At 45.5% G+C, this 142,701-nt stretch overlaps 4 protein-coding genes and 5 non-coding genes across 12 annotated transcripts in view; 1 reads left to right on the top strand and 8 right to left on the bottom strand.

The window, feature by feature from the left end:
- Nucleotides 1-12,297: 12,297 nt before the first annotated feature.
- On the bottom strand, nt 12,298-62,536 carry SCARB1 (scavenger receptor class B member 1). Of its 4 annotated transcripts, XM_035097617.2 has the most exons (14): nt 62,274-62,535; nt 48,447-48,604; nt 43,202-43,343; nt 41,786-41,989; nt 39,795-39,890; nt 37,943-38,058; nt 35,815-35,981; nt 33,856-33,974; nt 24,492-24,565; nt 22,926-22,977; nt 21,109-21,255; nt 15,834-15,896; nt 14,905-15,039; nt 13,104-13,242 (listed from the first exon to the last, which is right to left on the bottom strand). In XM_035097617.2, the coding sequence occupies exons 1-13, from the start codon at nt 62,406-62,408 to the stop codon at nt 14,926-14,928; spliced, it is 1,587 nt and encodes a 528-aa protein (XP_034953508.1). In that variant the 5' UTR covers nt 62,409-62,535; the 3' UTR covers nt 13,104-13,242; nt 14,905-14,925. The 4 variants fall into 4 exon arrangements, with proteins under 4 accessions (XP_034953509.1, XP_034953508.1, XP_034953510.1 ...); XM_035097619.2 differs by lacking the exon at nt 15,834-15,896 and having other exon boundaries at nt 62,274-62,534; XM_035097618.2 differs by lacking the exons at nt 14,905-15,039; nt 15,834-15,896 and having other exon boundaries at nt 12,298-13,242.
- A 7,776-nt stretch (nt 62,537-70,312) lies between these two features.
- On the bottom strand, nt 70,313-72,344 carry UBC (ubiquitin C). The gene is made up of 2 exons (XM_035098737.2): nt 72,189-72,344; nt 70,313-71,533 (listed from the first exon to the last, which is right to left on the bottom strand). The coding sequence occupies exon 2, from the start codon at nt 71,526-71,528 to the stop codon at nt 70,383-70,385; it is 1,146 nt and encodes a 381-aa protein (XP_034954628.1). The 5' UTR covers nt 71,529-71,533; nt 72,189-72,344; the 3' UTR covers nt 70,313-70,382.
- Nucleotides 72,345-76,542: 4,198 nt separating this feature from the next.
- On the bottom strand, nt 76,543-76,614 carry TRNAA-UGC (transfer RNA alanine (anticodon UGC)). Its single transcript has one exon. It is a non-coding gene; the product is annotated as a tRNA-Ala (tRNA).
- A 602-nt stretch (nt 76,615-77,216) lies between these two features.
- Nucleotides 77,217-77,288, bottom strand: TRNAD-GUC (transfer RNA aspartic acid (anticodon GUC)). Its single transcript has one exon. It is a non-coding gene; the product is annotated as a tRNA-Asp (tRNA).
- A 539-nt stretch (nt 77,289-77,827) lies between these two features.
- On the bottom strand, nt 77,828-77,900 carry TRNAF-GAA (transfer RNA phenylalanine (anticodon GAA)). Its single transcript has one exon. It is a non-coding gene; the product is annotated as a tRNA-Phe (tRNA).
- Nucleotides 77,901-81,959: 4,059 nt separating this feature from the next.
- On the bottom strand, nt 81,960-82,031 carry TRNAD-GUC (transfer RNA aspartic acid (anticodon GUC)). Its single transcript has one exon. It is a non-coding gene; the product is annotated as a tRNA-Asp (tRNA).
- A 530-nt stretch (nt 82,032-82,561) lies between these two features.
- Nucleotides 82,562-82,633, top strand: TRNAA-UGC (transfer RNA alanine (anticodon UGC)). Its single transcript has one exon. It is a non-coding gene; the product is annotated as a tRNA-Ala (tRNA).
- A 423-nt stretch (nt 82,634-83,056) lies between these two features.
- DHX37 (DEAH-box helicase 37) lies at nt 83,057-130,827 on the bottom strand. Its single transcript, XM_035098235.2, has 27 exons — nt 130,635-130,827; nt 127,766-127,935; nt 126,488-126,600; nt 125,527-125,839; nt 124,068-124,216; nt 122,160-122,252; nt 119,366-119,462; nt 118,635-118,748; nt 115,971-116,072; nt 114,618-114,732; nt 113,850-113,945; nt 111,930-112,003; nt 110,835-110,979; nt 109,875-109,951; nt 109,245-109,477; nt 107,421-107,532; nt 105,885-105,991; nt 105,187-105,375; nt 97,077-97,201; nt 96,865-96,981; nt 94,226-94,398; nt 93,947-94,061; nt 92,699-92,836; nt 91,208-91,302; nt 90,586-90,659; nt 89,462-89,559; nt 83,057-87,663 (listed from the first exon to the last, which is right to left on the bottom strand). The coding sequence occupies exons 1-27, from the start codon at nt 130,735-130,737 to the stop codon at nt 87,581-87,583; spliced, it is 3,420 nt and encodes a 1,139-aa protein (XP_034954126.1). The 5' UTR covers nt 130,738-130,827; the 3' UTR covers nt 83,057-87,580.
- A 6,987-nt stretch (nt 130,828-137,814) lies between these two features.
- Nucleotides 137,815-142,701, bottom strand: part of BRI3BP (BRI3 binding protein) — a 12,906-nt gene continuing 8,019 nt past the window's right edge. Inside the window, exon 3 of the mRNA XM_035099204.2 lies at nt 137,815-139,927. Coding sequence (XP_034955095.1) covers nt 139,509-139,927 — 419 coding nt within the window. The 3' untranslated portion in view covers nt 137,815-139,508. The remainder of the gene's footprint in view (nt 139,928-142,701) is intronic.

Genomic DNA, 142,701 nt, shown 5'->3' with positions numbered 1-142,701 from the left:
GTCATTATCGAAGAAGAATGGAATACAACATAAATGGGAATACCCAGAAGGAATCATGTTATATTACAAAGACAAGAAACACATATTGACAAGTATGCCGGACATCGAAAAAATTTTAAGGAAGTACCAGAAGTTCCTTGGACCGCTGGAACCAAGTTTAGCAATCTTAGCAGAAGAGACAGAAGAAGAGGAAGAAGATGTCAGACCAAGGAGGAGAAAAGGAAAAAAGAAGGATGAGGAAGAAGAAGAGGAAAAAGGAGAGGAAGAATCAGGAGAAGAAGGAAAACCAGAAGAAGAAGAAGAGGATAAAGATAGTATTATAACACCCATCCAAGACTAAATCAGATCTTGAAGTAGAATTCAAACATGGCACTCAAGGTGTTGTCATGGAATGTAAATGGATTGAATGATAAAAAGAAAAAAATAAGATTGAACATATATTAAAGAAAAAGAAATTGGATGTGATTTGTTTGCAAGAAACTCATGTAGCAAAGAAACATAGTCATATTTTAATTAATAAAGGATTAGGAAAGGAGTTTATAAATTCAATCGCTAATAAAAAGAGAGGAGTAGTCTTGTATGCAAAAGAGAAGTTGGACCCGAAATTGATCTCAAGAGATGAAGAGGGAAGAGTGATCACTGTGCAGATAACATTTCATGGAGAAAAATTTATTTTGGTTGGAATTTACGCACCGAATGAAAATAAGGCAGAATTTTTTAAGAAGCTGGAAGAAAGTTTAATGGATCATATGGACCAAAAGATTATTTTATTGGGAGATTTTAATGGAGTGGCAATGCCTGAATTGGACAGAACAAAAAAGAGAAAATATGATGGAAAATTACCCAAATCTTTCTTTGAGCTCGTGGATAATCTGGGGCTAGTAGATGTTTGGAGAATAAAACACCTGACGATGAAGCAATTTACCTTTTTTTCTGAACCAAATCAGAGTTTGGGAAGAATAGATCATATGTGGATATCTAAATAACTAGTGCCCAGGGCACTACGTAGCGAAATTACGCCATGAACAATGTCAGATCATAATCCAGTATTCATGGAGATGAGAGGGAAAGAACAGAATTCCTTTAGATGGAGAATGAATGAAGAACTGCTGGAAAACAAAGAAATTGCTGAAAAAGCTAAAGAAGTGTTGAAAGATTATTTCCACTGGAATTTGCATAAAGGAACTGGAATAGATGTAGTATGGGATGCAAGTAAAGCAGTAATGAGAGGCTACTTAATACAAAAGAACAGTTACCTGAAGAGAAATAAGGAAAAGAAAAAAGAAGAAATTCTGAGACACCTCATGGAGAATGAGAAGAATCTGATCAATAAACCATACGATCAGCAAATTAAGAATAATATAAAGATGTTGCAAACACAATTCTCCATGCTGGTGAATCAGGAGATAGAATGGAAGATAAAGCAGATGAAACAAAAGAATTTCGAATCGGCAAATAAAACAGGGAAATTGTTGGCTTGGCAATTGAGGAAACGTCAAAATCAAAATATAATAAATAAAATCAAAATTCAGGAAGAAATGACGGAAGATCCAAAGGAAATTAGAAGAGCCTTTCAAAATTATTATAAAAGTCTATATAGCAAAGGAAAAGAAGATGCCAGAAAGATAAAAGAATATTTGGAGAAATATAAATTAAAGCAAATTACAGAAAGGGAGAAGAACAAATTAAACGCCTCAATAACTGCACAAGAAGTTCAGAATGCGATAAAGAAAATGAAGCAAGGAAAAGCACCAGGCCCGGATGGACTATCAGTAAAATATTATAAAGTATTGAATGGACAGTTGATACCTGTTTTAGTGGAAGTAATGAATAATATATTCAGAGGAGGAAAGACCCCAAATACTTGGAAAGAAGCCTATATAACATTGATACTGAAACCAGGCTCAGATGGTTTAGATGTGAAAAATTACAGACCAATTTCGTTATTGAATAATGATTATAAGCTCTTTGCAGATATAATGGCAACAAGATTGAAAGATATTGAAAGAATTGATTCATAAGGACCAAGCAGGATTTCTACCTAACCGACAATTAAAAGATAATGTAAGACATATTATAGACGTGATAGAATATTTGGAGGTTAGAATAGATAAACCTGCGGCATTGATGTTTATTGATGCAGAGAAAGCTTTTGATAATATATCTTGGCAGTTTATGAAGAAGAACCTGGAACAGATGAAAGTAGGGGGATCTTTCCTGAAAGGGATAGAAGCAATATATTCGGAACAAAGAGCAAAATTGATAATAAATAATGTATTAACAGATTATTTTGAAATTACAAAAGGGACTAGACAAGGATGTCCATTGTCACCGTTATTGTTCATCACGGTCCTGGAAGTGTTATTAAATAGAATCAGAGAAATTCAAACAATTAAAGGAATTAAAGTAGGTGCGAAAGAATTTAAGTTAAAAGCATTCGCAGATGATTTAGTATTGACATTAGAAAACCCTAAAGAAAGTGTTGCAGAAGTGATAGAAGTAATTGAAGAATTTGGACAATTGGCGGGATTTAAATTGAATAAACAAAAAACGAAAATGATGATAAAAAATCTGGATAAGGAAGAGAAGGAAGAATTGCAGCAAAGACATGGTATTGCAATCGTAAAAAAGGTACAGTATCTTGGAATATGGATGACAGCAAAAAATATAAATTTCTTTAATGATAATTATGAACCGGTATGGAAAGAAATAAAGAAAGATTTAGAAATATGGAATAGAAGGAAGTTGTCGTTCCTTGGCAGAATAGCAGCAATAAAGATGAACGTACTACCCAAAATGTTATTCTTGTTTCAAACAATACCTATTATAAAGGGGACAGGACAATTCAAAGAATGGCAAAAAGATTTACAAGGATTTGTCTGGCAGGGGAAGAAGCCAAGAATAAAATATAAAATTTTAGTCGATAGGAAAGAAAGAGGCGGATTCTCCATGCCAGACTTGAGAATATACTTTGAAGCGTCTTGTCTGTTGGATAAAAGATTGGATAACATTGGGAAATACGGATTTATTAGATCTGGAAGGATTCGACAACAGAGCTGGTTGGCATTCATATCTTTGGTATGATAAGAAAAAAACCCACAAAGGATTTACGAATCATGTGATAAGAAGATCGTTATTTGAAGTATGGGAAAGAAACAAAGTGCTGTTAGAGACTAAGACCCCATGGTGGATTTCACCAATGGAGGTAATTACAGTAAAAAAGGTGAATATGGAAGGGGAGAGACCAACATATGAGGAACTTTTAAGAAAATCTGAACAAGGTTGGAAATTAAAACCCTATGAAGAGGTCAAAGTCCTTTTCATAGAATCATAGAATCATAGAATCATAGAGTTGGAAGAGACCACAAGGGCCATCCAGTCCAACCCCCTGCCAAGCAGGAAACACCATCAAAGCATTCCTGACAGATGGCTGTCAAGCCTCTGCTTAAAGACCTCCAAAGAAGGAGACTCCACCACACTCCTTGGCAGCAAATTCCACTGCCGAACAGCTCTTACTGTCAGGAAGTTCTTCCTAATGTTTAGGTGGAATTTTCTTTCTTGTAGTTTGAATCCGTTGCTCCGTGTCCGCTTCTCTGGAGCAGCAGAAAACAACCTTTCTCCCTCCTCTATATGACATCCTTTTATATATTTGAACATGGTTATCATATCACCCCTTAACCTTCTCTTCTCCAGGCTAAACATACCCAGCTCCCTAAGACGTTCCTCATAAGGCATCGTTTCCAGGCCTTTGACCATTTTGGTTGCCCTCTTCTGGACACGTTCCAGCTTATCAGTATCCTTCTTGAACTGTGGTGCCCAGAACTGGACACAGTACTCCAGGTGAGGTCTGACCAGAGCAGAATACAGTGGTACTATTACTTCCCTTGATCTAGATGCTATACTCCTATTGATGCAGCCCAGAATTGCATTGGCTTTTTTAGCTGCTGCATCACACTGCTGACTCATGTCAAGTTTGTGGTCTACCAAGACTCCTAGATCCTTTTCACATGTACTGCTCTCAAGCCAGGTGTCTCCCATCCTGTATTTGTGCCTTTCATTTTTTTTGCCCAAGTGTAGTACTTTACATTTCTCCTTGTTAAAATTCATCTTGTTTGCTTTGGCCCAGTTGTCTAATCTGTTAAGGTCATTCTGAAGTGTGATCCTGTCCTCTGGGGTGTTAGCCACCCCTCCCAATTTGGTGTCATCTGCAAACTTGCTCAGGATGCCCTCAAGCCCATCATCCAAGTTATTGATAAAGATGTTGAACAAGACTGGGCCCAAGACAGAACCCTGTGGCACCCCACTAGTCACTACTCTCCAGGATGAGGAGGAGCCATTGATGAGCACCCTTTGGGTTCGGTCAGTAAGCCAGTTACAAATCCACTGAATGGTAGCATTGTCTAGCCCACATTTTACCAGCTTCTTTACAAGAATATCATGGGGCACCTTGTCAAAGGCCTTGCTGAAATCAAGATAGGCTACATCCACAGCGTTCCCTTCATCTACCAGGCTTGTAATTCTGTCAAAAAATGAGATCAGATTAGTCTGACATGACTTATTTTTCAGGAACCCATGCTGACTTTTAGTGATCACAGAGTTTCTTTCTAGGTGCTCACAGACTGTTTGCTTAATGATCTGCTCTAGAATCTTTCCTGGTATTGATGTCAGGCTGACTGGGCGGTAATTGTTTGGGTCCTCTCTTTTCCCCTTTTTGAAAATAGGGACAACATTTGCCCTCCTCCAGTCTGCTGGAACTTCGCCTGTTCTCCAGGAATTTTCAAAGATTATTGCCAGTGGTTCTGAAATCACCTCTGCCAGTTCTTTTAATACTCTTGGATGTAGTTCATCTGGCCCTGGAGACTTGAATACATCTAAACTAGCCAAGTATTCTTGTACTACCTCCTTACTTATTCTGGGCTGTGTTTCCCCTGCTGAATCATCTGCTCCATATTCTTCAGGTCGGGCGTTGTTTTCTTTCTTGGAGAAGACTGAGGCAAAGAAGGCATTGAGGAGTTCTGCCCTTTCTCTGTCCCCTGTTTGCATTTCACCATCTTCTCCTCTGAGTGACCCCACTGTTTCCTTGTTTTTCCTTTTGCTACGGACATACCCATAAAAGCCCTTTTTGTTGCTTTTAACCTCTCTAGCGAGCCTGAGTTCATTCTGTGCTTTAGCTTTTCTGACTTTGTCTCTACACGTGCTGGCTATATGTTTGAATTCCTCTCTGGAGATTTCCCCCCTTTTCCATTCATTCTGTGCTTTAGCTTTTCTGACTTTGTCTCTACACGTGCTGGCTATATGTTTGAATTCCTCTCTGGAGATTTCCCCCCTTTTCCATTTTTTGTACATATCCCTTTTAAATCTTAACTCAGTCAAAAGTTCTTTAGATAGCCAGCCTGGCTTCTTTAGGCACCTTCCATGTTTCCGTCTCATTGGTATTGCCTGAAGTTGTGCTTTTAATACGGTATCTCCCTTTTAACAAACTCCCAACCATCATGAACTCCCTTCCCTTTTAGTATTACTGCCCATGGGATTTCACCCAGCGTTTCCCTAAGTTTTCTGAAGTTGGCTTTCTTAAAGTCTAGAATTTGGACCTTAGTATGCTTGGTTGCTCCTTTCCGCTGGATAATAAACTCCAGAAGAGCATGGTCACTCCCACCTAATGATCCTGCCACTTCTACCCCACTAACCAAGTCATCACTATTGGTTAGGACCAGATCTAAAATGGCTGATCCTCTTGTTGCTTCTCCCACTTTCTGGACAATGAAGTTGTCTGCAAGGCCAGTGAGGAATCTGTTCGACCTTTTGCTCTTGGCTGAGTTTGACATCCAACAAATATCAGGATAGTTGAAATCCCCCATTACTACTATCTCACTTCCTTTGGAATGCTTGGCCATCTGTTCCAGGAAGGCATCATCTGTGTCCTCAGTTTGGCTTGGGGATCTATAGTAAACTCCCACAATGAGATCACTGTTGTTTTTCTCTCCCTTAATTTTGACCCAGATACTCTCAATTTGGCTTTGAAGTTTTAAATCCTGGATCTCTTCACAGGTATACATACCCCTAACATATAAAGCTACTCCTCCTCCTTTCCTGTTTGGTCTATTTCTCTTAAATAGATTGTATCCCTCTATTACTATATTCCAGTCATGAGACTCATCCCACCAGGTTTCAGTGATGCCTATTATGTCATATTTAGTTTGCTGTACCAAGAGCTCAAGTTCATCTTGTTTATTTCCCATGCTCTGTGCATTAGTATACAGACATTGAAGACCGTTGATCATTTCCCCATGTCTCTTATTTAAGGATATTTTCGTCCCACCACTAGGTCTGCATGCTGCTTGCTCCATTTGGTCCTTGACATTTGGATGATCATCTTCAGCATTTGATAGACTCCTACCTTCAGGACCACTGTCTCCCTCCCCCACATAAGTCAGTTTAAAGCCCTCCTGATGAGGTTTTTGAGTTTTGTGGCAAAAACATTCCTCCCAACTTTTGTGAGGTGCAGTCCATCACTTGCCAGAAGTCCATCTTCAAGAAACTGCAGACCGTGATCTAGGAATCCAAACCGTTCCTGTTTGCACCATTTGCGAAGCCAGTTGTTCACTTCCCCTATTTTTCCCTCTCTCCCTGGGCCATTTTTCCCTCTCTCCCTGGGCTTTTGACGAGTTGGTTGCAATACCATCAAATAAATGATATATTCTCAAAAGATAAAAAGATTGGTTTTGAGGAGAGAAGGTCCAAATTTCAAATGGAGTTGCTAGAAGGCAGAATAAAATTGTTGTCTAAAATGTATAATTTGTTGTTAGAATGGTATACTAAAGATGAATTGACAAAAGAGGTAATGATAAAATGGGCAAAAGATTTTGGGCATAATATTGAATATGATGCGTGGTTGAAACTATGGAATCAAACATTAAAATTTACAGCATGTACCGCCTTGAAAGAGAATGTTTGGAAGATGATGTATAGATGGCATTTAACCCCAGTGAAATTAGCTAAAATGTATAGAATGAGTAATAGAATGTGCTGGAAATGCAATGAAAAGGAAGGGGATTTTTATCATATGTGGTGGAAATGTGAAAAGGTTAAAGAATTTTGGGAAATGATATATAATGAACCGAAAAAGATTTTTAAATATACCTTTCCCGAAAAACCAGAAGCATTTTTGTTAGGAATGATAGGTCAAGAGATAACCAAGGAGGACAATACTTTATTTCTGTATGCGACAACCGCGGCGAGGACATTATTAGCCCAAAAATGGAAGACTCAGGACTTACCGACAATTGGAGAGTGGCAGACAAAGATGATGGACTATGCAGAATTAGCGAGACTGACTAGCAGGATTCGAAACCAGAGGGAAACAAGGTTTCTAAGAGACTGGAGTAAATTTGTGGACTATATGGAAAAGAACTGTAGAAGCTTAAAGACACTTGCAGGCTTGAAATAAATCCTACGAATTGACTTTAAGGAGTAGATATAATGGAACTGCGAGATAAGAACTGATTAGAAAACCTATTGAGGTGAGGGAGGGAAGTCAAGCTCGGCGGAGCATTTTTAATAGAAAATTGTGAGAAGAGTAAAAAGAGTGATGTATGTATTGTGTTGTTATGAATGTTTGTTTGTTTTGTTTAATGTCTTTAAATGTGTTTAATTGGAAAATTTAATAAATCGTTATAAAATAAGGAAGGTGGTGGACAACCTTCCTTGGAGGTTTTTTAAGCAGAGGTTGGAGGTCCATCTGTCATGGATGCTTTAGCTGAGATTCCTGCATTGCAGGGGGTGGAATAGATGGCCCCTGGGGTCCCTTCCAACTCTACACTTTATGCTTTATAAATTGCCTTTTAAAAAACTGTCTCAGATTGATTTACAGATGATTAAAAATATGAAAACAACAAATACAGTTAAAACAAGACCAAAGCTCTAAGAAGTAGACACTCAAAAATGTCTTCAACTGTTTACAGAAAGTGCAGGTAGTGCATGTGTGTTATATCTTGACAGGAATGGTGTTCCACTGAACAGGGGCAGCAGACATGGGCGTACCCAGGATCAAAACTAGGGGGGGGGCAAGGGGAGGGGCCAAGGCACGGAAGGGGAGGGGCCACAAAGTGGGCGGGAACGGCAAACTCGCGCTCCGCCGGGCTATGCCCCTCCCTAGAAGCAGGGCTGGTGGGCGGAGGCGGAGCCCAGCCCAGCGGAGCGCGAGTTCAGCGTTCCTGCCCGCCGCGCCGCGCTCTCTGGTTCCCCGCCGCGCTTGGCCTTGCCAGAGGGCGCGACGGGGAGCTGGAGGGAGGGCGCAGCGCGGCGGGCGGGAACGGCGAACTCGCGCTCCGCCGGGCTGTGCCCCTCCCTAAAAGCAGGGCTGGTGGGCGGAGGCGGAGCCCAGCCCAGCGGAGCGCGAGTTCGGCGTTCCCGCCCACCGCGCCGCGCTCCCTGGTTCCCCGCGCTTGGCCTTGCCTGAGGGCACGCCGGGGAGCTGGAGGGAGGGTGCGGCGCGGCGCGGCAGGAATGGCGAACTTGCACTCCGCCGGGCTGTGCTCCGCCTCTGCCCACCAGCCCTGCTTCTAGAGTAGGGCAGCTGCCCTAACTTGCCCCATGGTGGGTACGCCCTTGGCAGCAGCCATGCTAAACTTCCTGCTCTGAGTTACTGAGGAGCTTTGGTGCTTGCAGGAGAGACTTTTCTGCAGACCACAGCAATCTACTGGGTATAAAGCAGTCTCTCAGGTAACCTGGTCCTGAGCTGTATAGGGCCTTATCGACTGGCGCAAACACACTGAACTTGGCCTTGCTGTAGATTGGCAGTCAGTGCGAATCCTGAAAGGAAGCTGACATTGATGGAAGCAGAGGTTCCAGGGCAGCTTCATGGCTTGTGAGGAGAGAAGGCTGGAGGTTAGACTTAGAGCATAGTGGTGCAACCTTGAAAAGCTCTTGCACATTTTACTTTTTCATCACAAGTGTTGGAAATGGTTTTTAAAAAGAAAAGAAGATAGCTTTGAACACCTATGAAGCACCTGTGAACTCCTTTGGAAAACAATTTAACATTGTGCTTTACTTGTGCTGCTTGGGGAGCACGATGACAACAACCAGGTCGTTTTGGGTTCGTCCAGTGGTTAGCACGCTTCATGTTGAAATATGCATGCAGTAGGTTGGGGGGCATCCATCAGACACAGACACCACCTGTTGCGACAGGCTAACACAGCAACTGGCACAAATCCCCTTTTGCCTACCAAATCTGTGGTCTGTTGAGAATGGTGGAAGAGCCTTGTTTTTAATGTTGTTGAAAATCAATGCAGCATTTTTAGTGGCAATGAAACAAACCCTGCAGAATATTAAGATACAGCAGAGGGGAGGGGAGGGGAGGGCACAGTCTCTTCATGGTGGTCAGGCTACAAAATACCCGGAGCACCCTGTTGTGAGAATTTTAAGGTTTATATGTTCATAGATGTACCAAGCAAACATGTGCAAGAGGGCAGTCCTGTGGGAAATGAAAAAAAGCCTCCCCATTGTCTCTCTGCTCACAGATCCTGCCTTAAGGGCACATTTAAGGTGTGAATATGGTAGCTTGTCACCTGGCTCAGGAACTCAGTAATTATCATTACAAAAAGACTGGCCAGGCTCCCCACCGTGATCCAACATTAACGAGTAAGCTAGGCAGATTTCTCGATTTCTCACACCTCTTCTTTGATGTAGGTGTGACGTGGGGGGGTGGTCTTGGGCTACACCCCTTCTGTGATGTATGTCGGATGCTTCTGGGGGTGGACTGGAGGAGGGAATTTTCAAAGTTCTATATATGGGGAGGGAGGCGCTTTGTTCAGGGTCCTTCTCTTCTCTTGTGCAGCAGATTGTTTTATTTTCTTGGCAAATAAACCGCGGGCAACTAGCCTTGCTTTTCCTCTACCTTGGCTTGGTCTCTGTTTTGCACTATCGAAGAGGGGTGATTAATTTCGCCCGATCTCTTCGGAGGTTTGGACTCCCTACCGGGGTAGGACCCTTTTAAACAGGCAAGAAAGCCTTTTAAAATTTAAGAAGTGGGCAATTAGCCAGCATGAAAGGTGTGCCCAGCAATTGCCAATGTGCCAACGGTACCTCTATGAAAGGTTTCAGGAACTAACCCCTCAAAAGCAGCTGGGATAGCTCAGTTGATGGAACATGAGGCTTTTAATCTCAGGGTCATAGGTTCGAGTGCCACCTTGGGCAAATAAATCCTGCCTTGCAGGGGGTTGGACTAGATGACCCATGTGGTCCCTTCTAACTTTGCAATTCTATGATTCTATGAAAAATCCTCGGTGCTCTTCCTGCTCAGCTCCTGCTGGTGCAGGCTCTGCCTCTCCCACATTGAACATGCCCCTATTTCACTGAATGCCAGGATTGGACACCCACGACATAGCAACATAAACAACATAATGCAAATGCATACATGTTTTGTGCTGTGCTGTGCACCCACAGCAGCCATTTTGTGACTGGCGCCCATGGATTTGCAGCACAGTGCCCACTCTGAGTGAACACACAGGTAATGTCAGCTCTACAAACTTGCTCAGGATGCCCTCAAGCCCATCATCCAAGTCATTGATAAAGATGTTGAATAAGACTGGGCCCAAGACAGAGCCCTGTGGCATCCCACTAGTCACTTCTCTCCAGGATGAAGAGCCATTGATGAGCACCCTTTGGGGTCTGTCAGCCAGCCAGTTACAAATCCACTGAATGGTAGCATTGTCTGCCCTGAAAGAAAATGTTTTGAAGATGATGTATAGATGGTATTTAACACCAGTAAAATTGGCTAAGATGTATAGGATGAGTAGTAAAACATGCTGGAAATGTAAAGAGAAGGATGCTGAATTTTATCATATGTGGTGGACATGTGAAAAAATCAAAAGATTTTGGGAAATGATATATAATGAACTGAAAAAGATTTTTAAATATACCTTTCCCTAAAAACCTGAAGCTTTTCTATTACAGGAGATTGTGAAAGAAGATAAAGTATTATTTATGTATGCGACAACCGCGGCTAGGACTTTGTTAGCCCAAAAATGGAAAACTCAGGAGTTACCAACGATTGAAGAGTGGCAGACAAAAATGATGGACTATGCAGAATTAGCAAGACTGACTAGAAGGATCCGAAACCAGGGAGAGTCAAAGTTCCAAAAGGATTGGAGTAAATTTGTGGATTATATGGAGAAGAACTGTAGAAGTTTAAAGACACTTGCAGGACTGAAATAAATCCTACGAATTGACTTTAGATAGAAGGAATAAAGAAACTGCAAGACAGGAATGGACAAAAAAACCGATTGGGGGGAGGGAGGGAAGTCAAAGCTCGGCAGAGCAAACAAAAGTGTAATAATTGATAAGATGTTTAGAAGAACCTAACAAGGCTACTCACTGCATACTGTCAGTGTTATCTTCTCAGTCATGTAGAATGTTCTTCCAATGGAGATTTAGCAGGCACTTTCTGTATTAATCTTTAAATGTTTGCTGAAAACTTTTCTATAATGTCAGGGCTTGTGCAGACAAATAAGAAAAAATATTCCTGTAATAAGTTGGCTGCTTGATATGTGATTTCAGTTTTTATGAGGTTTTGTAATTATACAGCACTTACCCATCCCAAAACTGTGATTTATAAGCATTTCCAGCGGCGTAAGGAGCCGCTCAGTCACCCGAGGCGGCAACCCGTTCTGGAGCTTGCTTTGCTTCTTCCTGAAAAGGCGCTCCGGAGCAGGTTGCCGCCGCCTGCGCTAAACATTTGTTAACTACCATGTGGCAATATCGCCACCCAGTGGCCAAGTGTAGCGTCACTCCACTGCACATGTACTGTACGGAGCGGGTTGCTGGCTGCGGTGCTTGAGTGCCATGATCCTCTGTGATCCCGGTGCTCAAGTGCCAGTGACGACAAACCACGAGCAAGCTGCGGAGCGCGTTGCCGGCGGTGGTGGCAGGATCCTCGGCGATCCTCAGCGCTCTGCAGCTCACCTGCTCGGCGCGCGCTTTGCTTGTTCCTGGGCGAGGATCAGGCCAGGGAGGGGCCTCCGCGATGGTGGTTCGTGTTGCGGCGAGGCAGCGGCAGCCGCCGGAGGTGGGGAGGCGGCACTGCCCCCCTCAGAGGGGAGCTCGGGGCGGCCCTCCCCCACCACCACCCCTTGTTACACCCCTGAGCATTTCTATAATCAAATAACATTTTCTCATCATTTACAAAATCTTACCCCCACCACACATGCAAATATTGTTTTGACAGGCCAAGACTAAAATGCTTCTCTCCCTCTTCCCCCCTTCACAACCCTGCACTGACACAGTAAGAGACCACCTTAATGAAAGACTCACAAATACTTTATTTTTTTCTCTTGAAAAAAGACACACATCTGGAATATTCTCTGTATACTATGGCATGGGAAATATGATGAAATGGTGTTTGGCAACAGTTGTTAAAAACAGGTCCTTTCCAGTAACAAAGCTGGGATAAAGTGGCAAGTCTTAGAAGTCTGAAACTGGAAACACTTTGGTGGTGGTGAGCTAAGTCAAGGATACTGTGCCACTTTGGTCCCCAGAATAATCTTAAAATAAAGGCACTTTCCCTTCTGTCACCCCAAAATTAGCACCAAGTGTTACAACCCTCAGCAGCCCTGAAGTGGAGAAGAACTGAGTGTTTCTTCTGTAAAATGTAGTTTGTGCGTGCGCAAGCAAGGAAGTATGCATCATGTTTCCAGCTGGGTTTAAACATACAAGAATGACAACAGCATTTAATTGCTTGTGGAGTGAAAGGTGTTGTGCTTAGGATAAAATCAGAGGGAGACTCTGACACAGATGCAAATTCCATCCTGCTCTCCAAACCCACCCCACTTTAATTCTTATGTGAAACTTTTGATAGGTTGTAATGGGAAGGTGGTGCTGTTGGAGTGAAGGCACTAAAATCTCAGGGCATGGAGATAACCACCCTTATTTTTTCAAAGGGGTCAGCTTTCAGGAAAGCTACTGTAGTGCAAGAAGAGAAGAACCATGTGCACCTACCACTCTTCCAGAGTCAGGTGGAAATACACCTGAGTTTGTTCTGCTGGGCCCACCCACACCCAGGCCACATATATTGGTAAAAGCTCATTAAGGATCCTTGGTGAAGAGGAACAGAGGTATCAAGTATCAGGAAAAAATGCTGGAGTGAACTGTGTTTGAGTCCTTTTGCAGAAGAGGCGTAGTTTCCGACTCCTGAATTTGGCCATTTGGTACATTTGGCACCTGTGGAGTCTTTGCTCGAGCATCTCTCTGAAAGAAGCAAGAAAAGTCTAGTTAGAACCTGGACTATCAGAAAGGAGAGTTTGCATGTGCTTCAGTTGGGCTGACCCTTCTTATAAATCCTGGTGTGGAGAGTCAGCTCAAGTCTTATACAGTGGAACCTCGGTTCCCAAGCGCCTCCGTTATCATACATTTCAGCTCCCGAATGCCAAAAACCCAGAAGTAAATGCTTCTGTTTTCAAACATGCGACGCGGCTTCCACTGAGTGCAAAAAGCTATTGCAACCAATGCAGTACCTTGGTTTTTGAACATTTTGGAAGCCGAACGGGCTTCCGGAAGAGATTTTGTTCGAGAACCGAGGTACCACTGTATCTGGCCTGCTTCACATGCAACACTAACAGCACAGCTAACTAAATGTTCATGTGCAAGAGCCTCAGGCTTGTGCACTTTTCGTTCCTCTGCAGTGTGGCTATGAGCTATCACTTCCATTTTAAACCAACCATAGTTTAGGGTTGTGTCCAGACACTGTGATTAATTTTAATTCTGTTTTTTTGAAACAACAACATGCCAGCTTCAAAGACCACAGTTTTGAAATTTGCTTGTTTCAGATGTTCTGAACTACAATTCCAACCATGCCTAGTCAGCGTAGCCAGTAGTAAGAGATGATAGGAGTTGTCATCCAAAATTTCTGGAGGGCACCAGGGTGGAAAAGGCTGAAGTAACCCATAGCTGACTAGCCTTGTCTCGCCCAGGTTTGGACATAATGCTAAGCTGCAGCTAAACACAGAAACGAAAGTTTCCAGTTTCCACCTAGCCATGCTGGAAGAGAAGAAAGGGGAAGAGTAGCCAAACCATAGTTCAGTGTTACATCCAAACACAGCTTCAATCTTTTACCACACAGAGGTGACTGAAGTTTCCCCTCACATTACCAACCTTTACCACACAAGGGCACATTTGAGCAAGATATTGTTGCGGCAGAATTGATATATCCCTCCATCAGGCTAATTTCCATTTGTGTAAGAATATGCAAACTGCACAAATATCTAAGGCTCACATTACCTTCGCACCTGGTCAGAATGAACCAACAGCTTTATCTGTTTCGCTGTCCTATATTTCATCTTTCCAATAATGCTAGAATTTGGGATTGCCTAATAAAGCCAAATGGCAGTAATTCCAGACAGAACAAGAGTAGGCAACTTCTTAGCACAATACATACCTGATAAGATTCACCGTTGTAAGATAATGGACCTTGTTTAGATGGCATTTTAAAAAATGAGGCAAATTCCTGGAGAAGAAATCTTAGCAAGGCTCTTGGTAACTAAAACAAAAACCCCCAAGTTGGAAGGCAGATAGCTTCAAAATACACCGTCAAAAAGAACGTGGACTAGGATGTCTGATCCGGAATGTATTTCTTACATTGGAATTATAGCAAAAAGTTACTCCCCAAAATCCCAAGCAGGCCTTCATAAACTTGGATCCAGCTTTATCATTATTATTATTTTCAAGAAAAATGGGGTGAGCAAGAGCAGGGCATGGGGTGCTGGAGGGAAGGGATCCCAGGAGGCTGTTGTGAGCAAGAGGGATTACCTGGGTGGAAATCAAGATGCCCACCATTGCACCTACATCATTTTTCAAACTCAGAAGGTTTTGAACAGAACAAAGATACTTTGGTTTTACAATAGTTGACATTACCTTTTATTGTCATGTATCCACCTATAGTCTCGCTTCCTTCCGAGCTGCTGAGTTGATGTTTTTTTCTTTGGAGATCGGGTCGGTCCCTTTAGGTCCTGACCCCTTATTACTACTCCAAAATAAAAAGAGCTTTCCCTAGAAAACAATCAGTCTGGTTTAAACAGTGTTTTTATGCTCTAGTACTAGGTCTGTTTGGTTATTTATCTGAAGAAAGGAGAAGACTATCATTTAAGTGAGGGATGATTTTGTTTTTTTAAAAAAAAAATTCATCTAAAGAATAAGATCAAAGTAATCACTGGAACTAATTTATGGAGTCTAATTTATTCAGTGTTTGATACAAAAGGTTTGGTTTTCTAGATACAATATGATTTCCATCTTAGATTTATTAAGAGATGTCAAGTTTTATTTAGAATTTGTTTTTTTATATATTAAAAAGTTGGTTCTCAAGCCAGATTCAAAAATGGTTTGTTCACATCTCTCTCTCTCTTGTTTTTTTAAAGCAATGCTTTAAAAACTCAAATCTTCTCCCTTTGGAAATTTAAGACAAGAGTTATAAGTCTGCAAGCTTCCCCTATGTGTTATACACACCCACACACTGTATGTTATTTTAATTCACGGAGGGCTTTTCAATCTGTCTATCCACACAACCAGCTTACAATGTAGGCCACTATTATAGACTGCAAGCCCAATGCAAGAGAGAGAGAAAGACAGACAGACAGACAGACAGAACTTGGCCATGCATCACGGCCGGCTCAGGCATTTGCACATCTTGGGGTCCAAGCAAAGTGTTTGGCTCTATCTGTCACTCTGCCACATTCACTTTGCTCAGACTTCCCAGTGTGGCAAGAAGCAGCGAGAGAGAGAGAGGGTTCTCTGTTTGCATGCCCGGCTTTTTCAGGATAAGGCTTCCCATCTAGGGGGGCTCTTACCTGTGGGCCCTGATACTTATAGCCAGTAACGGTTTGCATCTCAGTGGGCCCCTCTTTCATTGTCTGTTGAGAGAATGAAGATTTCACGCGAACACCATTCTCAACTGGCTTGAGTGAGATTAGAGCTTCATTTAATTACTATAGTCATATTTTTCACTTGATAATCCAGGCTACAAATCATAGATAGCTGTGCAATTGAGTTGGAAGGAATTCTTACTGTTTAAAACAAAGTGGGCTTTAAGGAATCAGGATTCAACCTCCTTATACTTTTATGCTCAACAGTGGCAGCATCTCAGAAGAACTCCAGCTGATAAAAAAATAGCATGCTTAAAAGTTTAATGAATATTAAAATGACCAGCTAAGGAAATCAAGGAATGCACTCTGGTTGGAGCTGCAAGGCTACTTAACAGCCATTGATGAGCAAACTACCAGCGCTATGCCTTCATAGGGGAATTTTGTCCTTTGAATCTGTATTGCACTGGACCAAACTGGACACATTATTCCCAAATTAGCTAATGCATGACTTTTTAAAATGTAATAGCAGTTGGGGGTGGGGAGAAAGACAGAAAAACTCTAAATTTAGAGTATAGTCAGGACAGCAGAACATTTGATAACTTTCTTGATCGGCAACCAGTAGCTGTTATTACTACTGGAAGGAGGAAGGAAACTGGCTGATTTGTGAACAACAGCAGTAGAAGATGGGCCCTGGAGGATGGATCTTGGTACATGAGGCCACCAGCTTGCTGAAGCTAAGTAGGTTCGGATCTGGTCAGTGCCTGGGATGGGTGCCACCTGGAAATTGCATTTATGCTGCCTTTGGCCACGTGTTGGAAGAAAGGTGCAAGATAAATGTCAACTAAATATTGTTGAACTTAAGAAGCCCCTTCAGGCCCCAGCCAATATGGCCAATGGCCAGATGAGATGTGAGCTGTGGTCCTGCAACTGCTGATGAGCCACAGATTCCCAACCCTGTAAAGAACTATAGTTTGGTCCAAACTTCTATGTCTACTCATCACCCATCTCTTCACATCAATGGGCCAGCATTTCCTCATAGTTTCAGGGAGGGGAAAGGGGGGCTGTGCTGGCTGGGGTTGATGGACATTGGGGTCAACAACATCTGGAGGATGCATTTGTATACCCTATACAAATATCCATAGATCTATACCCGTAGATCTCAGGGTGGTTCACAACATAAAATTAGAATGTAAAAAACACAAAAGATGGTATTTTGGATAGGGAATTTGTCAGAAGAGTGAAGGCTGGTGATAAATATAGTGGAAATCCCAGTGTCTTCATGAGAGCATGTGATTTGGGAATTGCTGAAAGAGGCCATCTCTGACCTCAAGCCAATCATACGTATGATTAATACACCACTTTTCAAAAGCTGTCAGTTTACACATTCAGCTGCCTTTTGTAGAAGACACAGTAATCAAGTGATCTATGCCTGCATAGAGTTTGTACACCCACCAAGTAGTTATTTGAAACCAAATTAAGTGTTTTGTTCATGAAAAGAGAAGTGGGGGTTGGGGGCAGGTGGAGAGAAATTATTGCCTCCCCCCCACAAGCACATCAAAATACCAGTTCTGATCCTGAGCTGAAATCCTCACCTCCACTTCTTTATCTTAAACAAAGGACATATCTACAGTACTCATCTATTCCCTGTTCTGACTTCAGTGGCTGCCAAACGTAGGAGGCAACAAAGGGGAAAGACTACAGCACCCAAGATTCTTTCAACCAGAGACTGAACCTGGATCACCTTTCCTCCGAATAGTCCTTCCCTATTGCAGCAAGGTGGGCTTCCAACACTGGTCGGGTGGTGGCAGAGTCTGCAGAGTTTGATCCTACAGGTCATGCCATACCACACCAGAACCCATGGAGTGAGAATAGATGGGAACACCCAAAATCTTCAGCTGTACTTGAGGGTCAATTTTTAAAAAATTCCACTAGAAAAGCCCTTACGTCCATGTGGAGATGATGGCAGTATTGAATCAGTAGCTCGTGTGCTGCTGGCTTGCATTCTTTATAAAGATTTGAGGAGTGAGGTTATTACCCCTCTACTACTATCCATACCAGGTCGCTCAACCATTGCTACTGTGTCTTTTCTTGCAGCAGATCAAGATAACCAGGTGACAGCAAAAACTGCAAATTTTTTAGCAGGGACAATTAGAATAAGATGTATTATTTTATTAACTTACTAACATCCCTCAGTTGTTGTTGCTTTCTCACATTCAACCCTAGAGTAGTGCCTAGATTCCCTAAATTGGCGAAAACTGGGTAAGATTAAATTACGGTAATACAGTTCTGAAGTTTATTTCAGTCAGTAGAGCATAAGCCTCTTAATCTCAGGGTCATGGGTTTGAGCCCCACATTGGGCCAAAAGGTTCCTGCATTGCAGGGGTCGGAGTAGATGACCCTCGGAGTCCCTTTCAATTCTATGATTCTAACACACTTTCCAACTTCCGAGGAGCATGACCAACTTCAAAGCAAACCTAATGAATAGTAGATACAATGCTATCAATTTAAATGGTTTTAAGAGTCCTGTCAGAACAGGTTGCTTAAGCTTGCCTCCTGCAACATTTTGCAACAAAGAGATTTGCAATTGAACAGACCTAAGTCAATTATAGAAAGAAGCACAGAACAGACAGGAGACAGCTCCTTAAGGCAGCTTCAAAGAATGGGGGATGGGCAAGAACAACTTCCTTTCTAACTAGCTGCCCAACCCCCTGGTCATCTCAAATATACGGTAGATTGCAATTATTTTTAATGCCACACATGAAAAGGATTCCAAAAGGAAATCCTAGCAACGTTGAACTCAACTCAACTGGTAAATGATTTCTCTCATGGCTGTGAACATTTGCAGGCTTTTGAAGGGACAGATTTTTCCTGTTTTCAAAATCAGGAAAATAATTTCTAGTAGCTTGGGGTGAGAAAATATACTTGCTTACTAATACCGTAGAAATCACAATTGTTGTAAAATTACTCAGTCCTCCATGGCAAACAGCCAATTTAGTAGCCCCTCTCTCAGTCTTCCCCAATGTGGGGATGTTTTGGACGGCAACTGCCATCACCCCCAGCCAGCGTGGCCAATGGTCAGGGAAGGGGGCAGTTGCAATTTGATAGCATCTGGAGGGCATCAGGTTGGAGAAAGCTATTCCAATAGCCCATTAACATACTTGTTTGTAAAATAAAAAAATTCCTTCAGTAGCACCTTAAAGACCAACTAAGTCTTTATTTTGGTATGAGCTTTCGTGTGCATGCACACTTGTTTGTGTTATCTTCAAAACTCACAGCCAAAATCACTGGAGCACCTTCCAAACAAACTGATTGTTCCCCAGAGTCCACTTTGCCCCATGCATCAGATGGAACATCTAACACACACCTATATCCCTTTGAAAGCAAGAACTCGCATCACTGGTCATCCATCTTTCAACGCTAACAATGGAGCACAACCAACCTTGGCTGATGGTGACCAGGAGATTTGCAGAGTACATACCTTTAAATCAGGGCTGGGGACCCGGTGGCCCTCCAGAAGTCATAAAAAGGTAAATGTAAAGGGACCCCTGACCATTAGGTCCAGTCGCGGATGACTCTGGGGTTGCGGCGCTCATCTCACTCTATTGACTGAGGGAGCCGGCATACAGCTTCTGGGTGATGTGACCAGCATGACTAAGCCGCTTCTGGTGAACCAGAGCAGCGCACGGAAACGCCGTTTACCTTCCCGCCAGGCGGTACCTATTTATCTACTTGCACTTTGACGTGCTTTCAAACTGCTAGGTTGGCAGGAGCTGGGACCGAGCAACGGGAGCTCACCCCGTCGCGGGGATTCGAACCACCGACCTTTTGATTGGCAAGCCCTAGGCTCAGTGGTTTAACCCACAACGCCACCCGCGTCCCTCCAGAAGTCATAGAATCATAGAATGGTAAAGTTGGGGTCCTGAGGGTCATCTAGTCCAACCCCTTCAGCCCCAGCAAGCATTGCCAATAACAAGGGGTGTGGGAGTTATAGTTTGGAAACAATGGGTTCTCTGCCCCTGCTTAAAACGTTGCCAGTGAAGACGGCACCGGTGGGAAAACTCATAGCTACGTCACCCTACTGATTTGGTCACTATTTTGGTACAGCACAAAATTCCAGGTCACATTCTAAACAAAGCCACTCAAACTTGGCTCCCTCCGGCGCACTTTAAAAATGTGTGGATGTGCAATTCCCAACTGTGCATGATGTGGGAAATCCAGGAAGTGAAGTGTCTTGTCAAAATATCCTTAGAAATGCCTGTGGCCTTTTCAAGTCTTGGCATGCATAAGCCTTTTGACAAATCACTTCAATGCAGATAAGGATTAAAAACTGATGGGTAGGACAAAGACTTCAAGCATTTCCTTTAATTTAATTTAATGTTTTTAAACAAATACTGCAGATTTCAACTGCAGAATTCAGGCTGAAATGTGTGGTTCTATACCTCCTTTCTCCAGCCTCTAAAAAGTTGAGATCTCATTACTGCCTGTCTACTATCATTATATAGTTTAGTCACAAAGTGGTTATGTATTTGGGTGGAATCAGGAGTATTCTGGGTCTGTGCTTCCTTGTTGGAAAGAGATTAAGTTCTTTTCAAACATCTCCCTCTAAGCCTTCTACAACAACTACCTGCTTCTTCTTTGCCAGGTGACCTCTTTCATTTTCAAAAGCAAAGCTTTCTATATACAGCTGTTCAAGGAATGTAGCACCTTTGGCAGCAGGTGCAGAAATAGCATATTTGAATGCACAACATGTTAAATACAAGAAACCTCCCAACTTGTAGAAAACTAGTTTTTTGTGTATGGGGGGGGGGGTAAATATGAGTTTTTTCTTCTTCTTGCCATTCTATATCCCATATTGAAAATGGGAATGAAAGCATGCTACCACCTTCGATTGCCTTGGATGGCAACCTCAGTTGGTGGTGCAAATCTGTCAAGAGTCACACCATAGAGTTTTAGCAGATTGTATAGCCTGGCTCTGAGTTTTGGCCTTCCTTTATAAAATCTGAGAAGATAAAAAGGAAAGCCAAAACCTGCATTCTAAAACAAATATGATTTTTCCAATTTGAAAGCAAGTCAATCATGGGATTTAATGAGCAAAGATTTCAGGGGTTCAGTTTTGATATGATTAATTGTTTTATTGTTATTGTAATTATGCACCAATTTGGATTTTTGACAATAAACTGCTTAGTGCATATTTACATGGAAAAGTGAAATAATAATTTACATAATTCAATCGATAATAATGATGTTGTTTTATTCCTACCTTGCTCTTGAGCCCAAGAAGAGTTGCCGTCACAAGCAGTACACCTCCCAGGGCGACCAGGATATACTGAGCATAGTTCAGCACCGCAGGGAGAGTCACCATAAAGGTACGGTACATGGTGAAGACATCCCCACCTATCTCTCCACTCTGCGCAAAAAGAAGAAATGAGTGTGCATATTTTAAAATAAATAATGTTATGAATAAACCTAATAAACCAAAGATAAAGAGCATAAAGAAATACTGATACAGCAGGCTATAAGCAGCATAAGGTTGGACTTGCTGCTCCAAAACATTACAAAAAGTACTCATTTCCCCATGAACTTGTTCAGCTGGTTTATATGTATTATTTTGTAATGTTAGCTTAATCATAGTTACTATGGACCTTTTTTTTCAGCCTATTCATATACAGTATACTCCCTCTGCCCCTGTTAGGTAGGCAGCTACCCTAGGTGATTTTTTTCATTCCGTATAAAATGCTGTAGCAATCTCTGTCATTTTGACAGTATTTCAGATGGGACAACTAATGGAATGCTAAGCAGTATAATTACAATTTGGGGTAGGGTGTTTTCCCACACCATGAGATAGATTAGGAATTCCAGATCTTTCTCCAACTCACAAAATAGCTTTTGTTGATTAATCTTTACTATATCAGATTGGAAAACTGAGCCGAAACTAACAAAATGAATTTCAATAGGGACAAATGTCAGGTTCTTCATTTAAGTTGAGAATAACTACTTTTGCTGGCATCCGCCTGTCCTGTGAGACAATGGAGTGTGCCTTTGGGGATGAAGCGCAAGCCTGGGTATGGAGTTCCTGGGCTGCCCGGGAACTTGACCTCGTTGGATCCACTCCTGGTCTCATCTGCTCAATCTGCTGGAGCCTCTTTTCGCATGCAGGCAAAGTCCCTAACTCACTGAGGGTTTGAGACCCATTGTCTACCCTCACCTGGTATAGTTGGCCAGGCAAAGCCATTCCCAGAATGTGACTGCTGTCGCTGGCTGACAACTTCTGGAGGAGCCACAGGTGATAAGCTAGGTGCAAGGTGGTGACCAAAGGTAGACAAGCTACCCCAGAAGGCGCACAATGCGTCTCCCACCAGAGATACTACCTCTCCCCTAATATAAGACAGGGGACACCTGAATCGCCAGCAGTGCATGTGAAAAGTATCTAAGGGGTTAGATCATAAGTTTAACATGAGTCAACAGTGTGATACAGCAGCAAAAAAAAAAAGCTAATGCTGCTCTAGGCTGCTTAAAAGCTGACATGCTTTCCTGTGGAGAGCATTATGTAAAGGGGGAGCCATCATTGAAAAAGCCTGTTCTTGTGCTGCCACCCTCTTCAGAGGATGCACAGAGGGCTCTGGCCCTGCCCTCCACCAGCAGGCAGCCCCTGGAAGGTGGCACAAGAGGAAAGGGGGCCTGGGGATTGGAAAAGGTTCCCCTGTCATGTGCTGTAGTGCTGGACTCCATGGTCTAGGCAGCCTTTCCAAGGGTGGCCCCAGATTGGCAGGGGAGGCAATGTTACATGTTTCTTTTGGTTTATTTTGCAGAGCCTAATCTAGACAGTATCAAAAGTAGCAAAAATAGTTGCATTCTCACAAAGGGGTGGGATGGGGAGCTTTTTCTACAAGAGATTATTTTGGACAGAGGCGCGATTCATGGCGAAACGATTTACAACTTGAAGCCAAGTGTTGAATAAGCCATTACAAAATTGGCTTATGCAAGACCGACAAACGTTTAAACACCCCTTTAAAAAATAAAAGAGGAAGCAACAGTGTTTGGCTTGATTCAGCCCACTGCAAGCTTCTCACAACTCACCTCTGCGAACCAAATGAGAGGTAACACGACTGTCTTGATTGACCCTGTTTGCCTGAAAGATTAATAGACAAAAATGAGAACTGCAAGAACTTTCGATGGGGTGATTGCTGGTTCAATATTCCTTTCTGGATTTAGGGCCCAGCTGAATGTTACATGCCAAGGCAGAGGTGGAAGGTCTGAGGTCCAGGGGCCAAATGCTTCCCTCCAAGCCTCTGTATTGGGTCCTTGGCGCTTTCCCTAGCTACATCCCTTTGCTGTATAGACAAGTTGATCTTATAGTTTTAAGGAAAATGCTCCTCCAGGCATTCATCCCTCCTTGAATGCTGTTACCTGGATGGAGCATGGCCTTGAACCGTGATTAATGCCTCCTGCTTGCATGAGTAGAGAGGTGTGTGTGCACACGCGCACATGCGCACATGCGCACATCAAAACCTTTGATTTTTGTAAAGCTCATTGGTGGGGAAGCTCAGACCAGGGAGCCAGATATTGTCTGGATGGGAGGATACAGGTGTGTGTGTGTGACAGAGAGAGAGAGAGAGAGAGAGAGAGAGAGAGAGAGAGAGAGAGAGAGAGAGAGAGAGAGAGAGAGAACTAGCCTGGTGTACATAGATAAAATTTACATTCACTGCTCTGTCCATTTCTGTCTCTGCTCAACACTGACATGTGGCCTCCGGAAGGTTGCACAGAATGTGGCCCTCAGGCTAATACAGTGGTACCTCTACTTACGAATAACTCTACTTACGAATGTTTCTACTTATGAATGGAGCTCCGTCCGCCATCTTGGATGTGGTTTAGATAGGATTTTTTCTACTTATGAATTTTTAGATAGGGTTGCTTCTACTTACGATTTTTTTCTCTCAATGCATTCTGTCACAGTGGTCGGATGGGACTACTTCAGAGTAACGACTCTCCACCGCTCTGCATTTTATCTTTTTATTGGTGCTGCGTATTTACAGTGCTAAAGGTAGAGCTATTTACAGAGACACATCTTTTCAGCTTTCATCAGAACCTCCGAATGGCTTTTGGCGCGTCTTGCGCCAGCATAACAACTTGGGGAGCCCCATCCTCTTCCCCCGACGCTTTCTGCGAAGTTCCGGAGTTGGGGGGATGGGTCTGCCCCCCCTCTTTCCTCCTTCCTGTCCCACCTGGGACGCTGGCTCTTCTACCCTGCCAGAGCCTTGGATCCCACTTCCTGTTTCCCCACTGGAGCTGGAGCTCTCCCTGCTCTCAGTCGTGCTCTGGGCTGGGCTGGAACTCAGGAGGGGAGGGGCTTCGCGATACCCCTTGCCCCTCACACATTCCTATGGGATTCGACTTACAATTTTTTTCTACTTACGAATGTGCGTTCGGAACGCATTAAATTTGTAAGTAGAAGTCCCACTGTAAATGTTATCCACCCTTGCACTAAGGTATACAGTATATAAACCCCCAGCAACCTGATCTGGCCAAAGCTTCCTTGAGGAAGGGGTGAATCTGGATGAGAAGAACAGCCAAGATGGACAGAGAAGAGGGTCACAGAGTTGAAAATAAGCAATCTCATGACACCTTGAGAACTTTGCTACCTACCAAATGCCGGGGACTTTCTTCATAAAAAGATTGAGCTGCAACTTGATGGAGCAATTCATAGGAATGCCAGTCAACTGCATTAGGAGGAAAGAGATGGTTTTTATCTTTTTAAAACTTCTCCCCTGTTTAAATACTTTTACACTGCTCTCCCAGGGTTGACGGCCTAAAAAAAAGCAATTCACAGCAGCAGCACACAAAAACAAATGAAATCCTTAAAAAAAACAGCAATGAAATGAGATAGCAGCAGCAAAACACTAAGTCACTTTTTAAAAGAAGTCACAGCATAGCAAAATAAAAAGCAACCATTAAAAGTTTGATAGAGTCTTTATTTCCAGGGCTGTTGGTTTTATGACTGGCACAACTGGCATGGAGTGGAGTAGGGCAGGAACACAACACTTTTTTATTTCAGCATGACAGAAAGCACATGTACCCTAGATTCTAGCACTTGTAAAAACAAGAAAATCTATGAAGTAAGTCAAGCAGAGAGATACTGACTGGTCTAACATCACTCACTGAACTTCATAGCTGAGAAGGAATTTGGCCTTGACTTCTTTGGTCGCATTCCTCTACCCCACAGGTAGTGAATGTGCCGTGGTAGCCGGTGCCCATGGGGACTGGTAGGGTGAGAGGCAGGGAGCCCAACATTAGGTGGCGCCAAAGCTAATGATAGGCAAAGCCTGCTATTCTACTTTTGTCCTAATCTTCCTCCTTGCTGAATAAAAGTCCAACATTTGGACTAAGGAGGAGGAAGCTAATAGGCAGTGCCTCCCTCTGCACTGGGTGGCAGGCAGGCGGGGGCCATTTTGTGGGGGAGTGCCCCATTTGCCCTGATAGACCAGCCTCCACTGCCAATGTGGTACCTTCCAGATGTTGTGAACTATTACTCACATTGTACCTGTCCATTGGTCATTTTTTGCTGATGGGAGTTAGGAGTGGCTACATCACAGTGGCTCCAGGTATTTCCCTCACTTGTTTGAGGAGGATGGGCCATAAATGAGGAGCCAACACTGAAAAGACCCCTCCCTGGCTGCCAGATATGTCACCTCTGACAGTAGGGACAGTCAGAGGAAAACCTCTGCCATAGGACTGGTCAGGTTCATTGACCCAGAGTAGTCAAGACACAACTCACCCCTCCCCCCAAAAAACAGTTTATGCAGAGTAGCTATCTTGTTGAAGCTATATACCTCCTAGACCAGCCACTAAATATCTTATCTCCCTAATTACAGTTACTTCGATAAAGTATTTATTGCTGTGGTGCTTAGTTTTATAGTTGACACAACCAGGGTGTGTGGCAGGGAGAAGCACAATCCTTTTTATTTCAATATGACAGAAAGTACATATGCCTTAGATTCCAGCACTCGTAAAGATAAGAAAATCCAGCATGTCAGGGGAGCAGCTCCTGATGCTACAATGACACTCACATGTGGCCCATCACTAGGGCTGTGACTTGCAAAAGCTAGAGGGTTTGCAATTAAGGTAGTGAGTTGTGCAAAATGTTAGTCCCACTCTGAGGAGCCCCATTGAAACTAAGGACCATGACTAACCAGTTTGTTAATTGCAACAGTAGTCCTCCAAAAAAAACTCAGCTGGATGCACCTCATTACCTCAATGTGTGAGCAAATTTCCCTTAGGCTTCTGGGATTTGTGTGGTGTTTTTCACAGCTAGAACCCCAAGGTCCACCAACTCGCCAGGTGCAAAATGGTAGCCTGGAGGACAAGCCAGAAAGATGGCACAAGGGGTGGAGTCAGTTGCCAGATGGACCCCATGAGTCACACAGCAGCCTTGTTCATGTGACATGCTAAGCCAAACCATGACTTCACTGTGAACATGCTTCTTCCCCTCTCCATCTTCCACCCCTTCTCAGGTACCACCTATATGACCTGGTTTGTCATGTAACCCCAAATCATGGTTTGTTTCAGACAAACTGCAACTGATGAGCTAAGACCTAAGCTCGGCTTTTTTCAGGCTTAATGTTCATGTGTTGTTTCCTACTAATCAGGTTTGCACGACAAACCACACATAAGCTACACAAACGCTTGTTTGTGCTACGCATGGTGGTGGTGGTGGGGAGGAGGAGGAGGAGGCACATTCACAATTAAGCCATGGTATAAAACAAACCATGGCTCAGTTCAGTGTCCTAACCAGGCCAGTGAAATGACCTGCATAACAAAGCCCAAACCTAATTCTGATTAAGTACAGATTAAGGATGCAAATACAAAAACTGTCATAAAGAAGTGATCCAAGACAATCTATTAATATTCCTATTCTATAGGTATGGAACAATGAGGGAGAGAGAGAAGAAATTAGTACAAGGTGAGCTATGATAAGGATATAAAACCTCCCCACAAAACTCAGAATTGTTGCATACCCTCCAACATTTCTCCAATGAAAATAGACATACTAAGCAAAAACCAGACATTCCAGGATCAAATCAGAAACCAGGAAGTCTTCTGTAAATCTGGGACCGTCCCTGGAAAATAGGGACAGACCACTTGGTGGGCCTGTTAGAGCTAAGAGCAAGTCTGAAACCTTTGCCAGCCTACTGCAAAAACCATCTAGACATCTACCCGTTGATCCCTGATGGACTTTCAGTCCATGTTTTCTAAATGTTGCTGGGGCAAAGTTGAAACTAGTGCTGGCATTTCTACCTGAGCTGCTTTTCAGAGATCTGCCTTCTTAAAGAGAAGAGGCAAGCAGTGACCAGTGACTCATATATGACCAGAAGCCTCTCCCAAAGGCAGCCACTCTCACTGAAATATTGCAGCACACGTAGCATGCCTTGTCCAATATGCCTTGGCCCATTTTCCTTTTGAGGTGGGGCAACCAGAATGGTACACAGTGTTCCAGGTGAGGTTGCACCATCAATTTTTATAATGGCAATTTGATAATTGGGAGTCTTACTAATCCTTCTCCTAATGATCCCTATCATAGAATTCATCCTTTCAATTTAAAACTGTTTTTAATTTAATTATAACACTGTCATTCCTATACACTTCAACAAGGTGCACAAAGCAGTATTCAAAAGAAGGAAAAGCCATCGACTAGCAAAGAATAATCTGGGCCTCTCTGTTTTAAAATCTCTATGGTAATTGCAGGTGAGCAAAAATTATTGTTTTGTTGTTGTTGTTGTTGTTTTTGTTTGCTTCTGCTGTATTTATGTTTTGTGTATTTAAATGTTTTTCTTTTTCTTTTTTGAAACTTGCTCATTACAGCTTCCCAGAGAACCTTATATCATGGGGTAGCATACAAATGTTACAAATGAATAAACAGTAGCAGCAGCAGAATTTCACCAAAAGAAAGAGAAGTGGGAAGAAAACACAGGTCATTCACTAGAGGGTTTTTTTGTTATCTTGACACAAGATAACCAAAGGACACTAAGGGCCTGGCTGAATCAGACCAAAGTCCTCTTCTCCCCTTCCAGCATTCAGTTCTCACAGCAGTCAACCAGATGCCAGGCACCGACATTTCATAGAATCATAGAACTGTAGAGTTTGGAGGTACCACAAGGGTCATCTAGTCCAACCCCCTGCAATGCAGGAATCTTTTGCCTAACGTGGGGCTCAAACCCATGAGCCTGAAGTTAAGAGTCTCATGCTCTACCAACTGAGTGAAGCCCAAAGCAGGCCAAGAGCGCAACAGCACTCCAGCAACTATTACTTTTCTTTGTTGCTTATTAACTGCCTTCCACATCTGTCTCAACTGGTATACAGAAGGATACCACCACAGACATGAGTGTACTGCCATTATAGCTAGAAGCCCCTGAAAGCCTTATCTTCCAGGAGTTTGTCCAACCCCCTTCTGAAGTTGTCCAAGTCTGTGACCATTATTAAATCTGTGTGATGCGCCAGGTGGAAATGTTTTTCCTTGTCCAGGTTTTGATATTCTTTCAAATAAAGAGCAGTCAACTTGTCCAGCTCCGGCCTGAAATACCCTCATTTAGGGCCCAATATATCATGCTGCCTGAGGTGTAACAGCGAAAGGGATATCCCTCTGAAGTCCTGCCTAATTATTTTGGGATCTTTAGCAGAAAATCCTGTGAAGTGCCTGTCCTTGGCAGTAGAAACAGCAGTCCATTAACTTATACGTAATTTACTGCCTCTCTGGAATTCGAAAACCAGCTGCTGGAGGCAACTGCTTCCCTCTGTCTAATGATAGGGCTGGCCCTGGCTGCTTTTATGCTGTTGTATAGTTACTGTTATATCATTGTTCTAAGTTAGCTATTTTTTTACAATTGTATCCCTTTAAAGTTTAGGGGAATCCCTTTGGGGTAGAAAAAAAGAATATAAACAGGCATACAAAATTATATATTTGTTTGAAAAACACATGAAAATATAACTTACTTGACTGACACCTGTCAGTCTTTCTAACCTGTCAAAGAACACAAAACTGCCATTTTAGAGCACATGCTCTGAGTGCAGAAGGCCCAGAAAATAGCCCTTACCTTTGGCCATGTGCGTTGGGACTGGTGCAAGGCCGGCCCATGGCGTTTTGGAACCTGAGATGAACTACAAAATGGCATCCCTTTCCCCGCCAGGGAAGAAGGTGTGAGTGAAGATTTGCCTCAGGAACAAACAGGGTGCCTCACGGGTAGGGCTGTCCCAGGGCTTGTGAAAGTTGGAATCCCAACAATATCCGGAAGGCCACAGCTTAGCCACCTCCAGGTAGAGGGGCTGGGAAATACCCCTGGCTTGAGGCCATGGAGAACCACTCACTGCCCCATTAGACAAGTATTGTGAAATAGATGTATTGTGAAAGATGGCACGGCCTCACTTGGCATAAGCCCCCTTGCAATGTTTTACTGTGATGAGGCATATTGTTGTAATGTATTTGTACTGTGAAGCTTTCCAAACTATATAGCAGATCCAATGCATGACATTTATATCCTGCCTTTCCTCCAAGGAGCTCATCACCATCCCCAATTCCTTCATTTTGTCCTCACAACCACCCTGTGAAGTAGGTCAGGCTGAGAGTTGGTGGTCTTTGGTCAGTTACTCAGTGAGCTTTGTGTAACAGGATTTGAACCTGGCTCTTACGCCTCCTAGTCAGACACTTAACCACACAAAATAGCTGTCCTTCTGCCCAGCCCTGCTTTTCTGCAACGGTGAGGTAACAATTGTTACGAGACTAAAATGCTCTCTCAAGTGCCTTGGGATGCAAGGGATGTTTTTTAAAAAATCAAACAACTTATCAGAAGCATGTTAAAAATAATCTTTCCTTTAATCTATATTAGTCCAGTATAAAAGCTCAAAGATCAGTCTTAATGTAGTTCCTCTGGAGACCTGCTATAGCTGCATCAAGCTCTCTGAAAACGCAGTTATGACAAAACTAAATTTAGGCCCCATCTGCACTATACATTTAAGCAGTATCATATCACTTTAAACAGCCATGGCTTCTCCCAAAGGAGTTCACTAGGAAGAGGGATTGATTGTTCAACTACTCTGAGAATTGTCACTCTGTGAGGGGAATAGGGACCTCCTAACAGCTCTCAGTACCCTCTATAAACTACAGTTTCCAGGATTCTGTGTTGTGGGACAACCATGACTGTTTAAAGCAGTATGATGCTACATTAAAATGTATAGTCCAGATGGGGGTTAGAGTAAAAGAAGGAAAGTAAAAATCTAGAATGTAAAATTGGAGACAATGTTTGCTGAATAACGCACCATTCTTCTCAAGATCCAACATACCTGAGATGGTATAACGCAATACCAAATTATGAGTACGAGTATACAGTGGTACCTCGGGTTAAGAACTTAGTTCGTTCCGGAGGTCCGTTCTTAACCTGAAACTGTTCTTAACCTGAAGCACCACTTTAGCTAATGGGGCCTCCTGCTGCCGCTGCACGATTTCTGTTCTCATCCTCAAGCAAAGTTCTTAACCTGAGGTACTATTTCTGGGTTAGCAGAGTCTGTAACCCAAGGTACCACTGTATTGCACTTTCATTTATTTATTGTGATGTTTATACTCCACCTTTCCTCTAGAGAGCTCAGGGGCAAACACAATTTTTCCCCTCCCCATTTTATCCTCAACAACCCTGTGAGGTAGGCTAGGCTGAGTGATATTGAGAGGCTCAGGGCCATCCAGTGATCTTCAGCGCTGAGTGGGGATTTGAACCATGGTCCTGCAGGTCATAAGGGACCCAGGTGGCGATGTGGGTTAAACCACTGAGCCTAGGGCTTGCTGATCAGAAGGTCGGCGGTTCGAATCCCTGTGACGGGGTGAGCTCCCGTTGCTCGGTCCCAGCTCCTGCCCTCCTAGCAGTTCGAAAGCACATCAAAGTGCAAGTAGATAAATAGGGACTGCTCCGGCGGGAAGGTAAATGGCGTTTCCGTGCACTGCTCTGGTTCACCAGAAGCAGCTTTGTCATGCTGGCCACATGACCCAGAAGCTGTCTGCGGACAAACGCTGGCTCCCTCGGCCTATAGAGCGAGATGAGCGCCGCAACCCCAGAGTCGGACACAACTGTACCCGATAGTCAGGGGCCCCTTTATCTTTTACCTGCAGGTCATAGGTTCAATGCTGTAACCACTAGTATCATTGCTAGTGTTATTTTCTTTTTATGTGGAATTTTTATATTGTATTTTTAAAAACTGGTAATTTTTTTTGTATAAAATACTCTTTTGTTCTTCTGTTCATTATGTTGCTTTAAATGTGGGTCTTTACTGTATCACAGAATTGTAGAGGTGGAAGGGACCCTGAGGATCATCTAGTCCAACCCCCTGCAATACAGGAATAGGCTGCCGTCCCATACAGGGATCGAACCTGCAACATTGGAATTATCAACAACATGCTCTAACCAACTAAGGTGATGTTCTAATTGATATTTTAAGCTAGATTATATACTTCTTAGAGGTTGGGGTTTTTTGGTTCCTTGTTTTTGGAAATGTCAAGCAATCCAAAGAGCCCAGGCCTCCCAATCCTCAGATCCTTTTGGAGAGACTCTTTGACCTAGTGTGACCTGCTGGGCGAAAGGAAAGCTGGGTTTTTTTTTGGCTTCTGCTTGAATGTGTGTGTTCAGGCCTTCTTTTAAGTTTCTTTTGAAGTGAGAGGTGGCTGGTGTAATTTTTTATGAGTACAACATGTAGATGTCTGTGTTGCAATTGTTCTGTTACTAATAAAAATAAAACATAAAAATGATTTAAATAAATAACTTAAGCTAGTTTCATAAAACTAAATAAAACTATTGCCGTCTCTCTCATGTTTTTAAAATTGTGTTGCACATAACAGATTTTGTGTTGCAATTGTTTCCCCACACAGGAAGATGTTTAAGAGGTTTTCTATTGGTTTGTTTTTAACTGTAATCTCTCATCTACACATTTACTGTTCCAGTTCTCTCCTAACCCTCTTAATACTACACTGGGTGAAATCATAAATGCTATCACCTTGGTTGCCAAGTAATATTGACAAAGCTGAGTTACACCATTAGGAAGGGGAAGCTGTGTTCCTCCAGGTGTAGCAACACTACAACTGCAACTCCCATAATCCCTGCTGGTTGGCCATAATGCATTGGACTGATGGGAGATGGAGTCCAACAACAAAATACACATTTTGTATGCACTATGTACACCAGTTGACAGGAACCTGCCACTCTCCAGATGCTGCTGAACTGCAACTCCCCTCATCCCTGGCCTCTGGCATTGTTGGCTGGGGCTGATGAGAGGTGGAGCACAACAACATCTGGAAGCCATAAGTTCTCCATCCATGTGCCTTTGAAAACTGTTGCCCATCATAGGCAATCCTGAGTTTGATGGACTACCTGCTATAGCGCTGTCAGCCAAGGAAGGTCCAGAGGAAAGAATTAACTCTTTATTCTCAAAAGTACACTTACGCGTTAGGACAAGGTCCTTCGTCTCTCAGCTGTTCCTAGGTGTGCACCCAGTGAGGTGTCGCCTGTCTTCGATTCTCATCTTCTGGCTGTTACAAGCTCCCCCAGATCACGGATCCCTTCTTCCAAGTCAGTTTCCAACCCCCTTTCTCCTCCGTATCCAGCCTCCACTCCTCAGTGTCCAGCCGGTCCCTGACACCACCTGATGTCCCTTTAACTCAAGAGTAGGGAACCTTTGGCTGTCAAAGTGTTGCTAAACTACAACTCCAATCAACCTAGGAAGCATGGCCAATGGCTAGTGGTGATGGGAGTTGTAGTTCAGCAACATCTGAAGGACCAAAGGTTCCCCATACTTGTTTTAACTGGACATGCCAAGAAAGCTACAGGTTGGATGGCTACAATGCTCAAACCTCTGCCATGAGGAAGAAAGCCATTCTTGCTCTGTCTGCCACAGATCTTTATTCCGCCATCCCATATCTCCACATGCCTCACCTTCAGGTGTCTTGCCCACACTCCCACAAGGAGAGGGAGCCGGCCCCCACCATTTGAGACAAATCACTGCACTAATTGATTTATGATTTTAAAGCTACCTTAATCAGTGCAATAATAAAAAAATATCCTTGTACTATGGAATTCATGGCAAGCCATATGCCACAAACAGATGGTAGACATGGAGAGCAGATTAGATAGGGGTGCAACCAGATGAGATTGTAAAACTGCCTCCCACAGATCAATGGGAGGCTGTTGGGTTTGTACCAAGAGAAACTTCCCAGGTTAGTTTCAAAAGAACAGAAAAGATAGACATTGCATTCATGCCTATTGGAATAGCACATTTGTTTTAACTTTTCCATTTGTAATCGTTGTAACCTGCCTGCTGGTGAAGGGTGGGTGGTAGTGGCAGCAATAATAATCATCATAATAACCCTGGTCTACCCATGTAGCACAATGTGATGGTAAATGGACTGTAGGGGGACATTTGAAAACGTGAATGCAGCACTCCCTCCTTGCACATAGAAAACTAGAACAGCAGGAAGCAAGTCAGGCTAGAATTCCTCACCCCCACCAACGCTGCTAATTTTCTACTTACAGACCATTACGTTTAACATGATGGTGCATTAAAAGCATGGTATCCCTCCTCGCCTCCCCATAATCTAAAGTGATGCAATGCCCTCTTCCATTCAACAGGCCATATTTATGGGTCACAGATAAGGGTCCTCATTGTGCTGATAAAATATTGTTGTAAATCAAGAGGCGACCAGAAGGCTGACATCTAAGAGCCTGATAACATTAATTAGAGTAGGGTTTGCAAGTGTCATTTCACAAGCCCAATCTGGAGTTCTAATAAAAGGAGAGAGAGAGAAAAACTTCCCTCTGTCCACCTTCTCCACATCGTACATCATTTTATACACCTCCATCATGACTCCTCTGAGTTGTCTGTTTTCTAACATAAAAAGCCCACCCCCTCCCGGTTCCATCACCACAGTGACACCCACTAAACAAGCAAGCAAGCACCAGAGTTAGTGGGTGAATGGCTCACTCACCGAGTGCAGATCCAGAAAAAGCCCATGCTGCTCTTCGTTGGGATGCAAGCCATCCACTGTCTCTAACAGTTCTGGGTCAGCATTCAGGAAGTGTGGTTGGGAAATGAATACTGGTGCATCTAAAGAAGAAGAAGCAAAGGCAAGCAGTTCAAAACAAAGCTGTTTGAGGCATGGAATCATATCGCTACCTGTACTCCACCCATTCCTGACCCTGTGATTTTTTTGTTAATTTTTAGCCTTTGGAATATTTCAGCCAGGAACTTGACACAATGAACAGTATTTCACACCCTTTATGATCATGAAGATTAGAAACGTCACTTAAAAAACAACCACAACAACTGATCTTCCGCATGCAAAACTGCAGGACGGAGATTGTGTGACACACCAGTGGGTGAAAGAAAATATGATTTTGCAGACAAACAAACACGTAATCAGACATTACCGTGAATAGCATCGTCTGTGCCAAATGCATGCCTTGACCACAGCAAGAAAGTGCCAAAAATCATATTTGGAGAGCAAATACAGAAGGACAATGTTTTTAGAGCTGTGGGGGCCTTCAGGAAGACAACATAAAATGTAGCAGCAGCCCTGTGGGTTCACACCAAAGGTAAATTCCAGTCCAGCAAACTCTTTTCACAGCAGGGCTATCTGGTGCACCTGTGTTCTGCTTGTAGGCTTCCCAGAGGCAACGGCCTTCACTGCATTGAATATGGATTGCAGCTTTTCGTCCCTGGGGCTGAGCTGGGGCTGGTTTTCCAAGGATGAAGCAAAAGCTGGCTGTGGACAACAACTTCATTACCAATTCCTGGAGCAGCCCCCTCCCCTGCCCCCATTTTTAAGGGAAATAAATGTATAAGCAAATAAAAAAATGCAAGCAGATGATTCACCTGAAGCATGAGTGAGGACCATAAAAAAGGCCTTTGGGCCGTATGCGGCCCGTGGGCCTTAGTCTGGGGACCCCTGGACTAGATGACCCCTGGGGTCCCTTCCAACTATATGATTCTGTTACTGGCCACTCTGAGAACAGAATGCTGGATTGGATGGGACATTGGCCTGAGCCAGCAGGATCTTCTTTCGTTCTTATACATGCATCAACCTATATCCTGCCCTTCCTCCAAGGCATTCCTGGTGGCAAATATGGCTTCTTCCACTGCATTTTATTTTAACACCCCCATGGAGGTATGGTAAGTTAGGCTGAGAGAGTGAGTAGCCCCAAGTCAGCCTCTGAGCAAGACGTGCTAACAATTATACGACATCGAGAGAACATGTCCGCACAATGAAGTCTGCCCAACAGCAAGTTAAGTATTACACAATCCCCACAGAGAACAGCATTGCCATTGTTCTCTCCCATAACAGTTTGTGATATTGGGTATTTTGTAAGGCAGAGGAACGATCCAAGTTTTCATCTGACAGGAAGCTGCTGTTGCACTCACTTGGCTTTTGTAAACTGCTCTGGGGATTTTATTGCAACCAATAATTGTGAAATTAGAGAAATAAATTAGATACAAAATGTTAGTGGTTCAAACCCTGGCAACTCCACTTAAAAAATCTAGGGCAGGAGGGCTAGAAAATAAGTCTGGCCAAGATCAACTGGCAAAACGAACTCTGAGCTAGATTGGCAATGCTTCTGACTCCACACCAGGCAGGCTTTCCACGTTCATGTGAGAGGCTATGGCAGCTGTCTCCCACCCTAGCACCCGCCAGCTGTTGCTGGACTACGACTCCCACCATCCCTGACTGCTAGCCATATTAGAATGGTGGAAGTTGGAATCCCCAAACACCTGGAGGGAACCAGGCTAGCAAAGGTTGGGTTATAGTACCAGATTTTCCTGCAAAACAATCAGCAAAAGAACAATGAAGGAGATGTCTAAACACTTCTAGCCCCCACCCCCACCCCAACAAATTGGACAATGCTGATCATTGCTGGAGGGTGGGGGACAAAATACTTTGCAGGCGTACTTAATCGGCAGCTGCTGACATTCTGGATTCCAGACTGGCGGCATGGACAGAAGCCTTTGTTGGGAGGATAGTCTGTACCATTGTCAAACAAGTTCTTTGGAGCCACGTAACGCAGCGTTGGTATTCCCTTGAAGTCCCCGGATCTACTGTAGTTTAATTTCATGGACCTGAAAACAGGGGTTTCAAGAGATGAGGGGCACCCAAGCATCAGAAGACATACTTCAGAGATGAAAGTTGAACACATTGAGGCCCACTACAGCATCTGCTGAAACTGGGGTCCCTTTGTATACCTTCTAAGCTTTCGAGAACTATCTATCTGGCCACTTTTGAACAGAAGTGGGCCGTGGTGTCTGGTGCCCATTTGGACTGGTAGGACTGATAAGGCAGAGGTCAGAGAAGCTAACAGGAAGTGGAGCCAAAGCCAATGCGGGCAGAACTAACAAATTCTAGTTTTGTCTGACACACACACACACACACACACACACACACCATTTCTCCCCTCTTACTTTATGTTAGATGTTTTGGTATTAGTGATGTAAACTCTAAAACATCAGACACGTGGGAAGGGAATAAATAAATATATAAATAAATGCAATAAATGTAATAAATAAAGAGCTTTATGTTAAAAAATAAAAGAGCAAAAAACTACAAAAACCAGTACTTTGAACTGTGCCTGTAAACAAGCTAGAACGTTGTGTCATTTACTTTTGTAGAGACAGCCAACCTGGCTTCTACGGTAGGATGTTGGCCCGTCCCATACAGAGCAGCCCCTAATAGGCCACTGGGAATATCGAGAATCCAGTTTCAACATCCTCAACGGACCGCACCTGATTCAACCGTTCACACGGGAGCAGCCTTCTCTGAGTGCAGCTGCAAGAGGGACATTGCCAAGTAGGAATAGGGACTGTACCTTCTCCTGTAAGAGACTACAATCTCATCAAGGGATTTCTCCCCCCCCCCCGGGGGGGGAAACCCTGAAAGAACACGCCGACCTCATATTTCGGCCAGGAGATGTTTCCACACCTCCGCTTCCCAGCTGAGACTCGGACTTAGCCAACTTTTCCCATGGGCAGCTGCTGACAGGCCTAAAGCCCATTTGCGGATGATTGAAGGCAAGTTTTTAATCACTTTCTGCCTTTTCAGAGAGCGTCAAGTTCTGCAATTATGTATGTCTTTACCCAGTGCCCAGAGCTGTAAGGGCACATCAGGATTGGGGCAGCCAGTGTGTGAGGCAAGGTGAAGCCATTTGCCTCAGGTGGTGGATGCAATCCCCGCCATGCTGCCAACACAGTGCCCTTGCCCTTGTCACTGTTGCTGTGTCATGGTAGCAGCACAGGTGCGGCTGCAGGTGAGGGTGCAGTTGCAATGACAAGGCTTGTGACAGCGTGGGCACACTGGTGGGTGGGGGCGGCAGCAGCAGGGCATTTTAACTACAGCAGCAAAATGTCTCGAGCCAACCCTGTTCAGGATATGGATTCTAAATAAGCTGATTCCGAGGCAGGGATCTCACACCAGAAGCCAGAAGCCTCAGGTCAGCCTCTGACTGCTTCTTCTAAAAGGGGTGAGGGGTGAGATTCTAAGATATAATACAGAGATGGAGGATGAAACTCAAGCAGACTAGAGGTGGGTGCAAGGGAGTGTCAGGCCCCCGCAAAAAATAAGCAAGCTTTGGTCTCTGTCATCTGAGAAACACTGCAATGTGGCTGCCCTGACTGGGAATGGCTCTCCAGGCTGGGTCTTTTCCAGGCCTGCCAAGAGATGCCAGGGATTGAATCTGGGGCCTTCTGCATGCATAGCAGGTGCTCTACCGCTGAGTCATGGCCTGTCCTCTGGACAAGTCTATCTCCTGATAGGGCTAGGAATGTCTCCTGCTTGAAAGCCTGGAGAGTCCCTGCCAGTCAGTGTGAACAACACTGAGCAAATGGACCAATAGTGTGGCTCAGGATATAATGCAGATTCCTATGCTTCCAGTTCAGAACTGGTGTGGGGGGATCCTGTGGCTTTCCAGGATTTTGTGGACAACAGCTCCCATAATCTCCCAAGGCCTGGCTTTGCTGGCTGGAGCTGATGTGGAGTCCAGCAATACCTGGAGATGTGCTCTGCAAGAAAGGATTTCTTCTCAGCTTACCTGCAGGCATCAGGGCTGTACATTTCCACAGGTGAGGAAGGGGTCATAAATGGAGGCCAGATCTGTCCAGGCGTCCCATTGATCATGTTGCATTGATCAGAGTTCCAGTAGGACACCTAGAGGGAAAATGGATCCCTAAGAATAACCAGAAGCTAAACTGAGTCTAGCAAGAAACCCTCCCTCCCAAAGAGGTTAAGCCTGGGCTGTCATTGCGAACAGTGGCCTCCTCCTCCCCATGGCAAACCCTGAAGAATTCCCCAGACCTTTCTGCCACACAATCTTTCCTTTAATTCAGTTACACAAGTTGACTTGAAACTTTCTTTGCCAATAACAAACTGTACCAGGAAACTCTTCAGAGGTCTGAATCACTAGGAAGGAAAAGGTCTCTGCATAAAAGTACCATACAGAAGCTGTGAAGAAGAAGAAGAAGAAGACAAAGAAGAAGACGAAGAAGACGAAGAAGACGAAGAAGACGAAGACGAAGACGAAGACGAAGACGAAGAAGAAGAAGAAGAAGAAGAAGAAGAAGAAGAAGAAGAAAGCGCAGAATTTTTTTTCTTAGCTTGTGTAAAACTAAAGCAGCCACTCTAGATACAATCTCAAGTTATCTGAGCTGAATACATCCATTTAAGAACCTGCAGTCTTATCAATGTGGAAGGCACTCCTTTCAAATTGTGCAAAGGACTTAAATCTATTATTTGACATGGGCCAAAACGTCTTGACTGCATAGGAGGATCTGAATGGGTTGATTCTGTCTGCCTTTAAGAGAGAGAGACTTACCTGGCCACATGGCTCACTGGACACACAAATAGGACTTGGGTCTGGGCAGATTTCCAGAGGGTTGTGCTACACAAAACACTGTTATTTTTTTATTTAAAAAATGCAGACCTTCTTCGCTTGTATAGTTTATACCAGGGTGGGGAACCTCCAGCCTAAGGGCCAAACGCAGCCCTCCAGACCTCTCCAACTCCTCCCCTTTCCCCAAGCCTCACTGGCTCCACTTCACACCACAAGTGCATTTGATTGGCTAGGATGCATCCTTGAACTCTGATAAATGACTCTTTTTAGTCTGGATGGAGGATAGAGATGGGTGTGTGAGTATGTTGTGCAGAAACTAGCCTACTGTGCAAAGGTATAATTGAGCGTAAAGTAAGCCCATAACTTATACAGGGCTTATGTTCCGAGGGTTGTGCCTAAAGCCAAAATCATTTATAGTCAAAACACATTGGGTTCGATGGCAGGTGGGATTGCCAAAGTCATTTCTCCTGGAACTCCACCACCTTTCCACTATCTTTTTAATCAATCAATTAATTAATGCCCATGCACGTAAAGCTGAATGCCCACAAGTTAAGAATGTGCTTAAGTTGCAGCCTTGCTGCAGTTGCTTTGCCAGCTTTTGTTTCTGCCCCTGGCCCGTCATTGCCATGTGGTCCCTGGAAGGCTTCTTCCCAGAAGGGAATGTGGCCCTCGGGGTGAAAACGGCTCCTCACACTTGGCTTACACCAACTGAAGAATTCAACTTTTTATTGTGGCTGAATTTGAGCTGTCTCCATGGAAGTTTTTTCTTCCCAGCCATGTGATGCACATGGTTCAGCCTATTTGATGGGAGCAGGTGAGATTACAAAAGAAAAAAAAATGACGGAATCAATGGCAGATCCTATGCTGTGCCAAGTCTTCCGTATTAAAAGAAGACTCTGTTCTGAGTTGATGGGACAGCAAACAGCACTGGAAAGACAAAAGCAGAGCCAAAACATCTTGACTGAATAGGAGGATCTGAATGGGTTGATTCTGTCTGCCTTTTAAGAGAGACAATGGAAGAGGAGTTTCAACGAAGAGAGCTGTTTGCCGTTACCTCTTTCAGTCCATTCCAAGAATCTATCATATGGACTTTGCTGATGTTCTTCATGCCTGTGTACACCGTGAACAGTCCTGTATTTGAATTGTTGAACTGCAGTGGAAGAGAAGATATATTATTAACATGCCTTGCTCACCTGCTTTTCAGAAGGGTTAGGGTTAGGGAAATCAGGAAGGAAGGCCACTTCATACATTGCCCTCTTAAGAAGGGTTTGCAAGGAAGGTTGGCCATAGCTCAGAGGTATAGTACCATATATGCTGCACCTCTGAGCTTTGCATAATGTTCCAAATCCCTGACACCGCCAGCTAAAATGATTTCAGGTTGCTGGGCTGGGCGAGATCTTGACCTTAGGCCTTGACAATACCATTATCAATACATTTACACTCCACCTTTCCTCTCCATTTTGCCCTCACAACAATCCTGTGACCCAAGTTAGGCTGAGATTTAGTGAATGGCCCAAGGACACCCAGTGAGCTTCATGGCTGAGCAGGGATTTGAACTTCAGTCTCCAAGGTACGAGCACGACACTTTAACCGCTCTGCCACACTAGCTCCCAGTTTGGATGTTGCCTATGTGAACAGAGCAGCCTTCCCCAATCTGGTGCCTTCTAGACATCTTGACCTCATTTTCAAAGGTTGGCCATGCTGCCTGGGGCTGACGGTAACTGCTATCCAACATCTGGCAGACAGCAGGTTGAGGAAGCTGGAAGAAACACTGTTATGCTGGATGCTGGATGTGTGGTTCTGTACGAGGCACCCTAGACTGAAACATTGAACCAGTCGCTGCATTTTTGCCACTGATACCCACCATAGCAACCAACAGAAGGCATGGTGGCTAGGATATGGTTACCAGATTTTTTTCAATGAATCCGGACCGGGGACACCCTTTTTTTTTTTTTTTTTTGAAGCTGAGTCAGTAGATGGTGAGGCAAAAGAACCTGGGCCCAAGAACACATGCATATTGTAAAAAGGTGCAAAGCCCTTCTTTCGCACCCTGTGAAACATAAATGTGCCGAGTTTTTTAAAACTGGGCAACGGCACGCTGCCCGCCCTTGACTCCTGAGCCTTCCCTGATCTCCTTCCCCCTTCCCCCTTTGTTTTGACAGATCAGGGGAGGCTCGGGAGTCAGGGGTGGGTGGCCATTGCCCAGGAGGGGCCAGCCTGGTAGTGCAGTTGGCTCTGGCTGGCTTCAGGAGCTGCTCGCTGCTGTGGCGCCTGCCGTTTTTCCCTGCCGGAAGTCCCCACCCCATATGATGTGTTATGACATGGCAGCGAGCAGCAAGCATCTCCTGAAGCCAGCTAGAGCCAACTGCACTACCAGGCTGGCTCCGGGCTGCTGCGGCTGCTGCTGCCATGTTTCCTGGGGTTGTTGTTGTTGTTTAGTCATTTAGTCGTGTCCGACTCTTCGTGACCCCATGGACCAGAGCACGCCAGGCACTCCTGTCTTGCACTGCCTCCCAATTTGCAAATTCGGGGACTGTCCCTGGGAACTGGGAACTTCTGGTAACCCTAAGCTAGGAGCAAACCCTGCCTTCTAGAAACTCCTTATCTGGAGATGTCTTGCAAAACTGGCCTGACTTTTGCACACACTGCCCTGGACTGCTTCAGGAAGCAATTCTTAGTCTTCAATTACATGTTACTGGCAAGACCTACAGGTGCTGGTACATGGAAGGAGTCTTCCTCTCATGCTACTTTGTTTAACCACAGGCGTGAAACTATGCCCAATTATATTTTGCCTTAAATTCCTGACACCTCTGTTTGGAAGGATTAGATGGGAGGTGACTGGGGAGAGCTCTCTTCGAGGCTGGGCAGGGCAGGCAAATACTTTGATCTGGAGCAAGGCAGCTTCCCACGCCTCTCTCTTGGCATCTGTTAGAGAATTGTTGCACCTATCCTCTTCTCATTTCCGCCTTGCCCTTCATGACTTCCACCGTGTCCCTCCATCACTAACTTCAGAGAACCAAGTTCCCTCCCAAGGTTTTTACTTACTTCAGCAAACAAGCCAAATTTCCCTTTGAAGGGAAGTAAGCCAGGCTTGATGTTGTTCAGGAAGTCGATGAGCGGCTCATCATAACCCCACAAGATTTCTCCCACCGTCCGGTTCACAAAAGCACCCTGTCCGAAGGCAGCAAAAGTGGCGCTGACAATCAGCTGAACGCCCCGCGGCATGCCCTCCAACATCACCGCTGCAGCCTGGTTGTGAAAGATGGAAAGAAGAGGGAGAGAGAAGCGCGGACAGGTTATCATGCACTAATGCTTGTAAGCAGAGCTTATGTTGTCTGGCACAGATACATATTGCTGGCTAGTACTGGGAACTGATCCCCAGGCAAACTCTCTAATACGCAAATCACCTTCTATATATGTCTCATATTTAAACACACACCACAACAACAGCTAAACATGCCATGAAAACAGCATGATGTTAACTATCTCTACTTATTGAATTCAACAGGGCTTACTTCCAGGTATGGGAAGCTAGGATTGCAGACTTTTGCAATTTGTGTATATATATGAGAACAGTCAATATAGATATAAAATGAACAGGAACTTAAAGTCACCAATCCAGGAAATATAAAAATTAAAACAGAAATGAAATCATTTGGGTATGAGGGGGTGTTAATTTTGTTTAAGGCAGAGGTTTAATATGTGATAGGAAGTGTCTCTGAATTTGCTGGTGGGTCTAAAATGATGTGTTTGTATTGCTTTGTTGTTTTATATGTTATACTTGGAATGTATAGAATAGTAAGTAATTTAAAATAAAGTAAATGAAAGTAACTGGGAAACCTACCCCAGAAGAGGCAGTTTGTCACATCTCTGTATGAGTCAGTGTTCTTGGCTCATCTCATTTCAATCAGGAAACCCAGAATAATGACTCATTCAGAGATATTACCTTTAGAGCAGATAATTCTTACTCTTCAACAACCTACAAGTAAATTTTATGGGATGTAAGACTGGAGTGTGCCTCTGGTATTAATTCAGGGGCAGGGGGAAGGTTGAGGGCAGGGAATGGAGAAAGGGGGGGATCGATTTTAAGTATGCAATCCATGACTATCCCTTGATTTCCCTGCATTTAACTGGTGGCATTTGTGACTTTTTCCAGTGTAGGATTATCAAAATTCCTGCAGCCCTTAATAAGCAATAAATCTATTCAACACGCTGCTCTGAATGGCCTACAGACTTCCATGCATCTCTTCTCAACCAGAAGCACTAGATGTTTGAGCATTTATTTTTATTTCATTTTTTTTAAAGACAAAAATGGAAAGCCAGTATTCAGGGAATTGAAAACCTATAACCACATTGTACCCTTTCCCTTTCCTCCCACTGCATAGCATATGTTTAAACCGAGGTAAACAAAAACAATTAGAAACTAGAAATAAATATCACAGCAACTGTGAGTCCACTTACCGACACCAAGATATTTGGCATGACAATGTAGTCAGATTCTAACCCAGTTGACAGCTCTGGCCGGAAGTAGAAACTCCGATACTCTAAGTAGGAGATTGTATCATTGTCATGGAAAGTTATGTTCGTTTTCTCTCGGTACTCCCTGCAGAAGAGAGAGGCAGAAAGACTCAGGCTAAATCAGTACCTCCATTGCTTCCACCATGGAAGGCTTCCCTCCATAATGGGTTGTAGAAGTTGCAGACACTCCGTAGTTTTGTCATATGAGAACTTTCTTGCAATGTCATTTTCTAGAGACAATATCCATAACGAATTTAAGTGTTCTTCAGCAGAACACTCTACGTACCACAACACTTCACCTTTACAACACCTGTGCTACTGACTCTCAAACTTTGTGAATGTTGAAATATATGCAACAAAAAAATTAATCGGTTTGAGTCGTGCAACTCAAACTGGGTCCACTTGACCCAACATTTAAACGCAATGTGGACTAAATTTGCTTCTGGGGCTCCTCTGGGAGCTTCATTACTTTCCCAGCAGATCTGCCCCTGAGGAACCGTCTAGGGCCCACCCCACAGGGAAGCAAGTGCATGCACCGTAGGACACCCCTGGTTCTCTCTCCTCTCCCCTCCGGACACTTGCGCAAACCGTGTTCTTTGGTATGTTGTACCATACCATACAAACACTTGTAAAGTGTTTCCAAGCAGCCCACGATGGTAGTGTGTGTGCCTCACTTTGACCGACAGCAGCAGCGGCTGCCACTGCCAGTGGAAGCCAGGGGGGCAGAATGGAGGCTTGGCAGAGGCTACTGGTGCTACGCCTGAGTTGATGGCGGAGCGTGGGTCCCACCCCTCCCCTCCCCTCCCCTCCCCTCCCAGCGGCTTGAAGGTGACTGCAGGGAGGGTGCTTGTGGTGATGTCACACTTACGTGGACTTTGTAACATAGCTATACAGTACTGCCCAAGTTATGGCTGACTGGGATAGAGGAGTTATCCATATTGTTTTCCTGAATTCTGAAGGGCTTGTGATATAGCTAAGAATGGGGTGAAGTATTGTGTTGTCATAAAACCCTGTTTGCTTTTTGTAGGAATGATGCTTTTGGGGAGGGGGCATTTTCTGGTTTACCTCGGGCAACAAAATGCTGCAGGCCAGCCCTGATGTTTAGGTACAATTATAATGCTCATGTATTTGTGTTTATGTATCTATTATGTTTTTGTGGAGAGGGTATGTGTATTCCAAACCACTTTGAGATATTCTATTAGCAAGCAATTAATGGTAATAGCAGCAGCAGCTTCCTATGTTCATTTAAAAATTGAATCACTATGTCAATCGAATAAAAACCCCTTTAAAACAACAACATGATTTTTCAATAAAAAGTACTCCTAAAAACTGTAGATGGTAAGCACAGTCTTAAGAGGCACCCTTGCTTTTTCTCACATGGTAGGGAATGACGCTTCCAGATACAGCCGTACCTTGGATCCCAAACGCCATGCGAGTCCAACATTTTGGCTCCCAAACGCCGCAAACCCGGAAGTGTTTCATTTTACAAACGTTCTTTGAAATTCAAACATCTGATACGGCTTACGCGGCTTCCTGCCAATCAGAAGCTGTGCCTTGGTTTCCAGAGGTTTTGGAAGTTGAATGAACTTCCATAACGGATTCAGTTTGACTTCTGAGGTAAAACTATACAATACTTATTTGCATCTAAAAACTGAATGTGTTTCTTACTCCAAAACATTTTTTTTCATTTTTAAGATTTTATTGAAAGTTTTTTTAAAGAGTTATACACATACAGTGTCCTCATTTGCCCACCAGTCAGGGATTAGGGGAACTGTAGTCCAAAATTTCTGGAGGGCAAACCAGGTTGGGAAAATCTGGCCCAAAGCAGAAAAAACCCAGTGAGAAACTCAGTAAAAGTCATAGAATTGTAGAGCTGGAAAGGACCACGAGGGTCATCTAGTCTACCCTCCTGCAATGCAGGAATCCTTTGTCCAATGTGGGGCTCGAACCCACAATCCTGAGATTAAGAGTCATGTTCTGATCTCCCTGGCTTAGGAGTTACAGTATTTTGAGACAAGGCGGCTGGATAGCACCATTATAACAAACTTCAGTGATTATCATAATTATTCTCACCTCTCCTCCAAGGAGCGCAAGGTGGTTCTTCCCCCACCCTTCCTATTTTATCCTCACAACCACCCTGTGAGGTAAATTAGACCGAGACACGGTGACTGGCTGAGTGGGGATTTGAACCCTAGTCTCCTAGGTCTTTCCCCAGCACTACAGTTCACTACACTGGTTCTTTAGCACCATTTTTAATGTTATGAAGCGCTAAGAGCGCTATTTATCTGCTTTGTAAATCACAAGGCTTATTTCATAACCTCCCTCGGATGTTGGCATCCATTAATTCTGCCTTTTACTCACCCTGACACTTCTAAAACAATCACAGGAGTGCTGCAGACATACCTGTGGGTGCAGATTTCCCTCACTGGCCTCCCAATACTTTCTATTTCAACAGAGAGAGAGATCAACACCTCGCACAAAAGCAGCCATTGATACTGAAACAATCATGTAACCTTTAATAAGTGGCCCAGCCTAATCCACAGGCCAAGGGCGGAGAATTAAAAGGAAAAGCCAATTATATATTTCAACCATCAACTTCACAGAGGATGGTGCAAGACTTCTGAGAAGTGTTCCGTTCAAACCGCAACATATCCTCAGATGCTTCCAATGCTCTTGCCCATGAGAGCCACCGGTTAGTTTTAACAGAAAAGCGTGCCAGTTGTGTGCAATCTTTTGCATGCACATGCATACTCTCTGCATTGAAAGGCCAAAGAGATACCTGCAGGGGCTCCGCCTGTCAGCACTGGTGGATTGCCAGCTGCTTGCTTGACAGAGGCTCCTGTGCTTTGAACAGTAAAGAGCAATTCAACTGGGGGGGGGGCGTTTCCTGACCTCACATCATGCAGCTGCCAAGAGCTGTCCAGTAGTTCTTAAAAGGAACTGGAGCCTCCGTGAGCAAGGGAAGCTGGCAATCCCAGACAGGTGACACAAGGATGGTGGATTAGGCAGCTCAGCAGAAAACCCTGCTTGCTATGCGCCATTTAAATCCAATCTTGGGGCCTGAGCAGGAGAAGGGATAAGAGTCCCCATTCGCTTGGACTCTAATCTTGGGCAAAGGGGAAACAAAGACTTTTGTGCTAAGAGGCTTTGGCTTCATTCCCTTTGCACAGAGCCACAATGCATACATTCAGCACCCGCAAGTGCGCCAGGGTGCCACTATAGGCACAACGTACACAGAGAACAAGCTTGGCATTATGCTGGCAGCTAAACCCAGTGGGGGGAAATTGTGCATGAGATGGCAACAGACCTCGCTGAGTGCTTTGCAAAAGATTTGGATAAGCTTTCAAGAAGGTCTTCCCTCACTCCCTCCACTGACCTGTTTTGGTGGCTTTCAAACTCTGTTCTCAGCTTGGAAGCTCATCAAAGGAACTCCAAATTATAGGAACTTTTAAAGCTGCCTTATACGGAAAGACCACTAGTCTTTCTTGCTCAGCACTGTCCCCACGAAAAGGCAGTGGCTCTCCAGGGTTTCAGACAAAAGCCTCTCCCAGCCCTACTGGGAGATGGCATGGATCGAACCTGGATCCTTATGCATGCAAGGCAGGTGCTCGGCCACTGAGCTACAGCCCTTAAATGATCACTCCCCAATGGGAAGCAAAATGCCCCAAGGAGACAGCCGGTCCACTGCTACCAACCTTCCCCTGTAGCTGGTAGGGGCACTAGTAATACTCTAGGTCTAGGACAGATATTCTACCCACAAGAGCCAAAAGGCCTGAATTGATTATAAATGGTCTGGACTTTGGGGTGAGCAAGGAGGTGTACTGGGGAACATGCATTAGGGAAGCACAGTAGATCAGAGAAACATCTTTGGGTACGGCTGGGAGTGCCTCTGGCTTGTGAAAATAGGTTTTTTAATTTCACTCCATTAAGTTAGTGCTGGCGGTCAGAATGGGACAGGGGTCAGACCAAAAACAAAATAAATTGGAAATATTTATTTTAAAACAAAGCTCAGAGATGATTAGCATACGCAAGCTTGGCAATAAGTGAAATATAAGAATAAGGGAATGTTTGAATCAATATATAAATGGGGGAAATTAGACAGACTAATCATTTTTAATTGCTAAGGAGCTACAAATAAAGCATGAAAATCAGTAAGACCTGAACATCATGTTCCTAAATCTTCCACCAGTCCAAACTATTTACAAGTTTACTAAATTCCCAGCTTTATAGCAGCTGAAGCTAAAGAGTAATAAGAAAACTGGATTATAACTACCAGTCCCAGCAGCAACCCAAGGAATTGGCTTTTGTGGACTAAGGGGCAAAAGTCAGAAAGGTGAACCCAGGATCCAGAATGGCCCAAACAAGCAGTAAGTTCAGGTGGAGACTGAGGTGCAGCTGCTTTTTTATCTGGCACCTCCAAATAGACCTGTTTTCTCATATCTCTCTCTCTCTCTCTCTCTCTCTCTCTCTCTCTCTCTCTCTCTCTCTCTCTCTCTCTCACACACACACACACACACACACACACACACCCTTTTTCTCACTTTAACAATTCTGTTATGGTAAATTATGTTGTCAGGGGCAAGCTCCTATAAAATGAGCTTAATTTTTTACTTAATTGTTTTTGGGGAGGGACCTATTCTTAAGCTTAAGCAGAGTGAAAGGAGTTGCATGAAGGTTACTCAGAGCTGCCAACAAGTCTTGTATCTTCTTCACTCTGGCACACGATCTCAGCTGAACTAAAGCCTCTCCAAGCCTCCTAATTTCTCATATTCCAGTAGACAAGAGACACTTCTACCCTAAAAGCAGACATTCAGGCTGGCTTAAACAATGAACCAGAGTTTTCTTGACCAGCTTGCTTTGCATTCTTTAGTTTCTGGGGTTGTCACCTTAACCATGCATGCAGGTTTCGTTGCTCATCAGGGAATGTGGTCTGCAGGCTAAAAAAGCTTCTTCACCACCAGTTAGATAAAAATCAGGTGTGGTAAACTTTTGCTCCTCCAGATGTTGCTGAACCACAACTCCCATCAACCGCAGCAAAGATGGCTAATGCCCAGGGATGATGAGAGTTGTAGTTCAGCAAGATGTGGTGGGCCAAAGGTTTCTCATGTCCAACAACATACAGGATAATTGACAAGAAAAAGAATTAAGATCTTTACATGGGATGAAGCAGACAGAAATGAGCTCAAACCTGTATACATAAGGTCCACGTTGGGTCAATACCGGCTTTCCTCCGTGAAGAACTTCCTGTGGATTCAGCACCTCAAATAAATAGACTGAAAAGAAAAATGGCACCGGGAGGTCTTTCCACAAGTTGAATGCCATGCCACTGGGATCAAGGCGCACATTCTGTAATGAGAAACATGTGCTCCATCAGAGTTGTTATTTATTACCCCCCTTCTCCCTAAGGTGGGTTGCAACCATTTAAAAGACAACATTAAAACAAAATTTTAAAATCTTACAATTACCAAAAATAATACAAACATGAAAAACAACATTTAGTAAAGATAAAAAGTAATAATAAAAATTCATATGGCTGGAAAAAAGTCCTAAGTGTGTGTATCTTATGTGCCACGTAGCCAATATAGTGTTTAACCAAAAAGCAGCAGAGAATTAGGCATATATGCCAGTTTCTGTAAAAAGAGGGCAACTGAGTAATAAAGAAAGGAAGGGATATTAAAACAAGGAAGGACAAAAGGGAAGTAGAAGAGAATACAGTTGTTTATTTCTCCTGGAACACATCAGCAGAGCAAGTGTTGCATCATATTTACATTCTTTGGCACATATCCTGGGAATTTTTGAGCTAGCATCTGATCTAATCTCAAAAATAAGAGGAATGCCAACCGGGTGCCTCTGGGAAGTCCAAAACAAAGATCCTGCGTCCAACTCCCCCCCCCCCACTTGTGATCATTCCCAGCAACCGGCATTTATTGAAAGAAGAAACAGAGCTAAGAGGGAAATACAGAAACCCTAAGTTACTGAATCACTAACAATATTCATATATAATTTTTTTTTAAAGGGTCTAATTCACATCAGTTATCCTAGTGCCTTTGTACTAAATGGCTAGAACACTGGGAGAAAAAGTTTACTTCTAAGCAAGTGGAATAAAATATTGCCTCTTTCATTCTACTTATTTCTCTGCAAGTAAGACCTGCTCTGCAGTATGCATTTAAAGCACTATTATACCCCTTTATAATGGCTTCCCTCAAAGTATCCTGGGAACTGTCATCTGTCAATGATGCAGAGAGTTGTTAGGACATCCCCTATTCCTCTCACCAATGGACATCCTCCCCACCCCCACCCCCCAGCTATAACCACCTCCACAGAACACGTCTGACTCCCAACTGTGCCAATCACAAGACGTTTTCTGGCATATGTGCCATAATAGCACATGATGTTCTGTCAGTGCTCATAACTAGGCAATGCCTATTGAAAATGGACATGTTACGAGTCCTGAGATGCTACGTACTGCGGGTTTTCTCCACACCAGATTAAATCCTCGGCTTCAAACAAAGTTCTGCTTAATAGGGTGTTTTCTGGGGTGTAACACAAGTTGCAAGGACGACTTGAGGCAGAAGCCTGATCTTTTGAGGTGGGAGAAGAACTTGGAGAACTTGTTATATATGCTCATTAGAACAGAAATTGTTTGTAGTGCCATCAAAATGAGGTTTCTTGAGAGTGTGACAGCTCAGAGAGAGCTTGGAGAGGCAGCTGGTTCCCTTTAGAGTCAGTCATCTGGTTATCAGAAGATACTCGGCTAATTGATGAATCAAAAACCACAGCAGGAACCAAAGCAGTTTAAGAATTGGGTCCAGCGACTGAGTGGGCAGCCAGAGAGAATGCAGTGGTAAGAGTTGGTATAACATAGAGACCAAAGGGACTGAGCTACAAATCATGAATTCCCCCGACTTGAAATTTGTCTGCTATTAACTCATTAGGCAGCCCCAGGAAAGCCACTCTCTTAAATTGGTCCTATCTGCAATAGGTTTTAATCTGAGTCATCCCAATGTGTGCAGAGTGTGATGTTGCCTTGGACATTTTAATTACAAAGGTAGTCTGTGTCTTCCGATCAAGATATCATTAAACTTACGAAAGATTGCGTTAGAGGGAGCAAATGTAATATACAAGCATGATGTTGGGAAAGTATTAATAAAGCTTCTGAAACCAAGGATTACAGCAACAATTTGGTCCTCAGGAAAAGTAATTGTATAAGTTACCACTTCATGGTTAGGCAACCTAACCAAGCATCTTTTATAAGACAGTTGCGCATTGCACTAATAGCAAAAAAGAAGGGACCAACTGGACCAACATAGCGAAGAGGTGCACACTCTTGGCCAGGGTGATAATAAACTCCAGTCCCTTTTGGATTTTATTTGGAACGGTGCTGTATTGAAAAAACAAATGTTTACAAGATACAAAATTGCTGCTTTTTACAAGACATTCTATTTATTTCTGCAGTAATATCCAACTGTTTTAGGAACTCTACTCTGGATTTGTGAACGCTTGACTCCTTGGTCTTTTTTTTTTCCTACTGAAGATGTCTCATAAGGCAGTGGGTACAGATTTTTCCTCAGGGTTTACTTCCAAAGCCTTTCTCACGAATCAGCATAGCTGCAAAGTAGCGGAGGTTTTTCTTCTGCTAGATGGCTTACCTTCTCAGGTGAACGAGCCCCATTTGCCCCTCACTTCCCTCTACAGTCTGTGCTGAAACCACCTTCTTGATCGTTGGACCCACTATTAGTCTTGTCCAGCGGCGTAGCTAGCCGCCTGGCTGCCCAGGGCGGCAAACCCAAAGGCACCCCACCGGGGGGGGGGGGTCCCGTCACACGCATGCATCACACGTCATGACACACAACGCATGGCGCATCCGCGCACAGGAGGCATACGACGCAGCAACGCGGCAAACCCCGTGAGCAAGCCGCGGAGTGAGGCAGTCTCGCTTGCATCGGGGCTTCTCCTCCATGGCAGCGGCCATCGGAGGTGGTCAGCCCCATCCAGCCTGCTGCCCCCTGCCCAGCCTGCCGCCCAGGGCAGTACACCCCCCGCCCCCCATTACTACGCCACTGGTCTTGTCCACTCCATCCACCGGGGCCTGTCCTCACATGCAGGCGGTGTCCCTAACTCACTGAGGGTTTAAGATAAGGTTATCAGATTTTTTTTCAATGAATCTGGGGACACTTTTCAACTTCAATGGATTTTGTATGGGGGGTGATTTGTAAATCCAGGGACTGTCCCCGAGAAACAGGGACGTCTGGTAACCTTAGTTTGAGACCCATCGGCTCCCCTCACCTGGTTTAGCTGACCAGGCAAAAGCATCTCCCTGGCATTGTGGCCACTGTTACATGCTGACAGCTTCTTGAAGCCACAGGTGAGAGCTGAGTGCAGGGTGGGGACCAAAGGTGGGCAAACTACCCCAGAAGGAGCATGACATGTTCCCCACCAGAGGTACTACCCCTCCCCTAAGAAACACCTGTGACCATGTAGTTCAGGGATCCCCAAACTAAGGCCCGGGGGCCGGATGCCTTATAGTTGTAATGCATATGATGTTTTAATACTGTACAGGGTTAGATACATGTAGAAGGTGCCAGGCTCAATCCCAAGGTAGGGCAGAGAAAGGCCCAGTTGGAACCCCTGCAGAGTTGCTGTTGCCAGTAAGACCAGTGGACAAGCTAGAGGGACTCATGGTCTGACTGGGAATAAGGCAGCTTCCTGTGTTCTTGGGGTCTTCCAAATATTGCTGGACTCCAGTTGCCATTAGCCCCAGCCAGCGTGCCCAATGGTGAGGTATCATGGTCAAGGGTCCAAATTTAGCTGGTGCCAGGTGCATTTTGCACCTTGCTTTTGACCACTTGTGAGCAAGTGAAGATGCCTGGGCCCCAGGATGGCACCTGACATTTCCACCATCTGGAAATCATTGCATCTGGACTGTTTCCACACACCAATTCCCCATCCCGTAAAAGCAATCACCATAAAGAAAAAGAGGTCAGAATAGGGCAATATATATATGGCTGTCCCTGGATCAAGTGACTTTCCTTCTCTAAGTTTTATAAGTTCTCAACCTGGCTCAAGATTGTCATCTGAACTAGCCACATATTTAACTGAGAATCAATCACAGACAGTCCATCATTTGAAAAATAAGACTTTAGAGCCATCTTGTGCCCAAAAGGCAAACAGACGTTCCGTTTTGATGACTGTAGCATTGTTTTAAGGAGCCTTTTGGTGCCTAGCTTATATATTTGAGTTTCTAACACTGATCATGGGAGCTGTTGTCCAACTGTGTCCAAAAGGCCACAAGTCCCCTATCTGAATGGAGAATGTATTATTATCTCCCAAGTGTGGGGAACAATTTTTAGATGGAAAAGTGGCTTAAATGCAAGGCAATGAATGTCTACTGCTAAGTGGAGAGAGACTCTGGCAGGCAGAACAAGAGAGAGGTTTTCCTATCACAAGGCAGGCAAGCACCACCTACACAAGGCCATTCTTTGATTCCTAGAATATTTGGTTGAAGTGTGTTTGGATTTGATATCCCGCTTTATCACTACCCGAAGGAGTCTCAAAGCAGCTAACATTCTCCTCTTCCCTTCCTCCCCCACAACAAACACTCTGTGAGGTGAGTGGGGCTGAATGACTTCAGAGAAGTGTGACTAGCCCAAGGTCACCCAGCAGCTGCATGTGGAGAGCGGAGACACGAACCCGGTTCACCAGAATACAAGTCTACCGCTCTTAACCACTACACCACACTGGCTCACTGGTTGTACTTAAATAGACCAAAACTGAAAATATTTGATCAGCCATAATCATGTGGTCACTGGGATAGCTCAGCAGTGCCTTCCAACTCTACAATCCTATGTTTCTGTGTCCCCAAATTCCCTTCTTCACATGAATGTTTTTCGCAACGTTGACCAAATTAATTTAGGCTTTATCCCTTTGCTCATTCTACAGCCTCCGCAGATAAGATCCAGATAACAGAAGGCAGGAAAGGGCGGAGGGGAAGCCAACTCCCCCTTCCCTTACTTCTAGGAATATTTTGCAATGAGGCTCCTATTTGTGCATTAGAACACGAAGTGTTTCTGCTGATGCTTATGTAAGACAATGTCAGCTGCTCAAGCCTGGGCCTCGTGACTTAACACGAGACTCTGACAACAGCTGGACCCAAGGTCTATTGCACCACCTGCCTGAGTCTTGCAGCTTTCCCTATCATTGTACCTCCACTTTTCAGGTGTCCCTTAAAGGTAAAGGGACTCCTGACCATTAGGTCCAGTCATGACCGACTGGGGTTGTGGCGCTCATCTCGCGTTATTGGCCAAGGGAGACGGCGTACAGCTTCCAGGTCATGTGACCAGCATGACAAAGCCACTTCTGGAGAACCAGAGCAGCGCATGGAAACGCCGTTTACCTTCCCGCTGTAGCGATACCTATTTATATACTTGCACTAGTGTGCTTTCGAACTTCAGTGGTACCTCTACTTACGAATTTAATGCGTTCCGAACACACATTCGTAAGTCAAAAAAATTGTAAGTCGAATCCCATAGGAATGCATTGGGAGAAAAAATTCATAAGTCGAAGCAACCCTATCTAAAAATCCTTAAGTCGAAAAAATCCTATCCAAACCGCATCCAAGATGGCGGACAGAGCTCCGTTCGTAAGTAGAAACATTCGTAAGTAGAGTTATTCGTAAGTAGAGGTACCACTGTATTAGGTTGGCAGGAACAGGGACTGAGCAACGGGAGCTCACCCCGTCGCAGGGATTCGAACCGCCGAACTTCTGATTGTCAAGCCCTAGGCTCTGTGGTTTAACCCACAACGCCACTTTTCAGATGTCCCTTAGGCATGCTTTCTCCTAAAAGTCCCCCCTACTGTATTTACTGTATTTAGGGCTTGACTAAGGCAGTTCCTGTTTATTTCCAGAAAAGCAGAAGGATAGGGTTGCCAATAATTAGACTATAGTTTTATTAAACCTACAGCTTATTGCTTCCACAAACACCATTGCCTTTTCATTAGGAAACCTTATGTGGTTTTCCAAAGGCTGAAGGACTGTTCAACTGAAGTCCCCCTTGCAGATTATGGCTCAGGCCAACCTCTTGGCCACGCTGCTGGTGGCTGATGGGAGCTGGGGCCCAGGCACCTCTGAAGGGCCACAGCTTCCTCAGGCCTGGCTTAGGCATTGGAGCCAGAGTTTCCTTTAATTACAGCTGTCAAACCTCTTTTCTTGGGAAACTATTGTGGCCATATTTAAAACAGTAAAAAGTCTACCTCTGTAAACCACACAGTGTAAGTGTATGGCCTCTCCTCTCTTTATAACAGCTGGGCACATTTATTATTCTGTACCAAACAATGTAGAAAAGCATTACGGCATAAGCTCTTTTTGGAAATAGAAGCAAGAGGTGATTTCCGAACCACTGGCAGTAATCTTTGAGAATTCCTGGAGAACAGGCGAAGTCCCAGCAGACTGGAGGAAGGCAAATGTTGTCCCTATTTTCAAAAAGGGGGAAAGAGAGGACACAAACAATTACTGCCCAGTCAGCCTGACATCAATACCAGGAAAGATTCTAGAGCTTATCATTAAGCAAATGGTCTGTGAGCACCTAGAAAGAAACTCTGTGATCACTAAAAGTCAGCATGGGTTTCTGAAAAATAGGTCATGTCAGACTTATCTGATCTCATTTTTTGACAGAATTACAAGTCTGGTAGATGAAGGGAACACTGTGGATGTAGCCTATCTTGATTTGACAAGGTGCCCCATGATATTCTTGTAAAGAAGCTGGTAAAATGAGGGCTAGGCAATGCTACCATTCAATGGATTTGTAACTGGCTGACGACCAAACCCAAAGGGCTCCTCTTCATCCTTGAGAGAAGTAACTAGTGGGGTGCCACAGGGTTCTGTCTTGGGCCCAGTCTTATTCAACATCTTTACAAACGACTTGGATGATGGGCTTGAGGGCATCCTGATCAAGTTTGCAGATGACACCAAATTGGAAGGGATGGCTAATACCCCAGAGGACAGGATCACACTTCAGAATGACCTTAACAGATTAGACAACTGGGCCAAAGCAAACAAGATGAATTTTAACAGAGAGAAATGTAAAGTACTACACTTGGGCAAAAAAAAAAATGAAAGGCACAAATACAGGATGGGGAACACCTGGCTTGAGAGCAGTACATGTCAAAAAGGATCTAGGAGTCTTGGTAGACCACAAACTTGACATGAGTCAACAGTGTGATGCAGCAGCTAAAAAAGCCAATGCAATTCTGGGCTGCATCAATAGGAGTATAGCATCTAGATCAAGGGAAGTAATAGTACCACTGTGTTCTGCTCTGGTCAGACCTCACCTGGAGTACTGTCCAGTTCTGGGCACCACAGTTCAAGAAAGATACTGACAAGCTGGAACGTGTCCAGAGGAGGGCAACCAAAATGGTCAAAGGCCTGGAAACAATGCCTTATGAGGAACGGCTTAGGGAGCTGGGCATGTTTAGCCTGGAGAAGAAAAGGTTCAGGGGTGATATGATAGCCATGTTAAAATATATAAAAGGATGTCATACAGAGGAGGGAGAAAGGTTGTTTTCTGCTGCTCCAGAGAAGTGGACACGGAGCAATGGTTTCAAACTACAAGAAAGAAGATTCCACCTAAACATTAGGAAGAACTTCCTGACAGTAAGAGCTGTTCGGCAGTGGAATTTGCTGCCAAGGAGTGTGGTGGAGTCTCCTTCTTTGGAGGTCTTTAAGCGGAGGCTTGACGGCCATATGTCAGGAATGCTTTGATGGTGTTTCCTGCTTGGCAGGGGGTTGGACTGGATGGCCCTTGTGGTCTCTTCCAACTCTGATTCTATGAAATGTTATCATGAAGCTGCAGTCTTATAACTTATGTACATTTACCTGGGAGTATTACATTCCACTCAAAAATTCAGTGGGACTTCTCAGTAAAGATGCATAGGGTTGCATTGCCTGCTGCAAATGTACACATATTCATATGCCAAGGAATTGTGGCCCTGCAGAGATTGTTGTGTTCCAACTCCCATCAGCCCTGAGCTAACACAGCCAGTGATGGGAGCTGCAGTCCAGCAGGGCACCCACCCCTGCTCTCCAGAGATCACGCACGCTTGTGGCAGAGTCAGACCTCCATAAAACACAAGAACAGCCTGTGGCAGTCCAAGGCAAAGCTCAAGTGTATGCTAGATAAGATGAGTGGCTCCATTCACAGCAGCAGAAAGTGGTATCAACAATTTAATACAGCTCTGCTTTGTGGAATTGTAGCATTGCAAAGGACCCCAAGGATTGTCTAGTCCAACCCTCTGCAATGCAGGAATTTCAGCTAAAGCATCCATGACAGATGGCCATCCAGCCTCTGCTTAAAAACATCCACTGAATGATAGTCCACAATCTCCCGAACAGCTCTTAATGTCAGGAAATTCTTCCTGATGTTTAGTTGGAATCTTCTTTCTTCACCTCACATGGAACCTAAAATTACTAGAAAATTATCATTTCCTAAAATGAGTAATCAAACAACAACAAAAATTGAAAGGAATCTTGTTGAAGCTTACTCAGGAGTAAATCTGCATGTCAAAACTCCTTGCACAGAACCTACAGGGTTGGTTTTTTCCTCAAAGAGGAAAAAACATTTTAAAAGGAAACACCAGAGGGTCTTGGCTGATCTTATGGAAATGCAGATCCTGTGACCAAATAAATCCAATTCAAAACCTGACCAGATAGACAATTACTGCACATAGAAGTTCTACTTTTGACAAACAATTCCCTTTGTTCATACAGTAATAATACTTCTTAGGATTCCTTTGCATTCAAATGATATAGTGCCTACTTTTATGCCCTTTACGAATAAATGTATCAAGGGGTGTGTGTGTGCTTGTATGTATGTATGTATGCATGCATGTGTATGTACACAAACATGCACCCGGGGGGAAGAGTGCCAAACTGGGTCTTTGGCCCAGGTGACAGAAAGCCTAGTTTCAGCCCTGCTCCCTATTCCCCTTCCAGAGCTACAATCTCAATCCCTCTTCCCAGGGAACTCTGGACATTGTAGCTCTGTGATGGATAACACTCGCAACCCCCTTTAAAAACTACAGGTCCCAGGATTTTTGGAAGAAGCCATGATTGTTTAGTGTGGTGTGATGATACTTCAAATATATAGTGAAGATGAGTCTGAGAGGTAAAACGAACTTTGGCATTGGCTCTTCACACATATATAACAATAAAAGTTCGAAGAGGACAGGGGAGTGTTCAATCTACCTCAGAAAGTTTTACCACGATTTCTCCCCTTCCCAAACAACACTGCACAACACAAGTGTCTTTATGGAAACTTCCCCAATGCTCTTCTTCTCTTTTGTGGCGCACAGTCATTGCACATTGCAACTGCATAACATCTTCAGAGGGTATCGTTCAGCTCAACAACTGGTCCCCATCTGCCTTTAAACCTCTTGTAATCCTCGAGAGGAGGAGGAAGACTTGTCAGCTGACACCAGACAAGACTAAACAGTGTCCTGGAGTGCCCTGCATGTGGGTTTTCTGCCTCGGTGATCTGACACAACAATTTATTTCTTACAGTTCTGCAGTGCAAGTTTGTTGGACCATCAACTGAAAAACACCCAGAGACAGAGCTCTTCCTGTTTCCAGAAAATGGAGGCGGCAGGGGGAAGAACAGAAGCACGACCTCATTTTTTAAAATCTATCTTCAGCGCTATTTCTGCAAATGAGGACCCCAATTCTGCAGCAGAAAGCCAAGATTCTGAAAGTTTTGGATAATCATGTTTTCCCTAAATGTTACTGCTTCCTGCTCTTTCCTGAATTAGCCAATGAGAGATCATGAACGCTTTTGCAGAGTGGGTGGATTTCCTTTGAACAGATATTAACATGATGAGGGAAGCACGAACAGAAGCTTAGTGAGAAGAAGCTCACAAAGAGCAACACCTGTGGTGCTTTGCTAGCTTGCCTCCGACGGGCATCAGATATCCATTCTAGCCCTCCCTCCCTCACAGCAGTGTTGAAATCACAGCACTTGTTGCTTACCAGCTGAGGACCCCAAGGTGATTTGAGAGCTGGTGCACTGTGCTTAGCCTCTCTCTGCCTTGGCTTCAAATCGCAAATGCACACACACACACACTCCCACCTTTCAATCTATCAAACAGGGATAAATTACAACAGCCCTGCAAAGCACCTTATGATAGGCATTTTTGGCAGTCTGGATACTCTAATCAACAGCACGATACAAGTAACATTATAATTATCTAGCAAACAGGACATTCAAACTCATTATTCATGCACAGGACAACAATTGTATCATATTCAGGAAGTACCGGTATATACTTTGTGCAGAGACCTTTAAAAAGCAAATATACAAACACACATTCAATTGGCATACAACCCAATTAGTTTGCAACATTCTACACCAGATTAGATGCTCATTATAGATCTTCCTCCAGCATTTTGCTTCAACCCAATTCCTGGTACAGTAAAGGAATAAAGAGATACACACATGCACACATAGTCTCTTTTTCACCTGGGGCTGAACTGTGCTCTAGATAAGGAACCCTTTCCACATCCCCTCTACTTGTTCAGATTTGCATCACCTTATTTGATCCTTTTAATTTCAATGGTAGGTGATGTTCCTAGGCTGATGCTGACTTGCACCCATGATTTATTGCTTCGTGCAAGATGCCCAAGCTGCGTGCACAGAGCAGGGCAGAAATCACACCCACCCACACTAGGTACCTAGGGAGTGTGCTATCTGCAAGCCCCAGTAAACGGTCCCCAATGGGGCGTATAGCGGTCTTGTAATTACTTGGACTGCCAGGGTGAAACAGGTGCAGAATGCCGGCACCCTGTCTTCATCAGTCATTGTGAACAACAAACTTACCTTTTGAACTTACCTTTTGTTGGAATCCTTACCTAAAAATACAAAGGAAACAAAAAACAGAGCCAAGCACTTGGAAAAACCTACGGTAGTGAAACCAGATGTTATAAGTTCATTTTAGTTTGGGTAGTTCATAGGTTTCTGTGTGTTGTGTTAGGTTTTATCTTTGTCTCATAAGATGAATAAACAATGTATATCATTTTGGTAATAATTGTGTGATTATTTTTTGCCAATGTGTTGCATGAGCTGTACTACTACTTTTGCCAGCAGCACAGATTGCATTTTTTTTAGTATATTACAAATACAGCTGAACTAGAGGTTATGCAAAATGTGCAGTTAAATAACTATAGGCTTAAAAAATAATAATACTGCTAGGTGCCAAGGGGAATCAGTTTGCACTGGGCCTGTAGCATATGAGGAAATAAGCTCAATTCCTTCCCTCCTGTGATGGGTCTGGGGGAAATTTCCCCTATTGGGGGCAATCTTTTTAAAACAGTTCTCTCAGATTAAGTGTCATGGACTGGCTGGATGCAAAGGAATGGTGGGAGGCTGAGAAGACGGTTCAGAGAGCCAAAGATTGATGGTGGGATGACAATAAGTGGTCAGCGGGAGAAGAGAGAGCAGACTGGGAGTAGGAGGTATTGGAAGCTGAAGAGGCAACAGGGGTTAGTGAGCAGGGGGAGTCTGCGGCACAGAGAAGTCCAGTTGAAGCAGGAGAGGAGTGTGGCCAAGAGGCAGAGATAGGCTGGTGAAGAAGCATGGGGGTCTCCCCTCCTGCTGCGACCAGCTCCCCTCCTCCCACTTGTCTCTCAGAACCAGAAGAAGTATGAAGAGGGATTGCTTGGGAAGGACCCAGGAAAGGAGATGATTTGGGAAGGCAAGGACCTTCAGTCTCCACAACTGCCTCATGGGGCAGGTTATGCAAAACCTATCCGATGTGCTGTGCTCATTACGCCTGGCACCCCTGAGCAGACCTTGTTTCTTCTACCGTAATAAAGAGTTAACTTCACTTACTCTGATTTATTGCTGGCTCGCTCCTGACAGATAGAGATATGCTTGGTCTGCTTATAGAGTTCACCACACCTCCTGAGCTGTGATCCCAAAGAGAAATCTCCCCCACAGACACAAACACCAAACATACTCCATTTAGCCTTTGTGGGGAGGAGGCAGTCATTAGGAGCGTTTTAAATAAGGCTGACTGCAACACTGAATATTAAAATGTTTAACACTCAGCCATAGTCACTAATGTGCATTTAGGATAATTAACTATGCTGTCCCAATTTCCATTCAAATTCACAGGATGTATAAGATCGGGGCAATCAACAGCATCCTTCCCAGGACAGGTAAACAAGCTACCTCAGGTGCATGCTGTTCACCTGGTTCCCTCTGCAGCCCCAACCCAGGCCAGTTGGGAACTCTATTTTGAAGGCAGAAGGAGCATAAAAACATAAAAAGCTGCCTTATACTGAATTGGACCATTGGACCATATGTGCTGTCTTACAGCTTAGTGCAGTCTACACGGGCAGGCAGCAGCTCTTTCAGGCAGGAGTTTCTCCCAGCCCTACCTGAGACCTGCTTGTAAAGGAAATGTTCCAGCACTGAGCTTCAGTCCTGCTGTGATACTGCCCCCCCCCCCAAGGAGAGGAGAGATGCTGGGCCATCCATGGAGGATGCTGGACCCACCAACCACTGCTTTGCAACAGCTGGCCTTGACACCAGACTTCTGGAAAGGGGAAATTGTTGGTTTGATGTGAATGATTTTAGGACTAGGGGGAGGTTGAGGTTTTGTTTATTTGCTAATTAGTGGGTTAGAGTACTGCTTTATTATTTTGAGTATTCTTCATGTTGTACACTACTATATAGCTGGGTTTTTTTTCCCTCCATGTATGTTATATGAAAAATTAATAAGTTATATGATTCCCCCATGTTATTATGTATTGTATATTATTATTATTATTATTATTTAATGTAAGTTGCTTGGGGACCTTCAGGTGACAAGCAACTAATAAGTCTCTAAGAAATTAAATACTAGCCAGGACAAACAGCCCGCATGGCATGACCATCCAAGTATTACCGGTAGGTCCAGGTTCACATCCCTATTTAAATATGCCCCTCACTGGGTGAGGCACCTTTCTACTGATCACTGCACTCTGAGTCTAACCTACCCTGCAGGAATGTTAGGAAGGATCAGGGTGGACAAGATGAATCCTATTCTGCCATGAGCCACTTGGAGGAAGACACGATACATATACAAGCGTCATAGGTACTGTAATTGTTAAATGGGTCCTCCATATTCAGATGTGCCAGTTGACAGAGATAAACAATTGGAGGGGGTTGTTGCTTTCATGCCCCAACTGGGAAGCAGGAGGTTGGAACAGATATTTCCTCTGATCCAGAAGGACTCTTTGGTAGTCAAGAAGAGAGCCTCCATGGTCTGTATGCCTCAGAAGAAGACCAGTTGCAGAGGAGCGATAGTGAAAGCAGACAGCTGCTTCCATGCCCTGTTAGTGAGGATTTAACAGAAGCACCTGGTTGGTCACCATGGGAAACAGGAGGCACGACAGCAGGACCTCTTGAACTGATCTAGCAGGTCTCTTCTGAGGTCCTTAGAAGAGCCTCCATCTGTCGAGGCAGGGTGTCTCCATGCACCATATACAGGAGGGCCAAACAACGAGGGAGAGCCAGCCCTCCATGTCACACATTTCGGACGGGCTTCCCAGAAACTAGCCACTGCTGGAACCCTCGACTGAGAGGAGCCTTTCGTCTGCAGCTCTTCCGAGAGAGACACCAAGATGGACCCAAACTCAACTTCCAAGTCCTGCTCAGAGTCTGTTTGGTGTGTTTGTTTACTAAATGTCCAAACCCCCCCCCCCCATTCCTCCCAAATGAGCCCAGAGCGGCAAGCAAGATGTCGGTTCGCATTTTTTTACAGCACCTTCCAGAACATCTAGTGTAGTTTTGAAAAAGAGACCCCCTGGCCTCGAGAGGACCAGGTGTCCAGCCCCTTCTTTCAGCGTGTCTGCTCGAAGCCCAAAGAAGTCGGGACCCAACGCAGCAGAGAGCGCGACGCGCGCCTCCGGCTCGGCCAGCCAGGAGCCACGCGGGAGCGCGCCGTGCCCACTTCGCCAACCCCGCGGGAAGGGGCACTCCCCTACCTTGACCACCTGCTCCTCCATGATGGCCGGCAGCGTGACGACCAATAATACCCCGGAGCCGAGTACCAGGAGGCCGGCGATGCTCAGCCCCACGGCCGCTCGAAACGGGGTGCAGCAGCGGGGGCAGCGTGCCATGGCGAGCGCAGAAGGAGCCGGCGAGAAAGTGCCTCCTGGGGACGGGCCGGCAGCTGCACTCCTGCGTCGGGAGAAGACGCCGCGGCCGCCTCGCTAGCCCCCATTTACAGTCCCGGATTGAGGCCGCTCCCTCCCTGCGGGACCGCCCCTTCACGCTGAGAAAGCCCGGCAAGGGCCGCCCCTTGGAGGCGGAAAGTGAGGAGGAGGAGGCGCTTTGGCTTCAGGGGACCTGCGGAGGGGGAGGCGCCGACGCGACGGGGGGAAGAGGGGTGCTCGTCTACGAAGCCCGCCCGGCTCAGTTCCGCGGGGCTGGCTGGCGGGCTGCTCGGCGTCTTGGGGGTTCGCCTTGTGGGACGCACTTCCTCGGGAGTAAACATGCTGCGCGAGCTTTCCGGCGAGTAGGCTATAGTGCCCTGGAACAGGCGCTTCCTTCCGAGTAAAGAAGCACAGGAGTGGGCTTCTTCAGGGTGGCAGGTCTGCCCCCACATACCTGGGTGTAAAGCCCCAGTCGAACCCAGTAAACCTGCATGTAACATGCCTTGTAAACACGTAGACAGATTGGTGGTAAACAGAGCATGTAACAGGAGTTCTGTAGCGTCTGGCTGCCCGCCCGCTTCCAAGTCCAGTTTTTTTGACTTATGAAGCTCTTTAAGGTGAAGGATCCCAGTATCTTCTATGAGATAGAACCTAGTCCTTCATCTGAGGCCCTGCTTGAGGTCCCAGCTCAGAGGCTGGCTACGAGGGAGGGGGTCTTCTCAAGGGTGGCTCCCTGTCTGCCGAATGCTCTCCCCAGGGAGGTTTGCCTGCATAGAAGCCTACCTCCCCACCCCCACTCCTGGTTTTTGGTAGACTAGTAGCATATCATACCCTCCCAACATTTCTACAATGGAAATAGGGAAACATGGGACATTCCGGGATCAAATCAGAAACTGGGATGGCTTTTGTAAATCTGGGACTGTCCCTGGTGAAAAGGGACACTTAGAGGGTCAGGTATTTATCTGCCACCAAAACTTACTGCTGCCTTTATGAGGTGGCTGTTTTTTTGTTTGAGTCCATTACTGCATTTATGTTTTTAAATATGTCAGAAGCTGCTTGTAGGCTTCTAGGTAACAAGCAGCTAACAAGTCAACTTACTATTATTATTATTTTAAGTTAATATGGAACAGAGCAAGTTCCTTCAATGTTACTTTGGACTCTGATGGCAAGGCACAGCACACACAGCTGCTCCTGATTGCGGGCCCCTAGCACAGGTGTGGAGGAACCTTTGGCCCTCAGGGTGTTACTAAACTACAACTCATCGGCCTCAGCAAAGCATGGTCATTGGCAGGGATGATGGGAGTTGTAGTTCTTCTTCTTTGGCAATCACTTGTAGCCAAGTAAGATTGTCTTCCATAAACACGATTTTAACAATGGGTCCGTAAGTGACTGTGGGGGCCAATTCTGGATCCACATGTCCTTCCACAGTGGGGACATTGGTTTCCAGGTGGGAGTTGATCACGGTGTGGATTTGCCAAGCGTACCTTCCTCTTAGCACGTTTCTCCCTTGCATCCTGAGGTCGAGTTTCTTCAAAGCCCATGGCACCTTTGGTAAAGGCTGTTCTCCAACTGGAGCACTTGCAGGCCAGTGTTTCCCAGTTGTAGTTCAGCAACATCTGAAAGGCCAAAGATTCCTCACATCTGGTAAGCCCTCAACCCTACAATAGAGCAGACTTCACTGGGCAGGGGGCTACAACTCCCTGAATGCTTGCTTTTAGAGCCAAAAACTGCCCTTTGCCATTGCAGCAGGGGAGGAGCAGCTGAGCCTTGAGAAGCTAAGACAGAGAGATGTGGAAAAAGTGCGTATGAGAGCTGTGGTTCCCCCCACCCCGAGAAAATAGGAAGACTGTATATGGACTGCATAAAACTGTTTACTATAGACAAGAGAGGAAGTATCTGTGCATCTGTACATCTGCATGCAGGAAAAGACATACCCCATCAATTGCTGCATTCTACAGAAGAGGGCCTCCTGTCAATACTGTACCATCTTCCTTACTGGGCCACTAGGGTGCAAGCAACCTGCCCTTTGGAACTCTGTCCCATTACATATCTAGCAAGTATTGCCTCTGTTGTCTTGTTAGTGCCTAACCCTCCATGGATTCAGAAAATCTAAGTAGCTAATGGACAGTCTCCCCTTCTTGGGTAAGGTTCTGGAGCACTCTTGGAGGAAACTGAATTTCTAGATTCATTTCAATTGGTGTTTTGGCACAGAAACTGCTTTGATCACCTTGTATGTTAACCTCTGTTGAGAGAGACAGGGAAAATGGGCCCGTTGCATGTTGATGACCAGTCACCCGCGTAAAGTAAATAAGACACAAGAACACGTGATTTTAGGTTAATGGGCAAATTAAGGACACAACTTTATTGGTTATATAGCATGTGAGTGGTATTGGCTTAGGCATTGGACGGGAACGCAACACGTGACTCCACTCGACTGGTGTGGAGACACTTAAAGGTTAATGAACAGTGGGAGGAGCTTGTTGATGCAAATACAACTGGAAGCTTCCTCTGACGTCACCGGGGGTCGTGCCATGGCCCTAACCCCAATAGGGCATCGTACAGGATCCACGACCACCAAATCCCCTTAACGGTAGGTGATGGCCTTAACCTGACCTCCGACACACAACACAGATACATCGCATATTGAATAATCCAATGCCTAACCGCCAATACCAAAAGTTGTGACAAATTGCTATGCGGTAGGCGAAAAAACCAAGAGGCCGGTGCCAATTTGCTCTTCGCGGCCTAGGACCCTCGTACCTACGGGACCGCCTCTCCCAGTATGCCCCGCGGAGGACCTTAAGGTCCATAAATAGCAACGCCTTAGAGATCCCAGGCCCTAAGGAAGTCAGATTAGCCTCAACCAGAGCCAGGGCCTTTTCAACATTGGGTCCAGCCTGGTGGAACACTCTGTCTCATGAGACCAGGGCCCTGCGGAATTTGATTTATTTCCGCAGGGCCTGTAAGGCAGAGTGTTCCGCCTGGCCTTTGGCCTGGAATCAACTTGATCCCCTCCCCCTTTTTCTGATGAGGCTGCATTTTAATTTTAATGTTGTATTTAATCTTGTTTTTAAGCTGTATATTAATTAATGTTTATATTTGGTGTTAGCCGCCCTGAGCCCGGTCTCGGCTGGGGAGGGCGGGGTATAAATAAAATTTATTTATTATTTTTATTATCATTATTAATGGATAAAAAACTCCTACCAGGCCCCTTGGGCAACCAAGGCGACCAACCAAAGTCCACAGCAAGGTCAAAGCAAAACAACGGCTAAAGGGAGGGAGGGCGGGCAGGAAGCAAAGTAAAGAATCCCCGCCGCAGCTGCTTAAATGCAGCCAGACTCCGCCACCCAGTGAGCCCTATCCTAATCGAGCAGCTGCCCAAGTTATAGGTGGATAGCACTGCATTGCGGGCCTACTTGGTCATTTCCATAGGGTGATGCTTGGCGAGTGCTCTTCAGCCCTGTGAAGCCTTCCATGTGGGGTTTCTCAGGATTGGATTTCATCCCTTATGTTGTTTAGCACCAAATCACTGAGTAGGGTTGTCCAGAGTTTTAGAGTACATAGTCAGCAAGACACACAGTGAATATGCTGGACTGTTGTCTTGCCTGGATTGGATGAGACCCAATAAACTGAAGCTCAATCGAGATAAGAATGAGGCACTGCTAGTGGGTGGTTCCCTAGACTGCTTGGATGGGAGGTTGCCTGCTCTTGATATGGTTACACTCCCACTGAAGGAGTGGGTACGCAGCTTACAAGTTATTCTGGATCCTTTGCCGCTCGAGGCTCAGGCAGCCTTCCATCAGAGATAGCCTAACTTCTCTTGTCTATGCTCTGGTAACATCTAGGTTAAAGGGTAAAGGTGCCCTGACCATCAGGTCCAGTCGTGTCTGACTCTGGGGTTGCAGCGCTCATCTCGCTCTATAGGCCGAAGGAGCCGGCGTTTGTCCACAGACAGCTTCCGGGTCATGTGGCCAGCATGACAAAGCTGCTTCTGGCAAACCAGAGCAGCGCACGGAAACGCTGTTTACCTTCCTGCCGGAGCAGTCCCTGTTTATCTACTTGCACTTTGATGTGCTTTTGAACTGCTAGGTGGGCAGGAGCTGGGACAGAGCAACAGGAGCTCACCCCGTTGCAGGGATTCCAACCGCCGACCTTCTGATCAGCAAGCCCTAGACTCTGTGGTTTAACCCACAGCGCCACCTGGATCCCTGGGTTAGATTACCGCAACACATTTTAAGCAGAGCTGCCTGTGAAGACAGTTCAGAAACTTCAGCTGGTGCAGAATTCAGCAGCCAGGTTGCTTACTAGGGCAAAACAGTTTGAGCATATAATGTCAATCCTAGCCTAACTTCACCAGCTGCCAATTAGTTTCCATGCCCAATGCAAAGTGCTGATTTTGAACTACAAAGTATTAAGCAGCTCGGGACAATACCTCAAGGACCACCTATCCCCATACAAACCATCCTAGATTCTGTGATCATCCTGTGTGGCCCTCCTCTCATCCACAAAAGGTCTGGAAGGTGGCAACGCAAGAACGGGCCCTTTCTGCAGTAGACCCGTTTGTGGAATGCACTCCCTAGGAAGGCTCACTTGGCACCTTGGTTACATATCTTCAGTATCTAGTGGAAACATTTATCTGTAACCAAGCTGATTTATCATTCTGTGGCCTTTCAAATGTCTTTGTGGGAGGGGCATTGATTTGTTTTTATTTATTATGTATTTTGTAAATTTTTATGTCGTGATCTATCAATGAAAGGCAGTATACATATTTAATAACAATAAAATTTCAACAAGCCTTTTAATTGGCTATCCAAATGTTATCCTTATTACATTTGAAAATGTTATTACATTTTTAAAGTATATTTTAAATCACTGTTAAGGTATTTATAAATGGAATCAAATGAAGTGTTTCTAAATTTGGAGGGCTTTAGCTCTGGATCCTAGTCAGACCACAAAAGGCTTTAGAGCAGGCATAGGCAAACTTGGCCCTCCAGATGTTTTGGGACAACTCCCATCATCCCTAGCTAACAGGACCAGTGGTCAGAGGTGATGGGAGTTGTAGCCCCAAAAAATCTGGAGGGCCAGGTTTGCCTAGCATGCCTGCTTTAGAGTTAAAACCAACACCTTGAATTGAGCAACTGTAACACAGCGTTTGCTTAACTCCTAATATAATCAACAGGGAATTGGCTTCCTTTACATCAGCTGAACTTTCTGGGTCATGTTGATGTAGCTTGCAAAGCCAACAACACCTTGGTTACCTTTTATGATGTGCCAGGGGCTATCATCACTTTTATCTCTTAAATGCAGTTTACCCTTGAGCCTGTTAAGCAACACATTATTTCACTGGTCCTTTTGATAGCACAAATTAGCTCAGCTACCACCCTTACTGATGGTAAAGATTTCATTCCCTTGACTGACTACGTCTAAAGGTTTCAAGCTCACATGATACTGTCATTCACATATAAAGCTTGAATGAGCCTTATCACAGCCATATTATCTATTGGTAGATTCATGGGAGATTTGCAGTAAAAAGGGTTTAAAGGTAAAGGAACCCCTGACCATTAGGTCCAGTTGCGACGCTCATCTCGCATTATTGGCCGAGGGAGCCGGCGTACAGCTTCCAGGTCATGTGGCCAGCATGACTAAGCTGCTTCTGGTGAACCAGAGCAGCACATGGAAACGCCATTTAGGAGCGGTACCTATTTATCTACTTGCACTTTGATGTGCTTTCAAACTGCTAGGTTGGCAGGAGCTGAGACCGAGCAACGGGAGCTCACCCCGTCGCGGGGATTCGAAAAAAGGGCTTAGCAGTAACTTTAAGCTGCTAAACTTTAGCTGGCTTCTGGCAAGTGACCTTGTGTTGCAAGTCAGAGGAATCAAGAACACAGGCCAGACAGCCAAAGATCCTAACATACCCATTATCTCTAGAGCTCTTCTGGCATTTCTGCAGGCCATTGCTGCCACCTTAAGTGATTGGTGCAGTAACTCCTCCACTGATTAGTGTTGGGCTCAGAATAGGGCCAGAGACCAGGGTCAAATTCCTCCCTCCACATACAGCTTCCTGGGAGACATTGGACCAAGCAGGATCCCCTTTCAAGTCTCCCCCCCCCCCCGGTTTTGTTGTTGTAAGCCACTTTGTAGTGTTTTTATGAAGCTGTACACCATTGAATGTGGTAGCAGCCTGGCTGCAAGATAAGGAAATGAAAACTTCCGTCTACAGATGCTTAACACAATAGAACGCTTGTTAAAAGGTTTTAACTGCAGATTAGTGTCAAACCATATTAGAGCTCAGCAGCCCACATTACCAAAGAGCTATTTTCCAGCATAAGAATTGACCTGAAAGATGTTAGCACCTAAACACACAGAGACAAATGCAAGGCAAATGATAATACTGTATTCAGTATTTCAGGCCAGGAACAAAATCTGGACTGCTCATGAGGTATCAAATATTTATGTCTGTGGTGCAGGAGATTCTGACTAAATTTCAGTAAGAACTTTCTGATAGTAAGAACTGTTTTGACACTGGAACAGACTCCCTACATGGCTCTCTCCTAGGTCTTTAAGCAGAGATTGGATGGCCACCTGTCATGTATGATCTAGTTAGTTCAGATTCCAACATTGGACTAGAATGATCCTGGGATCCCTTCCAACTCTACAGTTCTGAATATGACTGTAGCAAGAGCTACGATCAGTAGCCTGCATTCTCCTGGGAGGGACAACTGCAGGAAAATTCTACAATGACCATAGGTAACTTATGATTTGTCAGAGTTCTGATAGCAAGACCTCTACTGCATATTGACACTCCTGTATGCTCATTTAGGAAGCAGCAGAGGGTGTTATAACAAGTATACCCAGATATCCAAGAAAAAGTATTTGAAAATAGTGTAACTTTAAGTGGTAAGCAAACTTGCTTTGGATAGTCCCCCCCCCCCCGCTACCCAAGTGGCTTAGACTCCAAACCAATAAAAACTTGGTCAACTTGAGAGCTTCTAACATTTCACCTGGTATTGTTTCCAAGCCCAAATGGTCTTGCTTTGGATCGTAAGGCACCATATTCAGCTTTCACCGTTTCTGCCCCTCCTTGGAGCCATTTTACACAGTTCCCCGACAGGCATATGAAGCAGCTTTCCCGGATTAGCTTACTTTACTGCACTATTAAAGCTCATAGAAGTTAGCTATATGGATTAGAGACATATGTAGTCCACAGGTGACAAATAAGGGCCTGAGAACCTACCAACTGGAATGAGAGCTAGTGCCTCAAGATTGCAACTAAGGTACTTGAGCTGAACCTTTCAGCTAAGTGGAGGAAAAACCTATTTAGTATCACTGATGTTTATTAAATAGACTGAAACACAAGTTTGGGGCATTTCCCCAAAGGCTACCTACCAATCTACTTCCACTGAAGCAGGGTTAGAGATTAATTAACCACAACTGTAATTTAACAAGAGATTGACTAATTGCTTCCCAGTTTCCACCAGCTATTTGCAATCCCACTATAGGAGGGGATAGCTGTTAAGTGGCAAGAACCACTACCTGCTTCAATAGCACTGAATCTCAACTTCAATTTACCGTTTAACAGTTCTCCAGTTTGGCTGAATTAAAAACACTCCACCCAAGCAGTGCACCTTTGACCTTTTGAGTCTTGATGCTTGCATGTATGGATTAGCAATATCATTTGCTGAGGCTACCTTAGCTTCTAGCTTAAGGCAATTATGTAGGTTAAAGTTTGTCTACATAATATTCAAACAACTATTTCCTCCCCTTGCCAAGTATTTGCTATATATTGTTCAACGGAATGTTCAGCACATCCTCCCCTAACACATACTGATGCTAAAACACCAACCACCTAAAATGATGAAACAAGTACATTTGGGAATGCAACAGCTTTAATGAAACAAAGTGCAGTGAGGTTTACTTGGGTGGTTGTAAGTAGCAAGTTTAAATGCCACCCCTTAAACGTAGAACCAGGTGCAAGGTGGACTCCTTCTGGATGTTGTAGTCAGACAGGGTGCGGCCATCTTCCAGCTGCTTGCCAGCAAAGATCAGCCTCTGCTGGTCAGGGGGAATGCCTTCTTTGTCCTGAATCTTGGCCTTCACGTTCTCAATGGTGTCACTTGGCTCCACCTCCAAGGTGATGGTCTTGCCTGTCAAGGTCTTCACAAAGATCTGCATGCCTCCCCTCAGGCGCAGCACAAGATGGAGGGTGGACTCCTTCTGGATGTTGTAGTCAGACAGGGTGCGGCCATCTTCCAGCTGCTTGCCAGCAAAGATCAGCCTCTGCTGGTCAGGGGGAATGCCTTCTTTGTCCTGAATCTTGGCCTTCACGTTCTCAATGGTGTCACTTGGCTCCACCTCCAAGGTGATGGTCTTGCCTGTCAAGGTCTTCACAAAGATCTGCATGCCTCCCCTCAGGCGCAGCACAAGATGGAGGGTGGACTCCTTCTGGATGTTGTAGTCAGACAGGGTGCGGCCATCTTCCAGCTGCTTGCCAGCAAAGATCAGCCTCTGCTGGTCAGGGGGAATGCCTTCCTTGTCCTGAATCTTGGCCTTCACGTTCTCAATGGTGTCACTTGGCTCCACCTCCAAGGTGATGGTCTTGCCTGTCAAGGTCTTCACAAAGATCTGCATGCCTCCCCTCAGGCGCAGCACAAGATGGAGGGTGGACTCCTTCTGGATGTTGTAGTCAGACAGGGTGCGGCCATCTTCCAGCTGCTTGCCAGCAAAGATCAGCCTCTGCTGGTCAGGGGGAATGCCTTCTTTGTCCTGAATCTTGGCCTTCACGTTCTCAATGGTGTCACTTGGCTCCACCTCCAAGGTGATGGTCTTGCCTGTCAAGGTCTTCACAAAGATCTGCATGCCTCCCCTCAGGCGCAGCACAAGATGGAGGGTGGACTCCTTCTGGATGTTGTAGTCAGACAGGGTGCGGCCATCTTCCAGCTGCTTGCCAGCAAAGATCAGCCTCTGCTGGTCAGGGGGAATGCCTTCCTTGTCCTGAATCTTGGCCTTGACGTTCTCAATGGTATCACTTGGCTCCACCTCCAAGGTGATGGTTTTGCCCGTCAAGGTCTTCACAAAGATCTGCATTTTCTCTGCAAAGGGGGGGGGGGAGAAGCAGCACAATTCAGATTTGGAAAAAGGCTCACTTCATTAAAGATGCCCTGACTTAAAACAAGAAGCCAGCATCAACCCACTGACTAAACAATACCAACTCCGCTTGCCTAAGGCAGCGAGCTCCGCCCCCTTCGGACCAACAAGGCAGAAAGAGCACAGGGCTGCGCGCGCACCCCTAGCGGACTCCCCAGTACGTGACGTCACAATGCCTGAATGCGTCACAAGCGCAGACGCGTTGACGGCCTTCGCCGTGTTGTTTTTCGTCTCTTCTTCGAGGCGGCCATTTTGGACCGCAGCTCCTTTAGGGTTTTTGACCAATTCGTACACGAACGTCGGAATGACAGCAACTCGAGGAATAGATTGTAACCCCTCGCTTAAAGGCTAATGACCCCTCAAGTACCAACTAAACCGGATTCCCTTCCCGTCCCGCCAAACCACGCTCTCCTCCCACCAACCCCGCGCGCCCGACCTTCGCTTTCGCCCCCTCAGCCTTTCCAAAGTATCCCTCACGAGCCCAAATACCCTTCTGAAAACAGGCCTTCCTCCTAGCCTGAAGGGAACTTTAACGAAGAAGCCAAGCGTCGGAGGAGAAAGGAGGGCAATAAACTATATTTCCCAACGAAAATATCTCACCGCAGAGCTCGAGCCGGTCCAAGCAGACAGCAAGTTCAAAGCGAGGAGAGGCGATTTGTTCTAACTGCGCAGCTGCCCGAGACCTCCTTTTATATAGGTTTTTCGCTGAACAATAAGATCACTCCGCCAAAAGAAAGAAAACCCACCCAACAAGCCGACGTAAGAAGGACTATTTTTTCAGTCCCGCGCGTGCGCTCTGTCATTGTATGCCGAGAAGGGGAAAAGCAATGCAGAGGTGACGTCAGGAGCTGTGACACCGCCTTTTTCGGGTGTTTTTTTTTTAAACTGGGAACGCGGAAGGATAAAACTGCCTCAGCTGCGTTAAGTTGTAATTGGCGGTTGGGGGGGGGAGGGGAAAAGAAAACAATGTGTGAGGAGGGAGCCGAGGCAAAAATCCGGACTGGATTATTTTTCGCAAGCCTAGAATGGTTTGCAATAAATACTGTATATAACAATATTGTTCTTGTTATTACATATTTATTTATACCGTCCTTTTCCCCTGACGGGACTCAAGGCAACTTACAGATTTAAAAAAACAACCGCCAAAAACATAGAAAAATCAGTTCATTAAAAAAAAACATACACAATTAAACACTGATAAAATTAAAACTATATACATCAATTTATGCCCGAATGTCAGAAGCACAAGAGTCTGTCTGATCACTTTTGGAGGGGCAAGGTTGGGCCAAATCGTTCATCCCTCAGCCATGGGTCTAGGCAGGATTTGGCGGGGGGGGGAGAGAGAACCAACGTGATTGGTCAGTTAGATGAGCATTTCTATGGTTTTACTTGATGGGGGGCAGCTGCCCCCTGCCCCCCCCCCACTAGGTCCATGCCCTCAGCCTAACCTTCCTCGCAGGTTTGTTGTGGAGGAAAAAAGACACAGGGAAAGGATGTGCCTCTCCACCATCTCAATCATCCCTCAAAGAAAAGCGAGATAGGAAGGAGGGAGTCTCTCTCTCTCTCTCTCTCTCTCTCTCTCTCTCTCATCTCTCTCTCTCTCTCTCTCAAAATTAATTCATATCTCCAGTCACAGTTGTGAATATAGGTTCACATGAATATCGTATTCTGCTGCATGCACCTCCTCTCCCCCCAGGAAAGCCATAGCAAGGTTGAGACAAATCTGGTCTCTCACCATAAACCAAGTGAAGGCCCTCATCCATCCACCTGTCACTTGCTCCAGTGCTTTTCCTCCTCTCCCAGCTCCTTTTTCCTTTCTGCAAATGTGTGTTAGGCTGTGAGCCTGGTTTGCCTTTTAATATATGCACAACACTTAGCAGGGGGGAGTTGCTTAACAGAAATGAACTTATATTTAAGAAAGACGTTGGCACTCTCTACAATACCAGCTTTCAGACGGAAGGTGCAGGTGTTGGTTTTTTAAAACATAACCCACCTACACTTGAGAGAGATGGAAAAACAAGCAAGTCTGCATGTAGACCAGGCTAAACCAAAGTGAGAAATTCGGCTCAGCACAGCCCTCTCTTCCTGATGTGCTAGCTTTTTTATGCTCGGTTCTCTTCTTTTTCTCCCATGGGAGAACTTTAAAGTCTCAAGTGATACAGTCTTGAATCCTACCACCAACTCATTATGGCTACTTTGGATCCTCACTTGCCTCAGAATGGACTTATCCACTCCAGAATAGAATAAATAGAATAGAATAATTTATTATTGGCCAAGTACATTTTCCAACATACTTGGAACATAGCTGCCAAGTTATCCCTTTTTTAAAGGGATTTTCCCTTATGCTGAATAGGCTTCCTCGCGAAAAAAGGGAAAACTTGGCAGCTATGACTTGGAATTTGTTTTGGCTACATTGCAATGTAAACATACACACACTGTTCCACTCACAATACAAATAAGAAAAGAAACCCACCCATAATTGACCTCCCCTTCAGCTACACATCTACAAATTTAACAATTTAATGGCACAAGGGGAAAAACTGTTCCTGTGCCTGGCCGATTTTGTATATGAAGAATGCTGGACTAGATGGGCCTTTGTTCTGATCCTAGAAGGATCTTCTATGTCTTGAAAATGTGGGGCTCCGATTTCAACCATTTCATGTTGCTGCACATGTGTAAGACTCAGACATGAAGAACGGAGTCTGGATCCATAATCATCTACTCCTCTTTTTCATGCAGAAACCATTTCCTCTTGCCTACTTTTTGTTTATGCCCGAAAGGAAGTAGCTGCCTGAACAGCTGACTAAGCCACCAGAAAGCTGAAAAACAGGATCAACAGCAGTCCCAGCAACAGCTGTTTGATTGGATTGAGGGCTGGCCAAAGAAAAGTTCACATGACTGGTTGTATTGTTCTCTTTGTAGCTCATGGGGGTTTCCTTTGGAGCCTGTGTGAACTGGAGGCCAGGGCTATATTAACAAAAGCAGATGCAACCTTCCAAAGTTGCAACAAAAAAACCCAAAATACTTCTGAGACTAACTGAGCTTCACACACATGTTTGGTTTTGAAACTGTTTTCCTGTTGACAAATTCTAGCCATGTTGGCTTGTTATAGCAAACATACAAACAGTTTAAGGTGGCATAAGACTCAACACATTTTTTACATTTGCTCATTTACAAATACAGGTTTGGGTCTCGGTCTGAGCATGCAGCACCAGTTTCCCCAAATGTCCACCTGCAAAAACTCAAGACTTTTGTCTCCTTCACTAGCTACAGTCATATCCACACCATACATAAAGCATGTTGTTTCGCCAAATAATGGTGAGAAGTGCACTGTAGTTTAAATGATGCTGGAAATTATAGCTCTGTGAGGGGTAAACTACAGTCTCCCAAGATTCTTTGGGGGAAGCCATGACTGTTTGGGATAAACCATAGAATCTTCTTGTCCAACCCCCCTCAATGCAGGAATCCCAGCTCAAAAATCCCTGACAGATGGCCATCCAACCTCTATCCAAAAACATCTAAAGAAGGAGAGTCCACTACCTTCCCAGGTACTCCATTCCACTGTTGAATGGTCTTACTGTCAGGAGGTTCTTCCTCGTGTTTAGTCATACAGTAATCACCTTTATTCTTATTTGAATCCGTTGGTTCACAATCCATGCAAACTTGCTCCATCTTCCATGTGACAGCCTTTCTGATATTTGAATATGGCTATCATATCACCTATCGGACTTCTCTTCTACAGGCTAAGAATACCTATGGTAAGTTCATAACCATTCTTCATAAGGCCTGGTTTTCAGATGCTTTATCATAATGGTTGCTCTCTTTTGTATATCAATGTTCTTCAAATTTATGGTATGGGTGACTGTCCCAGTGCCCAAACTATTTATCTCTGGGTCCTCCACAAAGCAAATGCTATGCATCCAGAATATAGCAGCCACCAGCCATCAAAACTAACAGAGCTTATTTTAAGGAGGGGCAAGAGGGGTCTTGGCCTACCTATTTATTTTGTACCCAGGCTACCTAGTTCTTATTATCTTTGGGTCTCAGCATTCTAACCTGTTACATGTGTTAGTTTAATAGAAAATCATATAAATACTTATAAATTTAACTTTTTGAACATAGCTTTTAATTAAAGCATTTTACATATCCATGGGGTCACGAAGAGTCGGACACGACTAAACGACTAAACAACAACAACATTTCTATAGAAGCACACTATTCAACTGTCCATGCTGACTGGGGCAGATGAGAGTTGGAGTCTGCAGGGACAGAGGTTCCTCCCACCAGCCACCCCCCCCCCCCCGAAATAGATTATAGTAGCTTCAGAATGACTTGCTTGTCATTGCATGTTTGGCCTGCATGCATAGTGCTGAATGATGGCACTGAGAGAGGAGTCACAACTTTACATAATGGGTTGCTTTGGTCATGTAATTAGTGCCTTAGTTATTTTGGCGCTGCTAATCCAGTGGTTTGACTTCAAGGCAGATGGATGCCAATCTTCTTATTAAGTTAGATTTGCACACCTGATTGTAAATGATCATCTTCCCAACCTCCTGGCATTTCTTAAACTGCCAGCCAAGGAGATGTGGTTGGTTGGTTGGTTGGTTGGAAGTTCCTACCTAAGGGATTACTGACAAGAATATCAGAAACGGCAGGCATGCTTTAAATAGCTGGTGGGTGGGTGTGCGTTCAAGAAATACATATTTTTTCTTGCATTTCAGAAGTTTGCAGTCTGCTAGTGCAATCTGTTCTGTATTGTGCCTGAACTGACATTAAAAAAAAAATCAATACAAAACATTTATGGAAGAGCAAGAAGCCTCACAAATCCACCACTGTAAATATGCTTCATTAGTGTCCAGTTATCAAAACAAATTAACGTTGCCAAACTTGTTTCCTCCAGATAAATTCGCGAAAGCTGGAAATCAAGAGCATTTTCTGGAAAGGAAGGAAAAAATGGAGATGCCGGGGATTGAACCCGGGGCCTCATACATGCAAAGCATGCGCTCTACCACTGAGCTACATCCCCTGGGCAGCAAACTTATTTCCTACGAAATGGGATAGCAAAATAATTTAATACAGTATCATGAGCTGTAATTTATGATATAATCGTAAAAGCGCCTAGGATTTGGTAGTGGGGAAAAAGATTATGTCGAAAAATGAAGGGGCGGGGGTGAAAGCGGCGGAGGAAATAAAATGTACATAACCGAATTACAAGTTTACGTGCTCACTGTGGGCGCCCAAGCTTTGCAACGCTAAAGAGAAGCAACAACACATCTGCAACGCAGCCCAGAACGTGCAGCCCATTAACTGGACAAAACCCCTTTTCAAAAAGTGCCCGAAACAGTGCTCATGTTGTGGAAAATAATTCAAACAAGCTACGGATTTGCTTGCAATCCTTTGCACCTCGCCCATGTCACTTCTTTGTGTCCGCGCATGCAAATCGTAGCATTTCATGACTGAGCAATGGAGGCAAGGGAAGAAAGCACGCATTTCAGCAAACAGCATATTTTAACTGTAAAAAGGGCGAAAGCATGCATTTCACAGAATATTGAACACCCCTCCCTCCCCCCAAAAAATCATTTTTAAAATGTAATGAAAAGTGTTGGGGAAGGGGGAAAAAAGTAGAACCTCCCCGTCGGGGAATTGAACCCCGGTCTCCCGCGTGACAGGCGGGGATACTTACCACTATACTAACGAGGAAGAGCTTTATGTAGCGTTCAGAAAAACGTCACTTGACACTACAGTCAGGTCGATCTGTGTGCCATTCCTTGGCAGTGAGAGTTCCTGTTTGCAAAGCAGAGGGTTTTGCAAACACTAGGAGCGATTTAGGAGCCGCGAATGCAAAACCTGCGTTATAGTTGCATTTATTCACGCAAACAAAACGTACACTTAGTTCCTAGCAGAAGAAAGGATGAGACAGTTGCTGGGTTCACAAAGCCTCTGCAAAATCTAAATCTCACCAGTCTCTCTGTTAAGGCTGCTCACCCCGCCGTCATAGGAAAATGTCCTTAGTTAATTTAAACATTGTAAGGCGGTGAGAGGGGTGATTTAATGCTCCCGCTCCGGCCAACCTGAAATGAAATGATATGCAATGTGAAAAACATGCTGTTGAAACATTCAGCTCCTTCTTTCTTTTTTTTTGCTTGGGCAGGCACTGCGCCGCACAATACATTTCTGATCTCAGGAAAATGCCAACCGGGTAGGCAAGGAGGGTTTTTTTTAAAAAAATAGGAAAAGCCTGCCGAAACCCGGGATCGAACCAGGGACCTTTAGATCTTCAGTCTAACGCTCTCCCAACTGAGCTATTTCGGCTGATAAAAATTGCTTTTACCCGGGTGGTACTACTTCACTATGATGTGTTTGCAGCCTGACACAGGAGTAAGTCCCCTTTGAGCTCAGTGAGACTCGCCTCTGACAGAGGATTGTGCTATAAAACTGTTTGCTGGGTATGTCTTTAAGAGGCTTACTACAGAACCTAGACTAGCAAATTTACCATGGATCTTAAGCTGGTTGGAGACCTGGGCCTAAACTAACAAAATGAATTTTAATAGGGACAAATATAAAGTTCTGCACTTAGGCAGGAATAACCAGATGCACAAATATAAGATGGGGGACACCTGGCTTAATAGCAGAAAAGGATACTGGGGTCTTGGTGGACCACAAGCTTAACATGAGTCAACAGTGTGAGATAGCAAGAAAAAATGTGAATGCTATTACAGTCATACCTCGGTTTAAGTACGCCTCCGTTTGAGTATTTTCAGTTTAAGTACTCCGCGGACCTGTCTGGAACGGATTAATCCACTTTCCATTGCTTTCAATGGGAAAGTTCGCTTCAGGTTAAGTATGCTTCAGTTTAAGTACAGACTTCCAGAACCAATTGTGTTTGTAAACCGAGTATACCTGGAATCCTGTGTCCAATTCTGGATACCACAATTTAAGAAGGATGTTGACAAGCTGGAACGTGTGCAGAGGAGGGCAACCAAGACGATCAAGGGTCTGGAAACCAAGCCTTATGAGGAACAGTTGAAGGAGCTGGGTATGTTTAGCCTGGAAAATATTATTAAGGGCCGTCACGTGGAGGAAGGAGCAAGCTTGTTTTCTTCTGCTCTAGAGGGTAGTACTCGAACCAATGGCTTCAAATTACAGGAAAGGAGATTCCGACTAAACATCAGGAAATAGCTGTTCGACAGTAGAACGGACACCCTTGAGAAGTTGTAGACTTTCATTCCTTGGAGGTTTTGAAGCAGAGGTTGGATGACCATCTGTCATGGATGCTTTAGCAGAGATTCCTGCATTGCTGGGGGTTGGACTAGATGACCCCTGGGGTCCCTTCCAACTCTACAATTCTATGACAGTGACTGTTCACAGGCCTGGCAACAGAGGATGGTAATGCTGGGTATTTGCTAGGGCCTCAAGGCAGAAGAGGGTCCACAGCTCTAGCAGTGCTACAATTTCCACTTTTGCCAAAGTGTCAAAGAATTCAACCTCAGATGATTCTCAGTCTGATGCCCCACCTTTGCCAGGTGAGGAAGCACTCCCTGGGGGTCTTGTGCCCAGAGCCAGGTTGGGATCCTCCTCACTCTGCCATGAAGCTCACCGTGTGACATTTGACCTGTCACTCTTCCTCATATCACAGGATTGTTTCATGTACACCACCTTGAGCTTCTTGGAGAATAGATGGGAAATAATAAGTTTAATTAACCACCACCATATTAATCCCAGAAGCAGCACAGTACTTTCACAACAGGGGGAAATGAGTGATGTTATGCTAAGCAAATTAACACGTGGGACAGGAAACCTTTTTCATTTAGAATCATAGAGTTGGAAGAGACCACAAGGGCCATCCAGTCCAACCCCCTGCCAAGCAGGAAACACCATCAAAGCATTCCTGATATATGGCCGTCAAGCCTCCGCTTAAAGACCTCCAAAGAAGGAGACTCCACCACACTCCTTGGCAGCAAATTCCACTGCCGAACAGCTCTTACTGTCAGGAAGTTCTTCCTAATGTTTAGGTGGAATCTTCTTTCTTGTAGTTTGAAACCATTGCTCCGTGTCCACTTCTCTGGAGCAGCAGAAAACAACCTTTCTCCCTCCTCTGTATGACATCCTTTTATATATTTTAACATAGCTATCATATCACCCCTGAACCTTTTCTTCTCCAGGCTAAACATGCCCAGCTCCCTAAGCCGTTCCTCATAAGGCATTGTTTCCAGGCCTTTGACCATTTTGGTTGCCCTCCTCTGGACACGTTCCAGCTTGTCAGTATCTTTCTTGAACTGTGGTGCCCAGAACTGGACAGTACTCCAGGTGAGGTCTGACCAGAGCAGAATACAGTGGTACTATTACTTCCCTTGATCTAGATGCTATACTCCTATTGATGCAGCCCAGAATTGCATTGGCTTTTTTAGCTGCTGCATCACACTGTTGACTCATGTCAAGTTTGTGGTCTACCAAGACTCCTAGATCCTTTTTGACATGTACTGCTCTCAAGCCAGGTGTTCCCCATCCTGTATTTGTGCCTTTCATTTTTTTTTTGCCCAAGTGTAGTACTTTACATTTCTCTCTGTTAAAATTCATCTTGTTTGCTTTGGCCCAGTTGTCTAATCTGTTAAGGTCATTCTGAAGTGTGATCCTGTCCTCTGGGGTATTAGCCATCCCTTCCAATTTGGTGTCATCTGCAAACTTGATCATCTGCAAACTTGAAACCATTGCTCCGTGTCCACTTATCTGGAGCAGCAGAAAACAACCTTTCTCCCTCCTCTATATGATATCCTTTTATATATTTTAACATGGCTATCATATCACCCCTTAACCTTCTCTTATCCAGGCTAAACATGCCCAGCTCCCTAAGCCATTCCTCATAAGGCATCGATTCCAGGCCTTTTACCAATTGGGTTGCCCTCTTCTGGACACATTCCAGTTTGTCAGTATCCTTCTTGAACTGTGGTGCCCAGAACTGGATACAGTACTCCAGGTGAGGTCTGACCAGAGCAGAATACAGTGGTACTATTACTTCCCTTGATCTAGATCAGGCATCTCCAAACTTCGGCCCTCCAGATGTTTTGGACTACAATTACCATCTTCCCCGACCACTGGTCCTGTTAGCTAGAGATCATGGGAGTTGTAGACCAAAACATCTGGAGGGCCACAGTTTGGGGGTGCCTGATCTAGATGCTATACTCTTATTGATGCAGCCCAGAATTGCATTAGCTTTTTTAGTTGCTGTATCACACTGTTGACTCATGTCACGTTTGTGCTCTACCAAGACTCCTAGGTCCTTTTCATATCTCTCAAGCCAGGTGTCACCCATCTGGTATTTGTGCCTTTAATCCCCCCCAGTGTAGTACTTTACATTTCTCCCTGTTAAAATTCATCTTGTTTGCTTTGGCCCAGTTGTCTAATCTGTTAAGGTCATTTTGAAGTGTGATCCTGTCCTCTGGAGTATTAGCCACCCCTCCCAATTTGGTGTCGTCTGCAAACTTGCTCAGGATGCCCTCAAGCCCATCATCCAAGTCATTGATAAAGATGTTGAATAAGACTGGGCCCAAGACAGAACCCTGGGGCACCCCACTAGTCACTTCTCTCCAGGATGAAGAGGAGCCATTGATGAGCACCCTTTGGGTTCGGTCAGTCAGCCATTTACAAATCCACTGAACAGTAGCATTGTCTAGCCTGCATTTTACCAGCTTCTTTACAAGAATATCATGGGGCACCTTGTCAAATCAAGATAGGCTACATCCACAGTGTTCCCTTCATCTACCAGGCTTGTAATTCTGTCAAAAAATGAGATCAGATTAGTCTGACATGACTTATTTTTCAGAAATTTCTTGCACAATAATTAAAAGCTGTTAATTAGCAGCAATTTTCTTCCTAATACAGTAGCTCCAAATATATTTGAGGCCTGAGTGCTGGCACCAAGATCCAGAGCTGCATGTGCACCTTCCCTAGCTCAAAAAATTATAAATTTAAAATTTGTGGCTTGCCAGCGGCAAATAAGTAACAATAGCTCTGGAAAAAAAATGCAGATAAATTCCCCAAGACTAAGTACAAAACGCACACACAAATTAAAACAAACCAAGCTGCAAACAAACAGATCAGACACTATGATTTCATGTCCCCATAATCTACTACTGTACTTTTATCTTTCTTTGCAAATTAAGCAATACTTTTTAATTATACTTTTCAATTTTCCTGCATTTATAATCTGTTTTGCAAGCCAATGCTTCCTATGGAAAATTAGAGGAAAAGCATGACTCAATACAGTAATTATAATATTACTTATGGCCAGCCTGCTTTTTTGGTTAGAGAAAGATGACAAACCCCCATAATTCCTATCATGTTGCAGGGGAGGGGAGGAAAATTATCTGGCACCTCCCCGTCGGGGAATCGAACCCCGGTCTCCCGCGTGACAGGCGGGGATACTTACCACTATACTAACGAGGAACTACCTGAAAAAAAGCTTTCACAAACCGCTGATAACACAAGCAAGAATATTTCCTCTCTTTTTTGGCAGCTTTGCAAAGTAGAGGAAGTTACCACGAAGTGCAGCCCGACGTGACATACAACTGCATACGGTCCATATGCAGTTCTTTGTTCGTTTGTTTATAAGTAAGTAAGTAACATGAAACAACAAACCCTGCAAAGACAGGAAGCAATTTGAAAAGTATTGACATGGATTGCCTTAAATGGAGGAGGGAAACTTTGCTGCGTCTGCACTAGAGCTTCTGTGCATGAGGTGACTTCTGCAGCTTTAGATTCCATCTTGCTCCTTGAACAAAACTCCGTTGTACCTTCGAGGTTAGAGGACGTAGCATAAAGCGTCCGGGCCTCTAATTCAAATTGAAATGCCAGAAATTAAAAAAGGAAGCGAAAAAAAACAAAGATACAGAGGAACCTTTTGGAAGAAGGAAACAGACCGGTGGAATGGTCCAATTTACATTGTAAAACCTTTCTGAGAACAATCCGCTAGTCTTGGGGATGTAGCTCAGTGGTAGAGCGCATGCTTTGCATGTATGAGGCCCCGGGTTCAATCCCCGGCATCTCCACTTTTATTTCCCTTCCATTTGTTACATTTAGTTTATGAAATAGAATGTGTCTTTTGCTTTCCTTTGCGCGCAATGGATTCAATTTCTTTCAGTACTACCTCATGTTGTTTTTGTTTTTTGTTTTGGCAATGCTGCAAATATGCCATCCCCTAAACCAGGGAAATTAAAGTGCAGTCTGAGGCAACGCAAAAGGGTCTTAAAAATACTCACATCATTATAAAGATTTAAATCTTTTCATATTCTTTTATTATTTTTAACAAATAATGGGTGTTGGTCACTAGGCAGCACAAAGTACAGTCACAATGTGTTAAGGCAGGAAGTAACAGCAGCATGCAGAATTAAATAACTAAGCCAAGAAGCATGACTTGCAAGGGCTCTGGGTGACAAGTCATAAAATAAAGAAACATAAACCAATCAGCATCAAAAGTATTTTTATTTTTATTAGCTTTGCCACATATTTCTCTACAGCTTGTGCAAGTTTTATCTGTGGAAGCCACAGACCACATCCTAGCATGTGTCAAGGTGCTGTCATCGACTCCTGGCTGGTTGTCCAGAAAAGTATAAAGACAAGGAAAAGTTTCTTACAGTTCTTTTTTATTTCAGACTTTACAGAGAGGCTACAGAACCCAGCCTCTTGGATAATGGCGTCGCCTCGAGTGACTCTCCATCCCCCTTCTCACCCACTTCCTCATTCATCTTCACCTCCTCTACGGGTGCTGCTACGGTATGTGCCCTCTGCCTTTGAGCTCTTTGCTCTCCTGCTTTTAAGGCTTGCCAGGTTCTGGGAGATGGAGGGTCTGAAATGCTTTCTAGTGACAACGTGTCAGCCAGCTGCCACTCCAGTTTTGCCTCCTCCTCCCATCATTTCCCAAGTTTTTCCCTCATCTGCCTGAGCTGTGACCTCCTGCAAACCCCTGTTGTAAATCCATACTATCTTCCTCTTCCTCCTCCATCGAAGGGTCAGGATGGGGAGGTGGTCTCCACCACTCCTCCTCCTCCTCCTCTGTCCAGCTCCTGACAGCATGCCACCTGCATCTTTCCCCAGCGTGCTGCCACAATGAGGTGGTTTATCAGTCTTAAAAGGCAGAACCTTGTGGCACCCCCTAAAAAGCAAAGCTAAGCTGAGCTCCATTTGATTTAATCATTTTCTTAATTATTGGGAGCAGGAGCCGTTGGAGATTGCCCAACCCTGAAGAGAACCATACATTTTCATTTCAAGGTTGATGGTGTGCCAAAGGATTCAGGGACTGGGGGGCTGTCAGAGAAATTAAACAATAGCATACTCAACTATTAAGAGTACGGTAAAAGAAAAATGAACCTTTGGATAGTACTGCTTCATTGTTTATATGCTGCAGAAAAGTGGTCAGGTTCTTCCACCCGAATCACAAAGGTCTACCTGGGCAGATACAATTCCACACTATTGGTCTCAATCTTAATTTTTTTTAAAAAAGTATTGATATATTGATATGTATTTTCTTTGATGCTTTCAAGACCATCTGTCCCCTGCATAGTGGAATATACACTGTACATACACCATACATTTAAAGTGTATGTTTTCATGTTCTAACTTGCCCTAGAACCTCAGAGGGTAGGGCAGGTCAATTAATTGATCAATTAAGAACAAGAATCATCATGGGAACTGTAGTTTAAACCTCACAGAGCTATTATCACCCACAAGAAACTACAGTTCCCAGGATTCTTTGGGAAAGTTATGTGCTTTAAAGGTATGGTGCACAGAGAGTACACATGGGTGGCTCAGTGGTTTAGACCACAGCTTGTTGATCTGGGGCTTGTCAATCACAAGGTTGGTGGTTCAAATCCGCTCCACAGGGTGATCGCCCATTGCTCTGTCCCAGCTCCTGCCAACCTATAGCAGTTCGAAAGCACACCAGCACAAGTAGATTGTTGCTGCTGTGACGGGAAGGTAAGTGGTGTTTCCGTGCGCTCTGGTTTCTGTCACGTTCTCCTGTTGTGCCATAAGTGGTTTAGTCCTGCTGGCCACGACCTGGAAAGCTGTCTGTGGACAAACGCCGGCTCCCTCGGCCTGAAAGCGAGACGAGCACCACACCCCTTGGTTGCCTTTGACTGGAATTAACTGTCTAGGGGTTCTTTCTCTTGCTGGGGTTGCCCAAAATATTTAGCAGAAAACTTAAGAGGAGACATGGTTTCAAACAGTTGCACCATAAAAGTTCACAAAACCCCAAGCATGAGTAAGAGACTTGTCTTCGCTGTGATTGGGATTTTTTAACTCTCCTGGTGCCCCAGCCAGGACGGCATACGGTCAGGGATGATGGGAACTGTACTCCTGCAGCATCTGGAGAGCCCGTTTCCACATATTTGCCAGCTTCTTTTTCTCCTGACTCTGGTGTTTCATTTATAAAATAGTTTCCACCACAATGTGGTTCCAGTGGCTTTCAGCATGTACAAGTGTAACGTCTGGTGCCCAAACCTGCAGATATTAAAGAAGCAGCCTTAAATAAGCCTTGCTTTCCTGTGTTTTGCTGGTCCATGGCAGTCCTGTCACCAGAGGTTAGGGTGGGAGATTAGACAAAGAAGAGCATTTTTTACTTGTTTGCCTTCTGCAAAGTTTCAGAGAATTCCCCGAAGTTTCATCATTTGGGGGTCAAAACTCCAGTGTCAGGAACAAATTAGAAATTTCCCCATAGGAACTGATGGAAATCGTTGAATCATTTCATGAATATTTGCCTAACAAACAATTTCCCGAGAATGCCTTGAATTAAGATAGCAGGACATGCATGTATAAAATCCAGGTAAGTACTTCTCCCCTCTCGCTGCTGCCCCAATTTTACGCCTTTAATTTGAAAGGAGCTGCCTTTTAGTGAAACAGGCTTGTAGTCCTGCCTTTTTGTTTAACTGTGTGAAAAGCTGCTGTTCAGTGTCCTAGCCAGCCACAACCTCCTCCACAATACCCCAATCTCTCTCTCTCAGCCGTTTCTCTATTTTTCCACTTTCACCTCTCAGCATTCTGTGGTAATTAAGAACATTGTTTTTTGGGGAAGGGGAGCCACCTCCTTTTCTCCAGGCTGCTCCAGCTACCTCTTGTGTGCTGTTCTGGCCTACGTAAGGAACAGCACTTGCAGACTTGAGAATCAGAAACAAGAGGAGCAAATAGGGAAACCTACAAGAAAATGTAACATGGAGCAGAAGCAGTTCAGTACAGTGGTACCTCAGGATACGAACGGGATCCGTTCTGGAGCCCCGTACGCATCCAGAGCAGTACTTACCCTGAAGCGCTGAATCTGCGCATGCTCCCGTGTCATTTGGCGCTTCTGCACATGTGCGTGAACTCATTCACCACGTCTGCGCATCCACAAATCGCCGAACCCAGAAGTAACCTGTTCCGCTACTTCCAGGTTTGGCGCATACGTATCCCGTGTCATACGCAACCTGAAGCATATGTAACTAAAGGTATGACTGTATTTCAGACATTTCATTCCACCCCCCCCCACCTGCTTTTCCATTCCAATTCTTCAGTCAGTCAGCTTTCTGTAGCTAAGAATGCTTAATCCTCACTGAGATGGTCTGAGGATTGTTCCTCATCCCTTCACACAGGGTTCTCTCCTGCCCACACCTACCCATAACATCTCTTATTGGATGTGGGTGGTACCATTTTGGCTACATGAGTACTCACAGCCTGAACTAGCCTTGTCCTCCAACCTGGTGCCCTCCATATGTTTTGGATTATTACTCCTATAACCCCTAACCATTGACTGTGCTGGCTGGGGCTGATGGGAGGTGTATCCACACCTGGAGGGCACCAGGTTGGAGAAGGCTGATGCCCTGAGAATCAGGAAGCAGAGAGAGGAGACAGACTCAAGAGATGGCAAAACACACAGTGGAGTAGAAAAACCAATAATGAGGCCAGACTTTCTCCAGAAAAAAACATTGATATCACTATTGCACAATTAGTATTTTTTACAAACATAGGGCAATACACACACACACACACACACACACACACACACACACACACACACACACAGTATATATATATAATTAACAACACATACACACACGAAGCTCCCATGACTGTGGCTTCAACAGAAATAAGGCACAGTAATGGTGGCTCAGCAGTTTTCTAGAAATGAGTCGTGGAATCATAGAATTGTAAAGTTGGAAAGGACCTTAAGGATCATCTAGTCCAACCCCTTGCAATGCAGGAATATGCCTCTGTCCCACATGGGGATCAAATCTGCAACCTTGGCATTATCTAACCAAATGAGCTACCCAGGATGGTGGTGGTGGTTGCTATATATTAAATTTCTATACCCCCCTTCATCCAAAGATCACAGGGAAGTTTATGGTATAAAGCTGTTGGATGCCCAACTCCCATCCACCCCAGCCAGGGTGACCTGCAGTCAAGGACAGGTCCTGCTGTCAAGTAGTTCCCTTTTTTTAAGGGAAATTCCCTTATGTTGAATAGGCTTCCTCGCGAGAAAAGGGAAAACTGGAAAGCTATGGTCAAGGATGATGGGAGTTACAAGTCCAGAAACATCTGGATATCTGATTCCCACCATCCCCAATCACTAGCTTCCTGAAGGGATAGAGATAGGGAAAGGACAGGGAAAGGCAACTTGACAAGAGCTAAGCAGGTGGGGTGGGCAGAAGTGACCGGAGGGGGTAGCACTGCTTCTAAAAATCCAAATGTGCCCATGGGCCAAAATAAGTTGGTAATTCCTGTTACAAACACACACAGCCTTGACAGCTTCACAGTCAATCCAACTCCAACCCCCAAATCCTTTGCATGTGGGAGTCCAAAATACAGTGGGCCTGCATGGATCATGGGTGGGGTGCTCCTTAGGAGGAAATTGATCCTGCTTGAAGAATCCTCTCTTTCCATTCAAATACAGACATCGATTTTCCTTGTGTTTTCATAGCTGGTGCTGGTTCCAGGACAGGGTGGATGATATGAGCTTGCATGAAAGATCATGGTGGCAAGGGTGGCCAGATTTTAGATACCTGTTGGTGTGTAACTTCCGGGATCCACTGGCAATATTCTGACAACAAATCTTTAAAAAGAGAAAGGAAACCATCAAGAGTGAACACTTAACAAACAGAATTTCAGAAACAGAGTGCAATCTTATGGGTCAAGGGAAGTCTGGGGGAAAAGATATAAGTCTTCACATGACATCTGAAGCAACTAACAGAAGATGCTTCATAGATGTCCTAGTGTTGTTGTGCAGATTATTCTGTTTTTCACACTTCTATAAACCAATTTGGAATGTTCTGATGGAAGGAGTGGGGGGCTAACAAATATTATAAATAAATGATTTTAAAAAACCTGAAGCCACACAGCAAATTGTACTGTACTCTGCAAAATCCAACTGGTGTGCGGCAGGCATAACAATGCTGTTGGCTGGATAGTCACAGTTAGGTCATGCCAGGGTCAAACACCAAGTCTCTGCCCCCATTGTCTAGTAAAGGTAAAGGGACCCCTGACCATTAGGTCCAGTCGTGGATGCCTCTGGGGTTGTGGCGCTCATCTCGCGTTATTGGCCGAGGGAGCCGGCGTACAGCTTCCAGGTCATGTGGCCAGCATGACTAAGCCGCTTCTGGCGAACCAGAGCAGCACACGGAAACGGCGTTTACCTTCCCGCTGTAGCAGTACCAATTTATCTACAGTGATGCCTCGCTATATGAATGCCCTGCTAGACAAATTTTTCGCTAGACGAATGGGTTTTGCGATTGGAGGTTGCCTCGCAAGACGACTAGGTTTTCTATGGCCGCCGCTTCGTCTTGCGAAGCGTGGCCATGAAAAGGCGAAGCGGCAGCGAGTCAACCTCCGATCACAAAACCTATTCCTCTAACGAAAGGGGAACCAGCTGTAGTGGGGGAAGAAGGCAAAGGAAGATCAGCTGTCAGCGCCTGTCAGCTGATCTTCCTTTGCCTTCTTCTCCCGCTACAGCTGGTTCCCCTTTTGTGTCCTGCTGGTCTCTGCCGGTTGCCGCGAGCAGTGAGGGGAAGAAGGGGGGAAGCGGAGTATGAGGTTGGCTGGAAGCACTAAAGGGTGGGTGGAGGGTTGGGTGGTGGAGGGGAGCTTATAAGATTGTATTTTAGTTAATCAGTGATAATTTTTGAATATTTTGTTTTATTGTTTTATTATTTGTTTATTGATTTATTGATTACTTTGAAAAAAAATAGTATAGTGGTATATCTAGCAATGATCCCTACTGTGCGGTATCCCAGTGCTGTATCACCTATAAACAATGAAGGCCTGCAGGCCTGCCTCTTGTGCTCCAGGGAGACAGGTAACAAATTCCTGTGCTCATCTTCAAAACCACAAGTAACTGATTGCTCATAGCTGCCAAGTTTTCGCTTTTCTCGCGAGGAAGCCTATTCAGCATAAGGGAAAATCCCTGTAAAAAAGGGATAACATGGCAGCTATGCTGATTGCTACTGTGTCGTCACCCGGACTCCAAAAACCATGGGTGGGTGACAGTGGGTGACCTACCTCCATGAACCGTTCTTAAAAGTTGCTTTAGAAATTCTAACACTGGACACAGAAATATTTGGGAGGAAATAGTTTTGGATTGTTTGTTTGCAAGCAGTGAAGGGGGAACCAGTTGCTGTTGGCCTACAACTCCCAGAAGCCCTAGCCGGCATGGCCAATGGTCAGGCATGAGGGCAGATGTAGTTCCAGCACATCTGGAGGACCACAGTATGTTGGAACATACTTCCAAGGGAGAACCCAACAAATCATCTCACTCACACACAGTTTGGGTAGAAGGTCGATGTGGCTCAAAAATAAAGTTAAAATAAATCCACAAGAATGGTGAAGTGTGCTCCTTGTACACCTAAACAGCTTACATTTTGGGTTCTTCTTCCAGGCAGCAAGTAAAGCATCCCTGTTATCCACATTTTCAGAGACAAGAGCTTGCAGCAGTGACTCTGTCCTTGGTTGGAGCCTGCAGGGATTCCCAAAGCAGATAGGCAATAGTTCAGCACATAGATTAAACGTATGCTCAAAACTCTGAAGAAGCTCAAATGGCTCAGTTCTCAGGAAAAATCTCCCCCCGCTCAGATAAAATATGGTCCCTGAAGAAATCAGGATTTTTATTTTTATGCCGTGTCTCTCTAGGAGCAACCCAAAACAGTGTGGTTTAAATCAGTGCAGTTCTGAAAGGTCCAGTCTGCTATATTGATTCAAAATGTCTAATTGTAGCCAAAGAGATGATAATCTGCACCTTGACATTGGGAACCATCATGCAAAATTAGATTGCATTATCTTAAGAGGTGTCCAAATCCATAGTGAATTGACAAAGAAATACATTGAAGACTATGTGAAAGTTCAGTTATTCTAAGAAACAAAAAAATACTGAGTTCTATAAACAGGTAATCCAATTTGTTAGTTTCTATGGCTGTGTACGCCCCTCACTCCCCCCACCACATCTGAGCTGACTTCAGGAATTCCTTACGCAGATCCAGCCCCAAATCGACTGGGGTGGGAAATGTTTAACTAGGGTTTTTTTAATCCTGTCTGATTGGGAGGGGGGCAGGGAAGGAGCAAATTCAAAATTTTTCTGTTTCATTAATTTAATTTTCATCTCAATCTCTTGATTAACAAACATCAAAAATTGTGCTTGTAGGAATTTAATTGCTTGACATACTTTATCCTTTGGTTTTGCGATTAACTCCTTCTCCATGCTCAGTAGGGCATCTAACATCTCCTACTTCTTTTTTCTCGTTTCTCTCTCACTGTCTACAAGCTGCCCCAAAACTCCTAAAACAGCAGCTGGTTTGCTGTGGTAGCAACACCGGCTTCCTTTTCCCCTTGCGGCAAACCAGGTCCTGTGTTAATTATGTTGCTTTGAATGTATACTTTGTATTTTACTTTCTTCAGTAATGTTTTATTCTGGATTGTTTTATTCAATGCTTTAATGAGGTGGTTTTTTCCTGAAAAATATAAAGCAGTATAGAAAACAACAACTTACTTGGACCAGGTTTTCAGCATTGTCACTGGACTGGACAACAAGCAGCTACTGTAAGCAGCCAGTTTTTTAACAACCTAAAAGAAGGAACAAGTTTTACAATCAATTTTAGAGCCACCATGCATTTCAAGGCAATGGGCTGTAAAACACTGAGGCTCTAATTAATTTGCTTGTTGAAAATGGGCATTAGAATTCATTGTTTCATTTCAGGTACTCACAGCCCACCCTTCAATATAATTCGCAGGATGTCTTGCAAAATCCTCATTGGACATTTACCGGTAGGTGCAACTCAGCACCCACACGGGTTTGTGTAGGTTAAGACGGATAGAGGCAGGGATCTCCAGCTTCCAAAACTATCCCTAGACCTTCTGATAACGAAGAGGCAAGCATGGCTTCTTTGTTTTCTCCAACTAGGTTAGAGAAACCTAGCTAGGACTATATAACTGCTTCTTTATTTTATGCCAAGTCTCAGTCTGAATACATTTCAACTAAAGGTGTACTCCAAGCAAGGAGTTGTTTAACTAACAAAATCTATACATTAAGAATCCTAACAACAGTAATGAAAATACTGTAATATACATAGATATATAAACACAAGGAATTAGGTGGAGAAAAATGTTCTTACCTTCCCTTCCAATAAGAACTTAGTGAAATATTTGTAGCACTCAAGGCCTTCTGGGTAATCCACTTCTATAGGAGGAAGCTGCCAGCCTACCCGATCTGCAGAGAGGTTACCAGACTTTGTTAAGGCACTAATCCACACTCATCCTCTTCATTTTGCTTCTCTCAGCAGAAGGCTGAGGAGGCAGGAGGGAAGGAGAAGGGCGGTGAAGTCTCCACATTGCAAGCTGGCTCTTGTTTGTGTACAGGGCCAGCCTAAGACATTTGGCACCTAAGGCAACCCACAAAATGCCCCCTTGCACCGCTGCCAGGGAACAAGGGTAGACCGAAGATCTACATTGGGAACAAGGGGAGCAATCAAATCAACCTTACATGATGGCTGAAGTGGGAATCAAAGACCATTGCAGGGAAGGGCCCTACTTTGAATCATGCTAGGTAGGCACTGACGCCAAAGGCAGTCTTGCCATTTCCTTCCAGGGGGGGGGGGGAGAGAGACCAGCAGCTCCTGCTATTTGCTGAGAGGCAGTTATAGAGGAAGCCGGGGAGGGGGGGGGGCTGCTGAGGCAGCGGCAGATCCAGCCTCCGAAGAGCACACCGCAGTTGTTGCTGCCCCCGTGGCAGCTGTAGCGGACAATGCCTTCCTTGGAGGCTGGACCTGCTGCCCCTGTGGATCCTGCTGTTTGAGGCTGCTGCCTCACCTTGCCTCCTGGGTGGGCCAGCCCTGACACTGATCCCCCCAACATATGGGTGAGATTTGAAGGAAATGAACGGCAGCCAGAAATACCTAAGTGGGAATATGCATAGCAGAACTTCTATTTCAAATGTATATTGTTAGGAAAAACTTTGTAGCACAGGTGCTTTTTGTGCAACAGCAATAAACCTGGTGAGTGCCAGCCAATTCTGTGTTTTCATAGATGGGGGCTCAAGTATTATTCTGCTTCTTGTTCCTAGCAGGCTGAGATGCAACCCAATCCTTACACAAGTCCCCCCGAATGTCTGCTATTCTATCCCTGCTCCCCACCCCTTTATCCCTTAAGACTGTGACATGATATAGACTCTGGGGCTTTCATATTAAGAAACCCTGATGGGAATGTGAGTCATTCCCTAGACCTGCCTTTTTTGACCTGGTGTCCTCCAGATGCTGTTGGACTCCAACCCCCATCATCCCTAACCCTGTCAATGCTGGATGCGGCTGATGGGAGCTGGAGTACAAGAGCAGCACATTGGCTATCCCTGACCTACTCTGAGAAAGGATTGTATGCAACTAGGTTTTACTCAATAGTAGATGCACTGAAATACCGAAACTAAGTTATGCCGCCCATTATTTTCAGCAGGTTTCCTCTGAGTAGAATTAACACTGGCTGCAACCCCAAAGACTCCCGGAGAATGCAAAAGCTTGTAATATTGCGGTTGCCATGATGACAGTATTCTCCTAATGTGGATTTAGTAACAAATCCTCTTCCCATAAAAGCCAAGCTGTTCTTGAGAAACTTACAGAAGACACTTGGTCTGTGGCATCGAACCCTACCCATTTCAGGGCAGTAAAAAGGAGGAGGGCTTTCCAGAGGTTTTTCGAAGTGGCAGTATGGAGGCAAAAGGAGCGGGATCCATTCTGGTTCAATGGCTGAGATACCTTAAGAGAGCAAAAACGACCAGTGAAAGAAGGTTCTGGGGAGCCATGGGAACCTTAAGAGTGGCTTTTACTGAACTGCCTTTTTAAGTGCTGCAGGTTTACCTGGCAACAATGGTGGGTGGTCCAGGAAGCTACTGTTGACGTTTCCCACAATGCCCTGGAGAAACACCACCAAACATCCCAGGGCATTGTGGGAAATTAAAAATGGCAGTATCTCAGAGCCAGCCACCTGGTGTAGGGCCCCTCACATTATTATTGCTTAACCCCTATCCTATTTATTACCTGCCCTAAGGTAATATCCTAAGGTCTCAGGGCAGGTTACAACAATTTAAAATACAGTTTAAAACCTTGCTGTTAGAGAAACATGATCATAAAACACAGTAGGCCCCATTAAGGTCCCTGGCTGTTGCCTAAAGCTGTCAAGTGCTGAGTCCAGGCCTGTGAGCACTCTCTCACAGCTATGTGCTGGGACTACTGGCAGGGGCATGTGTACTATTCTTGTGAGCCGCTTGTCTGCTCCCACTGATCTCTCTTATTGAAGAGCCCATGATAAAACTTCTAAGGCTCCTCTAAGAGCCTGCAGGGAAACTGCACAAAAGCCACTAAGTTGTATTTCATACAATCTTAACTTTAAAAGGAAAAATAATCATCAGTGCATTTCTCACAGCCCACCCTAAACTGCTCATTTCTGCAGGCATGCTATGTGACACACAAGTAAGGTGATGGGAATCCTTTGGCCCTCCAGATGTTGCTTGAACTACAACTCCCATTCACCAGGAAGCATGGCCAATGGCCGGGGATGATGGGAACTGTAGTTTAGCGACATCTGGAGGGCCAGAGGCTTCCCACAGCTGCATTATTAGAGCAACTCCAGGAGAAGGAGGAGGAACCTATCAATGACTATTGAGCCATGATAGGTAAATAAAACCTCCATTTTCAGAGGCAGTATATCTCCAGAACAAGTTGCTAGGCAGTAACAGCAGGGAGTTTCCTGGTAGAGGCATCTGGTTGGCCACTGAGGCAAACAGGGTGCTGGGATAAAGGAACATTTGGGTTGATCCTTTAGGATTATTCTCAAGAGGAGAGCAAGGGGGAAGGAGTTCATTTCACCTTTCATGTACATTTTGGTGGTTTCAACAATCTCCTGATACACCACAAACTCGGGGAGCTGCTTGAAGAGGACGGAATTGGGGTGGATGAAGACTGGATCGTCCAGAAGAGGAGTCTGGGTTGGCAAGGTGCGGCAAGAGATGGCAGTGTGTGGAGAAGGAAGAAAGCAAAACAAATAAAAACAAACTCAGTACGTGCAAAAAGGGTTCCCAACTCTTGCCATCAATGATCCAAAGGGAATAAACTGAGCTGGGGGGCTATTATTAACAGTGCACGTACTTTGTAACCATTTTTCCACTTATCGTCTAGGAGCTCCTCAGCTTGGATCTTCCGGGCAACGTGGTCTCCCAGGCCTGCCAAGACGATCTGCCTCAAAAAAGTCACCTGTGTTTCTGATGGGGGCTTCATTCTGGGATCGACAAAGAAGCTGGCGTCCGAGCAGACTGAATTCACTTGCAGCAAAAGGAAGAAACAGGTCAAAAATCAGGAGAATCTTGGAAAACTGAAGGAGGCCAGGCTGAGTTAACATGGCTTAGGTTGTGGCTGAGGAGCGGCCTCTGTACAAAACTCAAAAGAACAACAAATGGGCAAAAGACAACTGAAGGAAAAGCGACATTAGTTCACAACAGCTTATGCAACAACCCAGCACTGAAGCAAGACCTGTTTTCAAATTTGGAGGAGGCTCTCAGGGGAGGAGATATCCCATGGGGAAAATATACATATTTACTTCATAAAATGTATACACCGCTTGATTATTTATAATAATAAATATAATAATAATAATAATAATAATAATAATAATAATAATAATAATAATATTTATACCCCCCCCATCTGGCTGGGTTTCCCCATCCACTCTGGGTGGCTTCCAACAGAAAGATAAAATAAAATAATCTATTAAACATTAAAAGCTTCCCTAAACAGGGTTGCCTTCAGATGTATTCTAAAAATCTGGTAGCTGTTTTTCTCTTTGACATCTGATGGGAGGGCGTTCCACAGGGCGGGCGCCACCACCGAGAAGGCCCTCTGTGCTGGATCTCAGTGTCCGGGCAGAATGATGGGGGTGGAGACGCTCCTTTAGGTATACTGGACCGAGGCCGTTTAGGGCTTTAAAGCACTCAAAGAGATTTACAAGAGATAAAACAGTAAAACAAAAATAAAAAACCACAATCATACTTTAAAACATCCTAAAGTACAAATACTAAAACAGATTAAAATTACCTCAACTTTCTAAGCATCTGGGAAGGATTGTCTAACTAAGAATGTTTTAAGCGGGTGCCGAAAAGAATACAATGAAGGCGCTGCCACATGATCAAATTATTACAAATGCGGGACAGTTAGTACGTGGCACCTGCAGTAGTGACTATTCTGCCAATTGGATGGGCACATGTGGGGTAAATAAGTGTCACAATCAATTAGTGAGGAATGCAAGGGAAATGAGTGAAAGGAAAGCAACATTGCAAGACGTATTTTTCTGGACATTAGGCCACCAACAGCTTCAACGGCAATATACCCTTGTTTGAAAGGAAAGATCTGTGATCTCTCTCAGGGAACAACAATGGCCTACTTTTCAAAACAAGTTGTTGTAAGCACTAGAATTAAAAATGGATATTACAAGTATAAACTAAGCTTATACTTGATCCAATTCCCAGAATAAATTTGTTTCTTCCCTTCTCTGTATAATCAGATCTTAAAAAGGTAAAGGACCCCTGACCGTTAGGTCCAGTCGCGGACGACTCTGGGGGTGCACACTCATCTTGCTCTATAGGCCGAGGGAGCCGGCGTTTGTCCACAGACAGCTTCCAGGTCATGTGGCTAGCATGACTAAGCTGCTTCTGGTGAACCAGAGCAGCGAACGGAAACGCCGTTTACCTTCCCGCCGGAACGGTACCTATTTATCTACTTGCACTTTGACGTGCTTTTGAACTGCTAGGTTACACTAGATCTTAGTGTAACTCAAATGGGTAGAAAATGCATCATTAAGCTTTAGGCCCACAAATAGGATTACTACTTTGGCAACCTGCAAGGAACAGGAGTGACAGCATCCAGAACTGATCCTATGTGGTTATAGAGAACTTTAAATAAAGGAAACTAGCTTCTTATTTATGAAGCTTATATATTTATAACTACATAGTTACACATGTTGCAAGTACTGGGTTTGACAATATTTATAGAAGGTATTAATAATGCACTGCATTTGCTTTATGCATATATGTACATGTGTGTGTGTGTGTGTGTGCGCACACACACACACACACACACACACACTTATACAGTCATACCTTGGTTGTTGAACAGAATCCATTCCGGAAGTCTGTTCAACTTCCGAAAAGGTTCGAAAACCAAGGCGCAGCTTCCGATTGGCCGCAGGAGCTTCCTGCACTCAACTGGAAGCCGCAGAAGCTGTCACTTCCAGGTTTGCAGCGTTTGGGAGCCAAAATGTTCGAGTCACAAGGCGTACGGGATCCAAGGTATGATAGTACTTATCATGCTTAAGATATATACAGTGTTATATTAGGGAGAAAAGAGAAAAAAGGTTCTATCCCACAAACTCTTCCTATTTGCACAATGGACCTTCCCCTCCCTCTGTTACACCAGAGTGCCCACTGAATCGCTTCTGAATCGCTTCCCCAACCCTCCATAGCAGATGCGGGGAGACAGGAATGAGACATGAAGAAGGGAAGTTACACTGCATAAGTGGAAGTTCTTTCAAGAACGGGACCCAAGTGGAAGTTCTTTCAAGAACCCAAAATCCTGTGTTTTCATGCATGTTTTTGATTGTAAAACAGCATAATAAAAATTATTAAATGTTAAGAAAAAGGAAGAACAGAGCTGATTCTTTGGTGCCCCCCCCCAAAGCCAAATGTGGATTATTCTGTAGAGGCAGAAAACAACAACTGGCTCCCAGGGGTATTTACCTGCAGTCGTCAGCTGCCCACGCAAGCGCCTGATTTCAACCATGGCTTTGTAGCGTAGGCCATTTGCCTCACAGAACTTAGGCGTGCACCCAGCATACTCACAGGCACCCACAGCTCCTGGAATAGAAGGGCAGCATCATGTGAGGAATTCAGCCAAAACCAATGCACGATTAAAAAATACGGAAAGATAAAGGGAGAGCAGAAGAGCCTACCTAGCATGACCATGAGGTCTCCCAGTTTCTGAGAGGGCCCTTGTCCGGCCCAGATCCGTTGCATCTGCACCACGCGCGCCCTTTTCCCCTTGAGTGTCTCTTGCTCTTCCTCGCTAGTGGCAGGCCTGTAGCAAATGTAAGGCACAACCCAATATTCACCAGGATCCCTCAGCGTAGGCTCATTTTGGAAAACTCATTTCCCATTGCGAGGAGGGGTGTGTGAACCTGAACTTATGATATGGTTTATCTCAGTAGATTGTGGCGTAAATATAAGATTGACAGAACTCTCATATGACATGAGACACTCTGATGAACTCCAGTAACCATGAAACAAGCCTGATTCCGGCCACTTGCTGAAAAGCATTCAGAAATATCCTGAGTTCACACATCTGACTTAAAGGTTAACACATACAAATTTATTTGCCAAGTACAGGATACTCCTCAATGGTCCTCAATGGTTGTGTGATTTGAGGGCAGGTAGCAGGGATGCCTAGGTTCAGAAAATGGCTCCCTTTCACAAGTCTTTCACCCTTTGGTTAAACAAACACGATGGCCAGTTTTAACCATTTCTCACTACGTATTCTGAAAGAAATTATGGAAATTGTAGGAATCCCTCAGTCCACAGCCCCCTCCCCTTTCCATTGGCATGCCCTGGCAAAAAGATTCAAAGGTTAGTTAGCTCTCATGCCTCCAACAGGACAGAACTTACCCAGCGCTCCCAGGACTCAGCACATGTCTGCTTTGGCTTAAGGACAGGTAAACTTTCCCCCTCCTTCTAGTGTGGGTTCATGACAAAATTGTTATGCCCATGCGTCTGTAGGCTTCTTAGAATAGCTTGGGAATCTTTTACTCTTTATTACAGTGGTGCCTTGCAAGACGAATTTAATTCATTCTGCGAGTCACCATCAGATCGCAAGACGCATTCGTCTTGCGAAAGATTCGTCTTGCAGGGCATTCGTCTTGTGAGGTACCACTGTATTCTTATTTTGGTAAATCTTATTTATTGATTTTTCACACAAAAAAATCCCAAACAAAACAAAAAGACCATATATTACTTTATCTGTGAACTTCCATGATCTTCCCATCCTCCCTTCCATGGTTTCAATATTTACCCTTAGATGCTGCATATTTCACATATACTATTCAATACATCCATTTTAACCTATTTATCTTAACAATTAATGCTGATGCTCATATTTCAAATTCTGCTTGTGTTTTCATCTTGCTATAATAGTTCTTTAAATACTAATAAAAAGGTATCCAGTCCTGGAATCTTTTACTCTTTAAGGTATGTATGTATTTTGCTACCTGTTTAGGCTGTAACTCTGCTGTCTAAAGCAGCATTTTTATATATTTTCTGCTACTCCTGTTTTATATAATAAACCAAGCTTTCTTCGATTCTTATACTTCTTGTGGGTATAAGGTTAAGGGTTAACACACATCAATGACAAGGGCATGGCATAACTCCAGCAAAAGATCCTAAGCCTCTGAGCAGTGTGTATATGAACATACATGAGTGCTGGTTGCACACATACTTTCAAAGGTTGCAATCCTATGCATTCTTTCCTGGGAATAAGCGCCTGGTTTCAAATAAGGATGGAGGGCAAATTTGGTGGATACGCATTTGGGAGAAGCAAACTGACCAATTCAATTGCTCCAGACTTATAAGTGGATTGGAGCACAGCTATCAATCAGATCAGTACTTCTCCAAATTTTGCAATGCAAAAAAAAAAAATTAGTTTGGGGTTCAAAAAATGCATCCGAAAATGATTTTCTGATTTTATCAGAAATACATATTGTGAGGGACAGGGGATATCGCGAAGTCCCTCCCCTCCTGAGTTCAAGCCCGTCCCCGAGCAAAGGGGAAAGCAGGGAGAGTTCCGATTCCAGTGGGGAAGCAGGAAGTCGTGTCCGAGGCTCAGGCAAGGTAGAGGAGCCAGGGTCCCAGGTGGGACAGGAAGGGGCAAGTAAGGGGGGAAGACCCATCCCCCCAACTCCAGAATTACGCAGGAAGAGGAGGGGCAAGAGGATGGGTCTGCCAAAGCTTTTGTGTTGGAGAAAGACGCGCCAAAAGCCATTAGGAGGTTCTGAAACCGACTGACAACATCGCTCCGTGTAAATAGCAATGACTTGAGCACTGTAAATACGCAGCACCAATAAAAGAATAAAATGCAGAGCTGCGTAGCGTCGTTACTCTGAAGTAGTCCACTCCGGCCACTGTGACAGCAACCTCCTAATCATTTTTGGGCTACTTTGGAGTTGCCGGGATGAGCGTGTCAGAGGCGGAGAAGTGGCGGCAGATCGCTGAGCAAGCCCAGCTAGAACTGCAACAGCTGTCGCTGCAGGCGCAGGGAGAATTGAAGGCAGCTAAAGAGGAGACTAAGAAGGTCCAGGACGACCGGCTACAACTTGCGGAACAGGTGAGAGAGCTCCAGGAAAAAGAGCAGCATTTAAGGGCGGTGGCGGTAGACCTCCAAAACAAGCTGGATGCAGAGAAAAACAAGGCGGGAGGGGCACCCCAAGTCCAAGTGCTGCCAGGAAGGAGAGCCGGGACCCTAGTAAGCAAGTTCAATGGAGACCCGAAGGAGTTTCAGGGCTTTGAGACTGAGATTGTGTATGCTCTTGAGCTGCACCACGATGAGTTCCCTGATGATGAGCACAGAGTAGCGTTTATTGTGGAGCACCTTACAGGGGCGGCCAGGGAGTGGCTAAGACCGTTAATTGCAACAAGGAATCCTTGCATGAAGAATGTCAAACTATTTCTAGAAGGTTTGAAAACGATGTATTCGTCCGATAGTCATATGGACCAGACTAAGGAGGAACTTCATAATTTACGCCAAGGAAATATGACAGTTCGCGCGTATTGGGCGAAATTCACCATGCTGGTGCACAGATTGGGGTGGGATCTGGAGTCTGCCCCAATGCAAGCGGCGTTTTACTTGGGGTTGCATGAGGAGGTGAAGGATGAGCTCTCGAGAGGTCCAAAGCCCAGTAATATGGATCAACTGAGCAAAGCGGCTCTGGCGGTGGGGGTGAGGCAGGAATCCAGATGGAGCGACAAGCAAGCAACGCGCGCAAAGCGGGCTTGGTTCCCACGGTCGCAGGAGAAGCCACTCCCTCAACAACCCTTTCAAGCCACGCCTGGGGCCAGTCAGGACCAGGAACCCATGCAGATTGATAGCGCGCGCGCGGGCTTTTCAAACCCCAGCGGCGCCAAGACGCAAGGAGGGAAGGGGTGGGAATTGCTTTCTCTGCAACTCCCCCCAGCATCTCGTCAGAGACTGCCCACATCGCAGGGAGTGGCAAGGAAAGGCGGGAACGGTTGTGCCCTCCCCCACTGACGCAGCACCACAGCAGGGAAACGGGAAAGCCTGGCTGCAGGAGACAAGGGGCGGCAGCCAGGCACAGTCAGCAGACAACAGCCCCAGCCCACCCACCCGCACAGAGAGGAGCAGAGCCAGCCCACCCCTCCCAGAGCAGGAGTGGTTCTCGAAGTGACGCTCACGCTCCCAAATGGCTATCCATTGACGGTCCTCGCCCTAATTGACAGTGGTGCCTCAGCCAACTTCTTCTCGAGAAACTTTGCAGAAGAGCACCAGATCCAGCTTCTGCAGCTGGATTTTCCTCTGCACGTGGCAACCATTGACGGCAGAGAGCTGCTGGGAGGGGCCATCACTCATCAAACCCCCCCCATGAGAATGACGGTTGGAAGGCACTCAGAGACACTGGCATTCAACGTCACCACCATCTCAGACCCCCCAATCGTTTTGGGCATGAGCTGGCTGGCGCGCCACGACCCCTCCATAAGTTGGCATCAGAGATGCATCACTTTTGGATCGGACTTTTGCCTGGAACATTGCATGCAGCACCAACCAGGGGAGGGGCCTCCGATAGCCACGGTGGCCACCATGCACGTCAAAGGGGGTGAGGCGATACCCAAACCATACTGGGACCTGCAGGAGGTCTTCAGTGAAGCGGAGTCCGACCACCTGCCCCCACACAGGCCTTTTGACTGCCAGATCAACCTGGTGCCTGGGGCAACTATACCCCCAGCCAAGCTGTACGCCATGTCAGACCAGGAACTGGAGGATCTGCGCGCTTTTATCGACAAGAACCTCAAGCGGGGGTTCATCAGAGAAAGCAAGGCAGCAGGGGGCAGCCCGGTCTTCTGGGTGGACAAGAAAGACACGCAACAGCGCCGTCTTGTGGTGGATTTTAGACGGCTGAATTCGGTGACAGAGCCAGTGGCTTTCCCCATGCCCAGAGTGGATGATCTCCTGACAGCGGCACGCAGAGGCAAGATTTTCACCAAGCTAGACCTGAGGGGGGCGTACAACTTGATCAGGATCCGGGAAGGCGATGAGTGGAAAACCACGATGTTCACGCCTCTGGGCTCTTTTGAATATCTGGTGATGCCCTTCGGGTTGCAAGGGGGCTCAGCATGCTTCCAGGCCTTCATGCACCACGTCCTGGGGTCCCTACTCTTCAGGAAATGCTTGGTCTTTCTGGATGACATCCTTATTTACTCCAACGACCCAGTGCAGCACGTGAAGGACGTCAGGGAGGTGTTACAGCGCCTGAAGGAGAACCACCTGTATGTGAAGCTGGAGAAGTGCAAGTTTCACACCAAGGAGGTGGACTTCCTGGGCTACAAGCTGTCAGACAAGGGGCTGGCAATGGACAAGGACAAGGTGCAGACCATCCTGGACTGGCACAGCCCCAGGACGCGCAAAGATGCCCAACGCCTACTAGGCTTTGCCAACTTCTACAGGAAGTTCATCAAGAACTTCTCTCGAGTTACGGCTCCCATCACTGACTGCCTGAGAGGCAAGCAGAAGTTCAGGTGGACACCAGAGGCGCAAGCAGCGTTCGAAAGCCTCAAGAGGGTGTTCGCCTCAGACCAGAACCTGTTCCACGTGGTTCAGGACGCGCCCCTACGCATTGAAACAGATGCTTCTGATAAGGCTGTGGGCGCCATTTTGTTGCAACTGGACGCCAACAGAGAGTGGAGACCCTGTGCCTTCTTCTCCAGGAAGTTGACCCAGCCCGAGCGAAACTACACAGTTTTTGATCGGGAACTTCTTGCGATCCACGCGGCGTTCCAGCACTGGAGACACTTCCTGGTGGGCGCCAAGCACCCCATCCAGGTGTGCACAGACCACAAGAACCTGGAGTTCTGGAGAACTGCCAGGGTGCTCAACCAGCGGCAGATACGGTGGGCGGAGTTCTTCTCGAACTTCAACTTCTCCATACACTACATCCCAGGAGAGCAGAATGTCAGGGCGGATGCCCTCTCCCGCAAGCCAGAGTACATGGAGGAGGAGGCGCCACCAGCCCCAAGGCACATTTTCCCCCCGTCGGCATGGTCCTGCGGAGCAGCAGTGGTGAGCGAGGCAGAACTCACAGCACTGACGGCAGCGGATGAATTTGCCAACCGCATCTTCAGAGAACTGAGAGGGGGGAGGGAGCAGGCAAAAGACTTTGCAGAACGCAGAGGGCTGCTTTTCTACAAGGGTGCGCTGTACCTACCCACCACCCAGCTTCGACGTACGGTCCTCAAGCAGATGCACGACAACCCTACAGCGGGGCATTTTGGAAGGGACAAGACCACTCACCTAGTCATGAGACACTTCTGGTGGCCAGGGGTGAGGGAAGATGTTCGAGACTATGTAAGGGGCTGTACCACCTGCCAGCGGGCGAAGGTGGTCAGAGCAGCGCCACCAGGGTTGCTGGAGCCCTTAGCCACACCACACAGGCCGTGGGAAGTGGTGTCCATGGACTTCATCACAGATCTGCCTTCGTCCAGGGGTAAGACTGCAGTGTTGGTGGTGGTGGACCTCATGTCCAAAATGTGTCACTTTATACCGTGTGCCAGGGCAGTCTCGGCAGAAGAGACAGCCAAACTGTTTGTTGATCACATTTTCAGACTGCATGGATTACCTTTAAGGGTTATTTCGGATCGTGGCCGCCAATTTGTTTCCAGGTTCTGGCGGCGGCTCATGAACCTCCTGCAGGTGGAGGTCAGCTTGTCGACGGCTAGACACCCGCAGACCAACGGACAAGCGGAGAGGGTCAACGCCATTCTGCAGCAGTACCTGAGATGCTACGTCAGCCAGCGGCAAACGGACTGGGTGGATCGCTTGCCACTAGCAGAATTTGCCTACAACAATGCAGTGCACGTCTCCACAGGGGTGTCGCCCTTTAAGGCCAATTACGGGCGCGACCTCAGATCTTTCCCAGAGAGGGAGAGGGAGGAGGAGGAGGAGGGCCCACAGGCTGAGGATTGGGCAGAGGAACTGGAGACGGTGCACCAGCAGCTCAGAGAACACTTGGAGAGGGCCAAGGAAGCGTACAAAAAGGGGGCAGATCGCCACAGGCGACAAGGGGAGGTCATCAGGGTGGGGGACAAGGTGTGGTTGTCCTCGGAGGGCCTTCCCACCAGAGGGAGGTGCAAACAGCTGGCACCCAAATGGCTGGGCCCCTTCACGGTCACGCAACAGGTCAACCCGGTGGCATACAGGCTGGCACTGCCAGAGGACATGAGGGTGCATCCAGTGTTTCATAGATCGCTGCTGTCGCCGTACAGGGAAAGCAGCAGGCTCAGAGACAGCGAACAAACCCCCGAGGGAGGGGGGGAGAGGGAAAGCAGGGAGCAACTCAATGAGGCCACGGCCATCCTGGATTCAAGGTGGGGGGTGGGGGGCCTGGAGTACCTCATGGCATGGGAGGATGCTCCACCGTCCCAGAATGAATGGGTTCCCGCCACTCAGATACAGGAGGAATTCTTGGTGGAAGAATTTCACGCCCTCTTTCCCCACAGACCCAAGCCCTGGCACATGGAAAGGGAGGGGGAGGAGGAGGAGGCACGGGAGAACAGCTCACCATGGCGCTGGGAAGCGGAGTTTGAGGAACCAGAGGATGAGGTATGGGTGTCGCCAAGATCCACCCAGTCAGAGGAAGGAGCAGATTGGCAAAACATTTTTACCCCCACCAGCTCTGACGCCACGGACTTTTTGGGATTCCCGTCCTCCCAGGCGGAAGGGGGGGGCTCGCAGGACTGGGGGGAGGTGTTCACACCAACGGGCTCGGAGAGCACCGAGTTTTTAGGCTTCCAGTCGTCACCGACACATGGGGGGGGCCTGGGGAGGGGTGAAGGAGAGCTTGGGAGGGGGGTGGATGTGAGGGACAGGGGATATCGCGAAGTCCCTCCCCTCCTGAGTTCAAGCCCGTCCCCGAGCAAAGGGGAAAGCAGGGAGAGTTCCGATTCCAGTGGGGAAGCAGGAAGTCGTGTCCGAGGCTCAGGCAAGGTAGAGGAGCCAGGGTCCCAGGTGGGACAGGAAGGGGCAAGTAAGGGGGGAAGACCCATCCCCCCAACTCCAGAATTACGCAGGAAGAGGAGGGGCAAGAGGATGGGTCTGCCAAAGCTTTTGTGTTGGAGAAAGACGCGCCAAAAGCCATTAGGAGGTTCTGAAACCGACTGACAACATCGCTCCGTGTAAATAGCAATGACTTGAGCACTGTAAATACGCAGCACCAATAAAAGAATAAAATGCAGAGCTGCGTAGCGTCGTTACTCTGAAGTAGTCCACTCCGGCCACTGTGACACATATTTTAGGGGGAAGTGCACTGACAAAGCCCACAAAATGCATTATTTTATGGAAAGAATGCATACAAAAGGGAAACTGTATATAATTTAAATGCATGTTTTTTAAAAGCTGTGAAAAAAGGAGAGAGCTATGATTGAGTGCATGCAGAACTGACACTGATACATGACACATCTTTTTTATTAAATTTGTGACTTGTACAAAAAAACAACAAGAAGACAACTTATGTGCAAATTACGCTATGTGCTCAGCTGGAGGCTACCATTATTCATCACAGGGTGATGATTGGCTGTGTGTCCTCAGCAGTACAGTGAGAGGAATTGCAACAATCTTCAGAGGTGCAATTCTTTACTGCCAATGAACTACTACCAGTGTGACCACACCTTTGGGTCACCAGCTCAGAGAGTGGCAAGTTTATTTATTTATTAATTTCTACCCCACCATTCTTCCCAAAGGAGTCCAGGGCAGCAAACAGCAGACACAGACATTGTTGGGGGAACCCTCACCTGTTAAACTCTTCAAAGAGCTCCCGAACCGTCAGGGCTGACACTAAGGTGATGACATACGGGAGGCAGTCCTGCTGTTTGCTCAAGGCCAGCATCTTCGCGTAACGGGGAGCAACAGGAAAGGCTGCCATCGTGGCCCCCAGGGGGCTGATGGGGCAGGTCAGCTTGGCTTCTTGCAACTTTTTCAGCCTGGAAGAATGGAACAGGAGTCAATTCCTAGACCAGGCCTCACTAAGTCGTGATGTTGCTTTTAGAAGTTGTCTTTTGGTATGCTATTTATTTATCAAGTTGTACACTGCTTTGGTGGCCTCAGGCAATGGTATGATTTATACCAGGCATCCCCAAACTTTGGCCCTCCAGATGTTTTGGACTACAATTCCCATCATGCCTGACCACTGGTCCTGTTAGCTAGGGATCATGGGAGTTGTAGGCCAAAACATCTGGAGGGCCGCAGTTTGGGGATGCCTGATTTATACATTTGTAAAACAAAAACATTACTTTTTTGCCCTTTCATGGCAGCTCAAAAGAACTGTTCAAGATGGCCATCCCACTCTACCCATTGGTAGGGATGGTTCTGCATAGTGGGGAGAAAAGAGAGAAAGCACAGTCCAGTCCACCAACCAGCATAGTTCAACTTAGTTTTTCAAAAAAGCAACAGCAACAACAACAACAACAACAACAACAAGTAAAGAGACTACCTTCCAGATTTGGAGGGTTCCTGCAAGGCTCCAAGGGCTATCAACAGCTCCTCAGCAGCAACTAGCGCTTCCAGTGGTGGGGGTGTAGGAAAGGGGAAATTGACCACCTGCAAACACAAAGAGGACGACACACCCGACATGAACTGGTGAGATGCCTAAGAACTGAGCAAGATGGGCATGGAATAACTTCAAGCTGGTGGGGGTCTACTCACATCACCACTACCACTTGAACCCAGAGATCCACTGACCAGATCCAGGTGCAAAACACTGGCTAAGAAATTGCATGCATGCCCAAGGCAGAAATTTGTTTTTTGTACCAGAACTTAGCACAAGCTCCTGCGACACAAAAACCCACTCCTGGTTTTTCTCCCACCCCAACAAACTCCTACCTTAACCTCACTCCAGATTTCTTCTTCCCAGCAGCACATAGCTGCCAAGTTATCCCTTTTTTAAAGGGATTTTCCCTTATGCTGAATAGGCTTCCTCGCGAGAAAAGGGAAAACTTGGCAGCTATGGCAGCATAATTCAAAAGGGGGGGGGTAGATGCTGCTATTAATAAACAATTGTCCATCCCCATCTGCCTGCAAGCCTACCTTCCAACTTCAGCTGTGCTGAAATTCACCAAAGAGTTGGGGGGAGTGGCAGGCTGCTGAGCAACTTATTTTAGAGGGTGGGCCAATATTACCTGGGGGTTTCAGCAGAAGCACAGAATTGTAGAATTACAGAATCATGGAGTTGGAAGGGACCCCCAAGGTTAACTATTCCAACCCCCTACAATGCAGGACTCTCAGCTAAAGCATCCCTGACAGATGGCCTCCAACCTTAAAAACCTCCAAGGAAGGAGAGTCCACCCCCTCCCGAGGGAGTCCAGATTTAAACCTTTTTCTTGTGCTAATTAACAACAGCAATCTTTAGAAAGTTAGCTTTCTTTTTTGCTAACAAAAAGAAAATTAAATATTATATACACAAAATATCATTAAATAGGCTTTGTCTCCGAGGCACTTTCCAGGTTTCAGAATGATCTACCGTAACATAAATCTACTTCCTCCTGACCACTGGTGACGATAGGCTAATTTAACCCTTTGACTTGGTCCTTGCACCTGCAATTTGCATGGTGGGAAAGCTCCCATAGTGGGAACAAAGGGTTAACGCTCCCCATACATGCAATTTTTTTTAAAGGAACTGGGTGATTGGTGGGGAAGGGCTGTAGCTCTGAGGCAGAGCATCTGCCTTGCATGCAGGAGACCCCAAGTTCAATCCCCAATGGCCTCTTCAGGTAGGGATGGGAGAGAACCATGCCTGAAACCGCGGAGAGCTGCTGCCAGTCAGTGTTGACAATCCTGGGATACATGGGAGCAATGGCCTGATTCAGTATAAGGCAGCATCCTATGTTGGCGTCTCATCTAGTTTGAAGCTAGATCGGCGCCCTTTGGTTTTGAACTACAACTCCCAGCAGACCCAGGCAGCAAGGCCAACTTAGACAGGGACGACATAGTCCATGTAGCAGAAGGAAGGCTGCCCGAAATGGACTCCCACCTTTTCAATGTTTAGTGCTTTCATTTGCAGGATTAAATCTTCAACAGGTCGCCTGGTAATCTCAGGAGAAGTGAACTGCTCAAAGTCACTGAAGACAGCCGAAGAGTACAGCCTAGAACAAAATGAGAGAGGGAAGCCGGGTGTGGGTGGGTGGGTGGCAATTAGCAGCTGCCTAGAAGCCTCCAGAAATATACCAGTACACAGCTTCTGCTCCCAACTGTCGAGACCAGCTGGAGATGCGAGCCTCCTGGATTGCTGCAGGGGCGATATGACTTTCTTGGGGGCTCTTTTACACAGGGAGATAGGAAACGGTCTTCTACTAAGGCAGACCAATGGGTCCACCTAGCTCAGGACTGTCTACATGGACTGGCAGAGGCTCTCTAGGGTTTCTGGTAAGGAGTCCTTTCCAGCTGTACCTGGAGATGCCACTAGGGACTGGACCTGGGATCTTCTGCATTACTCACTGAAATTACAGCCCTTTTACTTTGGGAAAGGGCCATAGCCCAGTGGTAGAGCATCTGCTTTGAGTGCAAAAGGTCCCAGGTTCGATTCTTGGATCTCTAGACAGGGCTGAGGGCTCCTGTAGGGGAAACCTACTGCTAAATAATTTTGTGTTCTGAGGAGATTGGTTAATTGGTTTATACAAATATTCCTCCATGCTTATTGTCAAGGGTTTTTTGTTTGCTTTATGCTCTTGATTTGCTGCTTGCGCTCCTGGGATGTGGGAGGATCCACTTGTAGCTGAAGCTTGAGTGCCCATAAGGCGCACCTAATTTTTAGAGAGGAAAGGGGGAATGCCCTGTTTTTTTGGGATCAGCTCAAAGTTGTGCAGCTTCTTGCAGCTTCTTTTGCAAATGGGAAAAGCCCCATTTTGGGGGGATTAGCTCACAGTTGTGCAGCTTTTTTGCAAAGGGGGAAAGCTCCTTTTTTTGAGCATCAGCTCAAAGTTGTGCAGCTTCTTTTGCAAATGGGAAAAGCCTCCGTCTGCAGAACATTCAACAATGGAGGCCTGGGCAAGGGGGCAGGGCCTGGAAGGGAGCTAGTGTCCCTTATCTCCCTCCCAGATCTCTTGCAATCAGCTGCTGAGCGGGTCCCTTTCAACTCCCTCTTTCCCACTTGCTAGCCTTTAGCTCTTTCTAAAAAAAAAAAAAAAAAACACGACCTGCTTTTCGCCCCTGGGCAATCCAGCTCCAGGGACCACGCATTCGCTCCATAAGACGCACAGACATTTCCTCTTACTTTTAGGAGGAAAAAAGTGTGTCTTATGGAGCGGAAAAATACGGTAACTAACAACCCTGGCCCTAGCTTAACAGGTGGGAGGAAACATCTGGAGGGCAGAGTTTGCCTATGCCTGATCTAAGGGGTATAAGTCTCCCTGGTGGGGTCTGATCTTCAAGCTTTGATCTTGTTGCATGCTGTGTGCTGTGCTGCTGGAGTCTCTCTCTTATGATTCCTGATAACTGAATGGGGAAGTATTTTAACTTGCATATGCTATATTATTCTGCTTAAAGACTATTTCACTGCTTTTTATTCTGCATCCAAGCCTCCTACTTAATAAAAGTGCAGAACGTCTCTCCACTTGTGCTACTGCCACTGAATCCAAAAGAACTTGCATTTAGCAAAACAGCTCCTGGCTAAAACCTTGGAAAGCCACTGCCAGTCAAATCAAATATTTAGCGTTACAGTCAATGATCAGCGTTGCCACTGCCAGTCAGTGCAGACAATATTGAGCTTGAGGGCTCAGCGGTTTGACTCAGTAGAAGGCAGCTTCTTATGTTCCTATGGAGCTCTGGTCCACCTAACAGAGAAGGGAAGTCAGCTGACCTATAACAGTGGCCAGGCTCTGTGCGCCCAGCTCGGCCGGCCCGCTGGTTGGCAGATGCCTGAGACGTCCAGGTGACTCTGAAAGATGAGACTCCGGTGACTTTGTCGTAGAAGCGTTTCTTGACCTTCCCACAGTCGACCACGTATTTGATGCCCGGGATGGTCAGGGATGTTTCAGCCACGTTGGTTGCTACAACACAGAGCCTGGTCCCAGGAGGATGGGGCCTAAAAACCTGGAGTACAGAAATAAAGGGGGGGGATCCTAGAAAAACCACCAAGGAATATGGAAGCTGGTGCCCACAACCTATAAATTATGCAAGTGAGGCATGCAACAAAATGCTGCAGCATGCAGTGTTCAGGGCTCTACCCAGCCAAGCCCTCTTTCCAGGATATTCTATATTATTCCCCTCTCTGCTAGCTTTCTGCCAATTCCTTCCACTCAGCATTCTGTACCTACTGAGCATGCTCGATCCTCACTGGGCTGGTTCTCAGGTGTTTTGGGGCTTCTGCAAACCTGCCCAAACCACTCACTTGTGTATGGATTTATGGGTGTTTTATCCATACAGGGAGAATGAGCTCATGGGTACATTTTCTGAGGAGCCCAGTATTGCCAGGGAAATGAATCATTACCTTGGCTTGCTTTTCTGGTGCCAGCAAGGAGTAAAGTGGAAGAACATAAAGTGGGAGGGAGGAATCCGGGTTCTCACCTGTACACAAAATTAAAAACACAAACAAACACAAAATAGTAATAAGCAGCAATCTACAGGTCTGTTGGCTGTCCAACTGACTTCACCATTTGAATCTACAGCCCCACCTGCACTCTACATTTAAAGCAGTATCATACCACTTGGAACAGTCATTGCTTCCTCAAAGGATCCTGGGAACTGTAGTTTTCCAAGTGTTGAGAGCTGTTAGGAGGCCCCTATTCCTCTCACAGAACTACAATTCCCAGAGTGGATTAACTCTTCAGAGAACCCTGGGAAAACTTTGCTATGATTCATATACCATCTTTGCAAAAATGGTATGATTTATTTGGAGTGAAAGAGAAAACGCAACAAACAGAACAGAGATCAGGATGAATTAGGGCACATCAGCATAGCATGAGACTCTTAATTGAGCCCCACGTTGGGCGAAAGATTCCTGCCCTGCAGGGGGTTGGAACGAGACAACCCTCACAGTCCCTTCCAACTCTCCTTCTATGACTCTATGCACCATGACAGCTCAATGATAAAGTCTGGTCCCAACATGTATAAACACAAGCCAGTGTTGGGTTGGTATATTTGGGCATCTTGCCAGTGAGGGATGTCTCTGGCAAGGGACACCCCCCTAAGCCTACACACTTGCTTGCTCACCAGCCTCCTCCTCTGGCCTGAGCAACTGTGTCGGGGAGGAGGAGCAGCAGAAAATGCTTGCTCACTGACTTCCTGCTGGGCAAGCTAGTGGCAGGGTGGGAAAATCCAGGAGGAGGAAGTCGGGCAGGAGCAGATGATGACAGGAGTGATGGAAGGTTCACTGAGGAAGTCTTGCCCACGGGCCCTGCTGCAAAAACTGAAGCCAACACTGCCTTAACATATTTCCCAAAAGGCAAACCTTCTTCCAAACCATCGTCTCCATATTCTAGGTCAAGATCTGAGCAAGCAGCGTCAGCATCCTCGTCAGCTCCTGCATCTCTGTCTTCATCTCCTTCATCTACTGGCATAACGGAATAGTTATCCAGATCTATTTTGGGCAGCACCTGAAAGGATGGGGAGAAATGCACAAAGGGATCATGGCTTTCTAAGGCTGAAATTCAGAGCACATACAGGCACAGAGAGGTGCTGGTTTCTGAAACACTACTGCAAAACAGCCATGTTTCTGGTCAGCTGTGGAGGTGGTCAGGGAGGGGATGGTTGGATCCTGAGGAGGAATGTGAGGAGCTTGGAGAGTTGGAGCTGGAAGACCCTCGGAGGGTCCAAGTGGGATGGGGGAGGTGGACTTGTGTCAGGACTGGCTGGATGAAGAGGAGGGGTGGGAGGCACCAGCTGGGGGACCCGAGGGAAGCCTCAGAGGAGGAGGGTTCAGAGCCAGGGTTGTGGTGGGACACCGAGGACAGATCAGAGAGGGAAGGAGGGGAGGAATGGTGGGATGCTGAAAAGTCAACAGCAAGAGGAGACAGGTGTAGAAAGCAGTGAAGACTCAGCTGATGGAGCAGAGGAAGAGGGGAGAAATGCTGCACAAGCATCCCAGGAGCTGGGGAGAAGACTTAGAGGCAAGTAGAAGGTGAAGAGCTTCAGTCCTAGCATCCGTTTCATAGAGGCCAGTCCTGTTTGTTGGCACTGTTGCCTTGTATGTTGCTTTCCTCAATGAAGAGCTAACTTTTCTGTGTCTGAGTCTGGGGAGGAGGCAAATGTATTGGAAATGAGGAGCATTTTCCTGGGTCTGGATCAAAAGGCTGTTAATCTGGGGGACCCTATTGTGATGCAGAGAAGAGGTGAGGAATCTGTCCTTATTTTGGCTTGCAAGACAGTTTTCCCCGTGTGTGCGTGTGTGTGTGCACACAAACACACACAAAATGTCAGGTGTGGGGCAGGGAAAGAGATGGCTGCAAAGGAGCCTTGAAGTGCTCCTTGGTGCCTTTTAAATTTGGTGCCAAATGCAAGCCCCACTGGGGTTGGTGCCACTTCAGAGCCCTCAATCAAAGCATACCACATTCTTTTTCCGTTTGGATTTCTTAAATCTTCGTATTTCTTCAACCGAATCCTCCTTGTCTTCATCACCACCTGGGAAGAAGAAAGGAAGCAGCATCTACATTTTTTGGATTGTAGTAAAACGATAACTAAAATTGACAGTAAAAATTATTAAAACACCTTTAGGTTTGCCTAAAGAAATATGTTTCAAGCTGGTGCTGAAAATAGTACAGCGACAGCACCTGCCAAAGTATAGGTTCTGCCAAACTGGAAGATGCATTGCTCACAACTGTGGGATGAGCGTTATGTGGCAACTGTTAACAGCAATAGCCCAAAGGAGGAGGTCTCTCAATAACACAAGCAAAATAACCAAGTCACAGACCAAATACAAAATTAAATCTCCCCCCAGTGATATTGTGAGGAGTCAAGCTAGGCTGCCTTCCAGTAATTTCTGAAGAAGTACTTAAAAAAAAAAATCCAGAATTTTCAGAAGAAAATTCATTGCTTCATTGGATGTCTCCTAGTTAAGAGATAGGGAGAAAAACACATTCTTTATCCACTTTTCCATGCCATGCTGAATTTTATGAACTTTTAACAAGTCACCTCTCACTCATCTTTCCTCTAAGCCAGGCATGTCAAACCTGCGGCCCTCCAGATGTTTTGGACTACAATTCCCATCTTCCCCAACCACTGGTCCTGCTAGCTAGGGATCATGGGAGTTGTAGGCCAAAACATCTGGAGGGCCGCAGGTTTGACATGCCTGCTCTAAGCTAAAAAGTACCAAACCCTGCAACTTTTCTTCATGGGGGAGTCGCTCCACCCACTTGATCATTTGGGATGCCTTTTTCTGAACCTTTTCCAGCTCTACAATACCCTCTTTGAGTTGAGCCGGCCAGAACAGTACACAGACTCAAAATGTGGTCACACCATAGATCTCTGTACCAGCATTTTGATGTTGGAAGTTTTATTTTCAACAGAGCAATGTAAAGGGGAAGTGCAGCCAGTTCCAAACAAGTTTGCTGTGTGAAACTGGAATAAATGTCTACATCTGTGCTTTGCTGTCCTTGGTAGTGAGCCATGGAGAATTGCAGCGCGAAAGGTTCCCTGGCCGAAGGTGTCCTCCCAGACTTCCAGGGTGGCTTCACCCACCTCTGCAACCCATTGGTTCTCCCTGACTTGGAGGCTATTGTCACGGTCCTTGTTTGGCTATTTCTGAGAAACTAGTACCACAGCCATTCTGTCTTTAAGGCTTTTATTTTGCCTGATATTTACAATGTGATTCAGTATCAAGAATACATGTCCGATCAGTCTGACGAAGATTCTCCCAATGCCTGGCGTCTGCTCCTCCCCCAGCATAGTAAGCGTGGGATTCCTGCCCTCCTCCCTTTGCGCCTGCGCACCTTGGAATGTCTTAAGTCAGGCATGAACTTAAAAGGGCGAGGCATCTCCCCGCTGGACACTTCTCCTGATATCCTGTCTGAGGTTGCAGTAAGGGCTCTAGGATGCTGCCTGAGCCAGGGTGCCTCTCTTCTGCGATTGTCAGGGAATGCTCACTGCTAGAACAATCCCTGACAGATATTAATGCTTCCAGGCCAGGTTTTGACACTGCCAGGTTAACAGCCAGTCTTGGTCTGGCGTGCCAGGATCCTATACTCGACTCTTGCTCAAATGCATGTGTCACACCCAGGGCGCAAAATCATTCAACTCTGGGATTGCTGTTTTCCCTGCCACTGGACAAGGAAAAGCAGTGGCTGACAGAGAAGTAACTTCTCACGTAAATTCTGTCCCCCAAGGACTTGAAGCAGGCCACGTGCAAAGGCTTGGAGAATGCTTTTAACAAATATGCTTTATGGAAGAGTTGCAAGACTGCATTTATTGAGTTGATACCATGCCAATTATTTGGGATTTTAATACAGAAATACCAATGCATCAAACTTACCTTGGGGTGCATTTTTGCGGAAAGGGAACGATTTCCTCAGCCTCCTACAAAGTGAATGTACTTCAGCCTGGCCAGTGAGGAATACCAGGATGCCCCCTGCAAGAAGATAAAATATCTTAAAATTAGACCACAGGCAATGTGGGAGCAGGAAATGTTGCAAGAAGCACCAATGTCTATGCTTTGAAATAAAACATTATTCAATGTCTTCTTCATAAAAACTGTCACAATTTATTTTTTTAAGTCACAGAATTTTGTCACATCAAGGCAACATCTGTAGTATACATTTAAAGCAGCGTCATCTCACTTTAAACAGGCATGGCTTTCCCCATAGCATTCTGGGAACTATAGTTTCTTATGGGTGCTGTGGGTTGTTAGGAGACCCTCTATACCCTTCACAGAGTGGTTTAATTGTCAGTCCCTCTCCTCAGGGGATTTTCTCCAGTTCAGTCAAGTCTCTAATTTGGTTGGTACAACTAAAATATTCTTGCAATTCAGAAAAAAAATTCAATGTACTGAAACCATAAAAAGCGTTCTTTCCTGCACCCACCTCTTAACCTTTAAGTATGTAATCATAAGCCTCCGTCTCACTATTTATCTAAATAAAAAAGCTCCAAATGCGGCAAAGTTCCCTCCTGGGAGAGTTGCCTTCAGCCCCTTGATCTTTTCTGAACCTGCTCCAGAACATAAAAGAGAATCACTCCAGTTCCTTATTTGAAAGCTAATTTTATGGTTTTTATTATATACAAAAGTCTGTGCCAGTCAGCTTACCCGATGGCAACATTCGGTGAATTTTACAGACTTTCCGGAAACATTCTCCATTATAATCATCCAGTGGGGTTCTTTTGTTAAAATGAACTGCTACAGGAAATTGCCTTGCATCCACCTACAGAGAAAACAACATAGGTAAAGAAAGAGCAGTTGCCCAGAACGACAAAGCATGTCTATTTAGACCTGGGGAACCTCTGGCTCACAGGTCACTTTTGGCCTGCCAGGGCCTCCAATTTGGCCTGTGAGGCCATTTCCCCCAAACCACACCCACCCACCTGCTGGGATCACTGGTGATGCCAGCTAACGGCCTAGAAGATGGGGCTTAACCCTGCATTGGCTCTATGCCTTGTTCCCAGCAAGGAACAGGATCGTGAAGAAGAAGAAGAGTTTGGATTTGATATCCCACTTTATCACTACCCTAAGGAGTCTCAAAGCGGCTAACATTCTCCTTTCCCCTCCTCCCCCACAACAAACACTCTGCGAGGTGTGTGGGGCTGAGAGACTTCAGAGAAGTGTGACTAGCCCAAAGTCACCCAGCAGCTGCATGTGGAGGAGCGGAGACACGAACCCGGTTCCCCAGATTATGAGTCTACCGCTCTTAACCACTACACCACACTGAAGCCAAGGCAGCAGGATTTAATCTCTGCTCTTAAATTGATGAGCAGAGATTAAAGCCTCCTCGAAACAGGAATATGGTGGGAGCTCTTTTAAAATGGTTCTCAAAAGTGTTTTTCTTTAAGATTGTGCATCCCACCCTGCGGCTTGCCCACTCTCAGGAGAAGCGCAGGAGCTCCACTTCTGAGAAAGCTGCAATCTCTACTCCTTAGCTGGAGATCGCCGTGCCTGAGGGAATTATTATTATTACTAAAAAAATTCTACTGCCCTATACCCGCAGGTATAGACAGGAACCTTCCAGACTGCCAGGGCCCACAGGGCCAGACACGGACACCTTCCTTGAAGAACCAGGTACCTCCTATCACAAATCACCAGCCCTGATACACACCAGGAGGGAGTCTATAGGAGGAGGAGGAGGAGGAGGAGGAGGAGGAGGAGGAGGAGGAGGAGGAGGAGGAGGAGGAGGAGGAGGAGTGCCCATGTTCATGTTCAGGCCTTTGAGGGCTCAGCAGTTCTCTCAAGAGGATGGAGTCTGGAGGACGCAGTCCAAAGGCAGGAGGCATCAAAGGCCTCTGTCTGCTCCCAACCTTTGCCGGAGCAAGCGGCAGTCCAGCATCCTTTGACCAGCCCTGCTCCCCTCTCCAGGCTTGCTACTTTCCCTGGGGGCTCTGGTGTTGGAACACCAAATCTCTCCAACGAAGTCCAACCACCATCACCAGCTGAATGTCATGCTGTTACCTGTATAACAGGAGGAGGACTGGCAAACAGTTTTGTGTTGGTGGTGAAATCTTCCACACGCAGTGTGGCAGACATGATGATCAGCTTCAGCGGATGCCCTTTCTGTGAATGTGTAAGGACAAAAACACAGGCAAGAAGGCAGGGGTTTTGCTTGGTGGAGATAAGATGTAGCCAAATCTGAAGGAACTTGATGTGAGATCTTTGAAGACTGTTCAGAAACTCCCCGCAGTGTTCTAGCAGCTGAATGACAAATTAACTAGGCCTATGAGCTATGAACATATTATGCTCAAAAACTATTTTTGAGATTTCCCCCCAAAAAGCTCAACAACTTTGGCAACCCTACCTTATCTGTTCCTGGACCAAATTCAAAGTGCTGCTATTTATTCATTCTCTTACTTTCAGCATCAGGCAAAGTTTGCACAGAAGTATTAAAATAGTATCAAATGGAAACTGTGAAACATCAGCTGCTGATATTACTAGTGTCATTCAACAGAGAGAAAAAGCTTCAAATATTTTTCTTCCTCTCAGGGGAAGATGATCACTGAGGAGTCCTGTGGTAGGGAAGAGCCAACTGGAGCTGGAGCCCTGGAAGCCAGAGAGCAGGCAGTTGTTCTGCCTTTCCTCCCCACAGAGCAAGGTGGTCCCTATGTATCTCCATGGTGGTGGCTGGGCCCACTCCCTCCTGTGGGAGACAAAGGAGAAATTCATTTCTCCCATCTTTCCATTCTCTGTGTCTCTCGAACCCCCTTCTCTCTTGCTGACCGATCGCTCCAGGAGCAACTTATGGAGTGAACAAAACAATTTTTAAAATAGATAAAATCTAACCAATTACTCTTAAGAAAAGCCCTGCTGGATCAGGCCGAAGGCTCGTCTGGTCCAGCATCCTGTTCTTACAGTGGCCAACCAAATAACCACGGGGAGCATGTACCGTGTTTCCCCTTTTTTAAGACGTAGTCATTATATAAGCCATAGCAGGATTTCTAAGCAATTGCGCGATACAAGCCATACCCCGAAAATAAGACATACTGATAGACCCTTCACCCACTAGCAATAACCCCCCTCCTGCCAGCCAACTCCCCCCTTAAAAATCTCTCCCCATTTTGCTGTCGCTCCACAGACACGTATTTCCTTTAAAAGCTTGTAAAAATGCACCGAACAGCCGTAGCTGCTGGCTGCCGAAGCCTTGTGATTTCCCTTCCCCGTTTCTGAGAGCATTTTTTTAAATAAAAAGATCCAAAAATAATTTTTTTAGCCAAGCTGTGTAAGCTCTACTTGGTGAAGGGGAGAAAAGTGGGGTGGGGAGGAGATGAAGGCACGAGGAAGAAAAGAGGGGCGATTGAAGAATGCAAAGGCTGTTTTCCCTTTTAGGGAGAGACCTCCGTGCGCGCGTCTGTCTCTCTCCCCCCCCTGCGTCTCTCTCTCTCTCTCTCTCTCTCTCTCTCTCACACACACACACACACACACACACACAGCCCACCTCTCGCTTCCCCCCACCTTTCCCTAAATTCCCTTCCATTCAATGCACGTTGATTTCCTCTTAACGGGAATCTCCCGTGTCTGATTGTTGTCTCATTGCTTTTACCGGGCATAAAGCAGCCTTTTAAAAATCCTGCTGCAGTTTTCTTTCTACCTTATGCTGCTTGGTTGTCTGTGGAGCTGCCCCTTTAAGGATTTGTAAGTAGTCTGGATCGCAGTCCTTGCCTTGGGGACTTTTATTTATTTATTAAGGACTTTTTCCTTCGCTGTTTGCGAGCTGCTAAAAGGAGCTGCTAAACGCTGCTTTACACAAAAGTTAAACTGCCGGTCCTAACAACACGTGCTTCCTCACCTCGCTGGCTCAATTGCTTCTCAATTGCTACCATTTACCAAGTCAGCAATCTTAATTGCTGCTTAGCTGGCTTCTTTGTTCTCAGCAGGTAGCTTCTTTGCTATCAGTGATAGCACTGCAAAGTGCTATGTTGTTGGAACTTCAGACAGTCTTGCAGTCTTGGGCAGCTGGCTGGTAGAGATCCTTACTTGCTTTAGGTATAGGCTACTGCTAGGACTGTATCACACAGATAGATTCCATTATACTGGTTTAGATTTAAGAAGCTCCAGTGTAGCAGATTGCTATTAAGTGAGTCCCCACCTTGGAGGAGAGAGAGAGCAGCCCTTCGCGAACATCCCAGGGCCGGGGAGAGAGGGCTGCACCAGGGACGCACACACCTCCCTTCCCTCAGACTCGTAATAAAAATACCGGTACCAGTAAGACATCCCACCAAAAATAAGCCACCCTGTGGTTTTTTGAGAAAAAAAAGTAATAAGACGGTGTCTTAAAAAGGGGGAAACACGGTAAGATGCCTCTGACAGCAACAGCACTTTACACATTTGTGGTCCTCAGCAACTGGTAATCAGGTGAATGCTGCTTTCGACAGTGGAGACAGAACACAGCCATCATTGCTAACAACCATGGATAAGCCATGTCCCCCATGAATTTGTCTGATCCTCTTTTTAAAGTCATCCAAGGTGCCTCTTGTGGAAGCGAATTCAATAGTTTAAGGAGCATTGCAGTCCTAGTATTTTCAATATGTGAATGTAAGATCAAGCACATATGACTATTTGTAAAAACCAAAATAATCAAATGTTAGAATGCTATCGATACGTAACCACCCTTTCCCTCCTTACCTTGGCTCTAAGTGGCACAATGCGTGATAAAAGACCAATCAGGATATCCGTATAGATGCTTCTTTCATGGGCTTCATCGAGAATAATGACCCGGTACTTGGACAACAAGAAATCCTGGGAAGACCAAAAGGGTGGGTGGGTGTATGAGGAATACCACAACCACACATCAAAATTCAATCAGACTTATCAACTGATTTGATCCTTAAGGGGGAATTCCCTGACTCAAAACCAACATGTGGGTCTAAGCAAGCTGGGCTGATGAGAGTGGTAATCAAAAACATCTAGAAGCCTGAAGAAGATGCCCATAAACCACTTCTTCAAACTGAACACGGTTCTGAGGACCCCACAAGGAAGTGCAAAACCCTCCTCTCATTCCTGAATCTGAATTCTGGTGGGGTTTTTTGCAGGGTGGGGGGAGAAACTGTTGCTCAGTGACTCAGTCACTGACAACCCATCCAGTTCAGCTCCATCCTGAGGTGTCTCTTAAGTCACCCTAAACCCAACCTGGCAACTTCCAGATCTTTTGGACTCCAACCCCCATCAGACTCAGTAAGCGTGGCAAATGGCCAGAGTAACGATATGGCAAATGGCGTCAAATAGCGTCTGGATAGCAGCAGGTTGGGAACTGGCTGCTTTAAAGTATGTCAACATGTTAAGAAGTGGCATTACATAGGCACAGCCACCTCTCCAAATGCACATTTCGTTTCTGAAAGGAAGAAACACCACCATACCTTCTGGATTTCCTTCAACAACACACCATCAGTCATGAATTTGATTTTGGTGTCATCTGTCACGTTTCCTTCATAACGGATTTGGTATGAAATCACGCTGAGGAGAGAGGATGAAAGGAGCTCTGGGATCAACCTAACATCAAACAAACCAGCACTCTAGAACCACACACAGTCATAGAATCATAGAGTTGCCAGGGACCCAAGGGTCATCTAGTCTAATTCCCTGCAATGCAGGAATCTCAGTAAAAGCATAAATGATGGGTGACCATCCAACCTCTGCTTAAAAAACCCCAGTGAAGTACGGAGAATCCACTTCCTTCTGATGGAGTCTGTTGAACAGCTCTTACCGTCAGAAAGTTCTTCCCAATGTTTAGTCAGATTCTCCTTTCTTGCAACTCCAGAGCAGCAGAAAACAAGCTTGCTCCCTCTTCCATGTGGCAGCCCTTATGATATTTGAAGATGGCTATCATATCTCCTCTCTGCCCTCTTTTCTAGTGTTTGGAAGTATGACCTGCTGAAATATTTTAGGCCCAGAGTGAGGAGCCTCAAGCCTGAGGGTGAAATGTGGCCCTCCAGGTTCCCATCTGGCCCTTGCTTCAGATGCTCCTGGAGTGTCTTTGCCTGGCTGGACTGCGTCCTTGAACTCTGAACATGCTTCTTGCATGTCTGGTTGGGAGGATACAGAGGGCTGTGGGTGTAGAAACTAGCCGACTGTAAAGGTAAAGGTCCAGTCGTGACCGACTCTGGGGTTGCGCGCTCATCTCGCATTATTAGCCGAGGGAGCCGGCGTATATCTTCCAGGTCATGTGGCCAGCATGACAAAGCCGCTTCTGGCGAACCAGAGCAGCACATGGAAACGCCGTTTACCTTCCCGCTGTAGCGGTTCCTATTTATCTACTTGCATTTTGACGTGCTTTCGAACTGCTAGGTTGGCAGGAGCTGGGACCGAGCAACGGGAGCTCACCCCGTCACAGGGATTCGAACCGCCGACCTTCTGATCAGCAAGCCCTAGGATCAGTGGTTTAACCACAGCGCCACCTGGGGCCCCCGACTATGCAAAGGCTAAATTTGCATTCATTGCTATGCCCACTTTTGCCTCTACAGTGGTACCTCAGGTTAAGAACTTAATTTGTTCTGGAGGTCCGTTCTTACCTGAAACTGTTCTTAACCTGAGGTACCACTTTAGCTAATGGGGCCTCCCACTACCGCCGAGCAGTGAAGCAAAGTTCTTAACCCGAGGTACTATTTCTGGGTTAGCAGAGTCTGTAACCTGAAACGTCTGTAACCCGAGGTACCACTGTACCTCCATCCACCTCTGACGTGTGACCCCCCCCCCAGAAGGCAATGCAGTCCTGAAGCTGAAAAAGGTCCCCCTACACCTGATTTAGACCCATGGCATTTGCATTCTCTTGGGACTCACAGGTGGGTTGCAGAAAAGCTGTTGCTGCTTCATAAGACCCCCAACTAAGGCTGACCAAACCAAAGGAGCACTGCCTGGGCTGGAACCCATTCTTCTGGTGAGACATTCATCTTTTCAATTTCCCTTGGCGCTGCAAAGTGGTAGGAGAAAGGCAGGAGCATTTTCTAGTATGAAATGTATTTCTGGCCTGTTGTGTGTCCCACCTTCATGGGAGTCCTCTATGGAGCAGGGACAGCCGTTCACTTTCTAAGGCTTTTTATACTTCTTCTAAAATGGAAGTATGCTGGGCACTGGAATACACAAGTGTATCCTGAGGTGGGAAGCTCAACTGCACAGCAGTTGCTATTAGGAGTCTGTTTTAAAAAAACTCACTGGGTTTCAAAAAGCTCCTCGGCCTTTGGGCTAAGAACAAGAATACAAATCACTGATTTTTATTTACTAGCAATTCTAAGGAAACACTATGTACCATATTTTTCTGTCTATAAGATGCCCCCATGTATAAGACTCCCCCTATTTTGGGGGCCTCTGATTTAAGAAACGGGGGGGGGGAGATGTATCCATGTATAAGATGCCCCCAAATTTTTGACATTATTTTTAAGGAAAAAACCTAGTCTTATACACAGAAAAATATGGTATCTTGTTCTGTGGATTGCCATTTTACAGCTAATATTGTGCCCTATCAGTGCTATTATGTATAAATCAAAGTAAGTACCGGTATGTGAACATGGGTCCCATGTGGCAGGAGACGAGTTAGAGGCGGGTCAGTTGATGATCACTGAGCCAGAGTATGAGCTCCAGCCAGGAAGGAAAGCACCTATTCTGCATGCTCAGACCCTGACTCCTGAATGGTTGGGGTCTGCCCTAAGAAAAACCATCCCAGTAAAAACACCCGTTGGTGGCAGCCAATCTCATATAGGACAGCATCTCTGTACTCTGGGAGGCATACTGACACTTGCCCCATGTTGTTCACGATGTTCCAACTCTACCAGCCAATGACATGCCGCGGAGAAGGGGGAACATGCAGAGTGATGGATGTCAGGATATGGGGTGACTTTATTACAGTGGTGCCTCGACTTACAAATTTAATCTGTTCTGAAGGCACCTTCGGAATAATCAGAACTGGGATGCAGTGAATGAGCAGCTCCACCTTGTGATAGCTCACTTCTGAACATGTCCCAACAGTGGGCTGGCCAACATTTGTTCCAGGTTTCTCAAAATCTTTTCTGATGTCATCTGAAGCAGAGGCTCCCCCCAACCATCACTTCGCTGAAGGCACAGACCTTGGCTGGGGCCAAGGGAAGTTGGTAGGGCAAAACACTTGGAGAGAAGGCTGATCTAAAGCACACTTTCTTGAGTCTGTGCAAGTACGCTTACCTATGTGATAAGTTCATCTCCGTTGCAACACGCTGGGACATAGAAATTGCAGCCACACGCCGTGGTTCTGTGATTCCGATGATGCCGCCAGGGCTACAAGAGCAGTGAACAAAAGATTATCATTGTCAGCAAGGAAAGAAAAAAGGAATTGGGGGGGGGGAGAAGATCATGTTGTAACATAACCCGTGTTCCTTCAGTTCTACACAGAACTGAGAAGAAGCCAAGGGAAGAACTATATTTTATCTTACTAACAGCCTGAACCCAAAGCATGGTATAGTGGTTAGTGTCAGGCTAGGACCTGGGAGACCAGGGTTCAAATCCCCACTTGGCCATGAAGTTCACAGGGTGATCTCCAGCCAATCAATGTCTCCTCACAAGGTTGTTGCAAGGACAAAACAGTGAGAGGCATGTAATTGCCACCTTGAGATTCTTAGAGGAAGGCTGGGATAGAAATAAAACAGCAACAACTGCTGGCTGGCCAGTGCAAATTAATATTTGAGATTTAGCCTCATGGCTGTCATGCATTGACTCTCACTGAACCCACAAAAAGCTGGTAGGTCGCAATGCTAAAAGTAGAAGCCACTACTGATGAGTTCCACTCTCCAATACCAGCCTTGCCCAGCCTGATGCTGCTGGACTACAACTCACATCAGCTCTAGCCAGTGCGGTTAATGGTCAGCGATGATGGGTGTTGTCATCCACCATCATCTGGTGGGCACTAGGTTGGGCCAGGCTGGTCTAGGCATAGCGATGCTCTGCTTTCTTGACCTGGACCATGTCCCTCTGCCACCCTTTGCCTGCACAATTCCTTTCTGCTTACAGTGCACAGCCCCCGTCTTCTTTTCTCTTTGGCTTCTTCTCCTTTCTAATTCCATGACCCCACCCTATATTATTTCCTCTGCTCCCTGCTTTCCAGGCTTATTTTGCCCCAGGTCATTTATAAAAGCAACTGAAATCTGCATAGTCCCATACATATATTTAAAGGTGAGACAGTCCCTGTCCAGACTTAACATCCAAGAGGCACAATACAAAAGAGAAAAGGAATGGGGAGAGAAGACAAGAGCAAGTGTTGCGGCACCTGCTCCTTCACTGGCTGGGCCACTCGCCCTTGTCATGATGCTGTTCCTGGGAGCTGAGGGATGCAGCAACCTTGCTGAGACCAGAGGGCACCTCCCTTAATCCCTGCAGTCCCAAGGCAACAGGTTAAAGCAGCCTGCTGCCTGCGCAAAGAAAACATAAGAAGCGGCCTTATGTTTAAGAAAGGTCCATTGACTTCAGTAATGTCTACACTGACTGGCAGCAGCTCTCAAGGATTTCAGGCTGGGTTCTCTCTAAGACCTACCAGGAGGTGCCAGGGATTGAACCTGCGACCTTCTGCATGCAGAAGCAGCCATTTCTAGAATCTCCTAGCATTCCCGTTTCCCTTCCAGTAAGCATACAGCCTCTCCTGTCTTTAAGTGCTATAAACCTTCAGAGCCCCCTCTCTGCTCAGTTTCCTTCAGCCTCACTCTCTGCACGCCCTTCTCTCACTTTCCTCTTTCCCATAGCACTGCCTACTTGTCACCCTTGCTCTGGCCTCCTTGCTGCTCAGATGTCCTGCATCCTGGGGCCTCCTTCCAGTTTGCAATCTTCCTGCGTGCAAGATTATAATCCCAACCTAACAGACAACTTTCTTTTCCAGCACAGAAGCTGGGCTACAAATGGGTTTACTAGCTCCCCCTGAACAACTGAACATCCTGTGCCATCACACCAACTCAGCCAATCACTGTCAGAGTACAATTATTGTTTTTGGAGGGAATTCCATGGCGAAGGAGAAGGCAACTTGTGAAAGCACCAAAATCTAGGAACACTGATATTTTTTCCTCTTGGCATAAAATGAGTGATTTTTTTAAAAAAAAGGTGTAATACCTGGCATATCCCGCTTCGTAGAGAAATTGAGGGACTTGTGTGGTCTTCCCACTGCCAGTTTCTCCACAAATGATAACAACAGAGTTCTCATTGATGGCTTCCATGATGACTTGTTCTTCGGCAAGGATAGGGAGCTTCAGCCTGGCTTCCTTTCAAAGCAAAGTTGCATCTTTACATAGGCAAAGGGTCAAATTACTGATCTAAACTAAACTAAAATGGCATCAAACAATTAATTTAAAGTAACTTCCAGTGGTGTAAGCTTAGGGCACAATCCTCTGCATGTTTACACAGGTGTATGTCCCACTGTGTTCAGCGGAGCTTAATAATCAGTGTGTTTAGGGTTGCAGCCCTACGAATCAACATACAGTACAAGTTGTACAGTACAGTACAAATCTTACTGCAATGGGAATTCAATCCTCTAAGGAAACCAGTAATCTAGTTTTTTTGCCATGCCCAAGAATTTTAAACACTACCGTGAGTAATGTCAGATTTCTGATATTAGGCAAGTGCATACATCTGAGGTCAAATTCACCTTGCTACTTGGCAGAGTGTTACCAAAGGATACACAAGTGGTAAGCTTCCATGGTGGAAAGTGTGAGATATATATATAATGAAATAAACAATAACCACTTCGTGAAACAGCTGCTTGTCCCATCCTTCAGAGAGGCATTTTTTTTAACCCGCTTTCCTGTTTCTCTATATCTCTGCCAGGGGTTCGAGTGTGAAGGGGGAAATTCTCCTCTCTGTGACAAGAAATTTAAGGGGCCAAAGAAAGATGGGCATGCCCAGATGGGCATGCCATTCTCAGAAGGAGGGCATAACCAATTGGCAAGCTGGTCTTCAGCATTGTCTGACCATGTAATGAGGAGAATTTCACCTCACATCTGTATGCAGAAGTTGAAAAATTTCTGGGGGCACATGATGTAGACACAATTGATAAAGCTAAGCAGGGCCTAGTCTGGATAGTGCCTGGATGGGAGAGAGTTTGGCAACCCAATGGCCACAACCCTGAGCTTGACAGGATATATATGCACCAATACAGGGATAGCCACTGAGGTGCCTTCCAAATCGTGTTGACTACAATTTCCCATCTTTCCAGCTAAATATCCATGCTGACTGGGGCTGATGGGAGTTTGAGTCCAACAACACTTTGGAGGGCACCTGTACTAAATAAATAAAAATGAGCTCTTTAGGTCCAAATTTTGACCTCCTCTTCAGCATCTGTTCAGCTCCAAGGTCACAAACATCATGTGCCCAAGAAAAATTCAATCAAAAGATTCCACGTCTCAAAACATCCCCCGTTTATTGTTAACACAAATACTAAAAGGCATTTTGTGTGTGGAATCTGCATGCACTTCTGCAGAGAAAAGTGTCATGAATCTCACATGGGTGATCCATTGTTGCTGCTGCTTGTGATGCAAGAGGGTGCATTTTTGGCTTGTTCGCGTTCAAAACTGACCTGAATCTCGGGGGATCTGTCCACTGGGATGAAAACAGTAGGCCCCAGTAATGGCTTGGGAGCATGAAAATGTTGCTTTGGTGTGCTGGGTGGAGATGCAATGGCTTTCTTTGGCTCCTCAGACAGCTCCTCCGGGGCTGCTGCCTTTTCTGCCTGCTCTTCTGGCTCATTTTCCTCCTCGTCTTCCTCCAAGGAAATCTCAGCCTCCTCCTCCTCAGACTCTGCCTCCAGTTCAGGTCTGCGTCTTTTTCTGTTTGCACCACCAACGCTTTTAATTTTTTCCAGATGGGAGGCACTCACTTCTTGGATTGTCCTGAAACACCCATGTCACATTGACACACAAGACAAGTCCACTCTAAGCACATCTAAGATCCTCAGATGCAACATAGCAGGAATAAGGAACTATTTTTCTTCAGGGGCCACAAGCCAAAGCCAAATATGGATGAAATTGGAGCAAGAAGTGGGTGGAGTCTGCAGCATTGCACAGCACTCACTCTCTCTCTCTCTCTGCCACTCCATCACTCACTTTCTTTGCCACCCTGTCTCTTTCTCTAGTCTCTCTCTTTCTCTCTTATTCACATCCTCTGTGCCATTTCTCTCTCACACTTCACCCGTCTCTTTCTGTCCCCTTCCATCTTTCTGTGTGTCCCCATCTCTCTCCACCTTACCCATCCCTCACGTTCTCTCTCTGTCTCCCCACCCCTCCAGCTCTCTGCAGCATTTGGAGGGCCATATGGAACTAGGCCAGGGACTGCATGCAGCCCCTGGGCTACAGGTTGCCCATCCTGCTTTATAGAACCAGAGACACCAGCTAAGAAGATGCACTCTGAAAGCTGGAGAGCTCAAGGGAAGCTACATGGGGAGAACGCCCCACCCGCTGCGAATCACAAAAAGGCCAAAGAAGGGAAGAGTATGTCCACGTTGCAACAAGAGCAACAAGCCGGACATACCCAGAACTTACCATTTAGGCTGGTACATCCGGTCCCCTGTCCCTATTTTGGACGTGGTATAAAACATCTTCATCTCGGCCTCGGAAGCCTGGACTTCACTCAGCTTTCTCAGCAACTCCGCTCGCTAGAATTAGAAAGGGTTGTATGAAGCAAGTCTGCCCTAAGAGGCATTCACACCAGGATAGCACTTTAAACAGTGATGGCTTCCCCCAGAGAATTGTGGGAGCTGTAGTTTGTTAAGGGTGCTGAGAGTTGCTAGGAGACCCCCTGCACAGAGCTACAGTTCTCAAAAACGGAAGAGGAGAGTTAACTCCTCTTCCCAGGGCACTCTAAGAATTGTAGCTCTGAGATGGGAAGAGGGTCTCCCAACAACTCTCAGCACCCTTAAAAAAACTACAGCTCCCTGGATTCTTTGGGGAAAGCCAAGCGGTATCATATGCTTCAAATGTATGGTGTGAATATAGGCCTCGTTAATACTGGGTGGTGTGTCAGATTTTCCTAACAGTTTGAATTCAGTGGGAAGCAAAATGAAGAGTGCCTTGTATATGCTGTGATGCCACAGAACTTCCCCCACCCTGCAAAAAGTGGAGCAGAGGGAGAGACCGGCAGAGGGGCTCAATTGAGATGCCAGCTCCATTGGGTTCCTCCTCTCCCAGAACTATTTACATTCTAAAGGTAAAGGTAAAGGGACCACTGACCATTAGGTCCAGTCGTGACCGACTCTGGGGTTGCGCGCTCATCTCGCTCTATTGGCCGAGGGAGCCGGCGTATAGCTTCCAGGTCATGTGGCCAGCATGACAAAGCCGCTTCTGGCAAACCAGAGCAGCACATGGAAACGCTGTTTACCTTCCCGCTGTAGCGGTTCCTATTTATCTACTTGCATTTTGACGTGCTTTCGAACTGCTAGGTTGGCAGGAGCTGGGACAAGCAACGGGAGCTCACCCCGTCACAGGGATTCGAACCGCCGACCTTCTGATCAGCAAGCCCTAGGCTCAGTGGTTTAACCACAGCGCCACCTGGGTCCCTATATTTACATTCTAGCAGGGCATTATTTAAAAAATTGCATCTTTAAGAACCAGTGTTTGCTTGGTTTCCTCTTCCTGCCTTATCCTATTTTTCTTTTATGTTGTGTGATCCTAAAACCGCTGGTCCATCTATCTCAATATTGTCTACACTGACTGGCAGGAGCTTTCCTGGGTTTCAGACAGGGAATACTCCCAGCCCTACCAAAGGATGCCGTGGGCCACGTCTCCTTGGTGTTCTCTTGGCCTCCACACTCCAAAACATACCTTTTCCTTCTTTGCTTTCTGTTCCAAAACCTTCTGCAGGATTTTCTTCTGCTTCTTGGTCAGTGGCTTCTTTTCTGGGCCCCTTTCAGAAGTTACTTTTTTATCCTTGGTTTTCTGTGATGGGAGGACCAGGGGGTTACTCTCATCCACCCCTTTTGTAATGGCTTCATCTGGAACAACAGAAAGAAGGGCTTGTTTTGGTCACCACAATCTTTAAACGGGGGGGGGGACCTAGGCCCTTTCCAACGTTGCTGGGACTGCAGCATCTGGAGGGACATATGTCCCCCACCCCAGCTTGAAGTATTTTCAGCACAATCTTGTGCACATTTGCTCCAATGTGAGCCCTGTTCAGCTTAGTGACGTAAGAACTTCAGGAAAGCCTCCTGGATCAGGTCAGTGGCCCATCTAGTCCAGTATTTTCTCAGTGACCAGCCAGATTACTGTAGGAAGCATGCAAGCAGGACCATCCTGAGCACAACAGCACTCTCCCCTCTTGTGGTTTTCAGCAACTGGTACGCAGAAGTGTAATGCCTCCGATACTCTGAGATAACTGTGTGCAGGACTGCAGTGTTTAAAGGCAGCGTCTGTTGTTGGAATCTGTCTGTCTCGAGAAACAATGGGGTGTGACTCTGGGGGTGAAGTCAAACTGTTGCATTAGAGGTCACCCCAAGTGACCTCTCTGGGGCGTAACCCCTGGCAGTGTGTTTCAGGCAGGGTCCTCGGCTGCCCAGATGACAGGACCCCCCTGTCAGCCTCGCTGATGTGGTCCAAAGGAAAGCAGACAGAGCAACACGTTTGGCAGTAGCTTGGCTGTAGGAGTTGCCAGAAGGAAGCGTACAAGGCACCCTCTAACCATCTTAGGGACTCCACTCTGGATTTGTGTAGGGTTTGCTCCTTAGCCTTTCCTTCGCCTGAAGAAATCCCTCAAGGCAGTGGAGGTTTAGGATCAGAGTTTCCCTTCTCCTAGATGGGCTCCCTTCCCAGGCTGACAAGCAGCATCACACCACTTACTTCTGACCTCTTCAAAGAAACTTGCAACTGATCAATGTACCGTTCACAAGGACACAGCAGGGCAGCGTATACTGTAAGGGTCTTGGGAAAGTGGGCATATGCACAGAACATGATCAGAGCATCCAAGGGTGCAAAGCATCATTTTTATTCATCATATTTATATTTTATTCATCGTATTTATTCATTATATTCATGAGTCTGACCAAACTGCAGGAGGCAGTGGAAGACAAGAGTCGGACACGACTAAACAACTAAACAACAAATTTATAACCCACCCTTTCCTCACCACCCCAAAGCCTCTTTACACCACTCTTCAGCCAAAAGGACACCCAGAGTGAATGACACCAACCTACAGGAACCCTAACAGGGTGCTGAGTCTACAATCCAGCTCAGTATTGTCTGGCAGCGACTCTCCAACATTTCAGACAGGGATCTTTCCCAAACCTACTACCTGGAGATGCAAGGGGCTACACCTGGGACCTTCTGCATACAAAGCAGATGCTCTAACACTGAGCTATGAGCCTACCCCAACTATGGATTCTCATGAGAACATAATTAGAGACCTGCTGCATCATGTCCACAGCCTGCCTAGTCCAGCATGGGGGGAAGAGACCGAGAGGGAGTTAAGAGAGGTGGGAGGAAAGAAGCAAATTCAAGTTATTCCGTCAAACTGACCTGCTCTCTCAGCAGGCCATAAGAAATGTGTATTCTACTTATAGAACTCATTGCTGCAAGAAGCAAGGAGGGCACTAGTTTAGACAAATTCATCAGAGGGGGATAAAGGCTATCAGCAGTGATTAGCTATGACAACTAGATAAACAAAAACAACTTAAGCTGCCCTTGGATACCAGATGCTGTTTGTGGACTCTTAGAGGAAAGTTCTTAAAGGGCCCCATAAATTTCATGACATCCTAGTCCGGTCAGCTGGTGCCCTCCAGCTATTGCTGGGCCACAGCTCCTGGTCACCCAAGCCTGCAGGCCAGTGGTCAGGGGTGATTATTATTAATAATAATTTATTACATTTCTAAGCACCCGAGGATCACAGGGTGGTTTACAATACAAAAACACAAACATATAGACCACAGTACCATATAGTACATATAGACCACTCTTGAGAGTCCCATGGACTGCAAGATGAAACCTATCCATTCTGGGGGGGGGAATCAGCCCTGAGTGCTCACTGGAAGGACAGATCGTGAAGCTGAGGCCACCTCATGAGAAGAGAACACTCCCTGGAAAAGACCCTGATGTTGGGAAAGATGGAGGGCACTAGGAGAAGGGGACGACAGAGGACGAGATGGTTGGACAGTGTTCTGGAAGGTACCAACATGAGTTTGACCAAACTGCAGGAGGCAGTGGAAGACAGGAGTGCCTGGTGTGCTATGGTCCATGGGGTCACGAAGAGTCGGACACGACTAAACAACAACAACCAGTAAAAAACAACAACAGCCACGCACCATCCCCATCTAGCAGGACCAGTGGTCTGGGATGATGGGAGTTGTAGTCCAGCAACAGCTGGGGACCCAAGGTTGAGAAACACTGCTTTAAACGGCCAGAATTCTTTAATAAGCCAAAGGCCAGGGAGAAGAGGGATGTCTTTGCCTGGCACCTAAACATATGTGAGGAAGGCGCCAGGCGAGCCTCCCTGGATGATGGGGCTGGGGGAGGGGAGGAGTCACTGCAGTTGGAGGTCACCAGCTTGGGGGAAAGAAAGGTCGCCTGTTGCTGTAAACAGGACACTGGTCTTTTCTCTTTCCTCATGCAAGCCTTGCGCGCGGCCAGGAGCCCCTGCGAGAAAGCCACGCACGGGTCGTTCGGGCGCGCATGAAAGGCCCCCGTTCCAAGGAAGCAAACTCACCGCCCAGCTCCAGCTGCACGGGCTCCTGGGACGGCAGGCCCCGCTGGCCGCGGCTCTCCGGGAGGCGGGCCTTCCAGTTGCGCCTCTGGCGTGCTTTACCCATCGGGGCGACTCGGGAGGCGCGCGGAGGTCGCCCACGTGGACCGCGAAACGCAATGCAAGCCCGGCGCTTCCGCCTCCTGCCAGCGACGGGGCCGCCCAATCTCGCGAGAACGGGCACAAAGCTCACGTGGGTAGAGAGAGGCGGGGGCATCGCGGAGGGGGCCGCACTAAGGTCGCAAATCCAGCAGAAAGGGCGGGATTTCTTTACTGTCTTGTGTAGTGTATCTGACGAAGTGTGCATGCACACGAAAGCTCATACCAAAATATAAACTTAGTTGGTCTTTAAGGTGCTACTGAAGGAATTTTTTTATTTTGCTTCGACTCAGACCAACACGGCTACCTACCTGTGTCTTGTGTAGTGTAATACTGTAGTATTTTTTGCCATAAATAAATAAAGCACAAACATTAGGATGCCTGTTGCTCCCCCCTCCCCAATGCTTGCAGTGGAGCTGATTGTTTTTAATGTTGGTTAATGAGTTAATGAGTGGTTAATGAGATGACACAACCTTGATGGCAGAAAGTGAGGAATTAAAGAACCTTTTAATGAGGGTGAAAGAGGAGAGCACAAAATATGGTCTGAAGCTCAACATCAAAAAAACCAAGATCATGGCCACTGGTCCCATCACCTCCTGGCAAATAGAAGGGGAAGAAATGGAAGAAGTGAGAGATTTTACTTTCTTGGGCTCCTTGATCACTGCAGATGGTGACAGCAGTCACGAAATTAGAAGACGCCTGCTTCTTGGGAGAAAAGCAATGACATACCTAGACAGCATCTTAAAAAGCAGAGACATCACCTTGCCAACAAAAGTCCATATAGTTAAAGCTATGGTTTTCCCAGTAGTGATGTATGGAAGTGAGAGCTGGACCATCAAGAAGGCTGATCACCGAAGAATTGATGCTTTTGAATTATGGTGCTGGAGGAGACTCTTGAGAGTCCCATGGACTGCAAGAAGATCAAACCTCTCCATTCTGAAGGAAATCAACCCTGGGTGCTCACTGGGCACTAGGAGAAGGGGTCGACAGAGGATGAGATGGTTGGACAGTGTTCTCGAAGCTACGAACATGAGTTTGACCAAACTGTGGGAGGCAGTGAAAGACAGGAGTGCCTGGCGTGCTCTGGTCCATCCGGTCAGGACCAGACCCGGAGGCAGGGATAGTCCTCAGAAAATGACTAAACCTGCCTCCTCGGTAATGACATGGTCTGGTCTCAGCGTAACTCCTCCTCCTACCTGTTATCACTGAGATCGGTTGTCCCAGTGCATTCCGCCCCCCCCCCCCCCGTGGAACCTGCCCCAGCCCTGACCCCTCCAATTAAGAACAAAATAAAACCTACCGTATATAAGCACTCAAAACAATAAAAAACAATAAAAATTAAAAATGTGCCAAAATTAAACAAATTCCCAAACCCGACTAAAACCCGACTAAACATTCCTCCCGCCCCCCACACCACAAAGAATTTAAAAAGGCAAAAACCAAAATTTTAAAGAAACATTTTAAAAAGAACTCTGCTGCAGCAGTCCTTTTGAGGCCTGTCAGGCCCCACCCTGGGCCAGATGGTGAGAGGCAGGGACAGGACCTGCAGGCACTCAGGCAGGGGAGTCCTCTCTAAAAGTCTTGGATGAAGAGGAAAGTTCAAATTTTAGTTGCCATTTTGATGCCACAGTCCTGGTTCCTAAGGAAGAACAAATGCCTTTCCACTTTGCCTACACCCTACCCATCTGTCAAAGTTTGCTCTGGGAGTGGGGTAGGTTAGATGGTAGATAACTACTTGGCAGATCCTATTCTGCTGCAATAATGGGAAAGCAGTATAAAAATCAAGGTGCGAACACCCGAAGCCTCCTGCAACTTGAGCTTTCTGAGTGATCTGGTGTTAACAAGGATGCAGAAATAACCATTCCTACAGCCTCCAAAATTATGGTTTGGAGAACCTATAAAAGAGAGAAATTGAATAGTTACCTAATACATACAAAGATTTGGGTGGGTGGTGATGGTATAAGGTGCTTATAAGGTAGCGCAGGAGAGCAAACCACTTTCCTTACACAAAGGAAGCATTTCTTTCAAATAGAATCATAGAATCATAGAGTTGGAAGAGACCACGAGGGCCATCCAGTCCAACCCCCTGCCAAGCAGGAAACACCATCAAAGCATTCTTGACAGATGGCTATCAAGCCTCTGCTTAAAGACCTCCAAAGAAGGAGACTCCACCACACTCCTTGGTAGCAAATTCCACTGCCGAAAAAGCTCTTACTGTCAGGAAGTTCTTCCTAATGTTTAGGTGGAATCTTCTTTCTTGTAGTTTGAATCCATTGCTCCGTGTCCGCTTCTCTGGAGCAGCAGAAAACAACCTTTCACCCTCCTCTATATGACATCCTTTTATATATTTGAACATGGCTATCATATCACCCCTTAACCTTCTCTTCTCCACGCTAAACATACCCAGCTCCCTAAGCCGTTCCTCATAAGGCATCGTTTCCAGGCCTTTGACCATTTTGCTTGCCCTCTTCTGGACACATTCCAGCTTGTCAGTATCCTTCTTGAACTGTGGTGCCCAGAACTGGACACAGTACTCCAGGTGAGGTCTGACCAGAGCAGAATACAGGGGTTCTATTACTTCCCTTGATCTAGATGCTATACTCCTATTGATGCAGCCCAGAATTGCTTTGGCTTTTTTAGCTGCTGCATCACACTGCTGACTCATGTCAAGTTTGTTGTCTACCAAGACTCCTAGATCCTTTTCACATGTACTGCTCTCAAGCCAAGTGTCACCCATCCTGTATTCGTGCCTTTCATTTTTTGTTGCCCAAGTGTACATTTACATTTCTCCGTGTTAAAATTCATCGTTTGCTTTGGCCCAGTTGTCTAATCTGTTAAGGTCATTCTGAAGTGTGATCCTGTCCTCTGGGGTATTAGCCACCCCTCCCAATTTGGTGTCATCTGCAAACTTGCTTAGGATGCCCTCAAGCCCTTATTTATTGATTACTGCTGGGGGGGGGGGAGAATGATGAGTTGTGTGTGGATAGAGAGAATGAGTCGTCATTGCAGAGATTGGTAAAAAGGAAATGGCCAGATTCAAAGGTTCTATATCTTGGATTACCAGAAGCTGGATATTACATATAGCATCCAGCTAAGTAGACCCACTGAAATTAATGAACCTAAGTTAGTCATGCCCATATTCTGAGAAGGAATAACACTGGATACAACCCAAAACAGATTGGTGGTAGCTACTGCCATCCCATTTAGCTTTTGACTTTTTGAGGGAAACTGTACAGCCAATGATGGCTGGGCCAGATAGACATGATCTGACCTCCACAAGGAACAGAATCTTTCTCAAAAATTCAAGTTCTAGGATGCTACTAATCTAGTGTGCAGCCTGTTGTTTTTATGCCAAAGGTGGGAGAAACACAACAACCCAGTGGTCTTAAAAGCCTCAGGGAACCTTCTCCACAAAGCTCATGTGTGGCAAAGGATTCTGGAACATGTTCTATGTTGCGTATGAATGCAGAGCAGGCACTAGACCTGTTGTGCTCAACTCCTTTCCTTGCCATCAGAAAGAGCACACTATAATGCACCAGGCTCTCCTGCAACTAGGCACCATGAAGGAAGGTTGATAATGATGGGCAATGGTCACCTGTCATGTAATTGTGCCCACCTTTACTGCTGACATTCTTACTGATGAATCCATGATCAGCTTCCAAAGTGCCCCAGGGTTTTCTTCAATGCATCCCCAAAATCATGAGAATAAAATCTTCCACTGCATTGCAAAGTTACAGTAAACATTTAAAGTTTAATTGGTCACAACACCATAATTCAGTTGTGAAATCAGTCTACAAATAGTCCACTAAATAGTAGTACATTGAGCTGGTGGTCAGTTAATAAATAAGGACATGAATAGCAGTTTCTTTTTCTTAAAAAAAGCTTGAGATCATTATGACTACTCAACATTATTGTGAGCAAAACCTAGTCTTTCCCTAAAGATCATAATTAAAAGAATACACACATTTTCTTCAGACCAATTTTTTTAAAAAAGAACACACAATTTTGGCATATAGACTTTTTAAAAACTACCTAATACTGTACTTAAGATCAGAAGTCCAAACAGGATACAAGGTCACTACGTTCAGTGCTGATAAACAGTGTCACAATCAACATTTCCCCCCTTGCTTTACAACAGAAAAAGATTTCTAACATGGCAATTGTCATCATAGCTCAATGGAATCATCCAAGTTTAAATTCACATGCAGAACACAGTATAACTTCATGTTCTCCAAAAGGGGGAAAATAGATAAATAGGTCAAGATATATCACTAGCTGCCAAATACAGATTATTGGGATGGTCCATGAGTCACAAGGAAACAAATATTTACCTTCATCAAAACAAAGCTACAGCAGAAGCAGAGGAACTGTGCACATTAACTATGCAAATAAACTTTTAGAAAGCAGATTACATCTTGGGAGGGCAGAATATGCCACTAAGCTACAGTAGTTTCGGTACACAGTACTTGAACATCCAATATCACTTCTTAAAAAGCAGTACATTCAGGAAACAGCAACTCTGTTCTATTTATCACCACAGCTGATACACAGATTGATGTTTCCACTACAATTGCGAACCACTGGTAGAGTAAAGCATGAGGTTCTCTCAAGTAGTAGCTTCCAAGGAATTTAGTTCATTTATCAAGCTGAAATGAAAGGTGGACACATGCACAATGGTTTCTTCCACACTGGGAGCACAAACAGCTCAACACACGTTCACATTCATTGTGTTGTGTCTCACTGGGCCAAACATCTAATCATAGGCAAGAAGTGCAGGGTCCCCTTGACTTATCATTTGCTCTAGTCTAGGGTGTGAATTGCCCTCTCTCTTCTGCAGTTTGCTTTAGCCATGATGTAGCACATGTGGCCCTCTAGATTCTGTTGTTCTCCAGCTCCCATCAGCTTCAACCAGAATGGCCAGCGGTCAGGGATGATGGGAGTTGTGCTCCAGCAATATCTGGCAAGCAACAAGTTTCCCATCCCTGGCACTGTGCTTTGTCTCCCTTGGCCCTAACCAAGAATGCCTTAGAACCACATGGTGAGCACAGATGTAGGTAGTTTAACAGCCATGGAAAGGAAAAGAATATTAGCACACCAGAGAAGTGCAACAAGGGTGAGGAAAGAGGGAGGACATATGCAAGCCTCCTAGTTAAGACATCTGGCATGTTCTCCCTACACTTACGGTACTCATTATGACTTTAAATGGTCTTGGCTATTTTTAATTTTGACCCTAATAGGCTCCTTTGTGAGGAACTTCTTGATGTGAATGCAAAAAGACAGCTTGTAGAGGAATAAGCAAGGCAGCCCAGCAATTCCAACCCAAGTCCATACTGAAGGAATCACAGTAGGCAGCAATACCAAAGCAGTGCTAGTGATAATTGAAAAGTGATTATGTGTATTTAAGCCTATGATTTTATGCCTGCCAATGACTGAGTGCACTGCCCTGCTGCTTTGCTTGCCCCTTGAACATTCTTGTCTCTCAGTGTATACATTGGTTAAATGAGCATATAGGTGCTTTCTCTTCTCTTAAGTGCCTCTAGATACAGCAGCAGCACAAATCAGAGAAGTCTGACTCATCCAATGGGATGAGATTACGAAGAAACAGAACAAAGGAGTCAATTACAGGAAGAACAAAGCTTGTATCCTATAGAACTTGAGAAAACTGTTAATATAACATCACATTTACCTTCAAAAGTGTAATAGCTGCATTTTGTAATAATGGTCAGAACATTTTTCAAGTACACTGGACAATACTTTGTGCTCCTCTCTAATTTTAAAAACAGACCATACATAAATGGAGAAGGGGGGAAGCTAAGAAAACACACACCCAGTTTTACTTATACTATCCAAGCATAGTGTACAAACTATGTACATCAGTATTTCTCTCAACAATAACCTTATATAGTGAAATGTTTTTGTGTATAAAAATATATACATTCTTCTTGCATTCACTATAGCCATGGGAAACTAATTTTAAGCAATGGGGTAAATTTCATAGAGGTTTTCTCATCTGAAAAGAAATCCAGTTTTTATACCAAGGGTATATTTTTCCAACAGTAGTTATGAGCATTTGATTGCAGAGACTGGCTGCAGTCCTCTGTATACTTATTCAGAATCAAGTTCCATTGTGATACTTACTCCAGAGCGAATTGCCAGCAGGAGATGGGGAGGGAAGGCACACATATGCCTGTAAGTCAACTATCAATAAGTTGCAAAACCTTTCTTTAAAAAATGGTATCTGGTGGCTCTTTGTGGTTTTCAAAACCTGAAATGCCAATAATTGTGTCAACATAAGGAGCAAGATTTTAAATATCTATCTATCATGTATAGTTTGATTACATACCAAAACTTTTAGCAACTCTGGTATTATCCAGCTAAAGTAATAGGGTAGCTTAGCCAAATCCTACTCAGTTCTACATCCATTCTATGAATGGACACATGTAGACAGGATTTGACAAAGCACTTTCCAAGCTTTCCTGCTTTTGTCTAGCATGCTATTTAAAAACACTATTTTTACAAACAAATGCTAAGGGTCAGTGGATAGAACTTGGTTCTGAGGCAACAGAAGGTCACTTTTTTAGTACAGCACTTGACTGCCGCATCACTATTTCATAGGCATATTTCACAACACAAACCCTGTATCATCATTTTAGCAAACTATTGCTGATCCCTTGGTTGTGATCTTAGCAGTCTGAATGCAAGCATCCTCACCAGAGACCCACTGTGTAGAAGCAGATTTCAAGCGAAAAAAGCACCAGATCTTCCTGAAAGTAAGTTACTATTTAATTTAATTTATTGCCGCTTAATGGCCCTGAGAAAGATTTCAGCAGCCAATGTCTTTGCAATATCATTTTATACACTGCTCCCCTCCCCCAACAAATAAAGAAACCATCTAGAGCAGGCTTCCTCAAACTCGGCCCTCCAGATGTTTTGAGACCACTGGTCCTGCTAGCTAGGGATCATGGGAGTTGTAGGCCAATAACATCTGGAGGGCCGAGTTTGAGGAAGCCTGATGTAGAGGGTCCTGATGTGATACCCCACCCCACCCCACCCTTGTAAAGACAGTGGTGCATAATTTCTGTTTAACATTCCTTCTGCATGGAAAATATTTTATCGCAAAGGCCAACTGCACTGCCACCACTGTGTACAATGCCTTCCTTTCCAGTCACTTTTATTTAACTAAAGCTGATTTTTGTTGTTAGTTATTTCCAGCTTAAGTTGCATTAAAATGGGTGGGGATTAGGTAGGAGCAGTGCCCCCCCCCCGAAAATAAGGTGCTGGTACTCACTGCCTAGAAATAGCTGGAGGAAGGAAAGTCAAGTGGGCAAAAGGGGGAGGCACTCTACCCTTGCTAAGCGAAGGAAGCAGCGGGGCTCCAGGATGCTGGCAGAACCTTGTGCCTCATTCCCCCAAGCCCAGGAAGCACGTGCCTGGCTTTGGGACAGAGGCAGGAGGGCTCTGACAGGGTCCAAATGCCCTCCACTTTCCTTTTTAAAGCCTGTCTGCCTGGCTTTTGGAAGGAGATAGTAGGGCACCAGGATGCTGACAGAACCTCGTGCCCAGGAAGTGCTTGCCCAGCTTGGGAATGAGGCACAAGACACAAGGCTCTGTCAGGATCCTGGTGTCCTACTCCCTCCTTCCCAAAGGGCAGGTGCGGGGAGGGAGCAAGCAAGCAAGCAAGAGGGGGGGGGGCTAGTGGCAGCAGTGGCAAGATGGTGGCTGGGAAACAGAGATCATGGTACACTGTACTGGCACATACCACCTCAAAAAAACCACTGGGTAGGAGTATTAGGAATACTTTTAATTCCCATTGTATTTGTGGCAAGAGGGCTTTTGCAAGAGGTTCTGGAGGTGTGTACCTTTACACATTGCTAGTGGAGACCCTGCATGGGTGCATTCACTGCTTTCACTACAAAGGAGCAAGAATGCAGCCTTCTGCGTGAACTACTTTCTCTGGGAGAAACTCTTACAGCAGGGATAGGGAACCTGTGGCCCTGTGTGCTGATGTTACTGGACTCTAATGTCTACCAGACTCAATTATCTTGGTCAATGGCCCACCAATGTCTGGAAGACCACAGGTTCCGAATCCCGGCTTCAATATGGCCAGCCAAAGGAAAAACACAGAAAAACCCACAAGTTCTTCTTTAAAGAGCACTTTGTGTCCCACAGACACTTGCCACTAAAACCCATGGTGTGTGATCTTCTGTTCTAAGTAGAAGAAATTCCTCTGCAATCATATAAAAAGGCAACTTGAGGTAATGAAAGTAAGTCATCGGTGAGAGCAGGGGGGGGAAAAATAAATTATAAAAATGAGAAGCTGACCCCCACATTTTTCTTAACAAAAGCATTTGATATAATTCTTTAAGCTTTCTCTCTTCAAAATGTCAAATATGCATAAACCTCATTTTCATTTTTAATTAATTTTAAATAGACTACTCAATATGCCTTTATAAAAACCTTTTACAAAATATGTTCTAAATGCTTGGAAAAAAGTAAGCGGATAAAATTCTACACATGGAGGAAAATCTCTGAATATACAGCTAAAGAATCTTATCTTTCAAGTGCATTTTTTTCTTTCAGTATATTGTCTAGATAAACTAATGTTAACATTTAACGGCTTAATGTTGCACATTGTTTTATCCGTGTTGGCTTGTTGCTTCGCTAACTTTTCATGAACTAGAGACAGTACTTGGTGATTTCCTAGAGAGCTGGTGTTGAAAGTGAGATAAACCATTTGTTTCATTGGTCACCTCCTCTATCCATGTTTTCGATCACCCTAGAAAGACGTATGTTCAGGAGTCGGATCTGGCTGTCAAGATGGTCAATCTTCTCCTCAAGGGTGCTGTGGCTGTTCCTCCTCCAATAGAAACCAACAGGTCCAGTCATGAAATAGACAGCAACTACAAAGCACAGCGGAAGGACCGCATGTTCTGGCTCACCTTCATACTTTTGAAGGATGTACACACAAGAAAGTGCAAAGAGGGCGACCCTCACGATCCAGAAGAAGCGGCCACACAGCACATGTAAGAGATAGAAGAAGAACCCAAGGAGGAGAGAGACAAACCAATAAGCAAGCAAGATGGCGCCAATCAGCAAAAGAGCACGGGTGGGGTTGTTGGCGAGGGACCCAGGGCTGAAATAATGGGTCAAGTTGGAACCTGAAAATTCAAACAGAGAAAGCTTTATTTAATATAGTCACTACCTTTGTAGGTAGTACCTTTGTAGGACCCAGGTGGCGCTGTGGTTAAACCACTGAGCCTAGGGCTTGCTGATCAGAAGGTCGGCGGTTCGAATCCCTGCAATGGGGTGAGCTCCCGTTGCTTGGTCCCAGCTCCTGCCAACCTAGCAGTTCGAAAGCACGTCAAAATGCAAGTAGATAAATAGGAACCGCTACAGCGGGAAGGTAAACGGCGTTTCCATGTGCTGCTCTGGTTTGCCAGAAGCGGCTTTGTCATGCTGGCCACATGACCTGGAAGCTATATGCCGGCTCCCTCGGCCAATAATGCGAGATGAGCGCGCAACCCCAGAGTCGGTCACGACTGGACCTAATGGTCAGGGGTCCCTTTACCTTTACCTTACCTTTGTAGATACAGCTATGAATAATACCATAATTAAAAGCATAAGGAGAAAACTCCTAAATGATACTTTAAAAGCAGGAAACGATATCAATAGAGGAATGAAAGAGTTGAACATATAGGTTCTAAAGATGGCAGCAGGGGAATAATACACTCGCTCACCTCCTGTAATGCTTAGCAACGATACAAAAGAAATTATTATTTATATACACCAAAACTTTGCAGAAAACACATTTTAAAAAGAGGAAAAGAGAAAGACAGATTTCTGCCCCAAGGAGCTTTCCCTCTAATTTTTGATAGTGAGGGAGACAACATGAGTGGAGGAAGGAGAAAAGTAAGGATAAAGATAAGAAAATGCTGGGTTTTTGTTTTGTTTTTTGCAGTGAAGGGAAAGGACTATGGGATTACAGTGGTACCCCGCAAGACGAACGCCTCGCACAACAAAAAAAATCGCAAAACGAAAGCGTTTTGTGATTTTTTTGGACGGCTTGCAAAACAAAGCCGTCTATGGCCATGCTTCGCAAGACGAAGCAGCCTCGCGAGGGGAAGGAAAGCCGCCGCCGCCACTTACCTTTAGGACTCCTCCAGTGACGTCCACAGCCGCCGCTTCTGCCTCCTGCTGTGGTGCGGTGCTCATGGTGGCCTCTGCGGCTCCGGCCTTGCCCTCCTCAGTGGGCTTTGCGGCTCCGGCAGGAGCTGCAGCAGGGCTTGCCAGGTGGCCCTTGGCGGGAACAGCGGCAGCACCTGAAGGAGCAGAGGCTGCGGCGGAAGGAGACCTCACGGCTCCGGCCTTGCTTTCTCCCATCTCTGTATGGCTTCCGGACTCCTTCCAGACCCCTGGCCCTCCTTCTGCTTCCCCCTCCCCAGAGCCTTGAAGACTTCCGGCCGTGGCAGTTGAGTCGGCAGCCTTTTTTTTTTTTGCACGCTTCTTTTTTTCCCATAGGAACGCATTAATTAAATTTCAATGCATTTCTATGGGAAACCGCGCTTTGCAAGACGAAATTATTGCAACACGAAACGACTCGTGGAACAAATTAATTTCGTCTTGGAGGTACCACTGTAAAACCAAAGAGTTCACAAGAAAAATTGGTTTGAGGAAGGATTTGAAGGGGAGCAAGGAGGTATTCTGGGCAAGACTTCTTGGAATGGAGATCAGCGAGGGAGAAGAGCTGGATCTTAAGGGACCTTACATCAAGTCAGACTATTGGTTCATCTAGATCAGGCATCCCCAACCTTCGGCCATCCAGATGTTGTGGACTACAACTTCCATGATTCCTAGCTAAGAGGACCAGTGGTCAGGGATCATGGGAGTTGTAGGCCAAAATATCTGGAGGGCAGCAGGTTGGGGATGCCTGATCTAGATCACTATTGCCTACAATGCCTGAGAAGTATTTCCCATCTCTACCTGGAGATATCAGGGATTGAATCTGGGACCTCTCTACTACTGTTCTCTACTACTGAGGTACAACCTATTCCCACTTCCCTGGTAGTACTCTTCTTCCACTGAAGCAATCCAGGAAACTAAAATTCCTAATTTTCAACAGGGCAAACATAAAATGCCCTTCCTCCAACCCTGTCATGGGATGGCATAATCAATCTCTTAAGAAGATGCATTTACAGCTGGCTTTAGTTACAAACAGCACTCAGCACCCCCCAACAGAATTTCTTGTGTAATATTGGTATTTACACAGGATGGGATTAAAGTAATAAGTCCCACTAGTGGAAGCCAGCACAAATTGCTTTTGCCCACTTAGCTTGAGGTGGGGGTCAGGGGAACCCCCAGAACAGTGTGTGGGGAGGAGGGGAAATTGTTCCACCTGGCAAGCTGAAAAGCTTGTGCTGATGGAATAACTGCCATAGCTCAACTGAATCCCTCCCATAAAATCCTACGGTATTCAAGTCGGAAATCCTATGGAAATCTGGTAGGGAAAGACTGGACTCCACAGCGCCATCTGGTGTCACAGTGTTATATGACATACACAACACATATAAAACACTTTTTCTTTACCAATCTAGCTGAGTTCTTAAAAGTGTATTAAGTGAGTGGAAATTCTATGTTATGGAATTTGACGTTTTACAGCTTGCACTATTTATAGTTTTTGATGTTTTCCATTTAATGTTTATTATTTTACATATTTTTCTTTGCAAACCACTTGATATTTTTTCTGATGAAAACTACTACTACTTCTACTGCTGCTGCAAAAGCTTTGCTGGGAAAGGTCCACCCAGAAGAATGTATAATAACTGAGATAGAAGCAGATGGACCTTCTATAAGTTTTCCCCACCCCAACACCAGTACATTATTATTAAAATCCCCTCATAGTAGCTCTAAATAAGCAATTTGACATAGTACACCT

Source organism: Zootoca vivipara, chromosome 17, assembly GCF_963506605.1.
Source record: "Zootoca vivipara chromosome 17, rZooViv1.1, whole genome shotgun sequence".
Classification (NCBI taxonomy): Eukaryota; Metazoa; Chordata; class Lepidosauria; order Squamata; family Lacertidae; genus Zootoca; species Zootoca vivipara.
The sequence above is the reverse complement of the archived record's forward strand: the minus strand, read 5'-3'. Positions and strand labels throughout refer to the sequence as shown.

Bases quoted from the DNA above. Each gene is read 5' to 3' on its own strand.
- DHX37 (XM_035098235.2), bottom strand. From the start codon at position 130,737: ATGGGTAAAGCACGCCAGAGGCGCAACTGGAAGGCCCGCCTCCCGGAG. The intron at 109,478-109,874 runs GTAATGATTCAT...TCTGTACTCCAG, and splicing joins CACCAGAAAAGCAAGCCAAG to GTTTTTAGGCCCCATCCTCC. The intron at 105,376-105,884 runs GTAGTCTCTTTA...CCATTCTTCCAG, and splicing joins GAACCCTCCAAATCTGGAAG to GCTGAAAAAGTTGCAAGAAG.
- UBC (XM_035098737.2), bottom strand. From the start codon at position 71,528: ATGCAGATCTTTGTGAAGACCTTGACGGGCAAAACCATCACCTTGGAG.
- SCARB1 (XM_035097616.2), bottom strand. From the start codon at position 62,408: ATGGCACGCTGCCCCCGCTGCTGCACCCCGTTTCGAGCGGCCGTGGGG. The intron at 38,059-39,794 runs GTAACGGCAAAC...TTTTCCCTCTAG, and splicing joins CTTGGAATGGACTGAAAGAG to GTGTCCTACTGGAACTCTGA. The intron at 24,566-33,855 runs GTGAGTGAGCCA...CTCCTAATGCAG, and splicing joins TTTTTCTGGATCTGCACTCG to TTGACTGGCATTCCTATGAA.